The 144179-nt window shown below is 31.2% G+C and overlaps 2 protein-coding genes across 2 annotated transcripts; both read right to left on the bottom strand.

The window, feature by feature from the left end:
• Positions 1-51199: 51199 nt before the first annotated feature.
• LOC145314807 (uncharacterized) lies at positions 51200-95886 on the bottom strand. The gene is made up of 17 exons (XM_080154888.1): positions 95879-95886; positions 95426-95499; positions 95041-95139; positions 92074-92265; positions 91464-91584; positions 90238-90277; positions 87751-87833; positions 84626-84730; positions 83706-83803; positions 83273-83360; positions 71163-71244; positions 70913-70985; positions 66341-66413; positions 65703-65894; positions 65236-65400; positions 63470-63582; positions 51200-52059 (listed from the first exon to the last, which is right to left on the bottom strand). Exons 1-17 carry the CDS (start codon positions 95884-95886, stop codon positions 51539-51541), a joined length of 2127 nt encoding a protein of 708 aa, XP_080011014.1. The 3' UTR covers positions 51200-51538.
• A 123-nt stretch (positions 95887-96009) lies between these two features.
• On the bottom strand, positions 96010-135806 carry LOC145314806 (uncharacterized). The gene is made up of 14 exons (XM_080154887.1): positions 135672-135806; positions 132238-132285; positions 125193-125416; positions 121180-121245; positions 119290-119327; positions 118738-118836; positions 114570-114647; positions 110801-110853; positions 105082-105176; positions 98378-98453; positions 97797-98086; positions 97146-97314; positions 96597-96815; positions 96010-96174 (listed from the first exon to the last, which is right to left on the bottom strand). The coding sequence occupies exons 1-14, from the start codon at positions 135687-135689 to the stop codon at positions 96010-96012; spliced, it is 1638 nt and encodes a 545-aa protein (XP_080011013.1). The 5' UTR covers positions 135690-135806.
• Positions 135807-144179: the final 8373 nt, after the last annotated feature.

The raw sequence follows: 144179 nt of genomic DNA, 5'->3' as shown, positions 1-144179 counted from the left end.
CATATAAAATTTTCTTATTCGTTGGCTCAACAACTTTGGGGACTTTAATGGAATTTTAATTAGTTGGTTAATTAAGTCGAGTTTCCATACATTTCATCCACTAATTGTAATCTATATAAGGGGTAATTTTGTGTATCATCATTGGGGATGTACAAAATTTCTTTGGTAAAAAGTTTATATTATACAAAACAAAATACTTCCTATAACCTGGTTTGTTATGTTCAGTGAAAAAAGATTTTAACCTAATTTCTACACTAATTTAAAAATTTGGTAAGGTTAAATGAATAGTAACTGTCTGTTTGGCGCGAAGCGCCAAAATTTTTTTTTTGGAGTATTTCTTGATCTTTTTTTGGAAACTGGGATAGTTTTGTTTTTTGTAGGGTAGGGGGCAAAAAGGGGCATTTTTGTTGACCAGGGGGGGGCAAAATGGGGCATTTTTTAACATTTAGGGGGGGGCAGGGGGGGCGGTTGCTAGGGGGGGGCAGGGGGGGGCGTTTTGGTCTCTAGGGGGGGGCGATTGCCCCAAATGCCCCCTTCGGTTCGCACGCCACTGCTCCCCCTCCTCCTCTCTCTGTTATCTCATCTGCTTTGCCTTTGGAAATGTGAGAATTTAAATTTTATTCCATACTTCCTGGAATATTCTCACAAAACAACACATTATTATACGTTCTAAATGACCTTTACGGTAACCGGCGCGGCTACACCCCTATAGGCCTCTAAAGATTAGTGGAGATGGGGAGGGAAGGAGGAGGTAAGTGATCACCCCACACAATTTAGTTTTTAAAAATTTTAGTTTTAAAAAGAAAAAGAAATTTTTTTTTCTGGGGGGGGGGGTTATTTTTTTATTGGCGATTTATCTTGGGAGTTTGGTGGTACCATCCCCCAAAATAGTTATAAACATTCCCAGGACCTATAAGAAGCTTTAAGAATTTGAACCGTCTCCTTAACCCTAAAATTGTTTAAACCTTCCTAAAAAATATTTAAACTCATTATATTAGATCCTTTTTCATGTAATTGTTAAAAAAATATTGTTCAAAAGTAAAATTTAAGTTGTTTTGAATATACATTTTACTTCCTAGTTCTCATTATCTACTGTATCAAAACGGGGACTAAACTCACAAAATCAGACACCCATTAGACAACATTAAACCAACCCTTTGATTTCACAATCTTTGTCAAGATGTTCTGTTTGAGTATTGTGATTACATTAATATAATTAATGTTGCTATAATGTCATTTTAATATGTCGATAATATATCAGCTATGACCACTTTTATTCAAACATTTTCGACATAATTATTAATAGCAATTGATGTGATTTGAATAATTTGAAACTTTAAAGTCAAAATTAAACCCCAAAATGATTTTTTTAGAGAATACATTTAAAAGTAAATCCTAGTCTAATATAAATTTGTATATATTTATATTCCCGTATCTATTAATTTCAATGAAATATACTCAAGTCTTTTAATCTTTTTCATCCTAGCAATTAAAATATAGCTTTATAGTATATTTTATGGTAGTAGGTACTAAGGAATTTCCCCATGTTGGAGTTTAGAAACTGCTAAACAAAAACTTTTCATTAAACCTTTTTAATATCTATAATATTAGGCTTTATGGTTTGAATAAATTTGAGGATACAAGTTTTTCTTTTAAATGCCAATTTAAATTAGTATATGGTATGGTTTATAAAATATAAAATTGCTAAATCAGTGGAGCCCCTAGCACTGAAATATTTTACTATTTGCGTACTTGGTCTATGTTAAATAATTAAGTAGTGTTTGCTTTGGACATATTAATTTATTATTTCTATATATTTATTTCACTACAGTACATAGCTTAATTTAAAAAATATACTAAAATAAAAAGAAATATGTGTCCTTTAATATCTCTAAAACAATCAATTAAATAAATATAATAAATCTAGATACCCAATTAGTATATTGGAACAACTGCGTGGAAAAAGTTCGGCCATATTATTGGTTAAAACTTGTACACATTTTTTGGACGCCTATGGTTTGTCTATCTGTTTTTTTTGTACCGCTGAAGTGATTGATTCTTCTTTACATGGTAGCTTCTCATAGGTCCTAGGAAAGTTTAAAACTTTTTGGGGGAGGGTACCACAACCCTCCCAAGAGAAATCGCCCCTAGAAAAAATGAACCAACCCAAAAGGTTTTTTCTTTTAAAACTAAAATTGTATGTGGGGGGGGGGAGTCACTAGTAATCAATAAACTAGACAGTTAAATAAAAACAAGAATAATCATTTTTATAGTTAACGCAGTAATATAAAAAACTGCAGTGAACTGTAATCCAGCAATAAAAGACATGGAAATATTTTTGTGTGTATGTGTTGTATCTATTGGTAGATGTATTTACTAGTCTGTACGGTGGCGTGTTTTGGTTTTGGTTAGTATGGAAGTGTATCATGTTATCTAGGGATTAATGTTCTTATTAATCAAAGATATTTGAATAAGCAGGTGACACAATGACTTGTAAATCTCTTAAGGGGCGTTTCGTCGTATTTTCTCGGTAGCTTTTGATAGGTTATTTTAAGTTAGGTTAGTTGATTGCTCCGCAGGGTTAGGTACTTGGCCACGCAGGGTTAGATCCCCCCGCAGGTGCTAGAAATAGGAGAAAAGCTATTGTCAAAATACGATGAAACGCCCCTAAGAAGCGATGTCACGGAAGGAACTATACCCGAAATCTCTAGATATAGAGTAGCTGCACTTATAACAAATTATATAAATTAGTTTGTGTTACAAAATTTTCAGTCAAGTATAAGAAAGGTCTTAGGAAAGTTTTTAGGCTATTTGTAGGAGAGTTACTGAATCACTACCCATATAGAAATATACTTCTTCTCCCCCAATTGTTTAAAATCCACGGAACCGATTTCACGTTTATCAATTTAGGAAAGATTTATAGAGGTCCCGTGCATGTTTTTATCCATTTTTATGTAAATTAAAAATGCTCTTAAAGGCTATGGCCACAGCTACAAGTAAATATATCCTTATACTAAAGTAACAAGATGTTTGTTTGTGTGTCTGTGTGTCTGTGTATCTGTGTGTCTGTCTATACCGAAGGATCTCGCTAACCGCTGAACTGATCGGGTTCTCCTTAACAGGGTAGTTTCTCATAGGTCCCGGGAAGGTTTATAACTATTTTCTTTGGGGGTGGGATACCCCTACCCCCCCCCCAAAAAAAATGTAAAATTCCCCCCCAAAAAAAAATTTAAACTAAAATTAAAATTTTTTTTTCTTTCTCATCCTTAAGTGCGCCTAGAGGCCTCTAGGGGCGTAGCCGCTAGTCCTTATACTAAAGTAACAGGATGTTTGTGTGTCTGTGTGTCGGTACCGAAGGATCTCGCTAACCGCTGAACCGATCGGGTTCTCCTGAACAGGGTAGCTTCTCATAGGTCCCGGGAAGGTTTATAACTCTTTTCTTAGGGGGTGGGAAACCCCCAACCCCCACTAAAAATGAAAAATCCCCCCCCCTAAAAAAATTATTTTTTTTTTAATTTTTTTAACTAAAATTAAAAATGAGGGGGGAGGGCACTCCTACCCCCAAAAAAAAAAAATTTCGCCCTCCAAAATTTTTTTTTACTTTTTCTTTTAAAATCTAAAATAAGAAATTGGGTTATTAAATTCGACTCTCTCCTCCTCAAGTGCCGCTAGTAAGTAATAAGGTAAAAAAGAAAAGTTAATGATAAAAGATATTCTTTATTTCTTTGTTAAAGTAAATAGGTTTTCTTCATAAATGATTATTTTATTATTATTATTGTGTGGGGCAATAATAACTTTATTTATAAACCTAGGATTTACAGGGTTTTAATGGACAAGACAATGGATGGTAAACAAAATTACCCCTTATGTAGATAAAATTATTGTTTGAAAAATATGGTTACTACTAGTCTGGAACCAACCAATCAAAATTCTATATTAATTCTTACAGTTTTTTAGTCAACAAATAAGATTCGTTCTTATAAAACGTTTGATACCAGAGTAATATACAGTCAAATGTCCTCTACCTTCCTCAGGGTTCATAATAATAAGATAGATGGATACATGATTATCATCAAAAGCAAAGTTTTTCCATAATCATTTTCACTTGATATGAAAGTATATGTAAAAACTGTTAAACGTGAATTTCTTGCATTTCAAGGATTAAATCTTTATGCATTAATAGATTTTCAACAGGACTTGTAGGACAAACGTAAGTACGTCCATCTTTAACATAATGATATAGTTTTTGTGCTTTTTTGATGTTGTCATCCTTGTTTGATGTTAATATAGTTTTGTATGCAAATAACCAAGAGGCAGAAAAAAGTAAACATTGCTCTATTTATGTAGTTTTCTGATAAAATTTCCAATGGATAATGGATTTTGAGGAAAAAGACAATGCATGGTAAATTTTATACACCCTCAAGAATTACCCCTTCTGCGGCTTAAAATTATTGTTGTAACAGTTTGTACATTGCAGGTATGTACATGTACAACACAATTAAGATTTCTAAAAGTCCTCAGGCCAAGAGAATGTGTTTTTGGGACCAGAAAAAAAGTCTCCTCCCTTCCTATTTGATACTTTCTATTTAACCTGTCTCTCTTTTTAAAGCAAACAAGATAGTATAAAGTTTGTTAATTTTCAAGTCTCTAATTTGTTCTAATACTATATGAAAAGTCTGGACAGCTAATATGTTTATACAATAATGTTAATATCATTCCTGTACAATAACAAATGGTTTGGGTTCTATCAATACTACTTGGAAGGAATTTAAATATATATGAGTTAAGATAATTTATGAAAATATAATATTTTTTCCATTGGATGGCTATTAACATCTTTATCCTTGGTATCGATAAGGCTTTTAGCTAAAAAGATTAATCTTTTCATGCTAATATTAGGTCAAATCAGACTTTAATTATAATAATATCTCCATAGTAAATCTCCACTTTTTGTACTTTATATGAAAGTTACTATAGTTGCTATGCCTAGTGTAAGGCGGAAAAGTCGTAAAATATCCTAAATCTTACTCAAAACATCCCTAAAAAGTACAACCGATTTTTAGCTTTAATGTTGAAATGTCCGTTTTTGTTAAAATCCAACATTCGACATAATTCACAGGAATAGTATTTTAACACAGCAAAACTTTCAGTTATGAAATATTTGTGTTTATGAAAGAACACCCAGGCAGTGAGATCTGGAATGGCATGAATGCAATATGCTGTCGTCCCCAGACGATATGGTATTTCCACACATGAGCATAGTTTTTCGTGTCGATCTTAAAAACAATTGTAATGAACAAAATTAACCCTTCTGTAGATTAACATCATTAGTTAAAAATATGAAACTCTGAAGGTTTGTAGTACTAAATCAAGATATTATAAAAGTGTTTTAACCTAAAACTGAGGTTTCAAGTTTATTAACTTTGGGTACCAGTGTAATTTACAGTCCATAGTTACTGACTTCCATGGTTTAATAGCAATATAAATTATCTAAATTTTTTTTAAAACCTTGAATCATAAATTTTGAGAGTTTTTTTGCTATACACATTTTCATGTTGTTTTGAATGAGCCCTTGGTGACTTTTCTCCAGAACATTTGTAACCCACTGCATCCACATTTGGTCACATTTATCACCAGGTAGGGAGAGAACATTGATTGGACTGTAAATTTTTTTTGTGTTTTAAAACTAATAGTGTCTAATCTTCTCTACTGATGATTTTCAGCTACAAAACTTTAACTGCCATTTCTCTCCTTCCCTGATAACAACACTGAAACAATTATATAAAGGAGGAAAAAATTATATAATGCTGCATTATAAATAAATAAATACCTATTTAGATACCCAAAGTATTATAAACATATTCTTTCATTAAGCTTTAAACTTTTATTAAATCTTGATTGTGTTATAAAAACCTTTAATGTCAATTTTTTTCTACCAAAATTTTTACAATTTTGTTTAACGTAATTACAGTATAGTCCATTTCGTGGCAACGCACGTTCAGGGGCGATTTTTCGTATTTTTCACAGTAATTTTTTTCCTATTTCTAGCCCCTGCGGGGGGCTCTACCCCTGCGGGGAAAATTGCATAACCCTGTGGGGGCAATCACCTAACCCAATATAACCTACAAAAAGCCATTTTAAAAATACGACGAAAGGGACTATTCCCGAAATTTCTCGTTCATTGTCTTATCCCTTCAGATCCCTGGCAAATACTTCATTAATTAAGAGAGAGAATGAGAGAGGGAGAAGATTAATCAAATAGATGAAATTCTTCTACAACATTCAGACTGAAAACTTTCCATACAGATTGACTGCCAGACGGACAGACAGACTGACAGACTGCAAAACTTTTATTTGTAAGTTTAGATTTGTGTTGGTTATAAAGGTTTTCTTTGAAAGGTATATATATAAATAAAGTTACGGTAAACATTTAGTTAAAAGCAAGGTTTTTTTTAAAATTCCGTTTAATCCATACGTGAGAACGTACGTTGCGGAGAGATCTTTTTGTTAACTAACGCACGTTAGAACCGTCTAAACTATTTTAAACCTGACAGGGTTATTCCTGTAAAAATTTGGTATATTTTAGAATTATTTAGGAGCACTATAAGAATTACTAGAAACTAATCCTTGTTATCAAGAAAGTTAAACATGAGCGAAGTTAAACAAGAATCTAATAATAATTTAGCCGAAAATTATCATTGCTATTGGTGGAAAAGTATGATGCAAAGTAGGTTTACTAATACATGACAAAAACTATAATTTTTGTCAAAGATTGCAATTTTCCTTTTGTGGAATAACAAGGATGACAACATACATAAGTAGCGAATAACAAAGCAATTCATTAAAAAAGCAAATGATCAGTGTTGTAAACAGAAAATATATCTATATAAAAGCATCACAAAACCTTCCGAATCCCATATTCCCTAAGGGCGTTATAGATTTACTGACGGACGGAAAAATAGACAAACAAAGTAAATTATAGAGTAGCTTCGCTACTAAAAAAGGCAGAGGAAATAAAATCCATATGATACAAATGCACTGAGTGGAGAGAGAGACAGAGAGAGAGAGAGAAAGGCAGTTGTTTCCAATGGGACTAGACCAGTGTGGCGTGCACAGGCTTTTCTATGGGACTAGACAGACAGAGTAATAGCTGCCATTTATTTCTTTAAGTAGCGCAGATACTCTATAATTAGAAAATAACAATCCAGTGGAACGTCAAAAAAGGATAGCTCTGCTTTGTTTAAAAGTTTCTGTAAAAGTTAGATATAATTATAGAGTACCATTTCTAGCTGTAATCGTTATCATGTTCATTTAAAACATGATAAATCGTGGGGCGACAAAAAAAATTCTAAGTTTGTTCGTATTCTAGGGCTCGGCAGCCGCGACTAAGCCTCAAATTAAAACCCGTTTGGATGTTTTTTTTTTTAAAGAGAGATTTCCAAATATTGGTCAAGTTTAGACTTCCAGCTGTTTTTTAAAATATAAAAGGTTGATTTCTCCGGGGCTTACAGGCGGGTGACGCGCGGCTGCCAAGCCTTGTCATGTGTTATATATTATCCTGCTTCTTATATTTAATATCAGTAACTTTAAACTTGCTCTATGTTCGTTTGTCCGATTTTCTAATTCATTTAGCTTCACTTTAAAGAATATTTTCATCCTTGTTGAATATTGAATAGACACACTTAACAACATTAATGTCCCGGCCTCTTCACAATTAAGTTAACAATTTGTTATAAGAATTCACAATTTTTGTATTTTTCTAAATTTTACAGCATATTATAAAATTATTTTGTGTTTTTAAAAAACTTCCGCCGACGTAATTTTTTGTATTGTTCAAATATTCAACTTATAAGATTTACTCAAAATTGACCTTTTTGCCAAAATCAAACGGGGGAACCACCGCCACAGCCTTAATAAATGTCCGGAAGGACAACCGACTGGTTATATGTTAAGGAGGAAAACGACATTGGACTGAAAATTTCACTGATACTCAAAGTTTTATTACTTTGTCATCTTATTCGTTGGCTTCTCTTTTGGTACTTTTATTATATTTTGGTTCCAAACTAGTAGTGTCCAAACTTAAAAATTCAATTTTGGAGATTAGTGGTATTTCATTTTTCGTCTATTGTCTTTTCCCCTAAACTTCCTGGTATAAGTGCAATGGATATATTGCAGAATGTAAGCTAATATATGCCAGGGATCTAAAGAATAAGACAATGGCAAATAGTATGATGCACATTCCCAATTATAATACCCAAAATTACTTGTTCTGTTGATTACAATTAGTGGTTGAAACGTTTGGACACTCAACCAACCAATTAAAATTTAAAAAGTCTCCAATGTTGTTAAGCCAGCGAATCAGAAAATGTTATTATATATTATACGTTGGGTACTAGTGCAATAAACATCCAAATGTCCCCTCCCTCCCTGAATATATGCTCTGCAGTAATTATCTGTTTTGTGCATATGATTATTATTCCCAAGTCTTTACAGATTCGATAATTCTTAATGGATGTAATAATAAAGGAAACAGCATTATTAATCATCATTAAGATCCTAGTACTGAGTAGATTTTACCAAAGTAAAAAGCCTACACATGAGAAAACGTGTTTATAAACCTTTAAGAACTATTAGAATTATCAGAACAATTTCTAATTACTTTAATATAAGATAATATTCAAGTTTTCGTGTTTATAGAAATCATATTATAAAGGGAATGTTTTGTTCTTATTTTATTAGTCTAATGTTTCTGTATAAAAAAAAGGATGAATATATTCACAGGGAGGGAGGGGACATTGGAATCTAAATTACACTTGCAGCAAATTTTTAAAAACTAAATCATCTTAATCGTTAGCTAAAAAAACATTGGGTAATTTTATTGAAGTTTAATTGAATGGTTCCAAATAAGTAGTGTCCTATCTTTTCAGCCTATAATTCTAATCTACTGAAGGGGTAATTTTGTTTGTTATCATTGGGGATGTAAATCTCATTTATTGTCCATTGTCTTATCCCTTATGTCCCTGAGATATATGCTTAAATATCCACTTGGGAATATGTTTATTGTTCACCCAGCACACCATGTGTGTAACTTAAGATCTGTCCGTGCGAACCAACCAAATTTTTGGATATTTTTAGCATATTCACTCTAACTCAATTTGTCTGGTTGTCCGTCAAAAATAAAATGACAAGCATTAAACATCTGCTATGAAAGATAGATGGCTGATTTTTCAGCATTCGCAGGTCTTTGTTTTACAGCTTAGCTTCTCTATAACTGTCCGCTTTCCGTCCAAAATTCTATTACCAGACATACACAGCTATTATAAAAGATAAAAGGCTGATTTTCCCCTCTTACAATGAGCATTAAATAAAGAACTTTATTGTACTGTAATTTATTAGGTAAGGTGCTTAAAGACATGACAATTCTAAAAAATAAATTTACTTGGCTGCTACTAAATATGGAAGGCTTAAACTTCTTGGGTAAATTCTGCGGACTAATTAGAATCTGCCCCATGCTATTGCTTCGCTTTTTTGGATAAAATTCGGCTTGTTTTTCTGTTTTTTTTCTTGCAGTAATATATAAACACTACCGGCAAAATTCTCCAATAAAAGGATGAGGGAATTATCATTTCCTATACCTAGTAGGGAGGAAGGGAGAATATTGGTTTCATTAATTTACAACCCTTCTTTCTCCATGAAAATTTACCAGCTACCATGTACATAATTTCACGTATAATGTGGGGAGGAGGGTTAATTTACAGTTCCTTGTCTTATCCCTTCTTATTCCCTGATATAGTTAATCAGCCATTTAATTATACACATTAATATATACACATATGTATAGTCTAATTATTCACAAATCGATTAGGTTCTTCTTTTCAATGAATTTCTTTTTTACTCTTTTTTATATTTTGTCTATCTATACATTTCCTTTTCAGTAGCAGAGCTGCTCAATAATTCACTTTGTCTGTCCACAACGCTATTTGGGAAATGTAAATTCCATTGGTGCTATTTAGACTACTGACATTTTTTGTGAAGATTCCCTGTACCCATTAGCATCCATTATATAGTTTACGTTGGTTTGTCGGTCTTACATTTGTCTATTTGCGTTTTATGTGCTACCGGACTTTCTATATTTCGGATCGACAGCAGTTCACGGTAAAATATTGCAAGTAACGAATATTTCTAAAAATCTATGAATTTTAAAGGCTGCTAGCTGCCAAACGGCTGAACGTACAGATCATACCCGCACACCATTTTAAGCGGCATAAGAAGGCCTACAAATAATCTGGAATAGCCAAGATCCAATGATGCACAGGGAAAGCTTCACTGAAGAAAAAACGCGTAAAAACGTTTTATTTTCGCGCATTTCTCTGCACTGCACTGCGAGAATATTATACATTATTAATTTATAGCTATTCCAGATTATTTGTAGGTCTTCTTATGCGCGGCATGATCTGTACGTTCAGCCGTTTGGCAGATAGCAGCCCCTAAAATTCATAGATTTTTGGAAATATTCGTTACCAGCAATATTCTACCGTGAACTGCAGTAGATCCTATATTTCTAATTAATAATTTAACCACAATCTCTTTAACTGGGTATGGTGATGTAAATATATCCATATTTTAGAACTTGATGGGTTCAGTAGTCATCAAAATTTTAAGCTTTAGACAAAAACTTTACTACTTTATATTAAAGGATGGACAATAACATCCTTTTTTCGATTTAATGTTGACTGAAATGATTTTAGTAAAAGATTTTATTTTCTATTTCTTTTGTAATGTAGATATGGCTTTGTGCCCATTCAATATCTTCTATACACATAACATGTATTAAAACAAGGATGACAACATCAATAAATGATAATGGAAATGCTACGCTAATAAAAGTATGCCTAATTGTTTAAGGAATCAATATACAAATATTAAGTATGATTATAACAAAAAATATTGTTTTTTTTAAAAGCTAAAAATAATTTTGTTTATAGATGGTAATGATTATAGAATTACTATGCTTCCTTTATTGTACTTGAACCATCATTCCTAAATTAACAATAAGAGCTATCCGTTACCTATTTTTTTTGTCTACCAGAATAAGGAAAATGAAATAAATAGATATTGTAATATTTGTCTTTCTGTTTGTACCAAATTATGATAAAAAGAAAGATACTTACTACAATAATTTATAGTCTATCTCTTTATCCCTGCAGTTTTCTTTGAATAATTATAAAGATTCCCCATGTCTCTTATTCATGTAAATGATGCTGGCTTATTAAATTGTATCAATTATTCAGGGAGGGAGTTGATAATGGACTAGAAATTATCTGGTACCCAAACTTAAAAAGCAAGCTATCATTCGTTTGCTTTAAAATTTTGGGTACCTTTATAAAATCTTTTTTGAGTGTTTTAAACTAGCAGTACCACACTTTTTAAACTAGCAGTACCACACTTTTTAAACTAGCAGTACCACACTTTTTAAACTAGCAGTACCACACTCAGCAAACAACTCAAAATTTCAAATTACACTCTTAAAAGGTGTATTTTTTTATCATCATCAGGATTATAAACGTATAGTGAAGCTTCCCTGAGAGGTGAATCAATAGGTTCATTTGTTAGCGAGATCTTAACAGACAAACAAAAAAATCTTACTACTTTATATACAACTCATAGCTCAGAAAGAACAGAGGAAGAGAAACGCAATTATACACCTGTCTTAAAAAGATAGATACAAAAAACTGCCCTGTTGCTTAACATTTTTTTAAAGATAACTAAACATCTGATCTGCAGCTTACGTTGTCCGTATGTCCATCCATGCTTTGCTATTTATTAATGTTGTCATCCTTGCTTTTTTGGATCTAGTGCAGTTCACGGTAAAGTATTCCTGATTATTTCCAAAAATATATGAACTTTTAGGGTTGCTGGCTGTCAAACAGCTGAACTTACATGACATACCCGCACACAGTGTTAAGCGGCATAACAACGCCTATAAATAATCTGCAATAACCAAGATAGAATGAAGCACAGGGAAGGTATTACTAAAGTAAAAACGCGTTTAATAATTCTTTTTCGCGCATTTATGTGCACTGCGAGATAACACTGCTTTATTAATTAAAGACTATTCCAGATTATTTCTAGAAATTCTTTGTCAATTAAAATTTTGTGCAAGCATAATTTAAATGTGCCACCGTTTGGCCGTTAGCAGCCTTTAAGATTTTTGGAGGTAATCGTTACCAGGAACATTTTACCGTGAACTACACTAGATCCGCTTTTTAAAGCAAGTGTGAAAACTGGGAATTTGTGAAAGTGAATGTGAGTGATTTTCAATGTTTCTTTTTTTAGCAAATACTATAGATACTTTTTAGCGTTTCCCCAATGTGGCTTAACTATGTTTTAGCTATGCTGAAAACACGTGTTTTGTATAGTCTTATACAAACAAATCTACAGAAGGGGTAGTTATGTGTATCATCATTGGGGATGTACATCAATTTAACGGCCATAGTCTTATCATTTTAGATCCCTGGGTAGAATCAGTTCCGTGGGCCAACAAAAGAGGAATTTAACCTATTAATTTATAATTGATCTATAAAAATTGTGCTACTTAAAGACATGATTATTGATATATTTTAATAAAATTTTTTTTTTCTGTTTTGAATAAACACTGCAAAACATTTTTATTGTAGATCTATACGAAATGAGATTTTCAATTGTGTAGAGCTAATATAGAAAGTAGTGTCATTTTATTTTATAATATCAGTACATTTACTTTATATAACCAGACCTTTCATTTTAATAAAATAAACAAGGATGACAACATCCATAAAGCCAAAGCTTAATTTGTTTATTTATGTTCACGTGTTATATTCTACTTTATAAAGATTAACTAGCGGCTGCTCTACTTAGAGTCTAGCATCCTGGGACTCTGTCTTCAAAGTGGTGAGCAGGGGACAAAAAAATAGTCTAAAGCCATCTTAAGGCTTAAAACTAAGGATAAATTATAGACTTAAACCATCCTGGGACCTATGCGAAGCTCCCCTGAAAGAAGAGCTCAAATAATTCTCTATTTTTTGAAATCTAAACAAAAAACCTTACTGCTTTATATAATAGGATATTGTTTGATAAAACTCGCTTATATTTACAGGAGAAAAATAGGAACTTTAGATGGTCATATAACTTTTTTTACAAAAGCTCTTGTCCAGATCATATCAAAATTTGTTATGTAACTTAAAATTTTAAAATAGAAACAAGAAATATTTTTCAAAAATAGCAAAGCTAGTTTCCATGTTAAATATAAAAGGCAATAATTTTACATTACAGTTTATCCTACAATAGAAAACATAAGGACTTTTTACTGCAACAAGAAAATTAGTACAGTTAACTGGTGATTGAAGAATTATTTGCAAATGAAATTACTGACAAGGCCAACACAAAAATCAGAGGAAATCATTGAGACAGTATTTTAGGTAGTGACTAACTGACAATGATTCAATAATTATAGAGATGCTACGAATAAAAACCTCTTGAAAAAGATAAAATTCTTGACAGAAAATTTGAAAAGAATAAAAAATGTGCTGACTATATCTTGTCAAACACATCTCTTAATAATGGTTAGTTAACTTCAGACATTCATTTACAAAAGCAAGGATGAAAACATCCATGAAAGCGACGCTCTGGAAAAGTAGGACAAACGAACATTAACACCTATAGAGTGTCAGAACTGAAAAGGCACAATATAATTATAAATACATAAGTCTAATCAAAATTGTTAGTAATTGACATCGCCCTTTCTTGAGAATTAACTTAAGATCTGAAGTAATATAAACTTTACTTTACGCTTTATTTATCACTCCTTCCCTGAAAAGAGTGTTGCAACTGTATAAATCCAGCTTTGTGGATTATTCCCTTGGTAATGCATCACCCCTTCATTATCTACCAAGCTTAATTACAATTTATAGATTTATATTCATCTGTCTATCTATCTATCTAATTCTGTCTAATATCCATTTATTGATAATTGTTACATAGAATTTTTACAAATTAGATGGTAAGCTACAGCAATTTATTTGTAATTTCCTCCCTTCCCATAACGGTATGGTTTTTTCTTTCTTATAACCGATCTCGTTAACTAAGTTATTTATCGTATCAGAGCACTTTTGGGTGGTTTCAAACTATTTAAAAGATAAATATCTTAGAATTAGTATGCTTTATGTCTTTTATCTAATACTTTTGAATACAGCGCCTAGGGATATGCTATAAATGAAAAAAGTACTTCACCTTAATTTTAGTTTATCTAAAAGATAAGGGGAGGAATGTTTCAGTGTTCTACATTAACTTTGTGGGAAATCAACCGAAAAAAACTTTTAATTCTAAGTTATTTTAAAGTTATGTTTGGATTATCTAAATAGTATATGATTTTAATTTGCATTATTAGAGCGCCCACAAATCAAAATAATTTTGTGAGAAGAACAAAAAGAAATGAGAAATCTAACGTTCAAAAGAAGATAGGGGAACCTATACTAGAGTTAAATAAGAGAGATAGATCATTGTTTTTTACATTAGAAAAGCGTTATATAAGACATAACTATTTACTATTAACACAACATAACATATTATCATCACAAAAAGAGATGGAGGAGACATTGGACTGTAAATTATATTGGCACCCAAAGTTTTATGAACTATTTATCTTATTCTTATCAAAACTTTGGGTCATGATGGCTTAGTAAAAAAAGCGTTTAAATCTTTAAAATCAGATAAATGTAGATACATAAGAGGTAAGCTTGTTTATCATCATTGGGGATATACAACAATTTCATTGATATATAAGAATGTCGTTATAATGTAAGTCATAATCATATAGTCTACATAAAATATGGATTGTGGAATGGAATGCTAACCCCCCAGTAAAATAGCTTAGAAACTTTCCAGAAACTTCCCAGCCTTATGGATGGTGAAAAATGTTGTTTATCAGTCTACAAACACATGGTCTAACTGTATAAGAAATACTAATACAAAACAATCCTCTTTTGTTCATAAACTTTCATCTTTTTCTAGTTCCAGACCATGTTCATGACGGGAGGAGGGATACAACCCCAAAGATGATAAAACAAAATACCCCTTTTGTAGATCACAATTATTGGTTGAAAAGTTTGGACACTACTAAAAAAAACTAACCAATCAATAATTATACAAAGTACCCAAAGTTTTTGAGCCAATGAATTAGATGAAGTGGTTATAAAACTTTGGCTACCATTGTGATTTACAGTCTAATGTTCCCTCCCTCCCTGACAGGATAGAAAAATTTAATACTTGTCTTTTTACAATCCGAGGGAATAAAATATTTGGTGTTATAGTGTGTGTGTGTTTTGGTGTGTTTGTGCGGGCATGAGGGTAGGTGTGTGTATGTGTTTGGGTTTCAATTTAGTGTTGTGTGTGTGTGTGTGTCTGTATGGAGATAAAATTCCAGGATTTTATGGTGGTAAATTTCTACATACTTTTGGTACTTTTATGGAAAATCTTTTTAGAGTTTGTTAGAATTACCCTATCAATTTAAAATCTTCCTGTTATAATAAGGTATAAAAAGCCTAGCAACTTTACAATCAGAAGCGTGCAGTAAGGGGGTTTATCCACCTAAGATAAAATTAAAGGAGGTGGATACACCCCAAACACTTCTCTGCACTCCCCTTGACATGGGACTACACCCCTGAAACAACCAAGAGGGTGTCAAGGTAAAAAACATCTCCCTTGATAAAAGGGGCGTCTGAAAAAATTGTTTCCAAGTACGATGAAGTACAATGTTATAAACAAAGCTTCTCCAAAATATTACGTCATAGAATCTAAGTATTTCCTTTTATTTTCAAGCAACTTTACGACAGATTATTAACAGCACATTAATAATATCTTCATTGTCATTTTTTTCGCATGTTGTCTTCCTTGTTATTATTCGCATATCTGCAGTACTAAGGTTAGAAATATAAATTTGGAAAATTTAATCCCTTGAACAGGAATAGGGCTTATTGTTTTAAGTGGGACTTGGCGACCGCTCTTTATGAAGTAAGTTTCATTGCAGCTGTAAAAAAATGATGTATTTAAAGAATAAGAGCTGCGGTTAATTACGGATAAAATCCCTAAATCGTATGAATAAAGTACATAAATCTCTTTTTATTTATTTCGTAGAGGGAAGCCAATTATCCTTAAATAAAGAGACAGTGGAATATGATTTATAGTTATCTAATATTTAAAAAATCACCCCATTTATAGGTTCCTTAAGATTTATCAACGAATGAGAGAATGTGTTCATAATAATTATGGGGTACAGTTTAAAGAAACATATATTTAAAGTCAGTTTGACTTTAGTAAAGTATTTGATAAAAAGAAAAATGCACTTAGATATTAAATACTTTACATTGTTACATAGTGTCATAGACGTCCAAGGGGGGGGGGTAATGGGGCGATTACCCCCCCAAAACGATTTTGGGGGTGCCGTAGGCACCCCCAAATTTTTTTTCATTTTACCCCCCCCAAAAACGAATTACCCCCCCCCTTCAAAAATTTTTACCCCCCCCCAAAATAAAAAGCTTGGACGCCCCTGCATAGTGTACCTAACTTGTACCTAAAAAAACATTAATTTTGTACATATAAGGCACTGCAACAATATTTTGGAAGAAAAAGGAAAAAAAACTTCAATTTGTAAATTTTATGGATAATGTTTAATTAAGCAGTTTTTAGATAGTCTAGATTTGAAGTGATGATTGTATCGTGAGTTAACTGTATAGAGTAGTTGCAAGATTGGTAATGAGATGTCATTAAAAACTATTTATGGAATAAATTTAACCAATTTAACCGGAGATACTGAAAGTGTCATGTGCGACGTCATAAAAATACGTCTAAAAAGAAGGGATGAAAGGAGAAGTCTGAAATCACTAAAAACAGAGATGGATTTAGATGTATTTTTAGGACGTTAAACATGACACTTCCCAGCGCTTCCTAGATTTAGAGTAAAGCCAGTTTTCATAGATTTTACAAACGCATGGATCTGGATATAATATCAGGATTAATAGAGTAATTCCAAGCTTAGAATTAAAATAGACGTACAATCAAAATCATCCATGGAAAAGCTGTATTGGTCAAGAGAATCTACACAAGCAATTAAACATATAAATTTCACATTGACCCTGAGTAAATCAAATTTTACCCATTTACCCAATTGCCATTTAAGAATATGATAGTCAGATAGATTAACATTCTGAATAGACACTCTTAGAATACTTAGAATGGGGAAATATCAATTCATTCAATATCTATAGAGGAAAAGAATATTACTAATTACCTATACCAGCTAAGTAACTGCAGTTCCTATTATATATAGAAATTTATTTACTTATATTATAAAAGTATTCCTAATTTTCCATTCTAAACACAAATAAACTTTCCAATAAAAAAAATATTAGTGATACTTTTTAGCTTGTGTAAGGTTAGGTAAGGTAAAGGTTTTAAGAGACCCGCAGGGCAAGGAACCTAGGATAGGGCCCCATAGGATAAGAACACATTGCAGGGGTTATAAATATTAGGGTCGAAGGGGGTGAAAACCAATCGAAAGGGGAAAATGATATATAAACCACCCAGTATTTACAAAAAAGAATTTGAAACTAAATAATATGAAAGCTGTCCTGAAAATAATAGAAAGATCATCTGGCAGAAATCTTGGTTGACTTACATATATCTTATTACTATAGTATATAGGATTTTTTAAATATATGATATAAGGATAACCCATCATAGTTAGTAAAGTACATTATGAATGATTAGTGTAAGAACTGCAACCAACGGAAGTATACAGTATATTGATGTATTACAATGCAGTAAATACAGAGATGGAGGAGGGGGCATTGGACTGAGGTGGATTCTTTAAAAAAATTGCCCCACTAATCGCTTATTGGGGCAAAATTGTTTTCGTGAGAAATACACAAAAATCACATTAAAAATCTACAAAAACTGAACAAAATCATAGAAGGGTTATTAACATAAGGTTTTATTTAATTTTTGTAGATTTTTTTTATGTGATTTTGGAGGATTTTTCACGAAAACAATTTTGGCAATTTTTTAAAAAGAATCCACCTCTGGTATCCAACGTTTTATTAAAACGTTCTCTGATTGGTTCTTACATACTGGCAGTGTAAAAACTTTTTATAAATGTTTAACAAAAAGTGGTTTACCCTTTTTTATAATCCTAATTGTACATCAATTTATTGTCCATTGTCTTATTCTTTAGAAGAAAAATAAGCTGTCAGACAGCAAAAGGTAAAAATTTAGATGGGTTACATAAAGAATTTCTTAAAGTTTGACGAACATACCATTTTAAAAAAATGTACTCAAGAAATACTATTTTATATAAGTTTACTTCTTGATCAATGATCTACTGACGCAATATCTGATTCTACAAAATGTATATTCAAAAATACATCTTTAATCTATCATTTTTGTACATTTTTGTTTATATTACAAAATATATTTTCTTCCATTATATAAATCAGATAAAATCACCCCATGATAGATTCTTGAAAAATTGTTAGCTTTTAATCAACGTGCCTGTAGTTTGCATTAAACAAATAAATGTAAATAAGAGGGGTGTTTGCCCATGCGTTACCTTGCGGTGCCCTAACTCCGGGAGGCTCCGAAGTGACCTAAGCAAATAAGAAAAATGTAAACATATAAACATCAAAATTATTTCCCTAACTAATTTGAAAAAATTATTCTTTATATTACAAAAAGTTATATGTATTAATTGTTTTTCTAACTTGACATTAACATTTATCACTTAATCGTAAATATATCCAATTTCCATAAGTTTTCTATGTCTCTTGGGACTTGTGGTCGATTATATTTTTTCCCCGTAGGCAATGTGCATTTTTCATCTATTTCAATAATACATGTATTCTTGCCATTTTGCATTTTTTTATTAGGTTTTAGCAAGAATGTTCAGGACATTAGACTTTAAAGTACATTGGTCCCTCAAAGCTTCAAAAACACGTTTTTCCATTAGTTAGTATGACAAAATTGTTCTGGACTGGGTTGCATAAACTAGAAGGGAAATTTGGTAGTATAGAAAATCTACTCCCTATTTTCAATTTCCCCCTCGTCCTGCATAACGAATGAGAGAACGTCTGTAAAAAAAAAAATATTCCCGTATGCAATGCTTGGATGAACCTATTACATATTATCTTTATGAAAAAGTACCAGGATGTCTATGAGTTTGTCGAACTGTATGTCTGTATGTTTGTACTGAAGTAGCTTCTCAGAGATCATAGGAACTGTTTTTTGGGGATGATACAACCACCCTCTCAAGAGGTTTACCTTTTTTTTAAACTGGATGTTCCTAGAGGCCTACGGGCGATGAAATCGACATTTCGAAGTAAAACAAAACAAAATTTTTGGAGACTTTTAAAAACAATAAAGTTTTGACATACTGAATGAAAGAGAAAGCTGTACAAAATATGAACTGTGCAAATTCGGACAAACTAACCCAACATTATTTTTTTTTATCCATATAAAAAGTATTTTTTTTTTATAGTGCATAACCGGCAGTATTATGTAATATGATAATTAATCAGAGTGGCTTTTGCAATATTAACAGACATATGTTTATGCTGTGCTATCATGTCCGCAAAGTGTTGCATATTCATAAACTACAAATTAGAAAATAACATATTAAATAGTTAAGCATTTTGTGATCTTGTAATAAATTGCAGTTCTGTGTATCCATCGAGCACTGAACACCCACCCCTTAATTTGAAATAAATTGAAAATAAAGGATGTGGGAGTAACCACTGAGGGTATTTTACCTCTGGTGCCCCAACAACCCAAATCCAATTTTTACCTAACCTAACACAACAAATAAACTAAAACAGTTCCTTCCCCATTCTATTTAATTTATTTTAAAAAGTAAGTAAAGGGTAGTTTCTGTGCTCGACAAGTGACTTTGTGGGAAGTTTCTTAGGGTTCTCATGGCAGTGAAATATTTGCCGGAAATAATTGCACACCTATATGTTTACATTACACAAATGTATCGCAAAAATAAACATAAAAGAGTTTCTTTATACATTATTATTTTTGTATGTAGCACTCAAAACAGAAAAAAAGCCTAAAAAAATTCAACCATCAAACAAAATAATTATTTGCTTTGCCTTGCTGTTATCCTTTCTTTTAATAATGAAAATCTGTATTACAAAGTAAGACAATGTCTGTCTGTCTTAAGCTTAAAATATCGTTAACCACTGAACTAATTGGACTCTACTCTAGCTTTAGGAACGATTCTATATAAAGAAGGGGAACTTACATTACCTCTAGGGGCGAAGACAATAGTATAAAATAAAACATATGTCATATTTTGAACTCTTGCTAATAGCTTTAGACAATTTATCCTAGTTTAATCTAAATATATTGTTTGTAAAGTATTCCAAGGTCATATAAACTTTATTTAGTGTTGAATACCACATTCAAGAACAGGTATAAAAGTACCAAAAATTATTTTTCCTTTTTATGTTTTCCCTTACAAAAATATAAATATGTTAACATTGTAAATTTGAGATAAAGATAGAAAAAATACATTGCTTTTTACTTTTATTAAGAACTATAACACTTAATATGTTTCAAAGACAAACGCAGGAGTGCCTTAAATAAGCACTTTTAAACAGGTTAGGTTAGGTTAAGATACAAATAGGCAATCTGCAGGGGTTAGGATTTGAAAACCTATAAGATGGTTTAAATAGGTTAGGTTAGGCTGAGGGTCCACTGAGAAGTTTGTCCACTCCGACGTTTGTCACTCCTACGTTTATCCTAAGACCCTTATTGTTAATAAAATGTCTTGACCTACAAACAGACGCAATATATTCTCTAGAAATGTGAACATTTTACAAGGCTTATATGCAGTCTTAAAGAAAGAAAAAACTATTTACCCAATTTAAGGGTAACTTTGCTTCTGTATGAGGCTGAACACCATTCGCGTTGAAGTGTGATAAGCCCCTCCACTCTTCTCTCGACGTTTTTTTTGATAAATTGTAAAATTTTTAATTCTGTTTCTGAGAATATTATTCTATTGAACCATATTGTTATTATAACAAAGTTTACCCAAGCTCTCACTTTATAGTTTCTATCTCTCTGGAGTAATAAATATTTAATTATTTAGATAATTACTTTATCTGTTTCGTTCTTAAAGCTTTTGAAACTTTTTGTTTTAAGATTTAAAAACAACTTTATAAAGTTTATTTTTGTGAATAGTTGCTGTCGTTATACCATTGTTACTTGTCGTCCTAGGAATTACCATTCAAAATTAAAGTATGTTATAGAGTACATGGTTTTTTGGAATCATGACAATAATTAGCAATATATTTAAGATAACAGCGAAGTAAATTAATTTTTCCATCAAATATATATCAGGGCGTTTTACTGACATACCAACGGATTTTTTATTTGTATAAGAAATCTTCATTAAAGTTTCAGCTGTTTATCTGGAATAGCAGCCAATATAACATGTTTTCACATAATGTAGCTAACATGAGGACTGACGAACATTTTGAATTATAGAGTAGCTTTCCTACTAAAAACTCGCCAACTGTGTAAGTATTCCATTTTGTAAGTAAATAAATTACATTTGTGTCGTATAGAATAAGTGGATATATTGACATGGTAAAATTTGTCGTCAATTTAGGTTGCTAATATAGATCTCATATATTGATTTCTTCGTTAATTTAGAAGGAGGGGATGGGATAAGGTAAAATTAATCGATAGGGGTATCATTATTTAGCCAGCTGTTAGTATCACTTTATTGGAGTTCATGAAAATCTGGTGCAACATCCAAGTAATCATATATCGATTGTTACATTTGTGTGGTATAACATATTGACTATTGACTATGTGTAAGATAAATGTATTCACTTCATAGTGTGTAAGTATAAATGTGTGGTGTTCCATGTTTTCCACAATCTTATCTGTAACAATTTGAACAATAAACTCTTTGTCTTAAAGTTTTAAATTATGATGTCCTCCCACAAAATATACCTAGACCTATAATAGAAATCATCAGAGTAAAGAAGAACCATATCGGTACTGTCGTTAGTGAGATCCTACGATACAGACAGAAACATAATCAGACAGAGAGACATCATGACACTTTTATGTAAAAGGATAAAAAGATTGAGAAATTATCGGGTTGGAAGATGCTCTTTTTTTTGGGAATTGATGGAAGTCCTCTAAATGTGTTTGTATCAGTGTAAATTGAGATGAATAGATAATCTATGCATCTTCTTACAATAGAACATAAATCTAAAGAATACCAAAGGAAAGAAATAAGTAACAGGATGTCTATATATATATGTGTGTGTCTATCTAAAGTGAAGGATAACGCTAAACACTTAACCTCCATCATCTTACGGGAAATTGCCCCAAGTATACCCCACGTGCACCCCCTGAAAAAAAGTTGGTTTTGTATTTTTTTTCAAAACGTAAGTTGAAATTCAAACATAATTACCTAGTTCTATAGATTTGAGTTATTTGTTGGGGAGAGGATGTAAAAAATTAAAATAAATCACAATTCCTCCCTTTATTGCAATTAAATTAAATTCTATGTAGTTCTAGAGTAGCTGTGCCCCTAGAAAGTGTAATAATGTGCAAACACCATGGTACCCGGATCCTTTGGTTTCAACTAACCATTTGTCATTCTGATAAATAGTAAATATGCTTATATTGAGAGAGGGAGGGTATATTGGACTGTAAAGAGCACAAGTACCCAATTTCTTAAATTGCGCTCACTCATTTGTTTGCTAAAATCCTTATTGGTTGGTTCAAAGTTAGAAGTGTTCAAACGATACAACCAATAGTTTTAATCTACAGAAGATGAAATCTATCTAATATTCATCCTATCTATCCATCTATATAATAAACATACCTATATAAACTATTTATCCGTTCATTTGTCATTCTAATGCTACGAACACAGTATAGTGTAATAATTTCTTTTTCTTTTTACTTCGTACAAGAAAGTTTACTGCAAATTCCCCCCCTGAAAGTTCCTTGTTGAGCACAGAAACCCCTTTCCCTTCTTATATATAATGTTTTTCTAGATATATCAATTTGTTTCACTTTGAATTTTGTAAAGCGTTTGATGTTAATATTATTAAATATTCGAAATATTAACTTTTTCCATAATTGAACTAGCTGCTGCGCTCCCTAGAAGCCTCTAGATGCACTTAAGGTGAGACTAGGAAAAGTCTAACCCTGCCATTTTCATGTTGAATTTTAACAAGAAAAAATATGAAAGAAATATTTTTTTAGGGGGGGTCACTTTTTATTATCAAAGGAATAAACTAAAAAGCATAGAGAAGACAAAGTTAATCCGAGCATATAAATAATGGAATTCTTTGTTATATACATTATTATAATGATGCTACATTTATACTATCAAGTCAATTATCACTTTAAAATTCATGATAGTACCCAAAGTTTTTGAGCCAACATAAATAGGGTATCAGTGCAATTTAAAGTCGATTGCGCCCACTCCCCTCCATCCCTGGGTGCTACCATAAATTGATATTTGGGTGTGGGTGAAAGTACTCTGTTTGTGGTAAGAAAGGAATATTTACAATATTACCAATTAAATTGTTTTAGTATCTCAGCAAGTTTGCAAAAAATGTAAATGTAAACTTATTGAAAACAATAAAATGTCTTAAATGAAAAAAAATATGCTAAATCCTATTGTTTTTTTGTTTGTTTTTGTTTGTTAGTCCGTTTGCTTTTGTTAACCAAGGATTCTAGATGTCCAGTTTATGGATAGGTTCTGGAGGGTTTAGGGCTATTTTTTTTTTAAATTCAAGACTTGGGTTGGTTATAGGCATTTTTTCTGTTTTCCCCCTGATAATACAGATTACCTAGATGCAAGACGCCCAGTATCTTGTGTGTACACTGTACAAATATGTGTAGAAAAGTGATGGTTTAAGTTATCTATAATACAAAGTAGCTTGATGTCTGTCCGTCCGTCTGTCCGACCGTCTGAAGCTTAAGATCTCGGTAACCACTGAACCGATCGGATTCTACTCTTCAGGGAATATACCTACTGGTCCTGTGGTGGTTTTAGGCTATTTTCTTTGGAGTGGGACACCCCAAACCCGCCAAAAATAAAAAAAATCCCCCGCCATTTTATTTTGTTTTTTGTAGAAGATATCATTGGTCATTTTTTTTGTAGAAGATTTCCTTGGGCCTTCTTATTTTTTTTAAATTTTACCTTAATTTTTTTTATTATCTCTTGGGGAAAAGCCTCTAGAGGCTAAGTGCGAAGCCGCTAGTAACTTAATATAATCTTAAGTGATAAGAAAATTAATGATAAATTAATAATTAACAATATCACCCCTTCTGTAGATCAAAATCATACGATGACGTGCTTATAAACTTTGGGAACCAGAGTAAATTACAATCCAATGTCCCCTTAGTATAGCTTTACAACTCTTAATGCCTGATTGCTTGATTTTGTAGCAACATCTTATTGGTAGTAAAGGGTTTGCCTAATGGTGTGTAACCACTCTCTCTGCTTTTACGATGACAGATACCAAGTAGACCAAGAATGTATTATATGAAAGTTAAAAAAGTACAAATAACCCTTAAAATACTGCTTTTGAAAAATAAGTTTTTCCTGTGCATTATGGGATCTTGGCTATTATAGATTATTTGTAGGCCTCAGTATACAGGACAAAACGATTTGAGGGAATAACATATACGTTCAGCCGTTTGGCAGCTATAGTAGCCTTTGATTTTGGGCGATAATCGTTCCAAGTAACATTTTACCGTGAACTGCACTATATCCAATTATCCTTAAAAAATATTTGTCAAACTCGAGAGAAACCCATACGTACAGAATATGTAGTGTACAAAGTTTGACTCTGTATTTGCCTGTCTCCGTTTTGTGCTTCCATAAGGCGTGATTCAATAAATATATCCACAAATAGATATATAGATCATCCTTAGAAGATAGATAGATAATAATGATTGTTCATAGATAGATAGACGATGCACAGGGAGGGGGGAGGGGGTAGAATGTAAATTACACTGATATAAAAAAAAGTTTTTCATTGGTTGGCTCAAATACTTTAGATATTTTTGTTAAACCTTTAATGGGTTGTTCAAGCTTTTTCACCAATATTTTTTTATCTACAGAAGGGTAATTTTGTTTGTCATCATAGGGTATGTACTTTCATTTATCGTTCATTGTTTAAAATTTTCGGTAAAGGAGAACCTAATTGTTTCAGCAGGGAGGTCCTTCGGTACAAACACATAGACAGACAGACAGACTTTTAGACATCCTGTTACTTTATTATAGTTAAAATAAATTTTCGTGTTTTTTTTACATAATTATATTTTTCTTATGATCTAATACGTTCATATGTTCGTCTGATTGGTTTTCATCAATGTTTTCATCCGTGTTTTAAAGTAATTCAAAAAAGTAAACGTTATTTTTTTCCAAAGAAATTACTAAAAGAGTTTTCTGTAAGAGTTTAAATAATTTAAACAGAGTTTTACAATATTAAAAGAAAAGACAAAATACCATTAGATTTTCTTTTTAGATTAAAATTTTAACAAGGATGACAGCATCCTAAAGCAGCGAAGCACAATAATTCATGAATGGACAAATGAAAAAAGTAAAAAAATGGAATAATAAAGAGAAAGTAAAATATGAAAATAACAGGATGATGGGAAATCATAAACCCTTTGCATGTCCTTTGTTGCATAACCGAAGAACCGACAACAGACAAAGTAAGTAGTATACTTTTTAAGATTATGTTTGATAAATAACAGCCGAGAAAATCACATTTCCCCCAAAGCGACAAACAGGTTTTTAATATGAATTATCTAGTGGCTTCGCTACATAAAAGTAGGTCAATACTTTTTTTGTTGTAAATATCTGAATTCTTTGAAGTTGTATGAATTTTCTCCTTCAATAAAGTTGGTAGCAAAAAAAGACATTTACATTTATTATTTTATTACTTTTTGCAAATTTAAGATGCTCAAAGATGTTTTAAAATTTGGATACAATTAAAATAAATATAAAAATACGTTATATCCATCAAACCGGTTCTGAATTTAAATAATTTTAAAAATCAACAATTTGAAAATAAGGTGTAGCCATCCTTAATGTGCTTTCATGGATTTAAATAGAATACATGGATGTTGTGAAAGGGGAATAAGAAAGGGATTAGGGGTATCGTTATATTAGCCAGCTGGGAGAAACATTTTATGAGGGTATACGTGATTATCTCATCATATAGATTGTTACAAAATGAAACTCTAATAGTTATAAAAGCAAAGTAAGATAAGTTGCAAACCAACAAGTTAAGTGCTTTCTTTGCAGGGAGGGAGGGGACATTAGACTATAAATTGTACTGGTATCTAAAGTTTTTAAAACTCGTTCTTATTTGTCGGTTAAGGAGATAAGAAATTATTACTTAGGTAAAAAGGAACTTTAATTAAAATCTTCAAAGGTTGTTAAAACTAGAAGAACTTTTCATCTACAAGAGGTGTAATTTTGTTTTTCATCATTGGTAATGTTCAATGTCTTATTCCTTAAGATATCTTAGTTAGTTGTTGATACTGTTTATATAATGATACTGGTTCAGAATTTAAACTTTGTTTGTGAGTTAATTCAAGGTTCGGCAGCCGTGCTTTTATTTGGCGGCTCGTCAAGGTCTCAAGTTTTGATTTGGATATTGAAAGCTTGCGGCTCGGCAGTAGCTGCTGGTTATCAAAAATGCAACTTGGCTATGGTTGCAAAAAAATTTAACATATAAGGGTTTTGATTGCTATATAATGCCGGCTGCAGCTTTTTATGATGAAAAAATATGTTTGTCAGCTATGTTGGCGGTTTATCTAAAAATTACAGCTGCGGGTGCCTAGCCTAATTGGGTGGCAGCCCCGCATACACCAGAAATAGAATTTCAGGCAATTATCACAGGATTGCAAAATGCATATGGGTGTGTGTGTGTCCATACAAAATAACAAAAAGTGACCCAACTTAAAGCTTTATTAGTATCTATGTAGGACTGATATATTTTCTATAACCCATACAACCTTAACCCTATTTCGGAGGGGGGAAGGGGGGAGGGAAGGTTTTTCTTCTCATTTTAGTTACAAATTTTTCTGACTTTTTGAATGTCTTTTTCTCCAAACACAACGAAAGAGGCTTTTTAAAGCAATAAAGCCACTTTTGACCTCAGAAAGGTCGTTGACATCTAGGTGAAACCAAGCTTAAAAGATAAGAAGACATGAGTTCCGTGGTATATACTTAGAAAAATTGGTTTATCTATTTAGCAGATTTGTATACCAATATTCATCCTAATATATAAAGAAGTAAGGGTTTATTTTGTCTGAAACTTAAGATTTCGAAAATTACTGAATTGATTTAGTTCTCCTTTTCATGGAAGCTTCACAGAGGTCCTGGGATGGTTTTAGGCTATTGGTTAGTAAAAAAAATAAATAAAATTGCATACTTTATGTTCTTTCTGCTACTTAAATTCTAACGTTGACAACAAGAAAAAAGAATTCATAATATTGTAAAAATAAAGAAACACTTGTTACAAGAAAATTTGTTGAAAGAATGCATGCCATAGGTTTAAGAATATGTTGAAAGAAAAATAAGGGTTTTCACTTGTTCTACAAATAAAATAATTGAAAAGACCCTGACCTATTTCCATAAAAAAAGAGATAAAAACGTCCATAGAGCGAAGCTTGACCAATTCAGACAGAGAAAATAACATAGAGTGACTACACTTCTTATTATATCAAAGAAACAGAAATAAAGGCAAAGTTTTGAAACAATATTTGAAAAGCTTTAATATCGTACCTTACTGTGTTTTAAACATAAAAAAAGAATCTGAAAATTAAATAAACGATAAGAGCTAGGCGGATTAATAATATTTCAAATGTCTTCGCTTTTTATAAAAGCTACTCTTAAATTTAGGTATGCAATATTTTAAGTATCATACCTACTTTTTAATATATGTATGAACCGTTTGATTTTTATTGCTTTTAATTCATGTTAATTTTAATTAAAATTATGATTTCCTGCCTTCAATATAGAATACAAATGGTTTAAGTTTATAAGAAAAAAGAATAAATGAGTTGCAATGTCTGTCTGACTCAGGTCTGACTGCATATTGTTTCAGAGATCTTAAAGGATAAGACAATTGACTATAAAATTATGTACACCCCAAACTACAATAAACTAGGTTACCCGGTCTTTAGAATATAATTATTTTGTTTAATGATTTGGAGACTTTTTTCAAAAAACTTAAAGTTTCATATTTTATATTCTAGATCTAAATGTATGCTATAGACAGAAAAAATATGATGTTTCCCACAGAGTACCTATGGAGCACTAATACCGCCTTCTTATCTTTAGAATAAATTGAAATTTAGGGTGAAGTGGGGGATGGGTTATTGTTTTTTTTTTTTACCTATTTCTAACTACTTTGTGATGCCCATTCCCTTTGGGACCTACACCTGCGGTGCCTTAACCCAACCATATAACAAAACACAACCTTAAGTAATTAACAAAAAAACTAAAATCCCTGATTATTTTCAAATCAATTTATTTAAAACATACAAGGACAGAGGGTATCTAGGCTTTACAAGGCTTTTTGAGGAAATGAGGTAAAAATGTTGTTGTGTCTGTCTGAATGCATATTGAATACATAGATGAAATATTCATCAGTATATGTATAGATGGGTGACTACTAAAATGGTGGGTCCACGTATTACGTGCATGACAGATATCTTGAGTTTTTTCCGTCTTAATTTCTTACGACTTTTTATACAGTTTTGTATTGTGGGAGGCGTTGTTAGACAAATTAGTTGGGGGGGAAAGTACCAATTCAACGGTGGGCGTTCATTTCCGCATGCTATCACTTCAGCATATTGTTTCATCAATACACAAAAGCAAATTAAATTAGAAGGGGTATACAGTAGTGGGTATAATGGATCTAAAGGGATAAAGATAATAAGACAATGGCCGATAAATTAATATATACCCCAATGATGATACTTAGAATAACCCCTTCAGTAGATTAAAATTTGTGGTTGAAAAGTGTGAACAATCAACCTAATGAAGCAACCAATTTAAATTGACCCAATCCCCAAAATTGTTAAGCCAACTAATGAAAAAACGTTATTTTAAAACTTTGGGTACTATTGTCATTGCCCACTCTTTCTCTGCTGTACAAAGTTTGTACGGTGTTAACAAGGACAAAAGGGATGTAAAGTAGAAAATATTTTTTTCGTGAAATAAAAGAAATTATTTTTTTTTCATTAAATAAAAGATATATAAATATATTTTGTATCTTGTTTATAAAAATATTTTAGATTCTAAATAAATTTTGCTGAGTAATTTACCACATCATATTATAGACATCTTTCCGTGGATAATAAGTGAAAACAAGGTTCCGAATGCCTTAACTATAAAAACTAGTGCTAATCTTATAATATTTACTTTAATACTCATGTAAAATTTCTGTAATATTAGAAGTAATAGAGTAGCCTCGCTACTAGAAAACGATTTATCTTTGTACTTAATACCCTTTCTTTAAGAGAAATAATTCTTCAATTTATACATGGGAACGTTTTATGGGGGCGTTCAAAAAAGTGGTGGTTTATGCACCACCAATAATTAAAATTTAAACAAAAATAAAAATCTGTATTTTAATGTATTTTATATACGTAAATATATTCTATTCCTTAGTATCTTTTATTTGAATGCTTACAAGCGACTTCAGATAAAGTATCAATTAATTTGCATGCGTCGCATGTGTTTTAATGTGTTCGTATGAAAGTAAATTTTGTTTGCATGAATAAATGGAGTTGAAATATGGATCTTGAAATTGTTGGCGAAGTTTATCTATAATTTGAAATGTCTGTCAGCTTGTCTATGTAACATTTTTTCTGCTTTTATTTTTAATTTTTTTTGTATTTTCCTCATAGCTTTTCAAACAGAATGACTGATTAACAGGTAGAAAAACAAAGTGAGTTACAGAGTAGATTTGCTTTAAAAATGTGTTTATCTGCCAACATTTTTATTTTGTTAGTGAGTGAATAAATATTAGTTTTTTAAAAGCAAAGCTTTTCTATAATTAGGGTCTGTCCGTCTGTATGTGAGTTTATTATTATGGGACAGTTAGCTATTCTGGTTAAAACTATGCCCCGCCCCATAACTCAAACAAGAATTATTCCCTACTCCTCCTATTTAAAAAACCAATGTTTTAATCTTTTTTTAAAAACTTTTTCAGTCGTCATACCTAAGATTCAAAATAATTTGTGACATTGTTCTATATAAATGTATGTTTAATATCTTTGATCATATTTGCTGTTATCTAATATGTCTCATACCTATATTTTTTAAGACAAAATGAATTGAAAATGATTGCTAAAATCGAAATATATCTTCATGTCTTAGAATAGTGTATTTTTTAAAAAATAGGTTGAAAAACATACTAACTTTAAAATAGGTTAATTTATATAAAATATAGGTGTTCAAGTCAATTTCAGGCTCCAGGTATGATCCTGCAGCTCCTGATCCTCGAGGTCTCCAGAAATCTTTAAAACCCTCCTGTGACCGCAATTTTTGACATAGAGCCTTCAAATTTTAAACTTACGCTTTTCTTCTACGTCTACATAATGTATTAAAATTTTATGAAGATCTGCCGCCGTTCTCCCGCTGACCGCCAACTGCGGCGGCTGGCAGGTGCCAAGTACAGCTGCGGCCGACGAAATTTATGTTTTGAGATTTCTAATATAAATTTTACATAAATATAAACATTTTCTGAAAAAAATTATTTTTCTTGTTTCAAAGATAAAAAAAAATTACAGCCTTTTGAAATTTTTAAGTAGAAAAGGAATTAAAAACAAAGGTTGTTAAATAAAATGGAGAAGAAAGCGAAAATTGACTTAGGCTCAGTTTTAGTCGGAAATTCATTATCAAACAGGGGACATGCACTGAGATAATAGGGGGGGGGGGCGTTGAGCCCTACCTCCAAATGTGCGGCAAGGGGCCTCACTATTAAGGGTTAATGTCTAGTATACTTATTGTTTTGTATTAGATATATTACTTAAGGGGGGGGGGGGCGGATCTGACACTTTTGCGTAAACTTGGAGTATAGGCTTTGTCTTAGGAGTGAGAGGTTAGGTTATTTGGGGGAAAAGTTTAGTTTTGGGTGTATTTTCCTAATATTTTATTAAATTTATTTTATATGTCTCCAGGTTCAGGTGCTGCAGTCTGGAAGGTCACTTCTGGAAAGGTATAAATGAAAAAAAATAGTTTGAAGAGTTAGAGATCAACTTATTCAACCAAATATGCATCTTTTGGGATGTTATGAGCGTATATAAAGAAAAAATAAAAATCAGCCTCCACGGTCCTGCAGGTCTCCAGGTGAATTCTGGACAAGTAAAAACTGAAAATTTTTAATTTTATAGTTAGAACAAAAAAAACTGAAAATTTTTAATTTTATAGTTAGAACAAAACTTATTTTACAAAAGTTTCTACTTTATTAATGGTATGAACTAATTTGAAGAAAAATTTGAAATCAGGCTCCAGGTTCAGGTTTTGCAGGCCTCCAGATAAATTCTAGACAGGTAAAAACTGAAAATTTTTACTTTTGAAGTTAGAACAAAACTTATTTAGCAAAAGTTGCTACTTTATGGATAGTATTAACATTTTTGAGGAAAAATTTGAAATCGGGATCCAGGTTCAGGTACTGCAGGCCTCCAGGTGGATCCTGGACAGGTAAAAACTAAAAATTTTCACTTTTAAATTTAGGGCATAACTTATTTAACAAAAGTTGCTACTTTACGGATAGTATTAACTCATTTAAAGAAAAATTTCAAATTGGGCTCCAGGTTCAGGTACTGCAGGCCTTCAGGTGTATCCTGGACAGGTAGAAATAAAAATTTTCACTTTTAAAGTTAGGGCATAACTTATTTTGAACCTGGAGCCCAATTTCAAAATTTTCTTCAAATTAGTTAATACTATCCATAAAGTATCAACTTTTGTTAAAGAAGTTATGCTTTAACTTTAAAAGTGAAAATTTTTATTTCTACCTGTCCAGGATCCACCTGGAGGCCTGCAGGACCTGAATCTAGAGGCTGATTTTTATTTTTTCTTCATATATGCTCATAAAATCCAAAAATATGCATATTTAGTTTAATAAGTTTATCTCTAACTCTTCAAACTAATTTTTTTTTCATTTATACCTGTCCAGAAGTGACCTTCCAGCCTGCAGCACCTTAACCTGGAGACCTATCAAAAAATTTAAATACAGTGTGTTTTTTTATGAGAACTTTTTTGAAAGCAATTTTACCCCACTTATAGTTATCAGAATTTAATGATTAATGGCTTATTTTCTTCGTTTTTTAAGGGAAATTATGAAACAACCAAAAAATGTTGAAAAAGTACAGAGCTGGATCTTTAAATCGTTTTTATAGTGCGCTGAATCGGGGCGATTCAGAGGTGAACTGTAGGTGCGCTGGTGGTTAGCCACAGCTCGCCTATAAAACAGGGATTTTTAAAATTTCGGCGCGGTGTTGCTAGATTGCTGGCGACACTCAATAACATATCCATACGTGCCGGTACAATTTTATAACTTAAAATGGGTCAGTACGGTGTTTTATATAAAAAAATATATAATTTATTTTAAAAATAACTATAAAAATGTTTTCACTATAGTTTTGCAATAAAATATTAAACTAATTTTAAAAAAATATTTATTTATTAAATATGAATCACCCCGATTTAGCGCGGCAATGCCACTCGTTGAGTGGCATTGCTGCGCCGGTCCGGCGCAACTGACTGCGCTGAATCGCCCATGCCATTTCTATTTAAAGATTGGTATTTAATAATTTGATGGCGCGCTGAATGAATCGCCCCGGTTTAAATCACCTATAAACAATTTAAAGATCCAGCTCAGTAAAGTTGAAAATTAAAAACTTAGGTGTCAACATCTAAAAATGGTTTTAGCGCATTTTTCTTATGTTCAAATATTCTACCTTTTGCAAGAATGGCTGCAAAACGCTTCAAAGTTGAGATATAGAGCTATAAATTTATACAGATACTATTGGGGACATGTACTAGAATAGGTCAAAGTTTGAAGGCCATATCTCAATCAGGGAGAAAGTACTGGCCCCCCAAAGTCGACTACTGAAAATCCAATTTTTTTCTTGCAAAGGGTAGAAGATTTGAGCATAAGAAAAATGCGCTAAAACCATTTTTAGAAGTGGTCACCTAAGTTTTTAATTTTCAACTTTACTGTACTTTTTCAACAAAAACTGTAATTTTTTTTGGTTGTTTCATAATTTCCCTTAAAAAACGAAGAAAATAAGCCATTAATCATTAAATTCTGATAACTATAAGTGGAGTAAATTGGCTTTCAAAAAAGTTCTCATAAAAAAAACACACTGTATAAGGAAAATACACCCCAAAACTAAACTTTTTTCCCAAAAAACCTATCCTCTCACTCTGAAGACAAGGCCTATACTCCATGGTTACGCAAAAGTTTCAGATCGCCCCCCCCCCCCCCCACATATCAATCAAACAACAAACCCTTTGAATTCATGAACTTTTTTTTTGAAAGGCTCTTGTGACCGCAGTTTTTGACTTAGAGACTTCAAATTTTAAACCTAAGCTGTTCTAACATGTATACATGACATATTTAAATTTCATAAAAATCCAACGCTGTTTTCTTGCCGACTTCTGTCTGCAGCGTCCGGAAACTGCCAAGTACTGCTGCCGCCGCCGAAATTTATATTCAAGATTTCTAATATTATATATACATAAAGGTAAACATTTTCTGAAAAAATCTTCTTCTAGCTTTAAGAGTACAGAAATTACAGCCTTTTGAAATTTCTAAGTAAAAAAGGACCTAAAAACAAGGTTGTTCAATAAAAAAGTAAAAATTACTTTGATCCACTTATTGTCGGAAATTCAATATTAAACAGGGGACATGCACATAGAAACAGAGATAACAGAGTGAACGTTCAATTCCCCCCTCCCCCCCCTCCTCTCCTACCCTCGACCTATTAAGGTCAATAAAGGGGACCAACCGTTAAAGGTTAAACATAAAATTCGCTACTAAAAATAAACTGTAAAGTCATCTTAGAATTGATTAAAATTTTTACTTAGTTTCCTGCGAAGAAATCTGCGATACCGTCGCTAATTTTTAAAATTATAATCTATGCTATAAAAATTGAATTCTTTAATAATTTGTATTAAATTTAAATATGGAATGTAAATATAAGTAGAAATTATTTGTTTCTATCAATGCGTTGCAAAATTTTAAGTTCGCCAAATTTGAGATATGTCAGAGAGCCAGACCCACCATTTTAGGGGTCACCTATAGATGCCCAACAATTTCAGACCATTTAAACTTTTCCATACTCAGGGAGGAAGAGGACATTGGACTGTAAATTATACTAGTTTCCCAATGTTTTATATGAACATGAACTCTCATTCGTTTGCTTAAAAAACTATGTGGGCTATTATTAACTCTTGATCAGTTGGTTCAGCAGTAGCAGTGTTTTAACTTTTTCATCAATAATTTCATCGATTTATAATATGTATCGATTTATGTATAATAATATGTATCAAATTATCGTCCATTGTCTTATACCTTAAGATCCTTGTGTATACCAGATATTCTAAACTCTTCGGGTGTTTTACTAAAACTGTAAATTTTATTTTTCAAACAAAGCTTTTCTACATTTCTGTTTAGTTCCTGAATAACTAAGAACAGCATCAATGCCATTAAGCCATTAAGTATTCATTTTTCATTAAAGTTTTTCTCTATATACTTTAGGTTTTCTATATAAGTTCTCTTAGAATAATAAATAATTTTCTTATACTTTGACAAGATTCCAAATGAAAAAAAAAAATCCACTAAATAATTTGCTACTATGTTAGAAATATATCAAGTTTAGTCTCTCAAGCTTTATAAAGTTTAACACATTTTGATAGATTTTGACAGTGTCTATACCTACTCAGGGATATTAAGGGATAAGACAAAGGACGACAAACTGATTTAGATTCCCAATGATGATTAACAAAGTTACCCCTTCTGTTGAATAAAAAGTTTGAACAATATTTTGTTGGAAACAAATGAATCATAATTTAATAAATGTTCCCAAAAGTTATTAAGCCAACCAACAAAATAAAGTGGTTATAAATCTTTGGGGATCTGAGTAACTTACAGTCCAATGTCCCCTCCCTCCCTGCCACCTACCTAACGCTGCTTGGTTCATTTTAAAAGGGTTAGTAGGAGAATTAGGCGTTATCCTCTTAGAAAATTTTTTTTCAAGTTTTTTCAATTTTGTACCCCCCCCCCCCCCCCCCCCCCCCCCCCCGACTACCGACGAACAACTATTTTAGGTTAGGTTAGGTTTTAGGCTAGGGAGCCGAGCGCTGCGGCTAGGCAGGCAAGGGGGCCGAGCGCTGCGGCTAGGCAGGCAAGGGGGCCGAGCGCTGCGGCTAGGCAGGCTAGGGAGCCGAGCGCTGCGGCCAGAGTTCATAGTTCGCTGTCGGGGGGGGGGGGGGGGGTACTCAAATTTTCAATATTGAAAAAAAATTTTCTAAGAGGATAATACCGAGAATTAATATACTCTTAAAAATATTTTAAAGAACAAGTTAAAGACAAATTAAAAAGATATTTATGTCAAATATAAAATCTTTAATGAACTATTCAATAAAAAGAGATTTAAAAAAAATACAATTAAATACTCCACAGTTTAAAAACTTTTATTTTAAAAGTAAGGGGGTGGGTTCTGTACAAAATAAGGGAAGGGGGTTCTCTGCTTGCTGGGCACTTATAGGGAAACCACTAAAAATTGTTAAATTTGTAGGAGTGAATTAGTTTGAGAATATGAGGCTGTCTGTAAGACTGCAGGAACCAGGGATTCCGGGATAGATCAATGAGAAATAAATTAAAATTGTCTGAAGCCTACTTAACTTTAACAATGCAATTACAAATTCTAAAAATGGATAGCCATTGAACATTATGTGCTTTTAAATTGAATAGATGATAATGATTAACTTGTCTTTTTTTTTTTCTCAAAGTCCCTAAGTGATCATAGATTTCTAGGGTGGGGTAGTAGGGTAGTTTTATTTCTGTATGCCTAACCCCTGCGGGGAGATGGGCTTACATCCAATACCTGTGTTCTCCAAACCCTGTCGGGCTACCCTATACCCAAAATATCTTAACCTAACATAGGGTAAAAATAAACACCAGAAAAAAACCCTGCCTAAATTTTTATTTCAAAATAAGGTGGGACGTTTCTGTACTCAATTAGGTATTTTAGGGAAACCACCAATTATCTTTCCTTGCACTATTGACGTGTAGTATAATAGAACAAACAGTTAATTTACTAATAATGTGTATTAATCCAATTACATATAATTATATAAAATAAGGTATAATAACTATTACAACAATTATATCACTTTAGGTCTGTGCCAGATCTCAGAGCAAATAACCTTGCTCCAAGAAAGAATACACAAGACTAAAGCTATATTTGTCAAGTACATATATTTCTCTTAAGGCAGAGAGAAATGTGCTTTATATTACATTTCTCCCCGACTTAATAATAAAACATAAATTTCAAAATTGTAGCATTACATATTGAGTATAAAAATCAACGGATCCATAAACAAATATGTTATTACATTTTATTTCACAAAATATTTTTATATGCAGCATTGAATGTTTATCAACTAACTAATGATTTAGATCTGTATGACACCTGTCATAATAATTTTTTTAAATTTTTTTAAATTTTTTTTTTATTCAGATCTGTATGACACCTGTATGTCATATTGATTTTTTTTTATTTTTCAACTCTTTATGTTTTTTTTTTCTTCTTTTTATTCTTTATGTTTTTTTTTATATATATTTTTTAAATTTTTCATACATTTCAAAATTATCATTTAAAGAATGACAATAAAAACTAAAACGTAAATCTCTAACCAACATAGAGTCAGCAGAGACTACTAATGCCTCGACAAATAAAATTACAAATAAACTTAAAATTAACACATAATATAGATCAATTAATACACATAATAAAAACTATGAATTAACACACATAAAAAAAACTATAATATTTATTTTCTTTTGCCAGCTTTACTTCCCTTCTTGCCAGAATCTTCATTAGTATCCATAGGAACATTAGCCTCATTATCAATTCCAAGTCGAGCCATCTCATCACAAAGGCCATCTTGAGGTAGCTTTGCCATCGGATCTCCAAGCCTAACTAGACATCTATCAAAGCCATTATTTATCGATATCATGTTCGAGGTCGACGTATTGTCAGCTTCCTCCAAGCTATCCAAAATCTTCTGATTCTTATAATTCACCTCCTCCTCGAATTTTCATAACATCGTTAATATCCCAGGCGTTTCTTCCATCCTCATTTCCTCCAACGCATGTTCATCAACTTTCCATTGTTGGCCTGATAACTCAAGATCCAAGCAAACAGGAATATTCTGATCCAAAGGACGTTCTTGTTGAACACAAACAGGAAACCCAAACCTAGAGATCAACTTAAAATCGCCATCGAACAATTCATTCACTCTGTGTTCAGGATTAAACTTCCATTCGAGATTTGTAAACAACAAACTTGTATATAACTTTCCATCTAACTCTAAACTGAGCTCCTTTTTCACGTCCTCCAGGGTAGTATCTGGCTCACAAAGCAGCGTCTGTTTAGCAAGAGTGGGACGCAAACATTTCATCCTCATTTGCATCTCCCATGCGAACAGACTCCCATCAACTCCACTGTTGATTAAACCACCTGCATACGTCAAATTTACAAGTTTCTCAATTATTTCTCTTTGTGCATTCATTCGAACATAGCGTATCTCAGCTGGCATCTCACCACTGGTAATCAAGCTCACTAAATTCACGTTGAAAATTCTCGGTATGTATACCGACAGGTACGCATATTCATTCACATGAATAGCGCCAATGAAAGCTTTAGCGGTCAAATCCTGCTCATTCTTACCCTTCTTCCAAGATAACTCGGATAAAGTTGTAGACGGCATCTGTTTTAAGATAAAGGATATCTTATTAACAACGTCAAGCCAATGCGCCAGAAGCCGAATAGCATCAAAGTAATCAACACAAACTTAGCAAACAATGGCAATATATCCTTGAACAAATGTTGTAAACCAAACCAGGAACCTGTAACTTGCTCGAAAAATGACAGTTTATGATCAACAAAATCCAATTTAGATGCCTGGCCATTAAAATCCTCAAAATCTTCCAGTCCCTGATATTTAATTGTCTTATTAAAATCAGTAATAAACACTTTTTCATCGTTCAAGAAAATCTTTTGCCCCACATGTTCAGATCTCTCATTCTTAATATGAAGAATCTCGAGCCCCTGTCCCTGATTACCAAGAAACAAATTAGCTGTCATTTTCAAAAATACCGGACTTTATACATAATACACAAGACTAAAGCTATATTTGTCAAGTACATATATTTCTCTTAAGGCAGAGAGAAATGTGCTTTATATTACACTATCCCTCTAATCCATGGAAGGAACAGACAGAAAATATCTGCAGAACTGACATAATTAAAACTCAACACAGGAGATCAAATGTTCAACATTTAATTTAGTCTGTTTCAAAACTGAACACATTTATATGTATCTATCTTTATTCTTTATGTTTGTATATTCTCTTATCTTTAGTAGCTACTGTTATATTTATTTTTAACCAAACTTTAATTATCCTATTTAGACTAGATAATCTTATTTTTGTAAGCAAAGCTTTTCTATTATTATCAAAAACAAAGCTTTTTATGATTAGGGTAAGTCCGTCCGACCGTTAGTAACGGCAAGCCCCGTCGGCCGGTAACGACAAGCTCTTTCCGTAATTTATACTTGATGATAAATAAAACAATTACATAGGTACTATTTTGGAAGCTTAGCAGCTTTTTCTATGATATAAATATCTTATTCGTCTGATTTTGGAATTATGATTCCTATTGTACAATGTACAATATCATAAGCGAAGCATCTCTATAAATAAATCCTAAAAATCAAAATATGATCATCTAAGGTATCCTATATCCTATATTTACACAATTTTGCAACAAATTGATGTAAATTTTATTTAGACAGCAAATTAATGTTCTTTCTACTTATCCTGGTTTTACACCCTACAAGAGTTATTATTCGTTTGTCATTCCTTCTAATTTCAGAGCTTCTCTTTTATGGATGTTGTCATCCTTGTTTGGATATAAGTATGGCTCTATATCACCAAATAACTTTAAATTTGCAAGTAAGTTTATTCCAGCATTTTGCATTATATTCATCTATTCATGCTGGTTTATAAAGTTATCATATTGTTATCAAGGAGATAAAAGGATGAATTTCTGTACATTCAAAATTATAATAAACAAAATTATCCCTTATGTAATTCAATGTTTTTTACATTTTTAATTATTTTTAAGAAAATTAAGGTACTAATCACAATTTATTTTTTTTTATGTTTAGCTTTTAAATGAAGCGGTTTGTGTAATAAATGTACAAGTATAAATGTATAGTCCAGACAACTACATAGCCCAAGAGGTGAAGACAGGGGCGTACAAGCTTTTTATTTTGGGGGGGGTAAAAATTTGTTAAGGGGGGGGGGGTAAAATTTTTTTTTATTAGAGATTTTTTATTTTGGGGGGGTATTTACCACCATGAAATTGTTTTGGGGGGGTAAATACCCCCTCCTAAATAGGGTAGGGGTAAATTTTAAATGGAGGCGAGGTAAAATGAAAAAAATTTTGGGGGTGCCTACGGCACCCCCAAAATCGTTTGGGAGGGGGGGGAATCGCCCCATTACCCCCCCCCCCCCTTGGACGTCTATGGGTGAAGATCCTTTTCTTATGCTAGCAAATTGCTTTTTGTTCTTTTGTAGGGTCTCGGTATTTTCTATATTTCCGACGCTAAATAACTTAATTCTAAGACCCAATACAAAATCGAGACTGTGGATCTTTCCTGTGGGCAGAGTTAAATATAGCTCATGCTCCCTCTATGTTTTTAATTTAATATTCTCTCTCATTCCATCTGCTATTTGCTTACATTGCTGTTGCAATTTGCAATATTGATATGGTAAAGTTATACTTTGTACTATGTAGTTACCCATAGAAAATAATCGAATATTAATACTATAATTTGATACATTATATTTAGTAAAGTTAGACTTGGTTATAAATAGAATTAAAAAAGCAATTCAGCCAGCTGTAATGAATTTTAAAAATTTTAGTTTTTAAAATTTTTATGTCGAAGTCATTATGTTATAGCGCTTGGCTTGTCTTATATGGACATTATTGTTCTTCTTTATAACTTTATTATTTTATCTTTTTACAATAAATTGATTAATGTTTATAAAATCCCTTCTGACTAGTATTAACAACCTGAGCGCAAATCTATTCATTTGTGTTTTATAAGATATTGTATCCACATTTTAAAAGCTTTCACATAAAGGTGCCTGTTGAGCATTGATTACTCCCCCACCTCGATTTATTTTGAAATTAATTTAAAGTAAGGGGGAAAAGTTTTTTCTTATGGCTTTTAGCTGCGGTGTCCTATCCCAGTACCCAATAATATAACCTGGCCTATAATAATAAACAAACAAACAAATAATAATCTCTTTTTATTTTAAAATAATTAAATAAATAAGGGGGGGGGGGAATGGTCAAGTGTTTTGCTCAAGATGGTACTTTAAGGGAAACGCCCATATTAGTAAGGAAGAATATTGCACAAAGTAAGCCAAAACTTATCATCATCTCCATATATGCCAGGGAGGGGGGGGACATTGGACCATAAATTACACTGGTATTCAAAGTTTTATAACCATGTTTTATAATTTGTTGGATAAAAAACATACTCAAATAAAATTTTGATTAATTGGTTCTAAACTAGAAGTGTCCAAACTTTTCAACCATTATTTTTTATCTATAGAGTAGATAATTATCGTAATTAAGAAAGTAAAATAATCATCCATTGTCTTATCCCTGAAGATCCCTGTATTCATAAATGCATATAATGCTTCTTGGCAATAGTGCTTTAACATTTCAAAAAAAGTTTAATAAACATGCATCTTAAGGTGGAATGTGCAAAAACTTTTTTATGAGGGTTAAAGGCCTATTATAAACCATATATATAATAATAATAATAATAATAATAATATTATATAAAGTAAAAAACTTTTAGGGAAGCTTCAAATATTGTTCCATAATGGTTTTAGGCTATTTTATTTTTAAATAAAAGAATTGGGATAGTTTAAGCTATTTTTTGGCCCTTTCCTACTCATTCCAATACAGCAATACAGAGCCCCTAGATGCAAAGGGTGCAGCCGTTAGTAAGGATATGTAATAAGTACTGAGGTTTCAGTGTGTAGATTTTGAAAACTAATGAACCGATTGAGGTCTCCATTTTAACGAAGCTTAAAATATTGTTTTAGAATGATATTAGGCTATTTTATGTGTAGATGTTCCTTTTCTTCCCTGCCACTAGGAACACAAAGCCCCTAGTTGCTAGGGACAAAACCGTTTAAATAATTAATATAATAATAATCTTATATATAACGAAGATATGATAATCTACTAATCACGACAAAAATTAGCTTTGAGAAACAAAATTAGCCATTGTGTTTATTAAAATCACTAGGAGAAAAATTTAGACCAAATAAAGATATAATACAAGTCCTAAATAATGTGTTTATTTTTGGAGACTAGTATATTTTACATTTCAATGTCCCCTCCCTCCCCCCTGATAATACAAAAATGCAAAATATTAAAGTGTACAGTTACTAATATAAAAGCCCAAATATGATTAAAACTTAGGAAAAGATGAATTTCTAATATATAAAAAAGAATGCACAGGGATTATAAGGGATAAGACATGATAGATAAATTAATGTACATCCGAAATGATAATAAACTCAATTACTGTATAATAGAATTATTGGTTGAAACGTTTAGGCACTACTTGTTTGGAACAGACAGAATCAAAATTTATTAAAAGTACCCAAAGAATAATTTACAGTCCAATGTCCCCACCTTCCCTGGGAATGCACAAGATTTTACAGAAAAACCGCAAATTTTCGCAAGAACTGGTAAAGTATCAGAAGTTGCAGGAAAGGTTGGAGAGGTTATACCAGCATTTTCCTAATATATTAAACATTATTCATGAATTAACTGGACATTGGAAGTAATTTCATATTGGTAGTACCCATAGTTTTATGTCACGTTGGTTTAAACACTTTAGGTACTTTCTTATTGAATTGTAAGTCCAAGTTTTACAACAAATAATTTTATTCTTTAGAAGGGATAATTTTGTTCATTATTATTGAGAATATAATTTGATTTATTGTTCATTGTCTTTAGCCTGATTTAAATCTATATTATTGGTCGTTTCACTCATACCTATTATTGGACCACCGGCCCCTCCCAATTTCCATTTTTTTTGGGGTAAACCCTAATGGTTACTATCTATTACTTAACCAAAAATAACCTAATATGTAACTGAAATATCTTTTAGATTGTTGATGATTCACATATTTTTGTTTTACTGTAATATTATTCGCTGTTATTCAAAAATTATTATTGTTAATTTATCAAGTTTTGTAATAATACTTTAGTTAAAAGGATTAATATGTAAAATGACTTTATAGCCACCATAGTTCAAATTGTACATCTATATGCCACATATTGCACCGCAGCAGCTAGCAGCAGTTGCCACTTTCTAATGGATAAAGAATAAGTGGATATATTGACAAGAAAAAATATAGATTGCTAATATGCACCTCATTTATTGGTCAGTTTGTTCATCCAGAAGTAGGAAAGGTGATTGGGTAAATGTATTAAATGGGGGGTATTTTTTTTTAGCCTGCTAGGACTATCACTTATAAGAGTATATGAAAATCTGGTGCAGTATCCAAGTAATTATGTATCGATTGTTGCCACTTTGTACTCATGTTCGTCAAAGCTGTACTTCACACCAATATAAAATATAAACAGGGGTTTTAAGGGATAAGACACAGACGATAAATTAATTTACAACCCCACTGATTATAAACAAAATCACAGTTTTAATAAAGAACCTAAAGGTTTTGAGCCAGCAAAGAAGATAACGTAATCATAAAACTTTGAGTACCAGTGTAGTTTACATTCCAAAGGTTCCTCCCTCCCTACTATTTTATACATATCAGGGAGGTAGGGGATACAGATTGTATTTTATATTGGAACCTAACCTTTTTTAATGAAAACTTTGGGGACTTTGGATAAATTTTGATTGGGTTGTACAAATCTTTAGTTAAATCCTAATAAACAAAAGTGGTGTATTTTAATTAGGGACTTTTCCCTGTGTAATTTAAACCATTGGACACATAAATAGCAGTGAAATAGTTTTATTCTTCATATTTTGCCTTTTAAAAATGGCATACAATGTGTTATATACATACTTTATGAATATAGAAGTGTACTCAAATATAATAAATTAATACTTAATATGAACTTGAATGGCTTAATCAAGGCCGAGTAAATTTATCAAACCATTGTATTGTAGTTTCATACAAGAGTTAGTGGGTAAATATTTGTATTTAAATTCAATAATCCTTTTATAAAAGGAACAGTATGTTTGTCTGAAAAGAAGCAAACCGCTGAACCGATATTGTTCTCCTTCTCAATGTAGCTTCTCATGAGTCCTTAAAAAAGTTTATAACTAAATTTGGGGAGGGTACCACCCTACTTCCGTTTTGATATATTTTGGTAAATATCTGATCTTAACATAGATTTAAAAGAAAACATGTTACGTGCCGCTAGAGGACTCTAGGGGCGTAGCCACTAGTTGAGCAAAGAAGTAGAGTTTTAGGTTGTCTGAAGTTAAAGACTTCTGAAATTGATTGTCTGATTTGGTTGAACTTCTAAGGTAAACTTCATAAATATCTTGGGGTGGTTTTAAGCTAGTCTACAATACAAAGTAATAGGATGTGGGTCTTTCGATGTCCGTCCATCTGAAGCTTAAGATCTCTGTAACCTCTTAACCAGCAGTTTGGTTTTAAGCTAGTTTCAAAATAGCACCCTGAAATTTTTTTACAATATTTTTAAATTTTATTTAATTTTTAACTTTTTTCTCTCTCCAATTTCTGATTCAATTTTCATTATCAAAATATGTTGTTTAAACTTAACAAAACTAATCAGACAGTAAGTGTATAAAAAGTAAACAAAAAAGTCCATTAATTACCCTTTCATAAAATGTGTACACTGTTAATTAAAATACAATAGCTAAAATGTAAAAATAGCTATTCAAATAATGAAATTACTAGAAAGAAGTGTACTGTTTCTTTTTTATATTGATTTTTATTATCGAAGAAACTCCTTAATTTTTATATAAAGGTTGGCACTTCTTATATAAATTTCAAAGACAAAATATTTATATTAAAATTATTTTATTAATATTTTTTAACATTTATTGTTTACTTTGGTAAAGCTGAAATTTTGTGATGCATAATTTCATTTTTTTTACATTATTTAGCTTTAATTGAGTGGTTGATTAAATCTCAACCGAAATTTCAATAAGTAACGCTCACTTTTTGAAATCTTTAATCTTCAAATGTGCCAAAGGAACGTTCTGAGTCACCCGGTATGTAAATGTATTTGCCTATTACATAAATTGAAATAAATGATATTGAAAATTTTCAATGGCATTGAAATTTGTAAAATTTGTGTACATAAGTTCCCCAAGTACATATACTTGGATGACATATTCCCAGTAGTCCGAGAATGTTTGCAAGTTTGAAAAGTACAAGAGTAAATACTTTTCTAAAAAGTAGTAAGGCTGTTTTATCTTTAGCTTAAGATATTGCTAACTACTGAACCTATTAAGTTCTCCATTTTAGCTTCAGATAGAACACAGTAATAGTGTCTGACTGATTGTGACGTAACAAAAAAAATTAGCCAATGAGAGGCCACTATAAATTTTACCATTGGTCAATAACGGCCTCTCATTGGCTATTTTTTTTGTTACGTCATAATCAGTCAGACACTTTTACTGTGTTCTTCAGATAGGACCATAGATGGTTTTAGACTAATTTATTTTTGTTCAAATTTTAGGGTGGATTTAGGCTATTTTTATGCCCTTACCTACCCTTTTAAATTATATAGAACCCATAGATGCTTAGGGCGCAGCCGCTAGTAAATAATAAATAAAAATTAAATTATCATTTGGTTTAAAATTTTCTTTGTGTTTTACCTTTCAGAACATTAGAATTTTAAAATATTTGTCAAACTCGAAAAAAACTCATGTACAGAATGTTTTTTACAAAATAGGACACTAAATTGTCCTGTCATAAGATACTTGAAAGCTTACAAGAAAGCAATTATCCAAAGGATGAGCAGCATAGTTGAAATTTTTTTTAATAAGAATAATGAGTCTCTACTTTTAATATTGGCAAAAGAAAAAAAATAACAATAAGATTGCAAAGGCTTCTAATAAAATGAGAAAAAAACACAAATTAAACTTTTTGATACTAAAGAATTGTACAATTAAATATAAACGAAATTTTTACAGAAAATATATACAGATATCACTGGAATTTAAAGAAGTATCTTATAGGCCTAATAAAAATGACGTCACACAATATAAATGACCAATGATAAGTAAGTGCACATTTGAACATTGGTCAAAAACAATGTATACTGTCCCATTATTGGTCATTTGTTTTGTATTGCTTCAAATTAAAAAATATCTCTAGGATAATAATATAAAAATGGCATTATTGTAGAGTTGCTTTGCTGCAAATAAATTTAGCTCTTCCTCTCTTATATTCTCTTATCTTTTGAAACATTGAAAGGTCACTCATATTAAATTGAAATTTTACTATATAAATATAAATTAATTTGATTCAACATCAAAATTGCTCCATCATATATGTTTAGTAATGTTCCATTAAAATTTCACATTACACATGGGATTGCATGATCTAAAAAATTGCTCCTCCTAAATAGTTATAGCTGATAAGAATCTAAGATTCTATAAAGAGGACTAATGTTTTGAAAAAAAAAGAGTTTAAAGAAGCATCATGATAATAGAACACCAAAGGCTTAAACATGAAAGTAAACTTTTATGATATTTGTTATATATTTAGCAAAAGGAATGATAATTTGTAATTATTAAATAGTTTAATAAATGTACTTCTGCCTTTTATAGCTTTCAAGTTTATTTTTGTTTATGATCTTTTAAATACACTTTGAACTCAACAAAACATTTGATACTATTTAGACCAAAAAACAATTATTATTTTTGATTTTTTCCCCGGATATTCATCAAAAAATGCTTAACTGGATGGTGCTAAACACCAATTGCTCTCGTTAGTGCATAGTCCCCTTTCAAATAGGAAAGAGAGGGTGTTTATAAACTTTGGGTACCCGTATAAATTACTGTCTATTGTCCCCCTCCTACCTGGATTGCCAAACTTGCAGCTAAAATATATCAGCAACGTTTTGAAGGAATTTGTTTATTTCAGCGGCAAATTATGAATTCAAAGATAATCAACCACACAATTGGTACAAGGCCCCCAGCTTCTGCCATAGAGTTTGATTAATTACACATGACAGTAATCCCTTCGTCCGGCTGTAACAGAGAGCTTAAATTGTTAATTCTGGAATGTTAAAATCAACCTATTAGTGTTGAATGTTTTTTTGTAGCAATAAGTTACAACTTAAAATTATTAATAGGACATTAGTAAGTAGGTTTATTTTAACTTGGTACTAATATTATTTTAAATGTTCGTTATTGACTGTTCGATTCTTTAGGTTGGCTTTTAGAGCCGATGAAATTTTATGAACTGCTTTCTTAAAGTAAATTTTTTAAAACTCTAAATTGCAGAGGATAAGGCAATGGTAGATAAATTAATGTATATACCCAATGATAAAGATAAAATTATCTCTTATATACAGCATGACCCTCAAAAAAGTATTTTTAAGCATCTGCAGCCCTTATTTCTCAATGAATTATAAAAAAATGCATATGTCCTTGTTCTCCATAGTATTCCACGTAAGTAGATAAAAAAATATTTTTTTTTACCTCCATTAACACCGGAGATTTTTAGAGCTAAAGTTTTGAAAAAGTGACTGAGAAAAAGAATTTTTTTTTGTTTCTCTTATTTTTTGGATGGTTATATTATGTTTTTCTGGCAATTGAATAATGAGACACAAAGAAAAACAAGTTAACTAAATATTTCTTTTTTATTACACCTAAAAATATAAATTTTTAATGGCAAAAAATACTACTGAATGAATTGATTATTTGCAAATTTTAGGTTATTTATTAACCCTTATTTATAGAAAAGGATTAATTATGACAGTTGCTCCGCCTACTATCTGACATCTCAATTATTTAATAAGGGGTAAATTAATTTGGAATTCTGAAGAAATACCAAATGATTGGCAAAAAGGAATGATAGTCAGAATACCAAAAAAAGGCGATCTCAGCCTGTGTGACAACTGGAGAGGAATAACTCTTATTTCTGTTCCAGGCAAAGTCTTTTGTAAAATATTATTGATAAGAATAGATGAAGAAATTGATTCCAAGTTAAGAGAAGAACAGGCGGGTTTTAGGAAAGGTAGAGGCTGCATAGATCAAATTCTGGCATTGAGAAACATTATTGAACAATGTCTAGAGTGGAACAAAGAACTACACATCAACTTTGTAGACTTTAAAAAAGCCTTCGATTCTGTGCATCGCCCAGCTATTTGGAAAATCCTTAAATCCTATGGCCTACCTGATAAAATTATCCAAATGATCAAACTGTTTTATGAAAATTATGAATGCAGTGTTATATGTGAAAATGATCTCACAGAATGGTTCAATGTCAACACAGGAGTCAGACAAGGTTGCATCTTATCACCAATTTTGTTTTTGATAACAATAGATTGGGTAATGAGAAAAACTATAGATCAGAAACGGGGTGTTGAACTAACATCTGATGATGATCTTGAAGATCTTGACTTTGCCGATGATTTGGCACTCCTTGCTGAATCATTAGAAAATTTGCAAATCAAAACTACAAGACTAGAAAATTTTGCTAAGCTTGTGGGATTACAAATAAATGTTAATAAGACCAAGATAATGCAATTCCAAAATAACAATGGTAACATAACAATTGGGGATGAAACTGTTGAAAAGGTAGACTCCTTTACATACCTTGGAACTACAATTAGCACAGAAGAAGGTACTAGCAAGGACATACAAAGTAGACTTGCTAAAGCAAGAACTGCCTTTTCAATGTTAAGACCAATATGGAGATCTACTAAATATTCCCACAAAACCAAACTTAAAATATTTAAAAGCAATGTTATGTCAGTATTACTTTATGGTGCTGAATGCTGGAGGATAACACAATGTGATTTGAATAAACTCGAAGTTTTTCAAAACAGATGTCTAAGACAGATTCACAATATCTTCTGGCCTACAACTATTTCAAACATAAACTTACATAAAATTTCAAATGCATCAACAATTGAACAAACTCTTGAAACAAGGAGACTAAAATTACTTGGCCACGTGTTCAGAATGCATGATTCTAGACTCACCAAAAAGTCCATAGAATGGGAACCCACCTTGGGCACCAGAAGGAGGGGGAGACCAAAGAAAACATGGCGGTCAACCATAAGAGATGACCTTAGAAACAGACAGCTGACTTGGAATACTGCCAGAACAGCTGCCCAGGACAGACGAGGATGGAGAACTCTGCTACAGCCTCTTGCTCCAACTGTGGAGAATTGAGATGGTAAGTAAGGTAAGGTAAATTAAGCTTTTTAGACTAAAAAATCATTATGTTTTATTTTTATTTTCTTTATAACTTTTTTGTTATTAAAGTTAGGATTGTGAAACAAAAACAATTTTCCTGCTATATTCATAGAGATTTATTTGGTTTTTTAATCTTAAACAATTTTGCCTAATAAGTAAGTTTTTCAAAATATCATTAAACTAAAAAGACTCAAAAAATATGTGTAAAAAAATGCTTTTTACTAAAAAACTAAATTTTTTATTTCATTTTTGTATAAAGTTTCTGCTAGTAACAAAAATAAAAGGATTTCTAGCTTAATTTTGCTAAAAAAGTCGTATCATGTTAAAAGTTACTTTTTCCTCAGTCACTTTTTCAAAACTTTAGCACTAAAAATCTCCGGTGTTAATGGAGGTAAAAAAAATATTTTTTTATCTACTTACGTGGAATACTATAGAGAATAGGACATATGCATTTTTTAATAATTCATTGAGAAATAAGGGCTGCAGATGCTTAAAAATACTTTTTTGAGGGTCATGCTGTAGATCCAAGATCATTGGTTTAACTTTTTATCAATTACTTAAAAAAAAGTTGGGTATAGTCCCTTTCGTAACATCGCACCTTATGGGGCGATTCTTCGTATTTTTCACAGTAGCTTTTCTCCTATTTCTATGGGGCGATGTTACGAAAGGGACTATTCCCAAAAAGTTTCCAAAGTTTTTAAGCCAACAAATGATAGATAGTGTTTATTAATCTTTGGATTGAGACCATTTTGATTCTTCCTTCCTGGTTTAATTGTATTACCTTTTACTTACAATTATTGTAAAGCAAACAAACCCAGTAAGGGAGGGGACTGTGGCTGTTCTTTACACTAGTCCCCAAAGTTTTTAAATATTGTTTTTTTTTATATTCGTTGGCTGAACAACATTGGGGACTTTTATTTAATTTTAATTGCCGGTTTCATTAAGTTGAGTGTACAAACGTTTCAACCACTGATTGCAATCTACATAGGGGTTAATTTTGTGTACCATCACTGGGGATATACATAGATTTATCGGCCATTACATCCCTGAAATAACCTATTATTGTACTGAAATTTTTGATACAAGTGTTTGTATATGAACTTGATTATGACATGTCCCCAATAATTATGTTTGTCTGTATCGTATTTACGTAAATGGGTAAAAAAAACTGTAATCGATAAAATGGTTTTTATGTATTTTTTTTTTGTATGTGTTAAAGGCTTTGCTTAACTGTATATTTTTGACTCACAGAGGCCTCAAGGGGTACTTAATGCTGGGAGGACCCCCTTATTTTCAATTGTATTTTTTAAAAAGAAAAAGTAAAACAGATTTTTTTGGAGGGGATATCTTTTTTCTAGAGGCGATTTTTCTCCCTCCAAATAGTTATAAACCTTACCAGGATCTATGAGAAGCTACCATGTAAAGGAGAACCATATCGGTTCAGTGGTTACCGAGATCCTTCGCTACAGACAAAAAAACTTACTACTTTATATTATAGGATGATAAAAAAAACTTTGTTGGTTGTTGGATAGTTTTTCAACCTGTTCTAATACTTTGCTCATATGATAATTGTTTAGTTGGGAAGATATTGTTTGAAAAACAAAATTCTAAACAGAATATTTTAAAAACGAACGTTAAAAACATTTTGCCGGATAGTAGAAGGAATCATTATTTGAACAATTAAATAAATAGAGTAGTAATATCCCATTCAAATGTTGTCAAAAAAGGCAAATTTAATAGTTAAAATAGACAATGATTTTGGAGATGATATGCTTATTTTGTACCTATTAATTCATGAATCAACAAACAAAATCTATGAAAACGATTATAAACGCCTAAGTAACAATCAAAGCTTTTGTACGGACAGATGAACCAACCCAAATTGTAATAATGCTTCGTTAAAAAAAAAAAAAAATAATAAGTAAATCAAAAACAATTTCACCATTTGTATAATTTTATTGTTTGAAAAGTATAAACAATTTAAAATAGGATGGACAGGGGTATATACATAATCAGGCAACCCCTTAGTACTTTTATTTACCCCTATTTATCCTATTTTATAATAAAGAACAGGGTTTTAGTTACAAACTATAGATAATAACAAAAACACAATTATAATACACTTAATATTGATAATAATTATTTTTAATAAAGTTCATGTAAAATACAGTATCAATTATAATAGATATAAATAAAAAACAATTATTTTTATGAGTTTTTAAAAAGATTTGAACCGGGTTTTATCAGGGATCGGAAGCCTCACGTAAGCCGCGTGTAAGCCTCAGTGAAATCGTGATTTTATCACAATACAATTCAGCTAGATGTATAAAACGGCTCTTTAGCAGACAATCCTTCTTTCTGAAATTTTTTTTTCTGCTCACAAGCAGGTTTAAAACTGAGGCTTATGCGCGGCTTACGTGAGGCTTCCGATCCCTGGGTTTTATTTAATTATTTGTTTTAAGAAAATTATTTGTATAGTCATTACTAATATTAAAATTAACATTTTACTAATATAATCCTACAAATAATTATCTTAACGGAGCATTATAGTTTACTTCAATAATTATATTATTACAATTTATTATTTAAAGAATTTAAAATTCTTTTTTACTTAAAGCATGAAAAAAAACATGTTAAAGAAATATTTATGGCATCTTAAAGTGTCTTAGTCTTTTGTTTTTAACAAATTCTGCATATTTAAATAATCAGAAGAACCACCGCCGTTTGGAACTTTGCTAGCACTAAAGCCGAGAATTCCGCTCTGCGTTTGGCGGCTCGGCGTCACTTGTCCCATATTCACCGTTGTCTGTCTGACGCTTGACTGGCGTAGCGGAGGCACCACGCCGTAATCTGATGCCTGTTTCCTCACGACGCCGTTTACGCCTCCATAAATGTCATATTTCTTTGAGTAACCTTCAAGAAACCCAACTGTGGTTGAGCTACGCTGCATTAGCCCTGGTCCTGGGGCGTAATGTTGCCGATACAAAGTTTTACCGGGCGGCGTCCACTGAACGCCCGCCGGGTTGGGCAACCCGTTTTCACCGCCACCGCCGCCGATTTTGTGCAGCGTTTCTGTTGACTGCTGGCGGGAGTTGTTGTTGCTGCCCCCGTCGATGGATTGTTTGGAGGCGACACGACCCATGTTTAGGTAATGGCCCACAGGGGATCCTCGCGAGGATAGGTTATCTGAAAATAATTTAATAAATAAGTACAAAACATATGTTATTGCAGAACTTGAAGAAAGAAAGATTTAGAAGGTAAATAACAAATAGGAAGAGATAAATAAAAGAAAAATCAATTACCCCCCCCCCTTCCCTATTATTATTAAAACTATCACAAACAATCTTAAACACAAAAAGAATTTTTTTTTCTAATCTTAAGTTGGAGCTTTCACTTTATTCCTTATTTATTTGAAAAGCAATAACAAAAAAAAATTAAATTAAGAAAAATAAACATTTATTCTTTTATTTGTTATTAGTGGCTGCACCCCTATCATCTTTAGGCCCTGTGTTTGAAGAATAAAGAATGGCATAAAACCATTCAAATATAAAAATAAATATCTTAAAACCATCAAAATCAATCGGTTCAGTAGTATTTGTAATCTTAAGCTTCAAACAAAAAAATTACTTTATAACATAGGATTTACAAAGCAAAGCACAACCTTGAACCATGGATGGTCAAAAAAAGTAAGTTAATTTGAATGATTACAAATTTGTTTATTCTATTACAGTAAAAGTACAAGGTTAACAAAATTAGAAGATTAAATTCAGGATTTTCTTTTTGATATATCTGTTCCAATGATATCAAATAAATGATAACATCTATCCCAAAATTACTTTTAAACAGGATGCTTCATGTGGACAACCTTACATTTTAAGATTTTAATAAAGAGAAGCTCCGTCAACAACATTATCTATAATGGTCCTTGGAATACATATTCATATATCATGAATAGGATGATAAACTATAAAAATATCGTGTTTAAAAGCCAAAAATCTTCAAGTCTAAAAAGCAAGATTGGACTTTCTGGTAATAAGTATATAATTGCTTCGCTTTCTACATTGTAACCAAATGATAAAGGAATCATCATGGAATCAAGTTGAAAATCTATATAACAATTCTAAAATGTCTAAATCAACCAAAAGAGTTTTAGAATCGATTCTAATAAGTTATCTTACTATTACACCATCTTAGGGTAAAGAAAATTTGAAGAAGTTTTTATACTTTTTTACCCCACCATTTTATAATATTTTGTTCAACAAGTTCCGTCAAACGTCCTCACATCTTTTGACGTGATAAGATTTATGGGCTTCACAGATTTTATACCAAAAACGTGGGTAATATTTACTAAAATATTTATAATATTCAGGAGAGGGAAATATTTATAAAATTTGTATATAAAACTAATAGGATGTCTTTCTGTCTCTGTTATTGGCTGTGTGTAGCAAAAGATCTCGCTAACCGCTGAACCTATATGGTTTATGTGCTTCCTAGATTTTATACAAGAAACGTGGGTAATATTTACTAAAATATTTTTAACTCAAGAATGGGAATAGTTATTTCTCGCATCGTATTATAAACAGCTTTCCGCGGATATAGAATGTACAATTATAAGATTAAAACCAGTTTTTTAGCCCTGGTTTTAATCTTATGACTGTACATTTTTATAATCGTAGAAAGCTGGATATAAAAAATATTTATAAATTTCTATATAAAAGTAACAAGATGTCTTTCTGCCTGTATAGCAAACGATCTTGCTAACCGCTGAACCGATATGGCTCAGAAAAGGTTTATAACTATTTTTGATTTAAATTTAAACCTAGTGGTGTCCAATTTTTTCAACCAATAATTTTAATCTGCAGATTGACGAATTTGTTTACCTTCATTGCTGATGTAGATATATAATTTTATCGTCTATTTTCTTAATCCATAAAGTTTTAATTTTCTTAAGAATTTGGCCTTGCCCTTGGCATTTATTTCATACTGTTTCAATATAAAGTTTCAGAGAAAATTCTACTTTATACATTTCATGACGTCATAACAAATGAAATTCATGAAAAATATTCACATAATTTTTCATATGTTTTGACAATGGGTTACGTAGTAAGTTTGTATTAGAATTGAAAATTTATTAAAAATATCTATTCAATCTTTAAAAGTGAAGGTTTTCTACAATTATATTTTCGATTAGCTCTGATTGTAAATATAGAGATGTGTAAACCACCCTACCAATTTAAAACCGTTATAGAAGGTTTTTGACACCAAAAAATAATCCATATAACTTTTTCGTTGTTAGATTTAAAAAATAAAGATAAGACATGTTATAAATTTTTAATTCTAAGCATTTTACAAATAATAATCTAGAATATAATTATGGGTAATAAAAGAGTGAAAAACGGATATTGTTTCGGTATGTATTTCTTGTATTCCCTGGCAAGTTCGAACCCATTAATCCCTGTTTCCTTACACCAGAATTCCCCAGAGAATGAGTGTGTACGCGGCATTCCTAACTATCTCCGCGCGGCGCGTGGCTTGTAAACGAACAAAAGAAACGCGCACTTTTCCTTTGATAAGTCCCACGTGAGGAGCTACGTGAATGAAAATAATGTATTGCTTGAATATACATGCGCTCTGATGTGTGGAATATCTCAAATAAGCCTTCCTGCTTAGTTTGACATCATATGTGGTAAGAATTTATCTTTTAATTCTTGAAAATAAGCGTAGAATGGTACAATTTTATGAAGAAATTTAAATCATTAATTTTTCAATAAATAGACCATTTAACTGCTAAGTTTTAACATACGAATATTTCCCTTTATATTGTTGATCATTTTATTCTAAAATTATCAATTTCTGATGCGATTTAATATGTTTCGTGCCAATTTAAAGTTTTTTAGAAAATTCATATTTTTATTAAATTGAAATCACGCAACCTCGATGTCACAAAAATAATAACCATTAATTTTATGTAATTAATTCTTATATTTTTGTTTTAGACTCACTGTTTTCATGGTAATAAATACACATTCGTAAACTTCACTATGTTGGTCATTCGGAGGGCTTGGAGATAAGATTTCGAGAACGGCTAGGCATTGCGTTCCGAAACAATGAAAACAAGACAGAACAGATGCAACTAAGAAATATCTGTGAAGTTTTGTGAATGTGTTGGTTGTGATACCTTAACACACATTATTATAGTCGTAATCAGTACAGTTAACTTTAGTGACAATCATGGGTCCTAAAAAGAATAAAGGTGAACAATTGAGTAAGCGGCTGCGTCCAGCCGTTGATGCCCTAACCAGTGAGCTAAATAGAGTGATGAAGTTGGTCAGTGATACTTCAGAACTTAATGTTAGACATCTCACTAAGGAGTCAATCCTTGTCCACGACAAGTTCGAAACGTTCGACAGCATCATGGGCGGTTTTAGCAAGCTTGGTTTGAGAATCCAAGAGCTTGATGAGTTTAGTGACATTTATTCTGATATAGTTACTGTGCAAAAAGACTATAGTGCCTTGAAAGATGCTCTTGATGCTATAGAAGAGCTTAGTGACATTCAAAGTGTTGTTGATGTTGTTGGTGATAATTTGCCTAACCATCAGGCTGAACTATACGATCGATGCTTGAAGATTGTGAAAGTTATTAAAGGGCCATATTTTCCCTTGCCTGATGCAATTATAAACACTTTGTCTGCTTTGATGAAACGGCTGGCTGAGGTTAAGCTTGAACCTGTGAAGCCACCCACGATGACGGCGGGTGCCTCGACAGCATCGCCATTTGTGTCACCGTTTGGCACACCACAGTTCGCCGCCGGTTCTATGTTCACGCCAGGATATATGAATCGTGTCGACGAACGTCTTCTTCCATCTTTCGACGGCCTGGAAGCATCCTACGTAAGTTTTAAAGACACTTTTAAAAAGCTTACTGTAGGACAAGACCCGTCGTATTTGCAGTTATTGTTGAGCAGTGAGAAGGTCTGTAGAAATAAAGAGCTGAGACTCCAATTAACTCAGATTCAATCGCATGAATCTCAGTGGGCTTACCTTGACGCGCGTTTCAAGTCAAAGACACGTCAGATGCTCTGCCTTTTCAACCAATGGGAGAAGAAGCCTAAACCGTTGGACTCCAACCAGATTGTGACTGTGTTAGCAGAGTTTGGTGGTGCAGTTAGCCAGCTGGAGCAGCTGACTAAAGATGATGAAGATGATGAGGTTACCACTAGCCAGTTGTTGACTGTGATCCTTCTGGAGATGTTATCCAAGAAGTTGCCACGTGATTTTCAAGATAAGCTCAATTTATCATTGGGCTCGATGGATGTCCCAAACGTCCCTAAGCTGTTGAAGATTATTGAAGAACAGCGGGGCGCCATTTTAATGAGGTGTTCGACTGATATGGACACCCCCTCTAAGAAGAAAGGTAACCCTGCGACAGCCGCTACCGCCGTAGGTAAACCTGGTAAATCTAAGATGAAACAGTCATGTTTTGTTAATGGCTGTAATGATATGCACTTACTTTACAAGTGCCCAAAATTTCATGACCTGTCAGTGCCAGACAGGAAGAGTATTGTGGAGAGTGCTGGATGCTGTTGGATTTGTTTGCAGAAAGGGCATAAATCTGTGGATTGCCCGAAGGCAGATGTAATAGGCGGCTGCAAAGTGGACAATTGTGGTCAGGCCCATAACAACCTTCTGCATGAGAGCGTTGATATGGCTGCCGCCGTCTATGAAGTACATACTTCCCCTGAGGCGAACCTAATGTTAATGTTACAACAGTTAGACGTCGTTGATATTAATCGCCAGAAGGTCCCAGTGAACGCCATGTGGGACACTGGTTTAACTACTTCAATGGTAACCCAATCACTTGTTAATAAACTTCAGTTACCTTTTACTGGACGTTCAGCAAGAATTTCTCTAGCTGACGGTGAAGTTAAATGTCTCCCGACGGTCAAGCTATGTTTAGTTGATCGACACAAGAATTATCACATATTAGAACCTGTGGTAGTGCCTCTCATTGGTCCTGAAGAGGCAATCTGCTCCATGAATCCTGTGGAGGCAGCTGTTTTGTTTGATATGAAACCTGAAGATTTTACTTTGGTTAATGGGCAGGTGGATCTGCTCATTGGGCACCTCTGCCCGTCGATGTTTCCCTACTCTGAACGTTCAGTAGGAGAAACCATGCTTTACTCCAGCCTGTTTGGATCTGGATATTTTGCTGTTAGTGCTAATGGATTAGCAAAGAGTAGGTATGTTGTCTGCTCAGATTTCGAGTTGGAAAGTGAAGCTATAGGGTTTTTAAAACCAGAAAGCTCAGATGTTCAGCCGCAGCTGACTGTTGGTGCTGCTTGTGATGCTATTATGGAACCTGTTGGTTCTGCTTGTAATGCTGCTGATGAACCTTTTAGTTCTGCTAGTGCTGCAGCCGTTGACAACCTGGCTACGGCGGTTGTTGCCGTGGCTATTACTGATAATGATGTTAGTTATGCTACAATTATTCCTGATGATATTGGTGACGATACTGTTGCCGTTGATAATATTGTTACGGCGGGTGTTGAGCCGTTGAATGATTCGGTTCCAGCCGGACAAGAGCCGACGGGAGTTTCGGTTCCGGCCGGACAAAAGCCGGTAGATGATTCTAAGTTTTATAACAGCCACACTTTTATTACGTGCCCTGGTGGTGTTATGAATCAAGAATCGACTTGGTTGCTGCCAAGCTTGCCGCCCGACACAGGGTAAGAGGCCTGCAAATGGCGGGTGGAAATATGGCGGGTGTTGCCGCCAGAAAGTCATTGAACATTTTCAAACCACACATATCTAATCCACAACATAAACTATTTATGTATGAAAATGATCTTAAAGAAAAAATATTACAAGTTATATGTTGAGCTTGTGAAAGGAACCTAAATCGGTTCTGTAAAGAATAAGTATTCATTATTCAACTAATTTTATTGTTCATACCTAAGCACAAAAATTCTACAAAACTGTTTAGACTTTTAAAGCAGATTTAAAAGATTTTGTTTCTTTAAGTATGATTTTGAAAAGCAAAAGTTCGTGTATATTAACTACCAAATGATTTTTGCAGAATAAAAATACCTCGAAAAAGTATTTTTTATGGTTCACGTTTACTTAAAAAAATGTTATTTCTCAGGTTCTCATATGAAATAATGCATTAAAGTAAAGAACACAACATGTAATATTATTATGATAATGTTTAAAATATTCCTCATTATTATTTTAAAAGATTATCGCAAAAAATCAAGATATTTGTTTAAATTTGTAAGCAAATCAAAGATTTTCTTTCATTCCGGAGGCAGAGATTTTTAACAATTCATGTACAAAAGTTTTTCTTTCACTCCGGGAGCTGGGATTCCTATTAATCCATGCGTAAAGATTTTTTTTCTTCATTCCGAGAGCAGAGATTCGTAGTAATATACGTACCCAGCGATTTCGGACAATTTTAAACCTTGAGAAAATACTTTTAGCAATTATTTTCCTAGGTACATATATTTTTCGTTCATGTTTAAGCATTTATAATAATGAACACGATGTATGATATTATTAAAATATTGATTAATATTTTATCTGAATGTCACAGAATTAATTTAAGATAAACTATGCATATTTTAAATTAACTCTACCTTCATTTTTATCGCATATATTAAAATTGAAGCAGTATCCTTTTAAAAAAGAAGTGGGTAATTTCATCATTTCTTAAGATTTATAAGTAACGCAATTTTTGATACAATTTCGTTTAAACTTTCAAATCGATGCAAGATTTTTTTCATTTGAAATGCAAACTTAAGTTTTTTATACGTTTTTGCAAGTTTTTTTAATGATTAAGTCTTTCCGGGACCAGGGATTTTTTTCGCGGAAAATTTCCTAGGTGCCTATGCAGATATAAACATTTTTATCCTTATTGGATTGAAATTTGATATGATAAGAAATTAACAAAATGAGAGTTTACATCATTTAAATATTTCTTTATGATTTATTACAATCACATAAATAATTTAATATTACATGTATATTAAAATTATTACTATTTACCTTTGAACTGATGTATCTAAAGAAAAAATGCAGATTTTTTTCGCCGATGAATTAAGTAGATTCTTTGATATTCGTAGAATTAAGCTTAATAAGACCGCTCTACGGTGTATCTTAGCTCTGTTTCCTCGGCCAGACATACCGCAGAACGGCAAAACTAAAGCATAAGATAATTTGTTTTAATTTCGATTGCTTTGATTGATGATTTTAAAGTTTCTTTGAATTATTTCATGATTCTTTTTATTTAATTTGATTTAAACATCACTAATTATGTTTATTTTCAGTTGATGCAGCCCTGCGCCAGAAATCCTGTTGGAAATTATGCAGTATCAAAAGTTGTGATGGAAAGACATAACGTCCGACAGGATAGCTGGAACATGGCAATTATTAATATTTGATGGATTTGTTAGTTTGTATCTTGAGGGATTCATTCTGACTGAGGCCCCAAATTGCTTTAATTATGACTGTTTGAATATGTATAAGTTGCTTTCTTCTTAAAACAGAGAGAAATTGCAAATTCAGCATTTATAGAAGTTCTTTTCTTATATTGAGCTTTTGTTTTATTTGGTAAATTTAATTTGCATATTTCAATTGCAATTTTAATTTTACGCAAATTGATTCACGAAGATTTAAAATTATGAAATTTTAATTTTCCGAATTTTGATGATTTTTTACAGTCATATTTTATTTAGATTTAAGTATCTATTTTATTAAAACATGTTTAGATTTAAGGATCTTACTTATCTTATCTGAAAATTGTTTAGATGTAAGCACGAGTATTTTTCTGTCGGAGAAAAATTCTAATTATTGAGAAGTTTTTATGCAATTTTACTTTTCTTTTCTAGCAAAAAGATTTAGTAGAAAAAATGTCATTATTTAATCTTTCTTTCTTTTGATGAAAAAAGTTTGAGTTGATTATTTAATTATTGATGCGATTTTTAATATAAAAATCATTTGCCTATTTTATTATGTAGGTACCTAATTGAAGTTTAGGTACTAATGATTATTAATTCATGTATTCGCAATTACATGGTCTGTAATTCTAATTTTACTTGAGATTATGAGGCCATGATATAATGAGATGTGTGAGTGGTAAATGTGCAATTCATGAATGTTGAATGTTTTTCCCATTCCTTATTCCTATCCTTATGTGGTAGTGGAGTCGGTTTGAGTTATTGTGGTATTCGTAAGTTACCATAACCAATTTTAGGCCTTATGGCCATGACATTTTAAACTCTTGTGGTTTATGTGTTGTGAGATTGTGATTTCGTGGACACTGTCTGCACGCATATTGCAAAGTTGAGGTATTGTGTTCGATTCCCAGTGAATAGACGGGTGTGTTTCGGTATGTATTTCTTGTATTCCCTGGCAAGTTCGAACCCATTAATCCCTGTTTCCTTACACCAGAATTCCCCAGAGAATGAGTGTGTACGCGGCATTCCTAACTATCTCCGCGCGGCGCGTGGCTTGTAAACGAACAAAAGAAACGCGCACTTTTCCTTTGATAAGTCCCACGTGAGGAGCTACGTGAATGAAAATAATGTATTGCTTGAATATACATGCGCTCTGATGTGTGGAATATCTCAAATAAGCCTTCCTGCTTAGTTTGACATCATATGTGGTAAGAATTTATCTTTTAATTCTTGAAAATAAGCGTGATTCTTCGCTACAGACAAAAAAACTTTACTACTTTATAACATAGGATTTACAAAGCAAAACACAACCTTGAACCTTGGATGGTCAAAAAAAGTAAGTTAATTTGAATGATTACAAATTTGTTTATTCTATTACATTGAAAGTACAAGGTTAACAAAATTAGAAGATTAAATTCAAGATTTTCTTTTTGTATTAATATCTGTTCTTATGTGGACAACCTTACATTTTAAGATTTTAATAAAGAGATGCTCAGTCAATAAAATTATATCTAATGGCCCTAGAAATACATATTCATATTCAAATATCATGAATAGGATGACTTTCCTACATAAATATTGTGTTTAAAAAGCCTAAAAAATGTTTAAAATGAATAGATGGACTTTCTTGTAATGATTATATAGTTTCTTCGCTTTTACATTGTATCTAACTGATACAGGAATCATCATGCCTACATAGTTTGAAATCTATCGAACAATTCTAGCATGTCTAATTTAACGAAAATATTTTTAGAATTTATTTCTTTCAGTTATCTAATTATTACACCACCTTAAAGTAAAGCAAATTTGAAGAAGTTTTTATACTTTTTTACCCCACCATTTTATAATATTTTATTCAACAAGTTCCGTCAAACGTCCTCACATCTTTTGACGTGATAAGATTTATGGGCTTCACAGATTTTATACCAAAAACGTGGGTAATATTTACTAAAATATTTATAATATTCAGGAAAGGGAAATATTTATAAAATTTGTATATAAAACTAATAGGATGTCTTTCTGTCTCTGTTATTGGCTGTGTGTAGCAAAAGATCTCGCTAACCGCTGAACCTATATGGTTTATGTGCTTCCTAGATTTTATACAAGAAACGTGGGTAATATTTACTAAAATATTTATAATATTCAGGAAAGGGAAATATTTATAAAATTTGTATATAAAACTAATAGGATGTCTTTCTGTCTCTGTTATTGGCTGTGTGTAGCAAAAGATCTCGCTAACCGCTGAACCTATATGGTTTATGTGCTTCCTAGATTTTATACAAGAAACGTGGATAATATTTACTAAAATATTTTTAACTCAAGAATGGGAATAGTTATTTCTCACATCGTATTATAAACAGCTTTCCGCGGATATAGAATGTACAATTATAAGATTAAAACCAGTTTTTTTTTAATCTTATGATTGTACATTTTTATAATCGTAGAAAGGTGGATATAAAATATTTTTAAATTTCTATATAAAAGTAACAAGATGTCTTTCTGCTTGTATAGCAAACGATCTCGCTAACCGCTGAACCGATATGGGATGCTGTCTAAAATGGTGCAAAAAATGGGGACAAATTTCAAATTGATTTGACGGGGCTGTTTATTTACGTCACAAGTGAGGGGAAAGAAAAGGAAAGGAGGAAAGAAAACCCCTAGAAAAGAGATGGGGGTATGACGTAACACGCCAAAACAATTTGAAATTTGTCCCCATTTTTTGCACCATTTTAGACAGCATCCCGACATGGTTCTCCTTTACAGTGAAGCTTCTTAAGGTCCAGGAAAGGTTTATAACTATTTTTGATTTAAATTTAAACCTAGTAGTGTCCAATTTTTTCAACCAATAATTTTAATCTGCAGATTGACGAATTTGTTTACCTTCATTGCTGATGTAGATATATAATTTTATCGTCTATTTTCTTAATCCATAAAGTTTTAATTTTCTTAAGAATTTGGCCTTGCCCTTGGCATTTATTTCATACTGTTTCAATATAAAGTTTCAGAGAACATTCTACTTTATACATTTCATGACGTCATAACAAATGAAATTCATGAAAAATATTCACATAATTTTTCATATGTTTTGACTATGGGTTACGTAGTAAGTTTGTATTAGAATTGAAAATTTATTAAAAATATCTATTCAATCTTTAAAAGTGAAGGTTTTCTACAATTATATTTTCGATTAGCTCTGATTGTAAATATAGAGATGTGTAAACCACCCTACCAATTTAAAACCGTTATAGAAGGTTTTTGACACCAAAAAATAATCCATATAACTTTTTCGTTGTTAGATTTAAAAAATAAAGATAAGACATGTTATAAATTTTTAATTCTAAGCATTTTACAAATAATAATCTAGAATATAATTATGGGTAATAAAAGAGTGAAAAACGGATATTGTTTCGGTATGTATTTCTTGTATTCCCTGGCAAGTTCGAACCCATTAATCCCTGTTTCCTTACACCAGAATTCCCCAGAGAATGAGTGTGTACGCGGCATTCCTAACTATCTCCGCGCGGCGCGTGGCTTGTAAACGAACAAAAGAAACGCGCACTTTTCCTTTGATAAGTCCCACGTGAGGAGCTACGTGAATGAAAATAATGTATTGCTTGAATATACATGCGCTCTGATGTGTGGAATATCTCAAATAAGCCTTCCTGCTTAGTTTGACATCATATGTGGTAAGAATTTATCTTTTAATTCTTGAAAATAAGCGTAGAATGGTACAATTTTATGAAGAAATTTAAATCATTAATTTTTCAATAAATAGACCATTTAACTGCTAAGTTTTAACATACGAATATTTCCCTTTATATTGTTGATCATTTTATTCTAAAATTATCAATTTCTGATGCGATTTAATATGTTTCGTGCCAATTTAAAGTTTTTTAGAAAATTCATATTTTTATTAAATTGAAATCACGCAACCTCGATGTCACAAAAATGTAATTAATTCTTATATTTTTGTTTTAGACTCACTGTTTTCATGGTAATAAATACACATTCGTAAACTTCACTATGTTGGTCATTCGGAGGGCTTGGAGATAAGATTTCGAGAACGGCTAGGCATTGCGTTCCGAAACAGATATACAGACATATCCCAGTTTGTAGAATAGCTACGCTACTAACATTAACTATACCTAAAGATTTGCTGTTGGGAACTGACGAATTTGTGGCTGGTATGGAATAATGCATTTGAACTGTTCTCTCATTCGTGGAATATATCATCCCCTGATGCTCTACTCCATTATGTCTAAATAGATAGATAGATAGACATATATGGAGAGATAGATAGATATTAGCATATTTGAACTGTTCTCTCATTCGTGGAATATATCATCCCCTGATGCTCTACTCCATTATGTCTAAATAAATAGATAGATAGACATATATGGGGAGAGATAGATAGATATTAGTATATTTGAACTGTTCTCTCATTCGTGGAATATATCATCCCCTGATGCTCTACTCCATTATGTCTAAATAAATAGATAGATAGACATATATGGGGAGGGATAGATAGATATTAGTATATTTGAACTGTTCTCTCATTCGTGGAATATATCATCCCCTGATGCTCTACTCCATTATGTCTAAATAAATAGATAGATAGACATATATGGGGAGAGATAGATAGATATTAGTATATTTGAACTGTTCTCTCATTCGTAGAATATATCATCCCCTGATGCTCTACTCCATTATGTCTAAATAGATAGATAGATAGACATATATGGGGAGAGATAGATAGATATTAGCATATTTGAACTGTTCTCTCATTCGTGGAATATATCATCCCCTGATGCTCTACTCCATTATGTCTAAATAAATAGATAGATAGACATATATGGGGAGAGATAGATAGATATTAGCATATTTGAACTGTTCTCTCATTCGTGGAATATATCATCCCCTGATGCTCTACTCCATTATGTCTAAATAAATAGATAGATAGACATATATGGGGAGAGATAGATAGATATTAGCATATTTGAACTGTTCTCTCATTCGTGGAATATATCATCCCCTGATGCTCTACTCCATTATGTCTAAAAAAATAGATAGATAGACATATATGGGGAGATAGATAGATATTAGTATATTTGAACTGTTCTCTCATTCGTGGAATATATCATCCCCTGATGCTCTACTCCATTATGTCTAAATAGATAGACAGATAGACATATATGGAGAGATAGATAGATATTAGTATATTTGAACCGTTCTCTCATTCGTGGAATATATCATCCCCTGATGCTCTACTCTACTATGTCTAAATAGATAGATAGATAGACATATATGGAGAGATAGATAGATATTAGTATATTTGAACCGTTCTCTCATTCGTGGAATATATCATCCCCTGATGCTCTACTCCATTATGTCTAAATAGATAGATAGATTTGGAGAGATAGATAGATATTAGTATATTTGAACTGTTCTCTCATTCGTGGAATATATCATCCCTTGATGCTCTACTCCATTATGTCTAAATAGATAGATAGATAGACAGATAGATTGATGTAATCTTTAATAGTGGCGTATTCAGTGATTCGTAAGAAGGGGTGTAAAGCCTAGAAAGGGGCGAAAAAAAAAAGTTTTTGATTCAGAGAATAGTTTATAACCGCCCTCTATCAACCTATCGCAAGCCAAGTTTCATAGTTATATATATAAGATAAATATGAACCAATATAGATAGATAGATACATTTATAGAAAATTAGATACGTTGGAGAGCTAGAACTATCCACAATTCCATCAAGTGTTGAACATAAAATAAAGAATAGATAGATATACAAATAAAAAAGTAGATACCTTGAAGAGCCTAAACTATCAACAATTCCATCAATAGTTGACGTAAAGTGAAGGATAGATAGATAAAATTATAAAGATAGAAAATTAATTACCTTGGAGAGCTGGAACTATCCACTATGCCATCAATAGTTGAACTTCTTGGAACCGAATGAAACCTTCTATACTTGTTACCACTCAAATTCTGTGACCCCTGCCCACTGCGCCCCCCTGGGGTGGGGGTCGTCACTTTTCGGGGGGAACTTGTACCACTAACATCCCTAAAAATATAAATTATCATTAGACAAGCCGAAGAGTGTTAAAAACAAACAATCTATATAGATGTTTATTGGACTTATTTCTTAATTTCTAAATTGTGCCTTACAAGCATCATCAAGATCAAAAGTCAAAATGTATGGGACAATTTTAATATGCATGAAATAACTATGACAAGTTTCCGTCACGGACAGACGGACAGCCCTACCCTAATCATAGAAACCCTTCGTTTTTTGAAATAAAGTATCATTTCATCTGTTATTGAAGTATAATTTTTGTATATTTTTTTTTAAGGAAACCTTCTTACCTAAAAATGAACATTGAGTCCGACCCTCTGAAGCTTGATTTTCTTATCCTCGCAGTTCTTGCCGAGGGGGTGGAGGGTGTCCCCTGATGTCCCCCCATGGAGGGGGTGGAGGGAGGGTGCATCAGGGAGTATAATGTCCTCAGTGGTGTGTGCAGAGGGGTGTATCCTGGGGTGTGCAGTGGCGATCTTCCACTATAATTTATAGTTATTATTGCATTGAATTCTAGACAGCTTTCCGCGGATATTAAGATTATAAAATATAACTTTAAAACCAGTTTTTTTAACCTAAGGTGGCGGAAGGCCTGGCCTAACAAAACTGCTTATAATTTTCTGATTTTTGAAAAAAATCATGGAAAATTTTCTGTAATATGATTCTATAAAGGTTTTTTCAATTTGTCTGAGAACCGGTTCCAATCAAGCGGATATTATTGAGCTTCCAAGTCAAATTTGAAATGTTCTTCAATGTAAATGTATGTATTGAATGTTTTGTTAAAGTCAAGCTGCATTAAATTAACTTAAAGCCAACTATAAATAAATCCTCTATTAAGCAATAATTATTTTAAAAGAAACTTTTTGTATAAAATTATTAACTTAAGTAATTAGTTAAACTTATTTAAAGTTTAGAAGCATGATAATACCTTATTGATATAGGAGTGGTGAGTCCATCGCTACTCTGCCAGCCGTTCAACTCATTATTACTACCTGGCCAACCTAGGATAGATAGATAAATTAATAGATACAGTAGAGATTGATAAACATGATGTATATACAAATAGGGAAGAAATAATGGGCTGTTAATAACTAGTCCCCAAAGTTTTAGGTTATCGTTTTTTTATTTGCTGGCTTAATATCTTTAGGTACTTTTACTAATATTAAGTGGTTGAGTGTCCAAACGTTTCAACCACTAATTGTAATCTACAGAAAGAATTATTTTGTGTATCATCATTGAGGTTCTACGTCAATTTATCGGTCATTATCTTATCCCATTAGATCTCTGGTTCCACTGACACTTAAGAATTAATAATAATACCTTACAATTTTTTATGGTTTATCCACCATAATTTCAATAACCTATCATGTTTAGAGGTAATTAAGGTACATTTTTAAAATTTTTCCAATTTCATAATATTTTTTTACTCATTTCTTCAGTTCTTCTATATCGTAGCTTCCCTATAACTAAAGTATGTCTATAACACCGTCACTTCTTTGTTATTGGAAAGTTTTAGAATTCTAAAAACCTTATTATGTGCAAGTAAACTATCTTAGAATGAAACATATTCAGCTAGTTATTTTAAAACATTGAAAAAATTTAGTTTGTTATTGCTGCGTTTCTTATTGCCAAAGGTTTCCCTTATTTAAAAGGCACGAGGTACATATATTTTACATTATAAAATTTAATAACTTTAATTCTGTAATTTTTTTTTCTCTAAGATTTACAGCTATAAAGGTAAAGGGGAAAATTTATATTCTTTAAGAAGCGAAGTTATGCGTCCAAACAAAACAACAGATTTTTCTACACCATTTTGAGATACTTGATAATTGTTTTGAGGGAGCTGTGGTTGTATAATAGTATTATTCAAGGGTGTAAATAAAGATAGTTTAAAAGTAAAATGGGGTGTTTAGACACACAACTCTACTGTCAAATTCTAATGTAACATACTATAATATTTCTCAAGTCAAAACCTATTTTTTATGCTACCATTAAATGATAACAAATATTGTGCTGTTTTATAGGACTTTCTTAGCCTATCTTGTAAAAGAGGCTAATAAATTCAAACCTTTACTCTTAGCTGTCATGTTTTAAAATTTTATGATTGGACAATCTATCTATCTATCTATCTATCTATCTATCTATCTATCTATCTATCTATCTATCTATCTATCTATCTATCTATCTATCTATCTATCTATCTATCTATCTATCTATCTATCTATCTATCTATCTATCTATCTATCTATCTATCTATCTATCTATCTATCTATCTATCTATCTATCTATCTATCTATCTATCTATCTATCTATCTATCTATCTATCTATCTATCTATCTATCTATCTATCTATCTATCTATCTATCTATCTATCTATCTATCTATCTATCTATCTATCTATCTATCTATCTATCTATCTATCTATCTATCTATCTATCTATCTATCTATCTATCTATCTATCTATCTATCTATCTATCTATCTATCTATCTATCTATCTATCTATCTATCTATCTATCTATCTATCTATCTATCTATCTATCTATCTATCTATCTATCTATCTATCTATCTATCTATCTATCTATCTATCTATCTATCTATCTATCTATCTATCTATCTATCTATCTATCTATCTATCTATCTATCTATCTATCTATCTATCTATCTATCTATCTATCTATCTATCTATCTATCTATCTATCTATCTATCTATCTATCTATCTATCTATCTATCTATCTATCTATCTACTTAAAAGTAAAACAACATTTTATCTTAAATTTTTATTTTCTTTTACTCAGAGTTTCATGCTTCTGCAATCATTAGAAAGAGACTATTTTTTCATTAAAAATAAATACGTGGATTTTTTACAAATGTTTTAGAGGATTTTTAAAAAATTGTATTACAATATATAAAAAAGAACTATATTAAACAGCTACAGTCTGGCCAAAAGATGATTTCTTCTATGAATACATTTAGAGAAAATTTCATGCCGCTTGTTGATAGATGAGTTTTTGTCAGAATTGAGAATTGAAACTTTCTCCATTAAGCAAAGCTGACACTTGTTAGATCCAGGATCAAAAGTAGGTTGCAAAGAAACAATATCCCATTTAATATTGTAAGGTTTTTGTTCTTCTTTCAAATTCCAAATAAAACCAGAAAGCCGTGTACTTTTTTGAAGATGGAGAAGGTTGAATGAAGATTTGTGATTATTGTATCTTGTTTTGAATGTTGTAGATGCTTGACCAATATAGGTTGATGATGTCTGGTCAGATTCTACAGTAGCTTTGTAGATTAAGGATTCAGTAAGACATTTACCATCTAGCGGACACACTGTTCCTCTCCTGCAATTACATCCAGCTTCAGTCAGGTTGTTGGATTGACCCAGGATCTTTTTGTTGTGGCTGGAGATCACACTGGACATGTTAGGCATACAGCTGTAAGATATCTTGATGGTATTTCTATTAAAGTATTTTTTCATTTCTCTATTGTTTGAAAAGTGTTTATCTACGAGCTTCAAAAATTCTTTGCCAATGTTAGTAGCCAATGCTGAATTGTAGGGAGGACAAAACCAATGAACTTTTCTGCTCCTTTGCCGTCTATTTTCATTTCCTTGTTGAGCATTATTGTTTTGATAGTTGAGAGTTTTATTGTAGCCTGATGCCTTGAGTGCGTCTTCATACTGTTGTTTTTCAGAATTGAAAAGCTCTTCATTACTGGAAAGATCAAACAACCGTTTTTCAACCATTGTAGGCAGGTCTTTCTTGGTAGATGGTGGATGGCAAGACTTGATGTTAATGTAGTTAGGTTTGTCGTTCGGTTTTCTGTAGGGTTTAAAGTTGCCCGATTCCAGATCCAGGTTGACATCTAAGAAATTTGTGGTTTTAATGTTTGTAGTTACTGTGATTTTTAAGCCTTCTTGTCCGAAAATGTTGATAACTTGTTTTCTGATTCTGTCTATTTGTGGCCCAGACACCGATAAGACAGCCAACCCATCATCTCTGTACAAACCTACATTTTCTTGGGGGAACACTGCTTCTAGCTTGTTAAGAAGGTACAGCCCAACTAGATCTGACACTTCAGCTGAGTCATATCCACCCATAGGTACATCAAAGTTGTCGCCAGTTTTCTTTACCCAAGGTTCATTATCTGAAAATAGGAATGTTTTTCTGGAGTGAAACATTATTTGTTTATCTTGATCAGAAATGTTAACAAATTGGGACCCAAAAACAATAGCTTTGTTAAGAAGGCTTTCTGTGATGCTTGGATAAAAACTTTCAATATCGAACTGGAAGAATTTGAGGGTATTCTTGTTCTGTAAATTGTTGAACCAATCAAGAGTGTCTTTTGTGCTTCTCCACTGGTTAGAGTTAGTACTTGATCTTATGCATTTATTTATATTGTCTAAGATTTGTTTTGAAATCATACCAATTTTTGTTTTAGCTGGATTGATCAATCTGCATTCTACACGTCCAGGAAAGCTATTTTTATGATCTTTAACGGTTACACAGCTGGAAGGTTTGGCTAGAACTTCGATTCTATCAGCAAGTCCAAGTTCAGTTGCTATCTCGGCTGCTTCCATCTATCTATCTATCTATCTATCTATCTATCTATCTATCTATCTATCTATCTATCTATCTATCTATCTATCTATCTATCTATCTATCTATCTATCTATCTATCTATCTATCTATCTATCTATCTATCTATCTATCTATCTATCTATCTATCTATCTATCTATCTATCTATCTATCTATCTATCTATCTATCTATCTATCTATCTATCTATCTATCTATCTATCTATCTATCTATCTATCTATCTATCTATCTATCTATCTATCTATCTATCTATCTATCTATCTATCTATCTATCTATCTATCTATCTATCTATCTATCTATCTATCTATCTATCTATCTATCTATCTATCTATCTATCTATCTATCTATCTATCTATCTATCTATCTATCTATCTATCTATCTATCTATCTATCTATCTATCTATCTATCTATCTATCTATCTATCTATCTATCTATCTATCTATCTATCTATCTATCTATCTATCTATCTATCTATCTATCTATCTATCTATCTATCTATCTATCTATCTATCTATCTATCTATCTATCTATCTATCTATCTATCTATCTATCTATCTATCTATCTATCTATCTATCTATCTATCTATCTATCTATCTATCTATCTATCTATCTATCTATCTATCTATCTATCTATCTATCTATCTATCTATCTATCTATCTATCTATCTATCTATCTATCTATCTATCTATCTATCTATCTATCTATCTATCTATCTATCTATCTATCTATCTATCTATCTATCTATCTATCTATCTATCTATCTATCTATCTATCTATCTATCTATCTATCTATCTATCTATCTATCTATCTATCTATCTATCTATCTATCTATCTATCTATCTATCTATCTATCTATCTATCTATCTGTCTATCTGTCTATCTATCTAAAAACATACCCATAACTCCATATTCGGTACTGTTAAAGCTGTCTAAGTTATCAGGCGTTGAATTGAATATTGTTGGAGATTTCTGAAAAAAAAATACAACATTTATGCAAAAATTCTGACTGATAGACATCATACTTTGGCATTAGATTTATATAATAAAATATGATTTTATTTACAAATAAAAAATACAGTAAATAAAAGAAATTTATTTTTGTTAAATATTTGTATTTGGTACTTGAAAGTTAATTAAAAAGGTTACCTTTGTAGATTTTGCTAAAGTACCAGTCATTGATGTTCGCTTCATTGAAGAATTATCAGAATATTTTATTGGGTTTATCATCCTAAATAGTTAGATATATGGTTAGATAGATATAAACAAGGATGACAACATCCATAAAAGCGAAGCACTGAAACGGTAGGACAAACGGACATTAACACTTGTATAGTATCTGAACTAAAAAATCGGAACATAAATGTATAAATGTCGAATCAAAATTGTAGGTAAATTTGTTGAAAAACTGCTTAAAAACAGGATAATGTTTATGGACATACTTACATTTTTGAACTTGATTATAGAGTTGCTTCGCTTATAATATTGTTCTTTGTTGTCCCAGGAATCAATATACCAAAATACAGATCAAACGGATAATTAAAACACTTGAAAATTTGTTGTTAAAAAAGTAGAAAAATCAACATGTTTAAAATGGACGTACGGACATTCTGGTAATGATTATAGAGTTGCTACGCTTTCTAAATCGTACCCAACTACTACAGGAATCATCATGCAAAGTTTGAAATCGATAGGACAATTCTAACATGCCTAAATTAACGAATAAAAGCTATCTATCTCGGACGGACGGACCGACCCTAATTATAGAAAAGCTTCGCTTTTAAAAATCGATAGATAGATAGGTAGGTAGGTATAAAGATAGACAGATAGGTAGATACATGGATGCATATAGATTATAGTTAGTTTCATATCCTAAATTAGTCTTAGTTAAATAGATAGTTAGCTATTTATATGGATTGATAGATAAATAGAAAGATAAACTGATAATGAATATTATCATTTATACGTTTTTAACAATTTAATTATCAGATAACTTTAATGGGCGATAAATTAATTTACATCTCCATTGATGATAACCAAAATGAATTCTTCTGTAGATCATGATTATTTGTTTAGAGTTTGGAAACCATACTAGTTTGAAAACAACAAATCAAACTACAATAAAAGAAATCAGTTTTTTGGGTTTTCACAGAAATTTTCAAATAAAGATGTAATTGCCCTAAAAATAATGACTAAACTTAATACATAAATGGTTTTATGTAAATACTCTTACCCTAATTCTAGAGTTTTATACAAATATACATGTAGGATACCCAATTAAACTTTTGCTTATAAAATATGCCAAACACACATATGATATAATAGTAGATAAATTGAGGGGATTAATATTTACTTGTGTGGCTAATTTTATATACCTTTTATAGTTTTTTTTGTTTAGCGAATGTATTATGTACAAAAATATGTAGTTATTTCAAGAATTAAAAAAAATATAATGTCTAACTGAAAATGTTAATTTTATTACTAAAAATGATAGCGAGATTTTTAGAATAAATTAGCTACGTAAGTCAGGAATCTTTGAAATCAATGACAAGCCAACAAATAAGAAAACGTTTGGTTACAGTGTTATTTACTGTCCATTGTCCTCTCCCTCTCTGCACTTGGGCACTTTAAAGTCCAGTGATAATCTACACCGAATAAAATTAATGGATATAATATACGTGGATATTATGACAGGGGAATTTTTGTCATCAATTCGCTCCTTTAGTTCTCGTTTATGGTCAGTTCTTTCCTCAAGAAGGGGGTGGGGGAGGTATAGGTTAAAACGGGTGGATAAGGGGGGGTGGGAAGTTATATCATCCAGCTGAAAGAACTAGTTAATAAGAGTAAGCAAAGATATGATGCAACATCCAAGCAATTGTATATCGATTATAAAATTGTTGATTTACATAAATTATATAATTTCCTATTTAGGCAATCAAATCATCAAATACATTTGCCAGGAAGAGGGATGAAACAATGAAAATTAAACCACCACAAAAACACAAAGTGTCCAAACGTTTCAATCACTAAGTGAAATCTACAGAAGGGTTAATTATGTGTATCATCATTGGGATGTACATCAATTTATTGGCCATTTTCTTCTCCCTTTAGATCCCTGAAGAAATTCCCTCATTCATAGTATATATATTTGGAATTCAGAATAGTTCTAGTTTTGAATTCTCTATTCATAGATATCAGAGATATGCTAATAGAAGATAATTTGACTTTTTTCAACTCTTTTTTAACTCTTTCTTTATCTGTAACTTATGTTTGAGGATTTTTAATCAATATTGGTTTGACTTTTATTTACCTAACACTGCACTGAATCCCTTTAAAAATATTCCATAAATTGTTATCTGAGATGGATCTTTAAATCATTTCAATGGTGCGCCAAATCGAGGTGAGCCAACTTTCCACCAATGAGAGCACAGCATTTTACGAAATGCCGCGCTGTGATTGGCTGAAATTCGGCGCACCCCGATTTGGCACACCATTGAAATGATTTAAAGATCCAGCTCTGAATACTATTAATGTCTGTTTGTATGAATATACTTTCAATAAGATCTCAAAAATGAATGAACTTAAATATTGGTCTAGGGCAGGTTTTAGGCTATTTGACAGGGGTGTTATCACCTTCTAAAACCACTGGTCTTAAATATATAGAACCACAGTAGAAACTTTCAGCCATTTCAACATTCCAATTCTGTTTTGTTTTGACAGGAGGGGAATATTCTAGCTGATAATATGATGATAAATCTCCACCCCAACCAGGGAGGGAGGAGACATTGGGCTTTTCCATACACCAGTCCCCAAAATTATTAAATTAACGCTTTCTTATTCGTTGCCTTAACAAGAATTTTGATTGGTTGTTTTATTTAGTTAAGTGTCCAACTACTTATTATAATCTAGAGAATGGATAATTTTGTGTATAATTATTGGGATGTAATTCAATTTTTTGGCCATTGTTTTATCCCTTTAAATCCCTGATCCCAAGTTTGATTTACTACATTTAAAAATGGTTCCATTATTCATATTAAATTTAAATTCTATTTAAAGTACTGACATATAATTTTTTATTATTTAAAGCGAATATTTTCAATAATATCTTTGTCCTTCAGCTCGCTCGTAAAGCTATGGGGTAAATGTAATATATGTTATGTGTGATATTTTGGTTAAGATTCTCTTCAGTATTATTTATTTGTTTCGTCAGTCTTTCGTTCATGCTTCAAAAGATATTTTAATAAAGATTTGGTATCTTTTATGTGTTTTCTTTTTTATGACAATTGAACATCTGCTATGTATTTCACTTTTTTCATTACCCCACACATGATTTTGGTGCTGAGCTACTTATGAATTGTGTCATCCTTGCATTTTTCTCGTATTAAAAATGATCAGACGCAGAAATGATAAGAAAACAAAAAAAGCAGTTAAGAAGAATACAATCATGGAAAGCTAAATTAGTTTAACCATTAGTAAAGTTTTGCCAGGTATTGTTAAAAAATCATTGTAAATCTTTTAAATTTTCAAATGATATTAGAATGTAAAAAGTAAGAGGAAAAATTCAAATTCATCCAAGAGAAGTTTTTTAGGGAACAATTATCTAGGTCCTCTAGACATTGACATACTAAGTTTTACTTCGCTTAAGACAACCACAAGATTTAAGATTACTACACAGAGTTTTAAAACCAACGAATACTATAACGTGGTCTCAACACTTTGGATACCAGTTTAATTTAAGTCTAATGTCCTCTTTCCTGTCAGATTTAACAAACAGAGTCAATTAGAATTTTTTCAGGGATTGAATATTTTTTTTCCAGGGCTGAAATCTATTTGGTGGATGGAGATACACTCTCCCAAAATGAATAATGACCTTCCTTGGACCTATAGGAAGCTTCAATGTAAAGTAGAGCCATATTGGTTCAGCGGTTAGCAGAAAAAAGTCTAATACTTTACCTAATATGATTACTAAAAACTATGCCTCTTTACACCTTAGATATATTCTTTCTGGATAGAATTGAAAAGAACAATAATTATTCTCCATTTTCCTATCCCAATAAATCTCCTGTATGAAATTGTTTAACGAGGTGTGCGTGCGGTAAATATACAAAATTGCCAGGTAGTTTATAAAAATCTGCAAAAAAATAAAATATTAAAAAGGCAGAAAAAGTGTATGTATAGATTTAATATTGTTATTGGCCGATAAATAGATGTAAATCCCGAATGATGATACACAAAATTACCCCATTCTAGATTAAATTAGTGGTTAAACAACTTAATGAATGAATCAATCAAAATTTAAGAAAAGTACCCAATTTCTTTTAGTCTATGAATAAAACAGTTATGAAACTTTGGGTCTTACTGTACCCTATAGACAAAGGTTGGTTGTCTGTTATGAACGAAATCCACCTATTAACATTTTTGTTTAAACTCCCAAAATTTTATTTCAATTCTAAATCAGTTGCTCTAACTGCACAAAATTTTACGATACACACAGCAAATAAAATTACTCTCAAACATTCAAATCTAATTTTTTAATTCATATACATACATGAATTTTATGTACAGATTTCAATGCGTTAAAAATAGATTTTATAGATAAAATTTTTAGTTTTAGGTACTTATCCTAAAATTTGGAGATGTTCATCAATTTATCTTCCATTATCTTATCTTTTAAGATACCTTGCTGGATAGAAAAACATAACTTTTTCAGACTTTCTTACCAATTTATGTGAACTTGGAAAGTAAAATAACAAGGATGACAACATCCATATCAGCGAAGCTCTGAAACGGTAGTACAAACGAAGATTAACACTTGAGTGGTAAAACTGAATAAGCAAAATATAAATGTATAAGTATAAACAAAACTGTAAGTAAACTTGTTACAAAACTGCTCAGATACAAGATATTTTTTAAGTAAGGACTTACTTATATTACAGGACTTGATTATGGAGTTACTTCACTTATAAAATTGTTTTAGATGGAGCTATGGTCATTCTGGTAAAATTTAAAGAGTTGCTACGCTTTCTAAATCGTACATAACCACTACATGCCAAGTTTGAAATAGATAGGACAATTCTAACATGCGTAAACAATCGATAAGAGCTATCGGTTACGGACGGACTGACTCTAATTGTAGAAAAGCCTCGTTTAAAATGTTCCAACTTTGGATAGTTTTTTTTCTAGACAGATGGTAATTTTCTCACTCTTAATCTATAAATATACCATTCCTTCAGATTTTACATTTTAAAGCAGGGATCTTAAGGGATAAGACAATGGACGATAAGATGTTTTACATTCACAATAATGTTAACCAAATTACTCCTTCTGTAGATTACAATTTTGTAATTTAAACGTTTGCACACTCAACTTAATGAATCGACCAATGAAAATTCAATAAAAAAGTCTTCAAAAGTTGTTAATGCAACGAATAGTAAAACGTTATAATAAGACGTTGGAGACTAGTTTAATAAGTTGTCTAATGTCCCCTCCCTCCCTACATTATTTTATGGCAAGAATCTTAATGGACGATAAATTGGTATACATACATGTCCAATCCCCAATGGTGATTATCAGAATAGCCTCTTTCTGTAGATTATTAATATTGGTTAAAAAAGGATTGGACACAACTATTGGTAACCAACCAATCAATATTCAACAAATGTATCTAAAGTTTTTTTTGCTCCAAAATAAAACTTTGGGTACCAGTGTAATTTTCAGTCAAATATCCACTTCCTCCCTCCATGTTATGAACTTGTCCTTGTTAAAATTAAAAATCCAAAAGGCTCTGATTATTTAAAATCTAATTTTGCAATCCTTATGCAAATTATTTGATCTTACATTAAATAATAATTTTGGTACTTTCCCTTAAAGTTCCTAGCGAGTAAAAAACCCCACCCCTAAATTTTGAATTGAATTGAAAATAAAAAGAGGTTTTATTTTTTAGCTTTATTCTAGCTCACTTAACCTTACATAAGGTAAAACAATAAAGTTTTTCGAAAAAATACCCTGCCCTTATTCATTTTTTATTAAGATAGAGGAAAGGGGTTGGGTTCTAAGCTCGCTAGGGATTTTGAGGTAAATCTCCATAATAATTTTCAACTAAACTTAAACATGAAAGGCTAATACTTGACTAAAGTGTATGCAATACATCATAGTTAAAGGGATTGGTCATTAGATGAAAATTAAGTATGTGTGTCTGCCTCATTTACAGTGAAGTTTAACTTCCTACAGGTAAAAAATTCTTTTATTACCATATTTGGGGATGGTCTTTCCGATCACCCAGAGCCAAAGGAAATCACTCCACTTTTATTTTTACTTAGAATAGAAATTTAGGTTGATGGACGACATCTCCCTACTTCCCTCTAGTGCCCCTAGAGTCTTTTAGGGGGAGTAGTTGCTGTTAACTGAATAACGTATTTAAATTTTAAACACAGTAAGATCTTGTAAATTAAAGGATTTTCCCCGATCCCTATAACCATGATTACTAAAGTTATGAGTTTTATAACATGATAATTTCATATTTCAGGAATCTTAATGGATAAGAATATGTACGACAAATTGATGTTCCTTTTCTGTAGATCACATTTATTGGTAGAAAGGTTTAGACACTACTCGTTAGTGCTACCCAACAAAATTAAATAAAAGCTTTCAGCAAAACTTTGGGGACAAGCATGATTTACAGTCTAATGTCCCCTCACTCCCTGATCTTATCTTTGATATATCTTAACCTTGATATAATATTCCCTACTTCAGTTATGATCCGTTAATAATTTTTGTATCTATCTATTCATTTATGTATGTATTGCATTTCAATCAATATACAAATTAAAATAATGTTAGCTTTAAAGATGATAAGCTTACAAATTGATATAACTTATAAGCTTTAAGTTTTCATTGACTACAGGTATAAGCCCCGCAGGGTAGAACCCCTGCAGGTGTTAGGAACACGAAAAAATTCTCCTTCCCCCATTTTTAAAATTTACGAATTAGGGGAAAACAATAACGCGATTTAAAATCATTTTACAAGTAACATTATTATTACAGTTTCTAACGGTTAATATGACAAGTAAAATAAACTTTATTGTTCTTTCTAGCTATCTATTTTTCAATCTATTTAACTATCTATCTATGTATAACCATATCAAATCGTTCAATAACTTGTCTCTCTATATTACAATCAATCAAGACCCATGTAAATATGTCTAGTGAAGGAGGGATAAGGGGCAATAATTTTTTAACAATAATACTGAAGTAAACTAAGGACGTCCAAGCTTTTTTAAGGGTTTTAAGAAATTAATCTTATGTATCTTTAAATTTTTGAGGGGGTTGAAATGAAGGTTTCAAAGTTTGAGGCGGATAAATACCACTTTAACCCCCCCCCCCCACCCTCCCTAAAAATATCATTATGTTGCCATTCGTAAGTCCCTAAATTCCTGATCACAATCCCTGCCATGTAAGTATATGTCCTTGAATATTGTGGCCATGTCTAATTTTCATCAGGGAATTTGGGGATAGGACAATGAACGATTAATTATTATTAGTTTTCATTTGCTTGCTTAATTTGAATAAAATTCTGATAAAATAAATATTTCAATATCAAGACAACACTGTCTTCCACCTTATACTACTAGCGGTTGCGGTTCTGGCGTCTAGAGGCTTTGTAATCAAAGGAACGGGGATCTGTACCTCCTCGTAAAGCTTGATTAAAATTGAGAACTAATAAGTTCAGTAGTTATCGAAATCTGAAGCTACAATAAAAAAATGATCTCTCATTCTTTGACTTCAAAACTTTTATTAAATCTTGATTGGGTGATTCTGCACCGAATAATTTTAATACACAGCAAGGGTAATTTAATGTATCATTATTGGGGATGTACATCAAATTATATTGTCCATTGTCTTTTTCCTTAAGATCCCTGACAAAAACTGAGATTATACCATAACAAATTATTTCCCAAATGCACTTGTCAATGTCATCTAATCTCTCTCATTCATCTTTAAATGATAACAAAAAAAGAAACATGTTATTAAATATTATGAGTATAGTCCCTTTCGTGGCAACGCTCCTTAAGGGGCGATTCTTCGTTTTTTTTTACAGCAACTTTTTTCCTATTTTAAAAATACATCGAATCGCCCCTTAAGGGGTGTTGCCACGAAAGGGAGTATTCCCAATATTTTTACTAATTGCTAGTTGTTAATTAAATTTTTTAAGCTTTAATTATTATGGTAAGTCCGTAAGCTTGTTTTTAACGGATAACTTTTTTAGATTGTTACTATAGACATGTTAGAATTGTCCGATCGATGACCTAGAAGAGTTTGTTTCTATTTAGTAGCAAAATGTCTGTAAGTCCATTTAAACATGTTGATTTTTATCTTTTTACGCAATTTTTTTATATTCATCTGATTTTTGGAATAAGCGAAGCATCTCTTTAATTAAATCCCTAAGTGGAAGTATCTCCTTGTACAATATCTGGCATTTACACAATTTTGCAACAAAAGTATGTTCAATTTTGTTTAGACTTATAAATTAATGTTCTGCTCATTAAGTTATTAAACTCTACAAGAGTTATTGTTTGTTTATCCTTCCTTTTTTTCAAGCTTCGCTTTCATGGATGTTGTCATAATTGTTTATACGTATTTTTCCTTATTTATGTTGTGTACTTTTTATTCAAGCTTTTTTATATTAGGAATATGGTCTTCATTATTTTCTCTTGTTTTCCCTCATTTTTCAATAGATTGCTTTTCTAAACGTTGTACAAGAGGAAAAACTTATGGTTTCATTGTTCAAATTGCATTAAAAATAATCGACGATTTTTCATAAGCGAGCACAGAAACCCCTTCCCTAACTCTAATGGACTTATACCTGTGGCCTGAATTCTACCCTGTGTCCAATATAACCTAACTTTTATTTAAAAACAAACCCATTGAAAACTACCCCCAACTCCTATTATTTTTAATGTATTTCAAAGAAAGGGAGGGGTTTCTATGCTCGACAATCAAATATAGGGTAGATCTTCAAAAAAATTTCTTCATATCATATGTAACAGATAAAAATTGAGGTAACTAGAGTAGGTTTACAAGTAATAAAATTGGTATAAATCTCATAGTGCGTAGCATGTACGGTATAAAAATGACACTTCTGATGCATTTTATAATTATTTTAGGGATGAAAATGCAATTTTTAAAATGAACATGCATTTTTTATATCCATACTATCTATCTATTATACGTCCAACTATCTGGCTATCTTTGTTTGCATTTTTTTTTGGGTGTTCCTGCTATCTATCTTGTGGCCAGAAATACAGGGAAAGGTTAGGAAAAGATAAATTATTTTTTACCTTTAACTCTTTACTTTGTCCTAGTTTGTGATAGCTTAAGAAAAAAATTATAAAGTTTTTTAACCACATTTTTGTTTGTTTGTTTGTGTAGCCAATGTTTCTTAATGTTTGGACCTAAGCAGTCATGGAGAAGGACGAGACACTTTTGTATAGCCACTAGGGCTATCAAGCTCCATGTTTAAGTACATCATGCCTTGACCCGCTGTCTAAGGGAGCTAATCTAATTACCTCACCCTCGCCGAGTATAGCAGGTGTCCCAAATTAAGTCACCGTAATGAATGATGCTCTCTGCAGAGGAGCTTGGGATAAGGGTTGTACAGATATCATGTACGTGACTATTAAGTATCCAAACCACTCAATAATCTCCCTTCTTACACAACCAGGGGAAGTTGCGTGAATGTATTCAACTGAAAAATTCGAGTTGCCACATAGGGGAATAGAACACGAACTCTCATCACCGCAACTCAATGCGTTACCACTGAGCTACGACGCCCCTATAACCACATTATCTTATTTGTTGGCTTACAAACTTCTGGGATCTTCTATTAAATTTAGATTCGACATTTATAAAATATTAGTATCCACACTTTTCAACCAAAAACTTAATCTACAGAAGGGGTAATTGTCTCTTATCACAATAGCGGATTTACGATTTATCGTCAATTGTCCCTTCAGATATTATCCATTGATGTCTGATTGGTTGTATTTTTAATCCCCCTAAAAGGAAAAACACACAATTTAGAATAAGGTTGAAATTTATTTTTCAGCTATTGGCATATCCTTGCTTTCATGGTTGTATCCCTCTCCACTTGGGAGATATGCTTTATGTGCCATGCATCAAATGTATTTTTAAAGTACATCCATAAATACATTTTTAGAATAATTCTTGAATATTTTTAAAAATCGAAGCTATTATCGTTAATAGAATTGTCCTAGAGATTTTAAACGTTGCATGATGATTTCTGTAACATGTAGGGAACCATTTAGACAGCGTGGCTACTCTATAATAGATTCTTGAAAATCCGTACATTCTATTTTTAGAATAAATTTGACAAATACTTTTTGTATGATATAATTATCCTAATTCCTATCCATCTGATCTTTGAAAAAATAAATACTAATAAAACAGGGTAAAATACTTTAAGCGAAGCATCTCCAAATAAAAAAACTAAATGATTTGATTTTAGAGCTTCGCTTTTTTGATGACATCACCCTTTTTTAGTGTATCAATATATCGTTCATTGTTTTATCACTTAAGATCCCTACAAATATTGTTGAAACCTAGAATCTTAACTTGTCAAATAAAATAATTAAGAATTTGGAATGATAAAAAAGCTGTATTACTTCAAGCAAAGAATAAGCTAAAGAAATGTAATGAAATTCAGTTCTTATTTCTAAATTGTATAACATATTGAACATTTATATGTACAGCAAAAACTTTAATTTTCTCTCTAACTGCATTTCTTTAGATGTTATGGGCGTGCGGAAAAGGAGATTTCAACAGCCCCTTAAAATGAAAATTTGATTAGCCTCTTCTTTTTTGCTCATCAAAGTGCCCGCAAGCAAAACCCTGGGCATTCTATTCATAAGTTAAAAACATTACACACTAAGAACCCTTTAAAAACTTTTGATATCAATGAATTCCTGTTTTCTCTTTCTATATCTCAATCACATTCTCTCTCTTACTATTTTTATTTATCTATTATTTCTTTTTTTTCTCATCCAGTATTTCTTTCTCGATTCTATCTATCTATTTTCCAAATTTTGTAAAGGATATAGGGAGCAATAATAAGATAATGATATAATATTGATCTTAACCATTTATTTTCTCAATATTTAAATCTATTCAAGCTAGAAATCCACAAATAAGATGTTTATCTCTCCTCCATTGTCCTATCTCTATCACTGTCTATCTGTATAGTTGCACAGGGAGGGAGGGGACATTGGACTGTTTATTACACAAGTCCCCAAAGTTTAATAAAAATGTTTTTTTTTAATCATTTGCTTAACAGCTTTGGGGACTTTTATTGTATTTTGATTGGTTTTTTATTAAAATAAGTGTCCAATCGTTTTAACCACTAATTTTAATCTACAGATTGACAATTTTGGATATCATAATTGGGAATTTACTTGAATTTATCGGTCATTGTCTTATCCCTTTAGATCCCTGGTATAGATGCAACACCTAACTTGTAGTGCCATAAATTTTCATTTTACAATTTCTTCACAAAATCTATACAACCACGGCGTAGAGATGTACCACCAAAAGAAAAACTATTTTGGATATCAAAAAACCAGTCTTGGTAAAAAAAATTAGAACCAGAACAATTCGGCCATTTGGGTCTAACAAAACTGGTTTGAATCTTATAATCTTTATTTTAATGTTCATGTAAAGTTGTCTATAATACGATGGGATAAATAATTATTCTTAATTTTGATAATAACGACAATTATGTCCAAAAGTAGTCCAGCAATAACTAGCTAACAACAAATTAAATCAGTTGATGATAACTTAATAATCCTTTTTATGGGAGCAATATCCCTTACCCATAGCTCTCAAAATGTATATACCAAAAAGCAAATTGAATCAACCTGCTTTTCCTATTTTTACATTTCTTCACTCTTCTTCAATTATATCCTTATATAAAAGTAACAGGATGTATTGATGCTTGTGTGTGTAGTGAAGGATCTTGCTAACCACTGAACCAATATGGTACAGCTTTACAGTGAAGCTTCTAATAGGTAAAGGGAAGGTTTATAACTATTTTGGGGGAGAAATCGCCTCTAGAAAAAATGACCCAACCATCCAAAAACTAGAGTGTTGAAAACCAAATGTGTATTTATGTCCCCCAACTCTTATTATTTCCAGTGCAAAATAGATATATAAATTATAAATAGATAGATAGATAGAAAATTTCTTACCTTAAAGCATCAAAAACAGGAGTATTTGGAACTGAATATAAGTCCATGTCTCCAACTCTTATTCTTTCCAATGTATTATCCATATCTCCTAAAGTAAAGAATACTAATATGGGGTTTTCAATCTTCAGGAATCTATTTTGTTTTAAAGGGACATATAATTTATACGAGAATTGTTATTATAGACACCTTTCGTAGATATAAAATATTTAAAAAAAATAATGGATCATTGATTTTCTTATTTTCATTTTTATATTCGTGAAAATTGGCTGTAATGAGTTGCTGTAAATGATTTTTATTTGTAGGTGAGAACTGGTTCTACTCCAATGTATATTATTTATGTTATTTGTTCGTCTGTCTATTAGTCTGTAATCTTCATAAACATTTTAATTTTTCACTGATGGATGTCGTCATCCTTGTTAATAATCAACACTACCTGGAGTCCTCATTTTGTCCAACGTTCTGTTTTTCAACGTGCTTGCTTTTCTTAACTTTGGTGTTGAAGAATCGTTTGATGCTTCTGGTAAACATTTTCTAAAATAAATATTTAAAGAAAAAGTAGAGTAATTGACAGACCGTTGGACCAAGTAATACTGGTTCTAACTATCATAAGAATTCTTTATAAAACATTTCAGCCTTCTATCTTAAATAGTTGCATTGAAATTCGTGCTCTAAAATACAAGGTATATACGGACAAATTGATGTGCGATTGAACTGAAGGTCAGACGTACGGAGCAGCTTCGCTACCTAAAAACAAAAACACAGAAAGCAAATATAAGGATAGATAGATTTATTATATTATATATACAGATAGTTATTTAGGTAATTAGGCAAGTAATAATTGGTGGTTAGATAGATTGATTGATTTATGCCCATTCAGACTATACACGATAATTATGAACACGTGTATACTTTTAAGGAAGTAATATCTTTAGGTGGATGGATTTATATCTTCTATTATACTATGAGGTAAAGTTTTATATATTTGATATCTCCTCAATCACTAAGCAGATTCCAATTCAGGAAAGCTTGGAATATTTAGGCTATATTTATGCCTCCTCCCTTCTTCTATTATTTATCAATATATACAATTAGCATTATAAACAGCAAAAATATCAAATGCTTTACTTTAGTCAAAGTGACTATAATTGCATATTTTCTTAGCCAAACCAATATTAAGGTACTCAAAAAAGACTTCTTATTTGATCCTGCTTTTATTTATTTTGTGTATCATAATTGGGGATATGCATCAATTGATCAGTTATTGTCTTATCCCTTTAGATCCCTGTATGTTAAACTAGTAAAAGAAGAATAGAATATCATAAGACTTGCTTTAGTCAAAGTGACTATAATTACCTATTTTCAAGTCGCAGAGATGCTGGTCTGTCTTTGTGTTCATTAAATGTGAAGTTTTCATATGTTTCATCATGCAGCCCGGCTCCGCTTCGCTGGCTTGCACGTCTAAAAGTAAAAAGGATGATCGATATGATAATCTTTAGTAGCGAAGCTAATCTTCGATTAAAAAAAATCAACCCGCCTGTTAAAATGAATGAAGAACGAAATGGGGTAAAAGTGATAGTGAAAATTTGTTGTACCAATTAAAAACCATGATTTAGTTTCATAAGTCCGTATGTTTGTCGGTCATTCTACAAAAGGCTAAAGGTTTTGTGATTTTCTTTTTTATGATAATGAACATCAGCTCTACAATTGACTTTGTCCTTTTTCGCGACCATGATTTTAATGTATCATCCTTGTTTTTTATGAATCTATATTTTTTTGTTCATGGAAAGTAAGGTTAGATTAAAAAACACATTATGTTAGGGAAAAAAATGTTAAGTGTTTCTTTTTGATAAATATTTTTTCTTTAAAGCATATTTAAATTACATCAATAGTTTTGTCATAATTTAATTGATAAATGGTTAAAAATAGCTTTCTATTATGTTTCATTATTGTATTCTGATAAAAACAATTATTTAAAAACAATTTTTACTAAAATTAAAAAAAAACGTTTATGTGTTTAAAATTGTACACTATACAAATATAATTTTGTAAAGAGGGATTTTCTTTTCCTTGCAAAGCAAATAATGATTCAACACTTTACTCAACCTTTTTATAAATACAAATATCGGCAAATATTCAATTTGCTTTTGAAGGTAAATTTTTCAATAAAATCAATTTTCGTGCAATATATTGAATACCTTCGAGAAAGAAGGGGATGTATTCTAAAATTGTTTCATATTGAACAATTGGAAAATTAATAAATTTTTTTTATTGTTGACCAAAAACTAACTTTTTGAAAAAAAAACTAGGAATGGTTTTAGATTATTTTTCTGGCCCTTAATTTTGAATATCGAGCCCCTTTATATTAGGCACCAATTGATTTTTGTACTTATGTATAAAACAAATAAAATGAATGAAAATGTGATAACTCGTATTGTATTTGCATACATAATTATGTTCTTTCTTCATAAGTGCATAAAATCATAATATATTAACAAGGGATTTTATGAACATAAGTAACGCAGTAATAAAAATTATTATTTTAAACAGTAAAGTTTACATTCATTATTTTTTTTATAGTGATATAAAGCTCATTTTAGATCATATTAGGTTAAATAAGGATTAAAAGAGCTTTAGAAAAATGGCATCCCTTTAAGGTTAGGGCTAACGCCCCCGCAGGGGCTAGAAACATATTTTTCTAAAATTAGAAATGAGGGAGGATGGAGGGGTTTTGCGTTCTATTCATAGTTATTAAGTAAAAAACTAAATTTTTGGGATTTTTAGCAAAAAATAAGTAGCGCACCAATAACAACTTTAATAACATTAATCATAGTATTATTTTGTCTATCATCAAAAAGGAGGACTGATATATCCTAGTTATTGATAAGCAGCGCTCAAAAAATAAACTTAATAAGTAATTGATTTTTGTAGTGTTTATTTTCACTAGAAACATTGTTATACCTATTATAGTTACGTCCGGTATAATAAGGGAGGGAGGGGACATTGGACTGTAAATTACGCTGGTACCCAAGTTTTTTTAAAAACTTATTCGCTGGCTCAAAGCGTTTGAAATAAACATGAATATTTATCAAAAATAGAAAAATTAAATTTATGTTACATTTTTCTAAAATTTAAATTGATAAAACAATACTGTTTCTTATTACCAACGAAGGAAGGGGGTTAGGGGGGGTGGGCATTGAACATTAATTAAAATGATACCCGAAATTTTCTAAAACAATATAAACAACAAATATTATTCTTGTTTTGTTGTTGAAAACTTTTAGAGACCCAGTATTCCTAAGTAAAGGAACAATGTTACCTTAATGTGTTTATACAATAGTTTTCAATTGGTATTTACTTTACATCAGGGCTCGACAACCGTTGCTTCCTTAGTAATTTTTGAAGAATTCACTGCTGCAGGAAAGTCGAACCATTTTTGGAACTTCTTAAAACCGGCAGCATATAGAAAATCAAATATATGCCGCACCATTTTTTAAACACATCTCCAAACTATTGAGCTGTAACTATCCAAGCAGCAGCCATAAAAAACCACAGCAGCTACCGAGCCCTATTTCAAACATTACACTTCTTTTGTTTACTTTACGGAGTTTTATAAAGTTGTGGAAAAAATATGTTACCACAAAAAAATGAACAATTTCAGATGCTTCTTTTAAAAACTCAGTAGGAAGATACATTGGACTGGAAATAACGATAGTACCCAAAGTTTTTTTTTATTCATCATCATTGAGGATGTATATTAATCTATCGTGCATTGACTTATCCCTTAAGATCCTTGGTTATTTATTAGATCCATACTTATATTTTGCTAATCTAGCTTTTAATTTTTAGTTTGCCTGTATAAACACCATGGAATAAAGTTAGTAAAAATAGGAAATAGGTATGTAATTGTTTTCTTTTTATTCCTAAAAGTGCCACAGTTGGTAAAAAGTCAAATAAATTGGCCGTTTTTAGCTAGACCAATCTCATAAATATGATAGGTATATAATCATTTCTCTTTAAAAAAATTTATTTCAAGTTACATTAATTAAACTTTAACAAATAGTTAAAGTATCTTATTTATTTTTTATTGAATTTGAGTTCCAACGTAATTTTTTTTTATAGTATATACTTAAATATCCCCTTACATAAAGATCACAGTAGTTTTGAACAAGAAAAACCTTTTGATGATTTAAAGAGCATTTTCATTGTTATTGTTGAAATTGTTAGTGCTTCAAAAGTGGTAATTATATTTTTACAACTAGTTTTCAATAACTAATATGAAAATATGTTTATCCTATTAATTGTTTCTCTATTTTTATGTTTTTTGTGTATTCTAATTCCCGTAAGATCTTAAACATTTAGACCGATAATTTTTCGAGAAAATGATTTATTGGAAATTAATGATATTATACATATGTTCTAAACCTCTAACACTGTTAAAATCAGAGAGAAAAATAAAATTACGAGAAAACAATTCATACCTTCTATGAGAGTCAAAAGTTTTATTATCCAGGGTATGTTTGAAATTTTCAGCCTTCTCTTCGCCACCTGCTTCTCCCTTCTGTTCAGTTAGACCAATTCAATCATTGTGTAGGAGCGAAGCTACTATTTAACTCACCGTTTGTCTGTCTGTCTGTCCTTAGAATATAAGATTTGAAAGGCCTCGGATGAATTATCAGTGTAAAGGAATAATAATATAATACAGATTTTTTATTAGATTCCCAAGACCAATGAGCTTTTTCTCTATAACTTACTTTGTCTGTTCGTTTTTCATATGGTAAATATGAAATGAAGACTCTTAAATTACAATAATTAATTAATTAAAAATGATAAAATATCGTTTGTTACTTATGGATGTTTTCATCCTTGTTAGTCCATTTTTTAGAATTCTTAATTGGATATAAATATTATTCAATAGATCTTATTAGAAAGAAAAAGTCTTACAATTACATAAAAGATTGAGTTATATATTTAATCCTATATAATAAAGTATCTGGAAGTCTGTATGTATTAATCTCTAAACAGAATGACAGACAGACGGTTCTAACTTATATAGTAACAGACCCTACCAAAAATCCTACATAGAATAATATATCTTTTTTAATAGCTTAATAATTTGATTTTGTAGCCATAAAAATATAAAAATACAATACAGCTATAGTTCACATTATGTAAATGTGACCAATTTTATTATTGCAGATAGATAGATAGATAAATAGACAGTCATAAAATATCATTATGTGAAAGCAACATTTTACAAGTTTTGATGTTATGGGAAAAAAAAGCTACTAAATATGTTTTAAATAGGGTTTGTGATCATTTTTTTCATATATACTTACGTAAGACTGATATCTTTATAAAAAGTAGCTGCATGTGTCGGTCTGTACCGAGGGATCTCGGTAACAGCAGAACTTGAATGGTTATCCTTTACAAAATAGCTTCTTATAGGTTCTGGTAAAGTTTAAAATTCTTTTTAAAATTCTAAGAAATATGGGGTGTTGATTTCAACCCCTCACCTTTAAGGCCTCTTGGGGGCGTAGCAGCTAATTAAGTACAGTGTAGCCTTTCTCTACAAATAATCTCAAAACAAGGATGACAACATCCATAAAAGCGAAGCACTGAAACGGTAGGACAAACGGACATTAACATTTGTTTAATGTCTGAACTGAATAATCAAAATATAAAAGTATAAGAGTCAAAGCAAAATTGTTGAAAAACTGCTTGATACAGGATAATGTTTATGGACATACTTACATTTTTAGGACTTGATTTTAGAGTTGCTTCGCTTATAATATTGTTCTTTGTTGTCCCAGGAATCAATATACCAAAAATAAGATCAAACGGATAATTAGATCACATAAAAATTTGTTGTTAAGAAAGTAGAAAAATCAACATGTTTAAAATGGACGTACGGACATTCTGGTAATGATTATAGAGTTGCTACGCTTTCTAAATCGTACCTAACTACTACAGGAATCACCATGCAAAGTTTGAAATCGATAGGACAATTCTAACATGCCAAAATTAACGAATAAAAGCTATCTATCTCGGACGGATGGACGGACCGACCCTAATTATAGAAAAGCTTCGCATTTAAAAAGCTAGAAGTTTAAAAAACAGAAAATAAGTTAGATATATTTATTCTGAAAACGGTAAACGGTGTTTATTTTCCCTTAGATCAATAAATAATAAGTTGTAATGTACACACTAGTTATCTATTAAACATCAGGGTTATTGTGGAATATGGTAATGGAAGATAAAATTATATACATCCCCAATAATTATAAACAAAATTACCCTTTAAAGGTTAAAATTATTGGTTAAAAGGGTTTGAACCAACCTTTCCAAGTTTAATAAAGCTACCAAAGGTTTTGAAATAATATTTTAAATTTATCTTCCATCGTCTTATTCCTCAAGATCTGTGTTTATTATTGATCAAAGTATCTGTAAGTGACTCTTATATTCCCTTTAAAAGAAAATTACACACAAGAAACCATCCTAAATTATTTCTAAATAAGTATTATGGGGGATATAGTTGGGTAGATAGATAGGTAAACAGATTAGAAGAGTATAACAGTATTAACAAGTTTTCAACGTTTTTTTCAAGACATTAAAGGTCAATTTATTTATTTTGATTTACATATTTAAAATTTTTAAATCCGCCAATAAAAGAGAGATAAAGTCATAAGTACAACGAACGTAGGAGGGATTGATATTTGTACACTAATAAAGTTGCTGCAGTACTTTATAGATAGATAAACAGATAGATAATGTTATAAATTGGTTCCTGATAGCTAGATATAGTAATTGGAAGAATGATAGATAGATATACCGACAGATAGATAATTACAGATATATAATGATATAAATTGGTTCCTGATAGCTAGAAATATTATGTGGAAAAGGGATAGATAGATATACAGAACGATAGATAATTAAAGATAGATAATGATATAAATTGGTTCCTGATAGCTAGATATATTATGTGGAAGAGTGAGTGACTTCCTATAACCAACACACTATTACCATTATTGTATAATCTTTTAGGGGGTACAAAATTACAAAATTTTTGAGATTAAAAGATGATACAAAAAAAAGGAAAGAGAGAAAGAGAGGAAAAGAGATTTAAATATAGAGAGAGAAAGAGAAACCTAAATATTGAACAAGAAAAGTAAACAAAAAATGTAAATATTTGTAGGACCACCTTTTATGTCTACATTGGTTAACAAGCAACCGTTCGACAACCAGCCAACCAAATAAGTCATAAACTAAATGAGTTTGTATAATAGACAAATTTTAGACTGATCAAAAATAAACACCTAATCTTCAACTTAAAAAGTTACTATTCCTAGATTTTTACCCCTTATACTTTTTTATATTTTTTTGTAAGAAATTAATCTTCTATTTATAGAGTCAAATTTCCCTACTCCCAAAACAAAAAAATCTTAATAGCCATTAAATTACAGCTCTAAAATATTTCTATTGTCCTTAACCAGATGAGCTTGAGTAATCTACCATTAAATTTACAGACATCCCAACCCAATAGATAACTTTAATTATAAATTAATGGAAAGATGGACAAATGTATTGGTAAATAGCTACTAGAATTATTCTTTTGAGTGATTTTAGTTTAAATAAGAAAAAAATAAAAATAATATTACTTTATTTTCAGAGGCAATTTTTTAAAGTGTAGAATTATCCAACCATAATATAGTCATAAACCATTTCAGGACCTATAAGTAGCTTTACTGTAAAGGAGAAACATATAGGTCAAGCGGTAAGCGAGAACCTTTGCTACACACAAATAGGGATTCTGTTAAATTTGAATAGGTATTATGACTAGACAATTAAATAGAAAATGGAATGGGTGGATGATACATTTTATAGGTCAGGTACAAGTTTAAACTTTAAAGGGAAACCAAAATAACATAGCAATAGATTAATCCTTATTTAAAAGTAATAGAATGTTTGTCTGTCTTGTGATTACCTAAGGATCTCGCTAATTCTTAAACCGATATGATTCTACTTTACAATGTAGCTAGTTATATTTTTGGGGGGAGAATGCCAACACCCTCACAAGAAAATTCTCGACCCTCTAACTCAGGTGCCTCCAGGGGCTTTAAGGAGCGTAGCCACAAGAAAAATAAATAAAGGTACACTTAGATAAAATAAAATAATAATGGTAATGTTCCTAATGGTGGCAAATCTAGGTGGAAGTGCCGGAGGTGCTGCAAGATTAGTACCAGGTGGCAGCTGCTGTTGTCTGCTGGAACTAGATGTGCTGGCAGCTCTCGAACCTGTTCCTCCTTGTTTACCTAAAAATTACAGATTTTTTACATTTATGTAGTTTGATACAAATATATGTTTTATGTTTGTTTTATATGTTTGTAGTCAAAGACTTTGTTTAGTTCAAACTGTATGAAATTATCTAACAATGATTATGAACAAAAAATACCCTTATGTAGATTAGAATTATTAGTTGAAAAGTTTTGATCACAATCACAATTCAATGAAACCCAAAGTTTTTAAGCCAACGAATAAAAAGATGATTAAAGTCCCTCCATATGATGGAATAGCCAATGAGAGGCCAGTATACACTGTAATTGACCAATGGTAAAATTTATGCTGACCTCTTATTGGTTATTAAATCGTATGACGCCATAATCTGTGGAGGGACTTTAATCATCTTCAACGAATAAGAAAATTTACTAACAAACTTTCTGTACCAGATCAAAATAAAATAAATCATGAAAATAAAGGAAGAGGGGGTGTAGGTTACCCCGTGAATCACAAATGAACTTTACCTGTCACTCTGCCATAAACCGGTTCTGCAGTTGGCATTCTTGTACCATAAACAGGTTCTGATGGTAGTCGTGTGCCATAAACCGGTTCTTGTGATAGTCTATTGCCGTACACCGGTTCCTGTGGCAGTCTTCTATCATAAACCGGTTCTTGATCATTACCAACCCGTCCATAGATAGGATTTAGCTTATCCTGTTATTTTTAATATGGAATAGTAATTTTTAGATTCTTTAAATATTTGTATTTCTTAACTGGCGGGTTCTCTTAAAGTTCCTAGTCGATCGAAAAAAAGCAACACCCTACTAAATTAAGGGGGTTGGGGCAGTTTTTCATTTGTTTTGTTTACTTCCGGTCAGATTATGTTAGGTTATTTAGGGTACAGGGTAGAACCGCAGTGATAGGGCACTTTAGGTATTGGCCCTGCAGGATTATAGCTAGGAAAAAAAACCTTCTCATGTTTTTCTATTTAATCAAGTGGTTGCTAAGCACTTTAAGGAACATCACCATAATAATATAAATGTTCTAGCTGTTTTAAAGACCTTAGTGGACATATTACATAAATATACAAAGTTATGGATAGATAGAGAGATAGACTTCTGCTAGATAAAGAAAAGATAAGGTTTTGCAAGAAGTAGGGCTAAGTTGTTAAAAGGAAAGTTTGCTACATATTTTGCTTATGACATCTGTTAGGGGAAAATAGACTTATTAGATTTGAGTGACAATCCAACAATATAACAAAGAAAATGAGGAAAATATAGAACCAAATAATTTCAGCATGTCTAGAAAGAAATAAGGCTATATCATTAGAGTAATAACAGGGGGCTAAAAAGAAAAAAAATATTTTAGTTAGATATCTCTTATTTTTATGTTATAATTACATCTCAAAAGAAAAATAAATAGAATTTGTTGTGTTTTTTATTTTGAAAAGAATTCTTGAGGAATCTTGTAACTTTATTTGGTTTGGATAGAGATGATATGGGTGCATATATTTGTGTTTGGTTTGCATATGTATGTCTTAAGTTGTTTCACAGGGTGCTCATACGCTCTCTCCAGAGCTATTTTAAGAGCTAAATCTATGTTGTATAAGTTTTATAGTTTTAACTAGTAAAAAATGCTCTCAACTGGTTGACAAAGAATGAAATTGACAATTATAATGAATTAAATATTTTTTTTATTATTTAATAAATCTGTTTTAGTTAATAGTTTTAATTATAGGGAGGTCATACAAATTTAAGCCTAAGAAGAGTTATTAAAACCTCAAATTAAAGCAACTATACCACTAAAGCTGTAAAGCTGTTTTGTATTAATATCTATCAAAATATTTGGCTATTGTGGTTGACTCTAGTTTTGGGATTGTAATTTATGTAAATTATATGGAAATATTATCATTTTATATCTTTAGATGTGGATGAGAGATAGATAGAGAGGTCATATAATAGATATCTAGAAAATTTAGATTGTTCTGTAAAATAGTTATTGCTAAATTGATAGGTAGACAGAGATATATATGGATAGATATAAAATTTATGTAAATATTATGCAGATATTATTATTTGATCGTATGCATTAATCTATCTTTGAACATTGTTGGTTTGGTTTGGGGTTACCAAACTTATTATTAGTATCATTCCCATAAACCTATTATTATATGTAGATTGTTTTCTATATATACAATTTATTCAATTCTCAACTTTTTTTATTTTTTATCCTAAATGATTTATTTTATTTTGATTATTTAGTTACATGTCTTTTATTTTTGTAAAATTATTTAAATTGAAAGAGGATACATTTTAGATATATATAAATGAAAACTTGGAACAAAAAACTTTGGGGAGAAAAATAGATTGATAAATTGAGTAGTGAGTGAGAGAGGGAGATTAGGAAACTGTGGATGAAAGGAAATATCTTTTAATTATATTGAAATTATATTGAATACAATACAAATCTAGTTAATTAAAAAAATATTCACTTCAAATACAGATTTTAAATTGAAAACAAAATCACTAATGTAAATAGGAACATTTTAAATTAGATCTTATTTTGTTTTAGAAACTATATTAAACATATAATAATAAAGTTTTTTTCTTTGTATACTAATCTGATTCATATTGTAGCAACTCTGTAACTTTGTTTTGCCTGTATTTATGTCACTGCATTAGAATGTCACTAAAGAGAGCAATACAAAAAAAATATTATGGTCCTTTATGTACATATATACAATCAGGGTCGTCCAAGCTTTTTTTTTGGGGGAGGGTAAAATTTTGAAAATAGAAATTTTGGAGGCACCCCCAAACTCATTTTGGGGGTTGGGGGTAATCTTTATTTCATAGAGGCATTTTTTTATTTGGGGGGGGGGGGGTAAAAATTGAAAATCCAAAATTTTGAGGGGTAATCACCCCTTTAACCCCCCCCCCTTAGACGTCTAATGTATACAATCTAAATATTTTGACACTCTATAACTTGTTTGTCTAATATGTGCAAAAAAAAACTTAGATAAATGCAAAAAGTTTCTATTTATAATGAACTTTAAACTGAAGGCAGAGAAACTTGGAATTTCTTTGTTCAATTTATCTACAATTTTGGTTTCATTTATTTTCTTCTTTCAAACATTTATCCTCCAGAGAATTTTATCTGCAATTTACTTTCTGTTTTACTTGTTATAAAAAGATATAAATATAAAATTATCTTTAATTTCATAGTTATATGTAAGTATAGAATCTGTATTCAAACAAGGATGTCAACATACATAATTAGAAAAGCTCATGAGTGATTAAATACATAAAGTGAACAGCTAATATGTATGAAATTTCAGCTGAGAAAATAACAAAAATTCCTACCCACACAACAACGCAGAGGATTTATAGACTCTTCAATTTCAAACTTGTTTGTAATTTTGACAAACAAACAGATGGACATATGGACATTTGAAATTAGGATTGTAAATAGAAAGTTTTTATTATTCCATTCCTTGTTTCTTTTGATGCAAGCATATGGATTCTCTTGCATATTTGTTCTCACTAGGATAGGTCTTTGTAGAGATGGGTCACCTACATTGTTCACCCCTTTACCTAAACATAAAACTGGCATTAATAATATTCATTTTGTCATATTACTATTCGCGGAGAGCAGTCCATAATACAATGTGATAACTAACTATTATCAAACACTTTTTATGGGCATATTTGTACACAAGAATACATGTGAATTATAAAAAATAAAGGATAAATATTATTTAAAAAGAACAACTAGGTGTTAAACTGTTGACTGGCAGGCAGCTAAAATTCTTTCAAAACCATATTCAGCTATGGATAAAGATATATTCTTTCTCAAATATTCAATATAAAATGACAATACCTTGATTTTGAACTTCACCAATAGACAAATCAGTGCCAGAATCTGCTGAACAGTTGGAGGCATTCGAGTTTAGCCTGATAATATCAAACATTAATTTATTTGGATAATTTGAGGCAAAACTGTTTTTCTATTGCTATTTATGTTGATCAAAGGTAAAGGTATATAGTAGGTATAATATACTTTAAGATGATCTATAATTCCTCTAATAGGTCTACCATTTAAAACTTAAAAATGCAATACCCAATTATTAAAGCTACAGATCTAGGAAAATACTAGTATTTTCTAAGAAATCTTTATAAATGTCTTGGTGTGCTTTAAAGCTATATTCCAGACCTTACCAACCCTTCCTATAGGCAAATAGTGTAAGAATAATATTTTCCAGTATATCGTCGAAATCGATTAATATCCGCTGTATTAGAAGCGGTTCTCAGCCAACTGAAACTATGTGTATACCATCGCATTACTGGTTTTATTCTTTCCTTTTGTCATTTTAATATACGCGGAAAGCTGTCTATAATACGTACGATAAATGGCTATTCTCAATGTTAATCTTTCACAATGAGAAAAGTTATAATATATTTTTTTCAGTTGCCATTTTTGGCCCTTTTACTGGAAATCAAAACAAAATAAATATTTGTTTTCCTGTTGGAATGATTAGTGGAAGATGATGTGATTGAACTAGCTGACGTCTCAGCATATGTGTCGGAAGACCGACCACTGTCCACAGATATATAGGAGGAGCGTATATCCTAAAAAGATAGATATATAAATATATGTATAGATAGATAGATAGTCTTAGCATATTCGTAAGAAGATCTACCAATATCCACATATATATAAAAGGAGCATAAATCCTAGTCTTGCTGTCTGTGTGTGTGTCTTTCCGTACTGAAGGATCTCGCTAACCGCTGAACCGATATTGTTCTCCTTCGCCATGTAGCTTCTCATAAGACCAGAAAATGTTTATAAGTATTTTGGGTAAGGGTACAACAAACATCTCAAGAGCAATCGCCTCTAGAAAAAACCTTCCCCCGTCAATAAATTTCTTTCTTTTTTAGACTAAAATTGAAAGTGAAAAGTGGGGTGCCTTCTTCTCCTTTCCCCACCTCAAAGGCCCGAGATACCCCTAGAGGTTGAACAGATGGTTTAGATTAAAGAAATAAATTGTAACCTGTGGTTGAAGTGTATGTTGACTTAATTCCAGCAGTGACCTCTCTATACTTTGTAACTGCAGCAGAGCATCATCAATCCTGTCCTCATCCAGGTTTCTGGCGCCAGCTGGATCCTCTAGGTTCCTTGCTCCACTTGAATGATCCTGTGACTGTGACTGCTGGCTTGGCATGCAGGGCTCGTATTTGGGCTCCTTGTCAAATCTGTAGTAATTACCCTCCTAAAAATAATGTTTGATTGATTAAACTTCGTCTTTAAGTCTTCATATTTAGCAAGTATTTTTAAGGGATAGGAAAATTGACAATATAATGATGTATATCTCTAATTATGGTAAACAAAATCACCTTTGTCAAAAATTTAAGTAATTGGTTCAAAAGTTTGGATACTGCTTGATTGATCCAACCAATTACGGTCTAATATGAGTATCGAAAGTTCTTACACTAACGAATGATCGAGAGAACTTGTGAATAAAGTTTGGGTAGAGTATAATTTTAATTCCTATGTCCTTTCCCTCCCTGCCATGTCTACTAATGATTTATTAATTTTTTACCTGTAATAAATTGGATATGGGTTGATCCTCTGGTGGAGAAGGAGCACCCCCCGGACTTGGGTATGGGGGAGGGGTGGGTGTTGCTCTTACATTATCACAGGTTGGAAGTTTCAAGTCACCAGGGGGTGGCAGGGGGCGCGGGCTGGCCGTGGAGTCGACAGGAACAAACCTGTTTAGAAAATAGATAGATACATAGTATTAACTTGCTAGCTGAATATTTGTATAAATAGAAACAAGGAGGTCAACATCCATTAGTGTCGAATCATAACAAATCGTAGAGGGAAAACGAACAAAGTGAGTTATACAGCGGATGTTTAGTTGCCAAAAAAGAGAATATGCGACAAATCATAAAAAATTACGAAACCTCTACAGCAATAAGTATTTGGGTCTACCGAAACTTAACAGACAGACCGACAGACCAAGTAAATCACAAAATAGGTGCTCATTGTTACAGAAATCTTCAAAATTCAGCTGCGTTATGGGTAAACACACACGGACTAACAAAAAAAGTGAAATATAATAAGACTTACGAAAAGAAGAGTAAACTTGAATTTAAAATTTTAGGTTCATCCCCACCCCCTGTCCCCTCAACCCTTCTAGGTTGGAATAAAATATAGATAGATACATAGATAAACAAAGAATCAAACTGACCTGTCCATCATACTCTTACTCTTCTCCAGAACCTTTCTCCTTCCCCTATCTCTCTTCATCTTATCCTCCCCAATATTCTCCCCCTTTCCTCCTCCGCCCCCTCCCCCACCACCAGTGACGTCATTATTATTGCTATTTCCTCCCCCATTATTACTACTGTTACTATTGCCACCCCCACTCTTGAAGAGGAATGAGAGAGGATTTTTGCTCTTCCCCCCAACCCCCGGCACGCAGGACAGCCCCCCAGTTCCCGCGTTTTTCCGACGGTCAGCATCAAGCTTCATAAATTCCTAAATACAAAAAAGGTTATATTTTGTAATACAGATATGGTAGTTAAATGTGTGTATGTATACTCTTTGCATCTTCTGAGTAGTGTGAAGGTTCCTAGTACTATAAATATAGATATGGTACACACCTGTACGTATTCTTGTATACTCTTTGCATCTTCTGAGTATATTGTGAAGATTCCTAGTACTATAAATATAGATATGGTACACACCTGTACGTATTCTTGTATACTCTTTGCATCTTCTGAGTAGTGTGAAGATTCCTAGTACTATAAATATAAATATGGTACACACCTGTATGTATTCTTGTATACTCTTTGCATCTTCAGAGTATAGTGTGAAGATTCCTTGGCCAATAGACTTGCTTCTCCTAAAAGATAAATAAGTATAGATATACATTGGATAGAAGACAAAATTCAAACCCTTTTTTTTATAAAATATTTTTAAAAAAAAATTGCAAGTAAAGCAAAGTAGACACCATTCAATGACTGTCCTTCCACGCACTAAAATAAAGTAAATCTAATATTGCATTACTGATGACACTCTATTCTTATAACTCTATTGTGTATTCAAACTTGACAATAGATTCTAATATATGCAGATTATACCAACAAGTATCAACAAGAAGGGGTTGCTTTCAATAGATAGAGAGAGATAGATAGATATGTAGAGATAAAGATAGTCATAGATAGATAGAGAAAAATATAAAGATATGAAAATACATATTTTTATATATGCAAAGCATCAACAAGAAGGGTTACATCAATAGATAGATACAAGAAATATATACAGAGAGATTAATTCTTATTCATAAAGATTGGACTACTAATATAAAAAGGACTGTTAAAACTAAAGATAGAGATAGATAAAGTTAAGCTAAAAAAGATAAATAGATATATTGTAATATATGCAGATTATAGCCAAGTATAAGCCATCAACAAAAGGATGTCTTACAAACCAACAGAGTTTTTTGTTCTTTACTTATGTTACAAATTAAAATATACTTTGATGCTATAAAAGATAGAAGTCTAAAATTCATTTTTCATGTCCCTATAAGCAAGGATGATGACTATCCATTGAACAATAATGCACACTTTTAATGTATTTTTTTGCTTTCAATATCTTTTAAACTAATAGCTTCACCTCAAGTCTATAGGGGCTTTGCCCAATAACTGGACAAATTAAGGAAAGTTGCAACACATAATATGCTTAGTGGTTACCAAGATCTTCAGCCTCAAACAAAAAAACGGGCAAACAAGAAGACATCGCTCTTACTTTGTAGTTTAGATAGAAAGCATAAACACTTATTTTGAGAATAAGGGTGGTTTGGACTAGCTATTATCATACATAACACAAGTTAAACACTTTCTAGAAAGGGTAATACAATATTAAGGCAAACAATAAAGAACAGTTTGAATTTAAAGAAGCATTTGACTAAATATTAATGTCGGGAAAAAACACATTGATGGAAAAACAAATTAAATCTAATCTGTAATTAAAAGGACACTTCATGAATAAAGTTTTGTCTTGTTTTACAGGGTGTTTTAATAGAAACGTCTTTTTTAAATTCTTAATTATGCATAGAAAATATAACAATTATATAAAATGCTTTATATATTTGGAAAACCTATTCTGGGACATTTATGTTTCAAATGATTGAAAATTCTTTTTTCAATAACCTATGCCTTAAAAACCGGTTTTTCCAAAGACCTTATTTTTGAAGATTTATGGATTTACATATTGTGGAAAAATGTGCACATTTTGAAAATTCAAATTGCGCGGCTTGTACTAATAGTAGAAAAACGTTATGCACACTGTTAGAGTCGTCATGAACTCTAGTTTTTGGATATATAAGAACCATTCGTGTGCTATGTATAGTAAAGGAGCTACGTGGTAAAATGTTTAAATTTTCTTAAAACTTTTAAACATTTCTCACACTTTTCAACGTAGCTCCTAAACTACAAATAACACTTTATAATAGTACATTTATTTTTTAGAAACTAGAGCTTATGACGATTCTAACGAAATGCATGACGTTTTTCTACTATTAATACAAGCCGCGCAATTTGAATTTTGGTCTCTAAACGTTTCAACCATTAACTATCACCTATTTAGGGGTAATTTTGTTTATCTTTCTTGGGAATGTACATAAATTTATCGTCCATTGTCTAACATCTTAATATCCTTGATACTTAACCCTGATTGTTAGTACCTGTTTATTGATATTGTCAATACAAGTATTTACAAAGTTTCTGCCTTTATTAAATTTTCTCCCCTCAAAACTCATATATCATTAGACAAATAAGTTATAGACTGCTTAGAATTTGATAACTAAGAAAATTGATTTTATGCCAAAACAAGATTAATTTCAAAGATTTAAGGAATAAGAGAATGGATGATAAATTGTTGTATACCCCCAATGATGATTCTTATCTCAAATTATAGGTAAATAAGTTTGTCAACCCGATCAACATTTAATAAACTACATCAAAAGATTGTGATCCTATGAATATTAATAAAATGTTAGTTAGATTTAGTTAACTCTAATGTATTTCAACCCTCCCCCTATCTTATTGTGTATTGAAATTTTGAAATCTTTGTTATTTGCTACTTTCAATTAATTAGTTTTGGACAATTATGGGCATCTCTCATTATCAATTAATAGTGCCCTCACCCTAACATCTAGAGGATCCCTGTTCGATTATGTATAAAATAGCCTAAAACCATTCCAAGATCTTGTTTTAAAATTAGAAAAACCTAAGTCAATCCAAAAAGCTATGTGACTTTTAAAAAAAGAAACTCAATCGGTTCAGTGGTACGGACACATAAAATAAGAATAAACAAAACTCCTTATGTTAATATTTGTAGGGGGACAAAGTGCCTCAAAAAAATCAAAATGTGACGTCATAAAATTGAGAGACAATCCATCTTTTTTTAGAGTTTTTCTTTCTCCTCTCATCTCTCTCATTTTTATGACGTCACATGGCTGATCTTTAGAACACTTTGTCCCCCTACAAATGTTTTATTATGTAACTCTGATTAAAAGTAAAAAGTAGAAGCTTAAAAGCTCAATGATTGGGGTTCATGTTTTTCTAGGTATTTGTCTTATTCCTTCCTTTGAAAAGTATTTATACCATGGAAAAAGGAATAGTTAAATGGACAAAATTTAAAGCAAAAACAAGTATGACTACATTTATAAATAATTGACATTAAATACAAATATCTATTACAATTCTTATCAAAATCTCCTACTTAGTTATTTTTGTAATTAAAATGTAATAGGCTTTAATCAAATAATAAAATATCTTTTGATAACAAAAAGTATAGAATAAATCTGTATTATCATAAAAAAAACAAGTAAAAAACGTTCTCTAGATATTAAATATAGAGTAACTACACTTTCAATACGGAATTGTGTTTTATAGCGCTAGAACTATTCTAACACGAATAGATTTAACCCATTGGTATTCTCTAAGGTAGATAATTTTTGTCAATTAGAGAAAAATATTGGCATTTCTCGTATTCATTCGAATCCGGCGGATAGGAACCGGTTCTCATCCATACGAAAAAACTATGTCTAGCATCGTATTATATCCAGTTTTCTACGAATATAGAAATGTACAATCATAAGATTAAAACCAGTTATTTTAGCCGGTGCCTTCGGCACCTCGGGGCTAAAAAAAGTTTTAATCTTATAATTGTACATTCTATATCCACGGAAAACCGTTTATAATACGATACGAGAAATAACTATTATTTGCATTTCACTCTACCCCTGATAAAAAAGGAGAGCTGAGGAATTCTGGGGACCAATTTGAAATTCACTTCTGGTTTCCCAATACTCTACTTTTTCAAACTATGGAGAATTTGCGGATTTTTAAATTTAATTTTGATATCCTAATATATAAAGTAGTAAGCGTTTTTTGTCTGTCCCGAAGGATCTCGTCTATAATACAAAGTAGAACGATTTCTGTCTGTCTGTCTGTCCGTCCGTCCGTCCGTCTGTCTGTCCCTTAAGATCTCGGTAACCACTGATCGGATTCTACTCTTCAGGGCAAATACCTATTGGTCCTGTGGTGGTTTTAAGCTATTTTCTTGGGAGGTGGGACAACCCCAACCCCCCCAAAAATAAAAATTTTCCCCCCACAAAAAAAAAATTGTGCTGACCATAAATGATAAGTCCAGCACCAGAATTTTTTCTTTTAAATTTTTTTTTTTAAATTACGTCATGGGGCAAAGCCTATAGAGGCTAGGATGAAGCCGCTAGTGTTTTAAATAGAAGCCGTACTACATGTATGTTTTTTTTGTACGACGATTTTTTCCAAGTACTTGTATTAATTTCTTTTTATTTTAACTGCCCTATTGATGTTAATTTATGAAGTTCTAATAGTATAATAGTAACATGAATTTTGTTTAGGTATGTTGAATTTTGGGAATGTTAACAAAAAATCTTGGGTTAGTCTCGCACATTTTTTTCTTTTTTATAGAAATTCCCAACTTGAGGCAATTTTTAGACCATTTTTGAATTATATCATGATTTAGTAAAGCAATTCTTAAATCATATAAGGAAATGTATTTTTTTTAACTGTGGCCAACCCCCCCCCTCCCCCTACATCCTTATATTATGGATTTATCTCTTTGTTCTCAGTAAGAATTTATTCAGTAAGAAGATATCATACAAAACAGCCGAATTAATCACCACTGCCACAGAAGAAATATGACTTAAAAATTCAAAGTTTAGCGTACAATGTAAAAAGTCTTCATTTTAGCTTTAGAACTAAACAGTTTATATACATTCGAAGTTAATTGAAACGTACCTCCTAATGTTTGCTCATAATCGGGGGGATCAAGAAAAAAAGTATTTGCAAGTTAATATAAAAATATTGTATTGTTATCAAAACTTGATATGCTTGAAATCAGTACCATTAATATATAGCTAAATTATGTTAGATCTATGGTATTAGATTCAGGGATCTAAAGGGATAAGACAATGACCAATAGTGATACACAAAATCAGCACTTCTGTAAATTACAATAAGTGGTTGAATTGCTTGGACATTTAACTTAATGAACCATCCAATATAAATTAATTAAAAGTCGTCAAAGTTGTTAAGCCAACAAAAAAAGAAAATGGCATTATAAAACACTGGGAACTTAGACTACCATAATAACAGCCCAATGTCTCTTCCCTTTCTGTATTAGATTCATATATATGAAAGATACTCAATAAGAAGAATTATATTGACTATATTTCAATAAAATAATTTGGCTATTTTACTATTTATAATTTTTTTGTCTTTATGTTGTATTAAATAAACACTCCTAGGGTGGGGGAAGAGACATGAAAATAAATTCTTATTGAGGAAACATAAACAAAAGTATTTTATATTCAATCATTTTCTTAAAATGTTGAATGAGAGTTTATCTAATATTAATGTGTTAATAGAGTAAACCAAACTTGTAATATAATCAGGAGGGAGAGAACATTGTTTTACAAAAGTATGGTACCCAAAGTTTTATGACCACAACACTTTGGATACTTATAATAAACTTTTATTGCTTGGTTTTATTTTTCCAAATTAGTATTACCCAAACTTTTCAACCAATAATAAAATCATTAAATCAAGATGAACATAGATTTAAAAGATCTTTAGAGATATGACAATGGACTATAAATTGATGTACACTCCCAGTTATTATAAAATAATCTATCCCTTCGGTAGATGTAAATTATTAGTATAAAAGGTTTGAACCTGCTACATTGCATTGTACCAACTAATAAAAATTTAATAAGAGCATCAACAGTATTTAGGCCGACTAATGTAGGACGTGTTTAAAAACTTTCAAAAAATAATCTACCGACCAAAAGATCAACTTTGGAAGAGCTGTTCTTAATTTCTTAGTTTTTGACAAAAATAAAACAGCTGAAATAAATTTCGTGGAATCTTTTTACTTCCTTATTTAGTTCCCATGAAAAGTTGAGAAAATTCTTGGATATAGGGATCAATAAAAAAATATTTTATACAGATTCTTAATTTCTTACGGGTGGGACATTGGACTGTAAATGTTACTGTCCTCACAACTACTTTATCTCATTCTTTAGATTTAAATCTTTCAAATTTGATTGGGTGGTACAAACATATCCACCAATGGGTATAAATGGGTATCCTTGTTTATCATAATTGGGGATGTACTGTACAATATACATCAACCCCGTAAGCGAACCCGGAAAATTAATTTGGGGTTGAAGATTAATCTTTCATTTACGTATCCCAGTATGCTTAAATTGATAGTTGGTAAGAATAGAGAGATAGTATATGTGTGAGAGTCGAAGGGAATGGGCCCTAGGAATGTAAATTTCTCTGGTACCCAAAGTTTTATAAACACGTTCTCTCATTCGTTTGCTTAATAATTTGAGGATAACCAATGTAAATCAATTTACCATGCATTGTCTTATCCCTTAAGATCCCTGATTAGAGTAAATGAGAGAAAAAGTTTTTTTCTCTTCATAAGAAATTTCCTCAATGTTTTACAAAGTGAGAATAAACCAAAAAATAAAATAAAATACATTCGCGGATTTACTAAAAAGTTACAATTTGTTTTTAATTGGAGATGTAAATGATTTTTTTTGTACAAAAACAACATAAAAAGTAGTAGGTTATCTATACGTCAGCTGAAACCAATTGTTTAACATTTTGAAAAGTTTGCTATTAGTCAATAGCAGGTTTTATACTACATCCATTGTGGTAGGAGGGGAGGACAATCAACCTTTCTTTGAGGGGCTAGAAAAAAAAACTTAAAACCATACCAAGACTTGAATCTGATAATAAAACAGCCAAAACCCATCCCAAAACCTTTGTAGAGCCTACCTTAAATGCAGAACCCAATCGTTGTTGAAATCTTAATATTCAGACAAGAAACTCTTACTACTTTAAGAAATGAATGCTAGAAAAATGTAATATATGGATTGGTAGGCGATAAAAAATAAAGATAAATACCTTTTTGTGATAATGACCAGAATTTTCTCTCGATCCTTCTTTGAAACAGTTTTAGGACAAAATACTCGGTTCATAGATTCTAAACTCCATCGAACCTAAACATAATAAAGTGTAAGGATGTGTGTTTGTACTCTTAGAACTAGGAAAAAATTTAACTGTTAAATTCCTTTCTATTTTTTTATGGAAGTGGGATAATAAATATAGAGTTGGGACATTTGACTGCAAATTTGCACTAATACCCAAAGATTTATAATTTTATCATTTTTTATTACCTTAAAAACATTGAGTACTTATATTTGCTATCTAACTGGAAGTGTCCAAACTTTTCAACCAATATTTGATCTACAGATAGAGTAATTTTTAAGATTGCTGAAATTTTACTATATCAAGTTTGGAAGTAATTGGTTCGATTCCCATAAAAATGTCAAAGTCATTATATTACCGTTAGAATGCAGTCATGTCATGATGTCTTTAAAGCATAGGCAAGTCAATAACATGTCAGTCAAAAAAACGTTTTTGTTAATGCTATATAGACGAAATTAGCAGATACGCCCCTAGTCTCTTGGGGCCCTGTATTCAAAGGAACAGGAAGAGGCTAGAAAGATATCTTAAGCAATCCCAAGACTTAAATAAGAAAATAGAAATCCTATATAAAGCTTCCCAACCAATGAGAAAATAACTAAGTCGGTTCAGTAACTTAAACCTTTCTACTTTATATAAGATACGGATAAAATGGACATAATTTTCTTGTTTTAATATTCTACAATGGGCAAAGGTTATGAAGTAAGAGAGAGGATGTGTTTTTCACAATAAAGATGAATGATAAATTATAGTAAAGTTCGGCGTAGATAAGGGATACGAGTACTGAGGAGAATATTGCCTAATAAGAGAGTGGGGGGTAAAGGGATGTTCATCCCCCTCAAACTATGAAACCCCTCATTATACCCCCCTCAAAATTTAAAAAAAATACATTAGATTAACCCTCTTAAATCTTTGAAATCCCTCATTTTACCCCCTTTCAAACTAAAAAGCTTGGACGTCTCTTGTATTGATCCTTTTGTTTAATACATCGACATTTATTATATTATAAGACTATATTATACTTATCAATTTTATTCATCAGTCCTAACCCCAATTGATATAATGCCATATAGTCGACACAAACAATTATAAATTGATACAATATGCTTAGGTACACATTTTATATATCAATTAAATTGGGAATTATTAGTTTTGTTTTTAGGATTAATATCCCTTTCCGTAACTTTGTTGAGACTCCATAAAGGTCAGGGAGGGAGGGGACATTACACTGGTACCAAGAGTTTCATAGCCATCTTATTGGTTGGCTCAACGATTTGGTTATTTTTAATGAGTTTTAATGGTTGGTCCAAAACTAGTAGTGTCCAAGGTTTTAAACCAACAATTTTAATCAACAGACGGTAAATTTTTTATCATAATTTGGCATTTAAGTATATCAACTTATCGTCAATTGTCTTATCCCTTAAGATCCCTGATAAAGGTACACTTTGAGATTCTTTTATAGACCTTTGAGGGATAAATGGATAAGGATTAGAGAAATATTATGTATATATAATAAGGGAATCATTGTACGTTGTTCTATCCCTTCAGTTTTTAGGTTGTTTTGTAAAGCAGATATATCCCGTTTTTGATGATACAATATTTCTTTATTAACACAACCTTATAGGTTCAGTGGTTACCGAGATCAAATCTCCAGACAGAAAGCCAGGAAGACGGACAGATATACAACGGAAGAACAAATGGACAGACAGATGGAATGACGGAAAGACAGACGGACGTCAGACTAACAGACAGATAACTCCTACTTTTTTAGTAATATTTCTAAATTCTTTTACCCAAAAATTATTAACTTTCATAACAAGAAAAACCTTTGAAAACAAATTTGAATCTATCTAAAAAACATTAATTTTGCTGATATGTTAGACAAGTGGGAAATATAATAAATGTAGGGGAAATACATTAGCTCATAAACAGGCAAATTATGTTATTATAGACAAAGTTGAGGATAAGAAACAGTTGATTGTCTGCATTTCTACATTGGGAATACTTCAACCGGACAGACAAAGTAAATTATAGATTATCTTTTTTTCTATTGTCCGTGGGAATTTTAAAGCAACATGGATCTTTAGTAACAGCTGAGAAAATCTCACTTACGCTTTAAACCAACCTTTGCTGTGATATTTAAAATGCTTTTAAACTTGTTTAAAATCAAAGCAAAAACATGTTTGTAGTAAAAATGATAAATCCTCGTAAAAAGTGAAGTTTTGCTGTGTAAGCAGTTTGACTATATGATTACATATATGTCCTTCTATATTACTTTACATTATATTGTTAACATGGATATAGGGTTAGTAGAAAAAGTCAAAGGTTTGGCTTCGTGGCCGATTAATATCTGCTGGAATAAAACCTATTATGAGCCAGAGTGACAAATAGTTTTATAGAATTTTAGACAATTTTCCATGGAGCATAAAATAAAAATCATTAAACTAATACCAGTTTTGTGTGACCGAGCCATCGACTCATCGGGCCTACAAAACCGAAATCTTATAATTTTTCCTTTTACTATCCACGAATAGGATACCTTCATGATCTTTATTCGTATATCTGTTTATCGTCTATTGTCTTATCCCCTAAGATTCCTTATTATATTGGATGTAATCTATTCTATGCAATAACTGCAATTATGGCCTGTGCCAAAAAAGAAGAAAGTCTGGAGATCGTTATTATCAAGGATGGGCAGTATTTGAAAAGAGTAAAGCTAAAAATTTGTTATTATTTATTGTTTTAGGAAAAGATGGTGATGCACAAATTCTGCCTTTAATGATCATATATCTATAACAAGGGATAAGAGTGCTTAGACACAATTTTAGGATATTTTATTTATTGGAGAATATTTCATATCCTAAAGATTTGGTAGATAGACATCTAATTAATGCATAGAACAAATGCTTTTGAAAATTTGATGAGAATCCATTAGATGTCCCTGGGTTAAAAAAACTGACGACCAGAACATTAAACTAGTAGAAAAAGTGACATCTACAGGGTGGGGCAAATAAGACCGGACAAATTCCAACTTGTAAACAAATGAACATAAAATCGTCAATTTTAAAGATTTTATTGAATTTTAAAAATTGGCAAGCAAAATAGGTATATGACTATTAGATTATTCAATAAAATCGCCGCCAGCATTAATCACCGCCTCTACCCGCCTCCTCAACCGCCGGCAGGTCCTGGTCAAAATGTACCTGTCCAAGCTGGCGTAGTTCTCCTTGATAGTGGCAATGAGGGAGGTCTTTTTGGTATGGGCATGTCTATTGGTGCATGCTTCAAAGTAGCCCCAGGCCTAAAAGTCCATTGAATTAAAATCGGGCTGCAGGGAGGCCACATTTCCTTAGGAACGTGAGTAATCACAGTATCCAAATTCGCCCTAGTTTCAAGCTTCCCTTATACACGGAGGCTATTATTTGGACCACAGTTGAGCTAGAACGACGTTCTTTACCTTTTTAGAATTGGCATGAAGTTTCAGCTAGGGTTGTCAGCGCAACCTATAGTCTAAAACGAGTTTTAAAGTTCAATATGGGTCCCTGAAGTCAAGAACCGAGAAATTTTCTAACAGTATCCCCAGCAAGTTGCATAACTCTACCTCACCTACAGATGGGATGAGGTCAGATGTAGTGGGCCCTAGTCGAGAATCCAGATTAAACCACCGGCGCATTTGGAATCTGCCTTGTTGAACATATGCGCGGCCAGCTCGTTGTACACGTCCATCTTTGTCCAAAGATTTTTTTGTGCTATAAGGTCATTACCTAAGCTTTTTATAGTGGGGTCAAACGTCCTGATTGGTCAAGTAGTTTTGACGCTATGGCCGTTTAAAGTTTGTCCGGTCTTATTTGCCCCCACCCTGTATATGCCATCAAAAAAAATGTATTGAAATTTTTAATACCCACTCCTAAATGGTTGGGGGTGCCTACGGCACCCCCAGGGTAGGGGTAAATTTTAAATGGGCGGATAATCGCCACTTTACCCCCCCTCCCTTGGACGTCAACCATAGCCCCATAACCCAAAATTTAATTGGAGTCTTAGATTATTATTAAATAAATATCACAATAAAGTTTTTATCTAAGAAATGATATTTTCTGGAGAGAAAAAAAATTGTTAAAATCAGCCACATCATAACAAATTAAGTTTATTGATACTTGTCTGCAATATTCAAAACTAACAAACAAATTAGTGGCATTTTGTGCGCTAGTACCCAAAGTCAGTCAGAAACTGCTAAATTCTTGCACATTCCCATTAAGCCAGTACCCAAAGTCTGAGACTCTAAAAATTGAATATTCGATCCATTGTCCCCTCCCTTACTCCCTGGATTTTTTACTATGCCATTCTAATAGATGACAAGTTAATTCATTTTAAAAATTTTTACATAACATATTCTGTACATATGGGTTTTGATAATACTATCAAAAGGGTTTATTTACTAAAATATAAAAAAATAAAAGATTAATTTAACTTTTAGAGAATTTTTATGCTTAACTAACTGTTCATGTACTTTTTAGGATTGCGTACAATCTCGTCACACTAGGTAACTATCACCAAGTATATCAAGTGACCATTCATATTATCTAATTCATAATTTGATATATTATATAAAAAGTATAATAAAAAAACTTCTCTATCATATTTATTCTTATACACAATGCCTAAAAAAAAGTTGGCCTGTGATAATACATAATATCATATCCTCTATATAGAGGGATAAAATATATAAAAAAGTATTGTTTTTAAACCCAGAAAAAAAAACAAAGCTATGGTTTATGTCCAATATTACAGTCCTTTTATAAAAATAGGTTTTGTTAAAAAAAATATTATAAACACCATTACTATGGTGAATACTTGCAACTACTTCTCTACCATCAAAGGGGTAAAGGGGGGAAGAATAACAGCTTGAAATAATCCTAATTTAATACAAAAATAACCTTCATGGTGCCTATATATAATATGAGGCTTCACTAAAATAGAAAACTCAATCAGTTTTATAGTTATTAAGCTTCAGGCAAAAAATATTTTACATAATTGGATTTGGATCAACTTAAAATGAAACAAATTTGACTATATCTTCATGTTGATTTCATGAAGCAACTATTAAAAAATCCATATTTCAAACATGGATTTTGAAAATCTTTTTTTATTTTAAAAACAAAACATTTTTTGTTGAATGAACATATTTCTCCCAGAATATTCCCCCAAAAGAGAGGAAAGATTCATTCTTAATAAAAATATAAGAGATTATGTTTTTTTTCCTCTATTGAATACATGTAATTATGATAACATTATATGCATACAAGGGATTTTATTTACATTTTTCTATTATCTATCTATATCTTTTCTCTATCTATCTATCTATCTATCCATCTATCTATCTATCTATATATCTAAAAAAAACAGTAACAAGCCCTTTTCACTTCACAAGGGGAGCATAGGCCAAGGCATTCCCTCTACTCTCACTATTTATGTCGCGCACCTGACATAGCAGCAGTAGGAATCATTTTTAACGTCTTTAGTTAAGACGCCGAGTCGGACCGAGATTCGAACCTATCACCTTCCCGACGACGAGCGGATGCGCTACGTGATGAGCCACGGTCGCGGGTATTATCTACATATTTATCTATCTATGTGTCACCTGTTCAGCTCCTGATCTTTCCTCAATGAGAACAATCTCTCCCTCCTCTCTGTGTTAATACAAAATACAAATATTAATTTCTTATCTTTGTTTGTCATCTTTGGAATGCAATACAAATATGGATTTTTCTCTTTTCTAATTTTATGTTTTTACAATTGTTTTTAATAGTTTAGTTAAGCATCTATAATGACAGTCATATGTCAAATTCATAAAGTTATTTGTGAATTTTAGTTTTTTTATTAAATTTATTCGTCTACCCTAATAATTTTAATCCATCGATATTCTGTTCTTTTTTTCATCTAAAACGTATTTAGCTTATTTTTACCATTTATACCATTTTTTCTAGAGGTTAGAATTGTCGAAAGGACCTTTTTGAGCACTGTAACCTCCTAATCTTTTAAATACTTTTAAAGTGGGTAGGTGGGGTGTAGTTTTTCGTGTTTGTTATTAACTATAAGTCAGGTTAGGTTAGGGTTGATTGGGTATTCGCAAAGAGTAAAGCCAACGCAAGTATAAAAGTTGGGTTTATAATAGCTCAACAGGCACAATGTGTGAAAGAACCAATTTGTTTCATCATTCTATCTATCTATTTCTCTATATCTGATTCCCAGACAAAAGTATTGTAAAAGTTTTCTTATGTAGTGTTGTATTGTGGCTTTATAAATAAAATAAATATTTTCTGCAAACACATTGTTTTTCTTTTTTACACTCAAATCTTTCTATCCATCTCTTTTTTTATCTATCTATCAAGTTTAGAAGAATATCATGAATTTTTTCTTAAAAATCAATTATATCTTTTAATATTTTTTTTGGGGGGTGGGAGGTAATAGTTCTAGGGATGATTTATCTTAGAAGGGTGGTTGATCCCTCCCCTAAAGTAGTTAAAATCCTTTCCAAATCCTAAATCTAAACTGTGAAGGAGAATCATATCGGCAATTAGCGAGATCCCTTGGTAAAAATAGACAGACAGACATCCAGTTACTTTTATATCAGGATTAACATTTAACACAAGGAATGGGCTGTTTATTCAGCCATCTATCACAAATAGTAGCTATGTTAATGATTTGTTTAAAATTTTTTGGATTTAAGTGGGGATATATTTATCACATTCCCAACTACATATACATCCTTTATCCAACATTGTTTTTGTTTCAAAGTATATTTGTTGGTTTAGACTTGAAACTAAGCCCTATCTTCTGTCTTTTCAATATATCTGTCGAGCTTTTTAGTAGCGAAATTACTCCATAATTTACTTTGCTTGTCTGCCTGTCCGTCAGTCAGTTCGTAACGCTAAAGGTGGTTTTCTCGTATTAAAAATGCGCGCGAAGCGCAGGAATTTTTTTTGTTAGAGATTTTTTTTTTTGGGGAGGTAAATACCCCCTCCTAAATGGTTGGGGGTGCCTACAGCACCCCCAGTGTAGGGGTAAATTTTAAATGATGGGGTAAAAGGAAAAAATTTTTGGGGATGCCTATGGCACCCCCAAATTCGTTTGGGGGGGTAATCCCCACTTCCCCCCCCCCTTGAACGTCTATGCTTATAAGAAGCTTCAATCAGATCAAACCAAGCGAGATCTTTTGTTACAAACACACAGAGAAAGACAGACACAATTACATACAGACAGACATCTACAAGATTGGGTTATCTCTCTTCTTTTATCTTTCTCTATATCTAAAAATCTATATGTTCATTCGTTTTTTTAAATTAAAATATATTTTCTGATTTGTTTTTATGTTATTTCTCTTTCTTGTACATTTTAAAACATGGAAAATATATAAGAATTTTGTTTAAAGACATCTCCCCTACTTGTTTTCTTTTAGTCAACAAGAAAGACTTCAAAAGAGTTGTCTTTTTTCTTCAAGTATACTTGTAAAACTTTTAAAAAATACAATAACACATATTAACGCGAAACTTTTATAAATGTGTATCTTTTATCTAAAGATAATTACGTCAGATTTTAAATTTAGGCATGTTAAAATAATAAAAAATTTCTTCTAAAAATATGCGTAGCAGCTCTATAATTCCTGCCATTTAATGTAATATCACATTATGTAAACAACGTATTGTGGTTAAAGTCTCTTTACAATGTTCTATATCTTTAAATAAAAAGTGCTATTCTTCTTTACTTGTTAGTGTCCAATTTGCCACGTTTCTAATTTGTTTATATTCGCTTTTATAGATGTTGTCATCCTTGTTTGTTAAAGAAATACCTTTTCATGACCCTGTTTCTTAAAATTATATTTCTTATCTATAATATTTTGTAAAATATTCCTACAAAACAACAAAGTAAATTAGAATCAGAAATAAATGTATTTTGTTAATCAATGTAACTACTGCTATAATGTCAGATGCGCAATGAGAATAAGGCAATACGTTGGAATGCCTTGGTAACTGGTGCAACTTAGAACTATATTCAGTTGGGACTATCAGACAAAGGTCGATCAATCAATGGATTTGTTTTCTGAAATAGTTGGGATGGCAGTGCCTTGAGATTTATAAGGCATAGTTTAAAAAGATATCCAATTTTAGTTGAAATGCCAACACACCCAACAGTATTTTCTAATGTATATACCAGCCAAAAGATTTTAGCACATGTCTTACCAATCCCCAGCACACACAAACAAAATCCATGATTTTATCATTGGACAAATCAAAATCCACACTTCCCAAAAAATTCTCCTAGAAAATTAGGGATCATAAGGATAAGGTTATGGTCAATTCATGCACACCCCCCCCCCCCAAAAAAAAACAAAAAAAACAGGAACAATAAAATTTCTTCTATGAATTACAATTCCTGCTTGAAAAATTTGGACATCATTAGATTGAACCAACCATCAAATCCTTATACTAAAGTAACAGGATGTCTGTGTGTCTGTCTGTGTGTCTGTCTGTGTGTCTGTCTGTGTGTACCGAAGGATCTCGCTAACCGCTGAACCGATCGGGTTCTCCTTAACAGGGTAGCTTCTCATAAGTCCCGGGAAGGTTTTTAACTATTTTGGGGGAGGGTACCACCACCCTCCCAAGAGAAATGACAAAAAAATCGAAATTTTGAAAAACGTTTAGGAGACTTCAACGTCAAATGAAGAGGTATCGTACGTAAAATATTATAGTAGAGACTTTATCAAACAAAAACATTTAAAGTGCCACTAGAGGCCTCTAGGGGCGTAGCCGCTAGTATTTAATAAAAGTGCTAAAAGTTGTTAAACTGACTTTGGGTACATTTAAAATTTACAGCTTAATGTCCTTTCCCTCCCATGATTATTAAGGTAAATATTTATGAAAAGAAACATTGTTTTTACTTTTCTTACTTTTTATAAATTTATAATGTTATTTTTTTTCTTACATTAAAATATAATATAATATAAGAAGTACATTCTTTTTTCTGAATAAGATAATTGTTTGATCGTTATAAAACTCTGATCGAATGAGAATGAAGATAGACCAACTAATCATATATGTAAGTTATCAATTCATGAGTTTTATGGAGTGTTGGCTCTTTCAGTACAGGGCTCTTTTACCAAATTTTGTTAAAATACATTAGTTTTTTCACACAAAACGGCTGATGAGCACTCCCCTTTCTGCGTGACTAACATTACCCAATATAACCTAACCTAACCTGATCTAAAATAATAATAACAAAAATCTTTTTAATTTTAAAAATAAAGAGGGTGGAAGTGGGTTGGTATCAGTGCTCAACAAGGCACCTTGTGTGAAAGCGCTAATGCTTTCCCAATGAAAAAAATGTTAAAATTTAATATTTGTATTCCCTGTCAATATCTAGATGTCCATAGAAGCCTCTGAGTCTGGCTACATCACTGTGTATATTGTCTACAAGAGATACTGGGAAACCTAGAATAGATAGATATTAGATAGCTAGACAGATAGATATAAGATAGCTAGATATCTAGATATTAGATAGCTAGATATCTAGATATTAGATATATAAATATCTAGATGTCCATAGAAGCCTCTGAGCCTAGCTACATCACTGTGTATATTGTCTACAAGAGATACAGGGAAACCTACAATAGATAGATATTAGATAGCTAGATAGATAAATATTAGTTAGCTAGATAGATAGATATTAGATAGATAGATAGATAGATATTATATAGCTAGATATATAGATATTAGATAGCTAGCTAGATAGATAAATACTAGATAGTTAGATTGTATTATTCCATATGTACCATCAAGAAAAACAACTTTTAAGATTTTAAATGACTAATGAAATATTTTGTTGATTGTTGACATTATAGTTTTTCTGTAGATAAAATACTACCTTCCTTCAAAAAGTTTATCAAAAATTAAAGTTTCTGATCAAGCCTAAATCTTTAAATGCTCTGTAGTAACAATCCTTTTCAAATAAGATCCATCTCTAGCACAAAATTAATATTTCATGAGAAATTTAAAAATTGGGTCAGGGTAACTTTTAACTTGTAGTTCTCTTTAGTGCGCATACATTCCCGCTAATAAAATTATTTTAAAAGGTTAGGATTCATAACTAAATATACCCTTAAATCCATTAAAAAAGGACTGTACTGCAACATACCAAAGACATTAATGTTTTAAAAAAAATATGTTCTTATTTTGTAAACTATTTATCTATGTGTTATATATTTTTGATTTACAAAATTATGAATTAACTTTTGGTTGGTTTCAATGGATGCTTTATGTTGCTTGCTTTTAACCTTGCAATCTGTACAAATATATATGTGCAGTCAACCAGGGACTAGACAATGAAATATAAATTTAGCATCCCCTAAAAATTTATAAAAACAATTATTTTTGTTGTAGGCAATCAATTTTTAGAGAAGGACTTAAGGGAGTTAAAATAGATTTAATCGCTATTTAACTATCTCTTCCTGGCATTAAGCAAACCCAGAATAATTTGAAAATACACACAAAACACACATCAATGCAAAATAATATAAAGCATTGTTGCTTTTGCCTGTTTTCTTTGGGGTTTTTACAAGCCATATAAGAAATTTTAAAAACACAAAAAGACCCTCAATATAGGATAAATGTACATTCATAATGATAATAAACAAATTTTCCTCTTCTGTAGATTTTAATTATTTCTTGAGAAGTTAGTTGAATAAGAAGTAGACTGCGTTTTATTCGGCGAACGAGAAAATGTGTTTATCAAACTTTGAATTCCATAATAATTTACAGTCACATGTCCCCTCTCTTTAAGAATGGAAGTTATTGTTATAGATAGTAAATACTCAAAAGCCTAAACAATAATGCTTGCCAGAATTCATTATGAATATGATTATGGCCGAGTATTATAGCTATAAATGTTTCACATTTACATGTTATACAGGTAAGTAAGGTATAAGACTAAATTAATATGCTTTCATTTCTTCAAATATGTTAAACAAAATTATCCCTTCTGTAGATAAAAATATTGGTTGAACACTAATAGTTTTCACCTAACAAAAAAAATTCAATAAATGTACCCAAAGTTTTTAAACCAACAAATAATATAAAGGTATATTTACAGTACAATGTCCCCTACGTCCCTGCATGTTTTGTCTTGTGGTTGTATTTACAGCAACTTGACTTAAACAAACATTTGATATGTTTTTCAATAAAAAAATTGGTAGGGAGGAGACATTGGTCTGTAAATTTTACTAGTACCCGCAGTATTATAAACATATTTTCATATTGGTTGGCTTAAAAACTTCGGGGTTCAAGTTAATAGTGCTCTTACACTAACCAATATTTTTCCCTACAGAAGAGGTAATTTTGTTTATCATCATTAGAACCTAATTGGCTTATTCCTTGAAATACCTGATAAAATACAATATTTCTAAAGGCGCTTAATTAACCAATACAAGTACATTTATGCATTTTGGTGACGTATAATAAAACTACTTGATGTAAAGAAATAAGCCAACTTTTTCATTAATCGATGTATAATTACTTTGATGTTGCACTAAATATGTATTCTAATAAAGTAATACCCCCAGCTGGCTAAAATAGCGATGACTCTTATCCACGCCCATTACTACATCCCCTTTTCCCTGTCAATATTTCCACTTAAATCGATTTTTAAAAAATACTCTACAATTTGAGATGTCTGTAAATTTATGAATTTCATCAAAAAACTTTTGTACTGTAACTGAATAAGATTATGTATTCATAAGGAAAAATAATTCAGTAAAATTTGACAATTGATCAAGCATAAGTACGTTTAAGTTCTAAAGTTTCCTAATGTAAATAGTCCCCCCCCTCTTTCTCTCTAACTATCTCTCTCTCTCTCTCTCTCTCTCTGTTATCTCTCTGTTATCTCTCTGTTATCTCTCTCTCTCTCTCTCTCTCTCTCTCTCTCTCTCTCTCTCTCTTTCCTTATTTTCAAGTACTTTGGTTTCTATGTAAAGTTTCTGTATGTGAATAAAAGGGTAAATTTAAATCACTGGCTTAAATGCAGCTAGAGCACCATATATGCTAAATATACAGGGTACCCAAAAAATATGTCTTGCTAAAAATTTACCTAACTCGCTACTGTGCCACTAGCATCTAAGGAATTCGGAAACTATTTAAAACACTATATTTAAAAAAAAGAGCCGTTTACTTAAAATTGAAGAAATCAATCGGTTAAATGATCAAGATCATTAGAGAACGCTTAAGAACCATAGTATTTTATATTAGGATATTCAATAATAATCCTTATAAATAAACATAATAATAGAGTACATTATAATTTCCTCATTTTAAAGCGTTGATGAAAATATATACTCTTTTGCTTGGATATAATATTTACGTTGATAAAAGAATATAAAGAAAAGGACTGATTTTGGTGTAGCTCTAAACTAAAATAGTTTTTCTTTTAAAACTTATTATTATTTTTTAAAAACTCCTCAATTTATTCTTTTTGTAAAGACCCTGTGTGTATTTCCTATACATACTGTTCTAACTGACCCGGCCTAATTCTTACAATTGATCCCTTTGGGCTTTTGACCAGTCTTTAAACATTTTTTTATTTCATATATTTTTTTTACTGCAGTTAGTCTACCAATAGGGTACATAAGTCCTTTTTCTAACCGACTGTACTTAAAAGTCTAGACTATATACAGTATATGTCACAGTTTCTACGTAATTTTGATCTTTCGACGATTTTTTTTTATGTTGTTAATGTATTAATACTCACTGATACAAGCGGTTGCGACCTTATCATCTAGGATATCTAGCCTTCCTTAGACTTAAATCAAGAAACAAAATAGCTTAAAACCATCCCTGGTCCTATATGCTTTCCCTCAAAAGGAGAACTAAATCAGTTCTGTAGTTATTAAGATCTTACGCTTCAGACAAAAAAAACCTTACTATTAAATTATCAATATTAGAACCATAATACACTTCTACGAAATATGAAATTTATTTTCTGCAATAGCCAATCAATTAATCCCTGAAATATTTGACCCATATGCATTTCTTGCAATATAAAATCCCAAGGAGTCGAAATGGAATTGCATAATGATTTATTGGAGAACATTTAGATATATTGTTTATCTTTCTATCTCTCTTTCTGGCTATCAATTTGTGTTAAATAGCAGATAATTTCAAATATTTTATATAGATTATCTATCCATCCATATAGTTATAAATCTATCTTCTTTAACTATCTGTCCAAATACTGGTTATGATAGTTCTAATTCAATGATTGGATTTTCACTTCATCTCTCTATCTAAATATAAATCACTCAATGGCTCTAACTTTACATATCTATCTACAGCATGTTTTTAATTAAAGAACTATAGCATTGATTTTTTTTAACCCATTTAATATTAACATAAATTAATAGTCGATGTCCTATTTTCTTCATTTGCTTAGAGAGTTCTCCAAAAAATCTTACCTCAAAAACTGTTTAGCACTGTTAATGTTTTTTGAAAAATTAATGGATCAACATTAAATTCCAAATCTATCTGTGTGTACCTGTTCTATTAATATTATTTGGTTTCCAAATTCTAGTTCTGATACTTCTAATCCAATGTTGAGATTCAGTTTCAGAACCCCCGGCAGCCACTAGTTCACCTAAACAATAATAATAATGTTTATAAGTTCCGCAGTAATAAGATGACAAAATACTAAATAATTTGGATAAAATTATAAAAAAATAGAATCACAGGAAATAGAAAAGTCCAGATCGTTAAGTGGAGTAATTTTTTTGAACAGGCCTTTTTTAGTGAACTAGTATCTTTTAAATGTTACTTTAACTTCTTTACAATTTGATAAAAGTAAAATTAACTGTTTATAGCGTAGCTACTCTTTAACTATGGTCCTCCCGTCAAAAAATGTACAAGTTAAATAGTTAAAACTATACTGGACCAATAAATATCTTTGCAGTAAAGTAGAGACATATTGGTACAGAGTGTGGCGAGATCTTACAAAGATAATTATGTTATTAAGATAAAATAATATTATCATGTTATTAGTGTGCTACTACTGAACACAATTGTCCTTTATCGATTGAAAACATAGTATTACCTGAGCTACCGTCTACTGAGAAAGCATAAGGTTGAGATCTAAAATAAAATAAATAATCTTTATATCAATTATTTTTGTTTTGTTTTGATAACTATGACTGACTAACATACTTAAATCTTAGTAATTTGCCGGGAGGGAGGGTATAGTGGGTTATAATTTAAACTGATACTTAAAGTTTGATAAACACACATCTCATATGTTGGCTTATAATAGCAGTGTCTAAACTTTTCTTCTAACAAGCAGATGAGATTATTTGTTTATCATCATAGGCGGGTGTACATTAATTTATCGTCCACGTGATACCTTTTAGAGTTTGTCAACTACCCAAAAGTTTAGGACACAATATAGAATTTCATAACTATAAAGTAAAAAAGTTTTATAAGCATGATTTATAGATATAAATACATTGTAATTGCAACAAAACCTTGAATCTAATACATTATACAAATGAATATAGAATACGTGGATATTGGGAGAAGAAAATTTTGTTGTCAATTTAGGTTGCTAATAAAGTCCTCAGATAGTGGTCAATATAATTATCCATGGCCAAGGGGGGAGTGAGGTATCGTTATAAGGTGGGATGAGGGCGGTATCGTATTATTAGCCAGTTTGGTAAAACATTTTATCTCACAATATCCACGTATTCTATATCCATTATTATACATAACCAAATACATAAATCCAATAAAAAAGTATGTAAGATAAATCCTCTATTGAATGCAAAAGGAATATTTATTTAGTAAACCTACACATACATACATATATTCATACAAAAGGCCATTTAAAATAATTTTTCTATAAAAAAAGAAATGAAATAAATTGAAAATGTTTTGGTATGATCATGCAAGGAGGGGACATTGTGCTTATTATAATGTTAACCAAAGTTTTATAACCAGCATAATTTAAATTCCAAGGCCTCACTACCTCATTACGTGGTACAATCGTTGCAAGCCTTCCCTCCCAATTTTTAACTTTTAAAAAATGGTTCTGATCCTTAAGGGGAGCCTAACCCTGCATAACAACTAACATAAAATAAGAACAAAAAGATATTTTGATTGGAGGTTAATTACTATTTGATTTAAACTAAGTTGTAAATTATAAAAAGAAATTGATGGAAACTGAATAGATAAATCAGATGGATAAAAATAAATCTAGTATTGTATGCAAAAAAAAACTAAGAATAAATATATATTATCTGTACCTGTGCATTATATCCCACAGATTATCTTATGTGCAACATTAGGTTAGGCTTACCACGGATAATTATGCAAACTTGAAATCCCATATGTAGTACGATGTTTTCAGTGCTTTAAGTACTTCCTAACGCCTGAACCTATTAAGCTTTTGAATAGGTGAAGTTTCAATGGAGTGGTGCTATGTTATCTTAGTGCTAAGAGCTGATGGTATTAAGATTTTTAGTCTGGAGCTAAAGATCTTAGAAATTACTTTTCAGGGAAGCTTTATAATTGTCTTGGGTATGGTTTTAGGCTATTTTTCTGACCCACCCCATCCTTTCTTAGAGACTAGAGGCGAAGGAACTGATGAACTAAACAATCTGTTACAAGCCTAAACTATACTCTGTTACATTTAATATTTATAATATTTATATTCTAGATATATGCACATATGCATCATAAGCCTAGTATATAATCTGAAACATGGTATTCATATCAATATATTTCATCATATACTTCCTTTCATTCAATCATCCTTATCATAAGTATATTCTATTTTTTTTCTATTTTTATTCTTATAGAATTTGATAGGCTTGTCTATTATCTAATTATCAATCTATACCTTTTCTATCCTTCTATCTTTCCATCATCCTATCATTCTATGTATCTCTCTACCAACCTACCAACATACCTACCTATATATCAATCTATGTACCTGGATTGTACTCTATGAAGTCCATGTATATCAAGAACCTGCAGACAAATGACTGGAGGCCCCCTGCAGTTTTTAATTTAACATATCAATTTTCACTTCAGCTTAACATCCACAAATGTAGATTTAATTTGAATTCTTACTTTAAATGTGAATTATGTAATAAAGCTTTAAATAAAAATTCACATCCTTGTATAAAGTAGCTTTGACTCAAACACAGGGATCTTAAGGGAGAAGACAAAATAGATAATAAATTGATTTACATGAATAAATTTTCTCCTTCTGCATATCAAAATTATTGTTTGAAAAGTTTGGAAACTTCTAGTTAAAACAAACCTAAGATTTAATAAAAGTACCCAAAAGGGTAAACAATGAGAGAGCATGTTTTTGAAACTTTGAGTACACGCATAGTTTACATTCCATTGTCCCTTGACTCCCTGATAAGTTTAACAATATTTTCTAAATCATTTCTGCAATGTTTTTACAACTGTTTATTTTTACCCAGTATATATTGTTTATGTTTTGACAGAGCTAGAAAAAGTTGTCTTCATCAATTATTCAGGAACTGCATTTTCTGCCAAAACAAGCTTTAATATCAAATCTTGACTAACTGTTTCATAGAACTTAAATGTGTAATATTTTTCCCTTTAAAGATTCTTTAAAAACGAGACATTAAAATTTCTGCTAAGCCAAATGCATGACATTATTTGGAAGAGTAGTGGGATGAAAATAGATGAAAACAATAGAAAATTAGTTAAAGGTCTTGCTATCAAAGAAATAACTGGCTGTAGGATGTCCTGCTTGGGAAACAACCTACTTTCAAATGTAATTCCTTTTTCATAAAAATTATCTTTTTGCTATTATCCTATATTGAATGTAATTGATCTAACATTTAAAAAGCAAATAAACAGTAAACATCTAATAAAAGATTCATATATGGTAATGCTATTTTCATAATAATTAGTTTGTCTTTCTGTTCCTGTTTGAAATTGTTGCATAGTTATTCAACAAAATATTATGTTATTTTTTCATTTATAGTGCTATGCGTTTTTTTTCCATGGCTGATTTTCTGAAATTTCTATCTTATTGGCTTCATAATCTAAACTATCTATGATTGGCCTATAAAAATATTTATCCAATTTTCTATTCAGTTAATTCTATACTTATTTCTTCACTTTTTTCTTTTCATCCATGACTTTCTGTTTTCTGTATTTTGATAATTTTGAATAACATGTTGAAATATGGATCAAAAATTATTTTACCTTCTTTTCTCCATTAATCTTTTATTTTTCTATCCTTTTTTATTTCTTTCCCATTGTTTTTTTTTCTCTACTTCATGATCTCTCTTTGTTCATTATAATTTTTTTTCTTATATCAATCATCAGCTGTTTGAATTTTCTTTTTCTCCCATACATCTATCTTACCATGCCAAGGTTGTAGGCATATGATGCATTTACATTACTAAGCAAGAATTTTTTAGATAATATTAAGTTGCACCCAACTATTTCAAAGTAATTCAATAAAATAAGGAATATATGAGAGCTTTTGAGTCTATCTTAACTTGGCTTCTTTAGGATACCTTTCTGATAGGCTTTTTTGTAGCTAAATTACTACACGAAAAAAAAATGTTTTTAGTTCTTTGATTACTCTGAAAGTCTGTATTCTTTTTCATACTAAATTTTAAAAAGCAAATAATGGAAAAAAATTGCTAAAATAGACAATTAAGGAATATCATGAAAGAGCTTTTACTTTAAAATCTTAATTTGGCTTCTTTAGGAATAATGTTTTATACGGCTGTCTTCAGCTTTGGTAACTTCAATTTATTGAATTTTAAGTTGTTGAAAATTTACAATAATAATATCAAAGGAAGAAGTTTAAAAAGTTGCTAAAATGCGCAATTAATTAAACTACTTTATTTTAAATACTTTGCCTTTATTGAAGTGAACAACAAAGGCCTGAAAGGAACCATGTGGGCGAGCAAAGTAAATTAATAAGAAGTAAAACTAATTTCAACATAGGACTTCAATTAATGTAATCTTAGATATTAAATTAGATACTCATTTTGAATGATGATAAAAACTCATCTTTGGTAGTTTATTATTTGCAAGTTGCCATTAATTTTTTACATTATTGGTGCAATTTTTAGGCCAAGGTATTTCATATTTTTCTCAATGATACTCTATATTTTGGTAATATATTTAATGGTATTAAGAATTATTTTGAAAAGAGAACTTTTGAAGAAATACTTTGAAGAATTTGTGTGTGTGTGTAGATGCACTAGCCCCCATTCTTTTATTATTTGCAACAAGTCAATCCTCAAGAAACTTCATTTTCACTAGTTTTATATTTGTGATTTTTTATGTTATTGAATAACATTTTTCCCTTAATTTTTTGTTTGTGAGTGAGTGACAAAGTTTGAATAATTTTCATTTCAATTAGTTGACAATCACCGAGTATTATATATTAAGGATTAGGCTTAGTTTAGTAAAAAGATGTATTAATCTATGTGAAAAAAGATGCAGCAACCAAAATTCATTCATTTTATCCAGGGACAAATTATTCTACACTCAAAAAAAGGTGTTTTCCCTGAATGTGTAAATCGAGTAGTAACCCTCTCCCCCTTATTCTAAAAATAAATTAAAAAATAATTTGGACCTGTTTTTTCCTATGCCTAACCCCTTTCGGGAGAGTGGTGAGTTTCAGTGCTCGCATAGCACTTTGATGTAAATTTCTAAAAAACAATTTTTTTGATGACATTTTTTTCGTTGTCTTATCCCTATATCCCTGCAGTCATATCAACTTAATTTACCGTAACAAACTTTTTTTCTTTCTTTTCATCTAAAACAAATTTTGAATGCACTGTGCTCCATTGTTTGAGGTTGCAGGTCGATTTTAGTACATTTTAAATTTTACTATTTTAATCATCTTCTTTTCTTTTTATTGGTAGGACAGTGTCCAGTCCAAGTAAAGAGAGATTTGGACATCTTCCTTTGATTTGTAATTGATGCAAGAAATCAGAGAAAGAGGGGACAATGTGTTGTTTATTACCCCAGTCCACAAAGTTTTATAATCACGCTTTCTTATCCTTTGCTAAACAACTTTGGGGAACTTTTAATGAATTTTGATTGGTTGGTTTGAGTGTCCAAACGGTTCAACCACTAATTAAAAGTTATAGAAGGGGTAATTGAAGATGTTCATCAGTTTATCGGCCATTGTCTTGTACTTTGAAATGCCTGGCAAAAAATACAGTTTCTTTGGTTTATTTTGACTAAAGGGCGCACGATAGAAATTGTCTTAGCTTACATATAATCAAAATGCTATTATTTTGTATACTCGACAGCAGAGGTGAATTCTTAAAAAACTTTTGCCCCACTAAAATCAGTTTGTCCCACTAAAATCAGTGAGGCAAACTAAGAATTTAGAGGGGATAATTTTGCCTCACTAAAATTTTAGTGGGGCAAAATCTAATCCATTTAAAGGATTAGGATAATGCCTACTTAATATAATGACTTCTGTTATTCATTCATCCATAATTTTGAAACAGACCATTCATGTGGAATGTAGTTTTTAGTTTAAAATCTAAGTTTAGATTAAATTCAATAAAATTGACCTTTCAATTGGAAATATAATTTTCTACTCTGATTTGTATTATAAAAACTATAATAAAATCCTAATTACCATTAGCTTTTTGTCACAGTACTGTGAAATCATACAATTTCCTTTGAACAAAAACGCTCTAAATTAATAACTAGAACAAAAGAACAAATGTATTAATTATTAGCGCAGCAATATAAAGAATATTGCATCGCTTAATAAGATTTGGAAACACTTTTACAAATTATAGTTTAAAATACTAATTTAGAAAAAAAGCTACGTAATTTTTTAAAGGGAAGTAAAATAATGTTTTTTTTGTGTTCTTTTGCCTTACAGTTAAATGTATGAAGGAACAAACAGATAAACACTAGTTGTAGCATAGCTGCTATACAATTACAAATCTTAATATGTTAAATTTCCTGTTTTCATGGACATGTGATGTGTAAATTCTGACCAAAATACTGGAAATACTCCTAGCAAAATCTTCCTCCCCCTTGGTAGAGTCCCCGGGGGTGGGGATTCCGTTGGCCCCCGTATGTGGTACCCCTGCAGGGACGCCCGAGGACTGACTGCTGGTGGTTGAGCCCTCCGGGGTGCTTCCCTTGCAGCTAGGGAACTCCATGACCAGCCATCGTTTTCTCCATGCCTGAAAAAAAAACAGAATTGATTTCAAAATGAAAAAAGTAATAAAAAATTTTAATTCTATCTTAAGTAACAGGATGTCTATTAGTGTGTTCAGAACCCAGTAAGAGTGTCGGACTGATTATGACGTAAAAATAAAAATTAGCCAATGAGAGGCCGTTATTGAACAATGGTAAAATTTATAGTGGCCTCTCATTGGCTAATTATTTTTTTACCTCATAATCAGTCCGACACTTTTACTGGGTTCGTGTGTTCATCAAATCGCCTATAGAAAAAAATAACCCTATCATTTTTTTTACTCTTTCTTTTATAAATTAAAAGTTGAGGGTCGACTTCAACCCCCTTCCCTCTTCCCTAAAGTTCCCTTAGACACCTCTAGGGGCATATTCGCTAGTGTGTTAAATAAGAGATAGTAAAATTTTTTTTATAAAGGCAAGTATTTTGGAGAAAGTAACTTTTTATCTATCCAAACTTAATCTTAATATACAAAATAAATAAAAATAATTTGTCAAATAAAAAAAAATCCTCTAAATAAAAAAATCATATTTGTTCAATATTTTATTATAAATATTTGCAGGAAATTATTTTTCTAAAAAATAATATTGAGAAATTATTTCCATAATGTAGTTTTTCATAATTTTCAATTATTAGTTATGATTCATAAAAGCATTGAATTTTTTTTTCATAACCTTTTTAGGTTTTGGATCTAATCAATTTTGTTTTCCTACATTTTTCTGTGTACCTATTTCTTTCTCCATAGTTTTCTAAATTCATATGGTAAATAGAGGAACTACATACTCCAACTACCTTGCATTGTATCAAGGAAGAAAGTAGGAATATTAATTGTTTTCTATTCAATTAACTATGTATTCAACTACAAGCTTCACACACATATTACCAGCAATTTAAGGAGCAAATATTTAAAGTTGGATTGTTTTGAAACCAATTTTTGATAAGAGATAAGAATATATTTCGAGTTTAGCAATCATTTTCAGTTGATTTAGTCTCTTGTACAAGTGAATTAAACAATATATGCTTGTCCGTTTTATAGCAGCCATAAAATTAAAATATTATTTATATCTGTACTTAATAAAACGCCATTTTTAGACATCATTATAAAGATGCTTTTTCTATTACTTTGTGATTATAGAATATAATTAGAATAAAAGAAAGAATGATAATGTTTATAGATTTTGAAGTGTACTTTTCTGTTCCAAGAAACACATTCCATAGTTTTGAATTGAAAGGACAATTCTAACGTTCCTAAATTAATTGTGTATGACTTCTATTCCTGAGTATTGCAAATTGAAAAAAGTAGGAGAAGTAAAATTAGAAGCTGTCAGATTAATGCAGAAAAATGGTAAACAAATGTTTATTCTCTAACACACTAACAGTTTTATATAAACTAGACATGTATTACTCAAAAAGGAAAGAGCTGATATAACAAAAAAATACTGGAAAAATTTTCTTTTCAAACATTCCAATTACTCTATAAATAAAGCCTTAGGGTCAATATGAGCTGAGAGGTTAATTTTGTTAGGTCTAATGCCAATGTAGATAACAGACTAACAGGCTTATGGATCCAGTTTTATTTTAGTAAGCACGGGCATACAGACAGGGACAGTTTGGAAGTGTCAATATCACCCCCTACAAACCCCCTTTTTTTTCGATCCCTTAAGGCTCACACACCCCCTAGGAAAATCTGTACAAAAACTTAGTTCCTAATTAATCCAATTATATTGAGATAATTAGAAATATGTTAATTTTAAAACTTTCCTATTTTAACTGAAAGGATTATATCTATACTAAACACTAATACTATGTGCATTATATCTTATAATATTTAAAAAGGTATAAATTTGTACATGTGTACAGTTACCCATAGAAATTAAAGAGCAGATTGTCTGTAACACTCATGATAAACATCGCACAGTTTCACAGTTGTGTAAAACAGTTTCAGAGAACAGTATAGTATTTTAATCAAAGGTCTTTTGTACATTATACATTTACAAAGTAAAATGTATACTCATATTTAGGCCAAGTGTAGGTCACCTATTGCTGGCTTGTACAAAGCAAACTCTGCCTATGTTTATGAATTTGGTGATTCTATGATGCAACTAAAGCTCAGCTTTTAAGATAAATATAATAACCAAATCATCTTTTGGAAAAGGTTCAAAATCATTTGAATTGAATTAATTGAATAACAATCTCTAGTGGAATGGTTATGATAAGGTCTCAATTTTTGTATGCTGGAAACGAATCTTGCTACGTGGCTTAATGTCCTACAGACATCCAATCCTTTTGTGCACAACGTTTGCCTGGAAGTTTCAACTGAAAGTTTACAGGGATTTAAAGGTCAAGCCCTCTATTGGCTATTGCTGAACTACTTATGGATAAAGCTTTTTTCTTGTTTGCCCAAACCTAAAAAATGGTTGTATTGAAGTAAGATATATCTATGCGGGTAGGAAACTTTGTGTTTACCTTTAATATGGTTAATTGATGCAAATTTACAATATTCGCCAGTTAGGTGGATGAAGTTTTAATCTTCTCTTAAATGATAATGACAAATTTTCCTCTTTTCATTGTATTATTGTTTTCTCATTGGTCTATTTTCGGACAAAATGGTCGATTAATTAACAGCACTAATAAAAGCTATCTACCTCGGACGGACGTACGGACCTACCCTAATTTTAGAAAAGCTTCGCTTTTAAAAAGTACTTAAAGTAGAAATGTAGAAACATTTTGTTCTGTTGAATTTAAAAGTTCTTTAAAACAATTCAAACCTCAAGTGAATATATGAAACACCTTTTAATTTTTGGCAGAAAATAGTTTTTTTTTTTGCAATTTTCACAAGGTTGGAAGTTGAAAATATTTGTTTTGGTGCTTTCACTCATACCTATAACTAAACCACTGAACACCTATATCTCTTATTTTATTTGTTAAAAACCCGTTTCTAGCTCCCCTTGGGGGGGGGGGGGAGGAAGTAGTTTTTGGTTCTGCAGTGTCCTAACCCTGCAGAATACTGTAACAGGTGGCTGCTCTAACCTAACTTTATCTAGCATAAAAATCTAAATATGATACTTAACAAATTTACTTTGATTTATTATTTACCTATTCTATGTCCCTATGTAAAGCCTAGTTTAACCGATAATATGTTGAGTATGCATATTATACATTAACTAATTAGTATATAATATTACAAACATCCAGTAACTTACACAAAGTAATTCAGAATTGTGGACTCAAATGTACAAGAATATCCACGGAGATATCCTAATAATAAAGTAACATGATGTATGTTTGTTTGTTTGTCTGTTTGTACCGAAAGATTTCGCTATCCGCTGAACCGATCAGGTTCTCCTTAACAGGGTAGCTTCTCATAGGTCCTTTGGAAGGTTTATAACGAAACCCCCTTTGTCTTTTTCCAAGATCCACCCATTGACTGTATACGGGGGAGATTTTTTGGAGTGTAAGTCTTTTCAAAGGGGGTATAGAAGGAAGGAGACATATGGGGGGTTTATCCAACCTTCCACTTCCCCCCTTCTGCACGACTCTTAATGCAAGTATCTAAAAATGCCTTTAAAATTATGAATATAAAACTATTGTGGATATTGAACTACATTTGGAAAAAGTGTTGATATTAAACTCTTTAGGGAAGAATGTGTAGATTGTATAATTTTTCAAGTATTTTAAAGCCCAAAAATTTGAATGAAATACACTAATAAAACAGATAGATAACTTAATAATGAGAAATAATCAAAATGTAAGGCAAATATATAGGATCTAATTATTTGATTTTTGGTAGAAGTGGTTCCACACCAATGTTACATTGTAACCTACTTTTAATATCTCCCTTTATACGTTATATACATTAATAGTCTGGATATTTATCCTTATATTTTAAAGTTTCTATTACCTGACATAAACTGTATGTATGTTTTTGTGTCTACAGGGGACATGTGACTCTTAATTACACTGGTAACCAATGTTTTTAAAAAAACGTCTTGTCATTCGTTCTCCCAGAAAATTTAGCACTTCATAAAATTTTAATTGATTAGTTCAAACTATTCAATCAATGATCTACAGAAGAGACTAATTTGCTTATCATCATTGGGGGTATGTACATGAATTAATCTTTCACTGTCTTATCCATAGAGATTACAAATTAATCATTCATAAGCTTTGCTTTCTATGGAATTTGTCATCCTTGTTAATAATACATTTGGGCTTGAAATTTTGCATATTATGGAAATATATACAAAATACACAAAAATATATAGAATGTATATTTTCATCCTTGATTGCATAACGATTTGATGCATATAATATGCTGAAGGCAGGTGAGAACTGAATTTTTTCTGCCTAAAATGGGTCGAAAATTAGGTAACTTTCTACAGCTAAATTTAGCCTAGATTTAATAGTTTTTTAAAATTCACTAAATAGGTGTTTAATTTGCAGGGATGCTATGGGATGAGTCAACAGACGCTAAATTTATATATTAAAACAGATTAAAGCTATTGGTGAAAAAGTTTAGACATTGCTAGTTTGCAAAGAATATCAGCCAACTAATAAGAAAAAATATAATGATATTCAGTAGATGGTTATTGAACCTAGTAAAAGTGTCTGACGTAAAAAAATTAGCCACTGAAAGGCCAGTATACACTGTAATTGACCAATGGAAAAATTTATAGTGGCCTCTCATTGGCTAATTTTTTTTACGTCATAATCAGAGTGAGAAGAGTTACTAGGTTCATGGTTATTTTAGTGCTTACCCTATAAGTGCCTTTCCAGTACTTAAAAACCTTTCCTTATTTTTGAAATATTAAGGGTAGTATTTTTGATATGTCTAATTCCTAACCCCCTGGGGCTTTCCAGTCTGCAATATAACCTAATCTAAAACAAAAAAATAAAGCCCCCTCATTTTCGAGGCACTATGAGTAAAAACGGTATTATTGCTAAAACTATAACCACCGAAATTAAGAAAGCTACATGCTAAAACAAAGGTTTAACAGGCTAATTTATATAAATTATGAATTCAAACACAAAGGAAACAATCTTTTCCTTTTAAAACAAAAGGAGTGAAATGTAATCAGGGATACAGGGATAGATAGGACAATGGACGAAAAAAAAATACTGTTAGTCCCAATTCTACTTTAATATTAGGAGGGGTAGAGGGATGGAGAAGGAAATGTGGATTTTTTATCAGCTATTACCCTCTCCCTCCCTGGATGTAACATAATGTGAACAAAATTAAAATTAGAATAAATGAAGACAGCAGAGACACAGACAGGTCGTCCAGATTTATTTTCAAAATTTGTTTTGCAAAAAAATATGTACAGTCAAAGAATTCAGACATAAATGCAAATGAAAAAGTAATTTCTTTGTTAGCTACAATTACATCATGCTGTTTTAATTGTACAGTATAAACTTTAGACAAAGATACAAAGAAAACAAAACATGGAAATGATTCTAGAAGATCAAGAGAAGACAGGAGAAATATATAAAGATACAAAGAGAACAAAACTTGGAAATAATTCTAGTGTACCAAGAAAAGATAGGAGAAATATATAAATATACAAAAGAACAAAACTTGGAAATAATTCTAGTGTATAAAGAAAAGATAGGAGAAATATATAAAGATACAAAGAGAAGACAGGAGAAATATATAAAGATACAAAGAGAATAAAACTTGGAAATAATTCTAGAAGATCAAGAGAAGACAGGAAAAATATATAAAGATACAAAGAGAACAAAACTTGGAAATAATTCTAGAAGATCAAGAGGAGACAGGAGAAATATATAAAGATACAAAGCGAATAAAACTTGGAAATAATTCTAGAAGATCAAGAGAAGACAGGAGAAATATATAAAGATACAAAGAGAACAAAACTTGGAAATAATTCTAGAAGATCAATAGGAGAAAGTATAAATATATAAAGACACAAAGAGAACCAAAGTTTGAAGTTTATATATTTACACCAAAGTTTTTTTTCCCATCTTAACTAAATTACCTATAGGTTAGTTTAAAATTATTTTGTTTAAAGCTAAAAATCACAGAAACGGTCTGATTAGGTTGAATTTATTTTCTTCTAATTTTATCCAAATAAATAATAATAACAAGTTAAGTAAAATTTAATATATCCAACTCATTTTCAAAAACGTATATTTAGTTTTGGAGACATGTTAGATCATTTTTAGGATGCATTTTCAAAAAGAAAACTTGTGCTAAATATTATTTTGTTAGTTGATTATCACACCAATGTAATAGTGAATTATGAGTATAAAATATTTCTCTCTGCTTCCTTCGCGCCTTTTGTTTCAACTTTCATTATTCAAACTTTGACATTTCAAATGGAAGGGACTACTACTCATGATACTAAAGTAGTTGGGTGTTTGTATGCTTAAATGAAAGTTCTAACAAACAGCTAAACACACTAATCAAAATGAAAGTCTACGGCATGTTTTAGGCTATTTGGCGTAAGGGTTGTTCCACTTAAATAAGAAATACATACATGGCCTCAAAATATAAATAGTAACTCCACTTATTGATATTAGCGGCTGATCCTCTAGTAACCTATGGGGGATCATTAAGGAAGGAAGGGGGAGAAGTCAACCCTCCACTTTCGATTTCAAGTTTTAAAAAAGTTGAAAACAGCTTTAAGTGGAGTTATTATTTTCAATGGGCGATTTATAAAACTTCTTAGAACCTTTACTAAGCTTCACTAAAAAGGAGAACTATACAGGTTGATCAATTTAGCGAGATCCATCGCTACACACAGAGACAGATAGATATTCTGTTATTTTTATATAAGGATTATACTTTACCTTTCTTGTAAGTCTAGAATGTCCAGAGTATTTGACGTTCAGGTAACCCTAAAGAAAATATAGATAAGATTAGCTGAGTTATTGTATCTAAATTTATCAGATTTTTACGAAAAATACTATAGTTTACTACATTATTATGATTTTTTCTTCTTGTTTCAAAATTCAAGGATTTGGTCATCCTTGTTTGCTTTAAGATAAGTGTAGACCTTAAGACAATCGGACATACGGACATAACCTGGTTATAGAATAGCTACGCTACCAAAAAGGCAAAACGAAAAATGAATTATGCAACTCTAACTGTCCTTGACTTTTCTTTTATTTAACAATAGTAAACTTTTTGAAAAGCTTTTGATTTCCATATTCACAAAAACCCAAGATGCATAAAAAATTTGTTGTTAAGGGATCAGGGATAAAGGTACGTTCTAATAAAATTTAAAAAAAACAAGCTATTTGCTATTATATGTTAACTAAAAGTAAGATATTCTAAAATCTATTAGTGGATGCGCCTTTTACAATCCTAAGGTTTAGATGTAACAATAAAATAACCTAGAACCTTTAAACGTCTTAAAATTGAGAACTCATTCGGTTTAGTAGTTTGAGAAATCTTGAGCTTCAGACAAAAAAGCCTTACTTCTTTATATAATAGGATTTATTTACTTTTTATTTACTTTAATACTGGTATTTTCAGCTTATGCAACGGCCAACCCAGGTTATGAAAGTACCAAACTATGCATAAAAATATGTGAATATGTGTAATAATTTTATTATTATTATTTTGTATGCTTATGTTGAAATACATATCTATCTAATTTCCCATTCCTTGATAAAAAAAAGAAATGTTATGTAAAAAAAGGAGAGAGGTGACAGAAAAAGAAGTGATGTGAGAAATGAAGCAATTTTTGTTCAACTGTTGGTTTTATGCAAAAAAGTGAGGATGACAATATTCATAAAAGTAGAACAAATGCTTGACAAAAGATTCAAAGCAAATTTTGTACTATAATTCATATTTTTTTATGTCGTTCGTTTGGTTTCATTAAGTAATGCAATTTTGAAATTACTTTTTAGAATCCATCAGAAAAACAGCATAAACAGATGCCTATTTTTTATGAATCCCCTGTAACCCCTTATTTTTGAGAAGTTAGGTTAGTTTATGTTAGGATCTGTGTAACCCTGCAAGGTTATGCACTATTGAAATAGGCAATGCTTGAGTAAGGAATAGGAAAAAATCAAATCCCACCTAATTTTAAAAATCTATTTCAAGAATAGAAGGGGGGGGGGGGGTTCAGTGCGCAAAAGGCACTTTGTGGGTAAGTAGGCATGAATATATAAGCATAGTAGCTACATTAATAGAAGTACAACCAGAGGCGAAAGCTTTACATACAAATGCACTTTGCCCCCCGCTCTAGCATTGTCAAATGCTTTACAAAAGTCAAAGTTTCACAAATATTCTAAAACTTTATATTTAAAAGGCTTTGTGAGAAAAGGAAAAGCAACTTTTTTAGTTTTTGAAATAAAGATCAAAGAACAACTCTCCTTAAATGAAAAAACTCTTTCGGCTCTGTGACTAGAGAGTTCTTATCATATATACGAAAAAAACCTTTCTATTTTAAAATAGAAAGTTTACATGTTCTTCTGCCGATAATATCTCTAAAATATAATATCTTAAATAATAGTAGACTGTTTAAACCTTAATGTTTTAAACTTTATAGAAGAATCTTTAGTAATCTCCAGAAGAATATGTACAAAGGTATGTTCATATATTCTAGAGAAAAATATTTATATAATAAAAATATGTGTGTTTTAGTGTTTCAGTAGCAAAGGATCTCGCTAACCAATGAACAAATATGGTTATCCTTAACTTGTTAGTCCTGAGGAGGTCCATAACAATTTGAGGGAGGGTACATTTCCCCCCAAATCGCAATTAAACAAATAATACCCCCAAAAAATGAATTGAAGGATTTTAGCAAGTTTGTATGAATACCGACTCGTAAAACTTTATGATAAATATTCTTAAATTCAAGAGAACCACATTCATCTTTACTACAACTCTTTACATCAGAGAGAGAGGGGACATTGTGCTGTTTAGAACACTAGTCTCCAAAGTTTTATATAATAACGTTTTATAAACATTTAAATCAGATGGGCTGCTGGCTGTTTATTACACTAGTCCTCAAAGTTTTATGATAACGTTTTCTTATTAGTTGGCTTAAGAACGTTGGGGACTAAATTGAATTTAGATTGGTTATCCAAACGTTTTAATCACTTATTGTATTATACAGAAAGTGTAATTTTGTGTATCATGATTGGGGATGTATTGAACATCAATGGCCATTTTCTTATCTCTTAAGATCCCTGTATTTAGATAGTAAAAGTAAAATTTAGGAAAAGTACATTTTTATTTGCTTTGTTCAAAGGGGATTTATTTATGACAGTTCTAGCGACGGAGCCCCTACCATCTAGGGGCTCCTATTCTAATTAGGAGAAAATTCCCTAAAAAGGAGAACTCAAATTTCTCATTCAGTAGTTAGCGAAATCTTAACTGACAGACAAAACATCTCACAGCTTTATATAATAGGATATTTTCTTAAATGGACGTTAGCATATAAATGCTTTATTTTACCCTAAATATGTATTTCAATATATATTTAAAATAAACATTGGATCTACTGCAGTTCACGGTAAAATATTGCTGGTAAGCAATATTTCCAAAAATCTATGAATTTTAAAGGCTGCTAGCTGCCAAACGGCTGAACGTACAGATCATGCCCGCACACCATTTTAAGCGGCATAAGAAGGCCTACAAATAATCTGGAATAGTCAAGATCCAATTATGCACAGGGAAAGCTTCACTGAAGAAAAAACACGTAAAATAGGTCTTTTTCGCGCATTTCTCTGCACTGCGAGATACTTATGCATTATTGATTTATGGCTATTCCAGATTATTTGTAGGCCTTCTTATGCCGCTTAAAACAGTATGCGGGCATGATCTGTACGTTCAGCCGTTTGGCAGCTAGCAGCCTTTAAAATTTATAGATTTTTAGAAATATTGCTTACCAGCAATATTTTACCGAGAACTGCAGTAGATCCTAAACATTAATTAAACTTTTTGTTTATTTTACGTTTATGGAAGTTTAACAAAACATTTTTATGAAAACTTTAAATCTATCTATCTATGCATCCATCTAAACCTGTAAGACATAATAGAGTTGAGGAATGTCTTGGTCCGATACAGTCGCAACTCATTGCCATACACATTTAGGACTACGGAACAAAGCTCGTGCAATAAAAGGGTTAGTTGATTGAAGGTGCACATGGTTAAGCAAGCTTTTTAAAGGAAATACACCAAAAAAGATCTCGTGGTGTATCCTCCTCTATAGGATATCTATCTATAACTAACTATATTGATATCCATCTATCTATCCATCCAACCTCACCTTTAATATATCTCCCATATTGTTGAAACCATTTATATTCCTCTCTGCTATTTTTATCTTGTAATGTCTGTCTGTATGTGATGGTATATCAGTTACATTTTACATTATATTCTACTAGGGTATGGAGAAATGCCTGTATCTGAAAATATTCCAATTTATGTTTTATTAATACTGCAATAGAATTAGTAAACTTTATAAAGCAAGTCTACAATATGTAGGTATTACAAATTATTACTGTAGATTAAAACTAAAGCATCACAATTAAATAAAAGTTTTTCAGCCAACGAAAAAGCTAACGTGGTCATAAAAGTTTAGGTACTAGTGTAATGTTCTGAGTTTTGTAAGATCCCTAAAACAGTTTGTAATTGCGATACGCTTTTCAGGATTTTTGGATTTTTTTATTCTTGCTGAATTGCAAACAAATCTGAAAAAAAGTATTGTATGCTCCTGCAAAAATGTTAGGGTTACTTCTATAAACACCTTTTGTAGAATATTACAGTTTAATAAAAGGGTAGAAAATGAGATAAAAATTTGTTAAAAATAAAAAAATACCCTAAATACCGACAAACTACGCCCTATTACTTACCCTGTGGGGCTAACATCTATCCAATGTAACCTAAAGTAAAAAAAAACCTATCAACAAATTTCCCCACTCTCCTTTTTAGGAAGGATTCTATGCTCGACAGGCACTTTGATGGAAACCGCCAACACTCTACTGTCAATGCTCTAAATTTATGATTTAAGAAACCCGTCAAATCCTCAGAAGAAGAGAATGTTATCAGTAGGAAATGGAAAGTTGTAAAAATATCTGGGTTTACATTTTATGCTTATCTAAATTCCATACTTTAAAGATAGACTTTATCAAATTGAACCTTTATATTAGAAGGGAGGGGGAGGAGGGTTTGTAAAATAGCCTAAATCATTCCCTTGACCTATATATAGCTAACTTAAAATAAAGAACTCAATCGGTTCAGTTTCAGACAAAAAACCTGACTACTTTATTTAATCAGATGCATGGATAGATATTAGATACAGAATAGATAGACAAAACGGATAGATGGTTAGATGGTTGGATGGATATATGGATATATGGAGGGGTAATTTAATAGGTCTATCTGTATCAAATAGAATTTTAAAATTATTGAAATTCACAGAAAACCATATTTTTTTACTCAAGGTCCCATTTCTTATCTACAGTATAAAAGTGTATACATAATTTTACATCACTTATATGAAAGTTAAAACCTCATAAGTAAAAGTACAAAGATGATAATTTTAAAAAGTTCAACTTTTTGAAAATTATCCTCCTTGTTTATATGTATGATGTAATATTTCATAGATTTAAGAATATTAATTTAGTAAAGATTTGGGGAATATGTACAACACTATAAAAAATCATTTTTCTTCTATGTTTTTGATAAGAATACATTTATAAAGAGTAGTTGCTATGACATGCGACCTATATTGTTAACAAGGATGACAACATCCCTAAAAGCGAAGCACTGAAACGGTAGGACAAAGGGACATTAACACTGGTATAGTGTCAGAACTGAATAATCAGAATATAAATGGATAAGAGTCGAAGCAAAATTGTAAGTAAATTTGTTGAAAAACTGCTTGATACAGAATAATGTTTATGGACATACTTACATTTTCAGGACTTGATTATAGAGTTGCTACGCTTTCTAAATCGTACCTAACTATTAAAGAAATCACCATGCAAAGTTTAAAATCGATAGGACAATTCTAACATGCCTAAATTAACGAAAAAAGCTATCCGTTTGTGACGGACGTACGGACGGACGGACCGACCCTAATTATAGAAAGGCTTCGCTTTTAAAAAGAGAAGAAAGAATGAGTTTGCCCATAAACTGGTATGTGTGAACTAATAGTCAAATTACCATCAGAGAAGAAAGGGACATTGGACTATAAATTACACTGGTACCCAATGTTTAATAGCCATGTTATCATATCCGTTGACTCAAAAAATTTTAATCTTTTATTTAATTTTGGTAACAAACTAGTAAGTTTCATAGTTTCAATAAATAATTTCAATCAATAGAAAAAGGGATTTTACTTATCATTATTAGAGATGACGAGCAAATTCAAGATAATATTTTATACAGTAAAATTTCTATACCTATGGGGTTACAAAGATTTTTAAAAAGTTTTTTTACTAAAATGTACAACAAAGTGATATTTCTACGATAAAATACAAATTCAGCAAATTGTCTTACTGTAATGAAAGTTAATATATTACAAAGCATTTTTTAGAGTGTACACTGTAAAGGAATTTAATTTACTTTTACTTAATATTATTCCCTTAAGGGTGTAAACCTACTTTTAATCCAGATTAATTGGATTGGAAAATAATCCCTGACAATATTCACATCATAAATTCTAAAATACTTTGAAACAAAAAACTTTTGAGATCTTGATTCTCTATAGGAGAGCTTTACATAGTTTCAGGTATGGGTTAATATCATTTTATTTCAAAATAAAAGTCTTCAAATACAGATACCTATATAGAGGCTAAGAGTAAAGCCACTAGTAAAACCAGTAAAGAATAATGCAGCATTTGAGTAGCCGACTTTTAATATAAAATGTGTAGAAAAAGGAACATGTATCCTAAAAATTGTTAAACCCTGATGAAGAGATAGGAAAATGAAAGATAAATCAATCTTTTTTCTAATTATTACGTGATTAATATTATATTATATGTAGAAAAATTGAAACGCTATTTTCATCTCCTTGGCTGCTTTTTTTCTTTTTTTTATGTTATTTTAAATCTGTTAATTATGGAAAACTAGGGAGTGATTTTTTAAGAATCCTTCCTATAGGTTCCATAGACGATAAGACAATGGACGATAAATTGAAACACAATTTTAAATGCATAATGTACCTTCTGTAGTTTAAATTCATTGATGGACAAGTTTGACCAGAAGGTTTGTACAACCCAAGGAAGATTCAATAAATGAATCCAAAGTTATTAAGCCAACAAATCAGAGATCGTGTTTATAAAACTTTGGGTACCAGACTTCTATTTGATTTAAAGGATAATTGTTCCTATTGTAGGACACGTTGATAAATGTTAACTAAAAGATCAAAGAACATATTTCTGTGTTCTCATTTTAACATCATGGTAAACACACAAATCTATCTGTCTATCTATCTATCTCTCTATTCATCTATCTAGCAGTATATATGTCCATCTATATATTAATCTATCTATGCTATATATCTACTTTATTTTGTGTTCTCCTTTTAACAGCGTGGCAAGCATACAAATCTACCTGTTCATCTAAATGATGATCTATCTATCTATTTGTCTATCTGTCCGTTTATCTATTTATCTGTTTATTTATCTAGCAGTGTATGTGTCCATCCTTCTATTTATGCTATTTTATATCTACTTTATTCGGTGTTCTGACTTTATGGCAACGGCAAGCTCATAAACATATCTTCCCATCTATCTATCTATCTATTTATATACCTATCTCTCTATCTTTCTTTTCACGTATTTATCTATCTTTCTATATATTTGTCCACTTTCATAGGGCTTTTAAGGGATAAGACAATTTGAGGTTTAGTGTTTGGACACTCAACTTAATGATCCAACAAATCAAACTTTAACAGAAGTCCCGAAAGTTCTTAAGCTAACGAATTAGAAAACGTTAATAAAAACTTTGGGGACTAGTGTAATAAACAGCTCATTGTCCCCTTCCTTCCTTCCACTTTCATACAATCTTTTCAAGCTGCGTTACCAACAATAAAAGCTTTAACCCTGACTTTGGTAATATAATTTAATGGTTTTAATTATTGGCCTAAATGTTTGTAGTTGGCAATAGTGTGCAAATACGAAATATAATAATATGGAATTATATTGTGGTAATCTATTGGATTTATAAATTAGTGGATATGGTATTACAATTAAAAATCAAATTTAATAAAGGATTAAATCTTTAAAGTTTTCAAACAAACCTTTGTACAGTAAAGAATAATAAAGGTTGACAAGGATTAGATGTGATTTAATCGAAATATATTCCTACAAATTAAGCTGTGTGTTTTTCCTTGGATAGTCTCTTTTCAACATCACTGCCGTGTATTATTCCATTAAATCTTTAAGAGTGCTTAATTCAAATGTCTCATTTGTTTTCTCAAAAGTTTTCAACAAGTAACTTTAATCTAGAGAACTGGTATTTTTGTATATAATAAGTGGGGATGTTTATCGATTTATCCTCCATTGTAATAATCCCTGTATATTACTACATAGTATAGCTAAAAATACATTATCCATTGATTTAATTAATCCATTGTATATATTTGTATAATGCCAACATTATCATTAACATAAAGATTAAAACTCATGAAACAATATTAATAGTAATTATTACAGCTCAAGGCTATGATCATAATAAATGTATAAATATAGATGTATAATCCAGACAACTACCTACCGAAAAAGCAAGGAGCGTTTAGCAGTATAAAAATGGATTTCATTAACTTTTGCTTTCTCACAATTAAGCTGTTAATTGTTTTGGTTAGTTTATCACTGAAATGTTAAAGAGGCTGCAAATTATAAGCTTTTAATTTTGAGGGGATTAAAATGAGAGGTTTCAAAGATTTCTGGGAGGTAACCTAATAGTTGTTTATAAATTCTAAAGGGGGTAAAATGAGGAGTTTAAAATTTAGTAAGGACAATGCTTACAACTTAAAACAATATGCTTTTATGAATAACAAAGAATATATTTTTGCCTCTTCTCTCAATGGATCTTAAGGGATAAGACAATGTACGTGCCCAATGATGAGAAACAAAATTAGAATTTCAGTATATTAAAAATTATTGTTTTCATAAAAGTATTTTGGAATCAATCAATGAAAATTTAAAAAGTACCCAAAGTTTTTAAGCCAACGTGACTTTGGGTACCAGTCTAATTTCGCCTCCCTGCCAGATTTTCTGTTTGTTTGTTTGCTAAAACCTGCTGTGTTAATAATTATATTTGATAATGAAAATGATTAAAACAAAGGTATCCAACCTTTCTTTCTTGTTTAATATTATGCATAGATATTAATAAAAACCAAGGCAAAATAATTATTATTCTTTATTTATACTTTTTTTGATTAAAAGAAAAGAAATTATAACAGTTTATAGTATAGGTACACAAAAATACATTCATTTAGTCATATTGAGTATACAACAATTACTTGTATATTTGTTTTTTAACGAAAAAAAACTTGCTAACCGCTGAACCAATATGATTCTACTAAACTTAAAATTTTCTTAGAGGTCATGGAAGATTTTTAAAAAGTTATTTTTAGGGAATGTAGCTAAATCTCTAACAAGAAAATTTGGCTTAAAAATCATTGCTAGCTATTCGGTAAGGTTTATTTTATAAATTAGGTTTTATGTATATTTTATAAATTTCAATTTCATCATTAATGCAAATAAAAGGATTATTTATTGGTCATATAAAGTGAACCTATAATTTATAACCATAAATTATTCATTATTTAATATTAAATTATAAAATGTTCATTATTTAAGTTAATAAATTGATATAGCAGTACACATTTTAAAGCAAAGCTTTTTTACAAAAGGATCTGAGACTGTGAAATTACATTACTGTGCATAAACAAGTTGGGTAATGAGTTCGAATATCTAAACTCTAAAAGGAAAAAAGGACTGTAAATTATAGTCTTAAAAGTATTTAACCTGTTTTCTTATTTGTTGACTTAAACAATTTTGTGAAAATCAATTCAGCGTAATTGCCTTGTCCCTCTAGAACTTTGAAAAAAGGTATAGCTTACATATGAGTAAGGCTGCTGTCTATGACACTTCAACGTCAGGTCCAACAACCAATGATACCTAAGGGGAGATAATCTCGCCTTTTCTTTCCAAACACCCGTTGTATTAATACCCAACACAGAACCATTTTTTTATTGCACGACCCTTGCCTGCAAGTCCTAACTGTGCATGATAATGAGTTGCGCCTGTTATAGGCAAAGGCAATCCTCCTACTCTAACTTTCATTGTCACACATATGTCATATTAGCAACTATTTTTAGCGTCTTTAAAACGCAGTGTTGAGCCAATATTCGAATCAATCACCCTCCCCCCCCCTGACGACGAGTGGACATAATTGTTTTTGTTCATTATATGTGTACAAACATTACATGTAATAATTATCATAGATATAGTGAAGATAAATTATTATTGGTTATCTTGTGTACTCAATGTTCATAATTGTAGAAGCAAAGCTACCCTACAAATATTATGTCCGTCAAGTTCCTTTTAACATGTTATTAATAGTATTACTGTAATATGTATATGGAAGATTTAGAAAAAATACATTTTAGTAATTTAATTATTTAAAGAAATATTTTCAAATCTCGTGATAGACCTCTATTTCTAAAAGTACTTTCAGTACAAAATTAGACCATGAATTTGCCTATCATCTTAGGGATCTATAAGGATAAGATAATGGCTGATAAATTGTTGTACATCCCCATCGATGGTAACCAGGGAGTAAGGGAGGGGACAATGGGCAATTTATTCAATTTAAGAGTATTTGCTGAAAGACCTTTAAATCCAGATTAATCCAGCAAATATGGAGGAAATTTTAAAGGGAGAGTAATACAATACAGAAAATAATAAAAGTTCCAAGAAAAAAGCATTTATTTGAAAATTATATTACCAGCACGTCAGACTGACGTAACCATTATTTAATTAATAACTAGAAAAATCTCCCTGGATGGTGCCCCTCCCGTAGATTTAGACACTGAACTTAATGAATAAATAAAATTCTATTAGTCACCTAATTGGAAGCAAAAGAATAAGAAAACGTTATTATGAAACTTTGGAAACTAGTGTAATGAACAGCCCAATGTCCCCTCCATCCCTGCTATCATTTACATTTTTTATGTATGTAATCATTTATATCAATAAAATATATTAGCAATATTTTCAAGGTTGCTGCATATCACGAATAAATGATATTTGTTAGTGAATATATTTATTTCATCTTAAACAAAATCAAAAAGAGACAGAAAAAAGATATTAGTAGAAAAATCTAACAATATTTGGAAAAGTATAAACAAACAAGCGGTATGATTGCTTTGTGAATTAACTAGCGGCTACGCCCCTAGAAGCTTCTAGAGGGGAGAAAGTCGACCTCATCCCATTTTAAATTTGAGTTTCAAAAGAGTTTATAAAAATATTTTTTGGGGAATAGGGGGGTGAAGACACCTTCTCCAAAAATAGTTTAAAACCTTTCCAGGACCTATAAGAAGCTTCACTGTAAAGGAGAACAATGTCGGTTCAGCGGTTTGCGAGATCCTTCGAGACAGACAAAGAACGATTAATGCTTTAATAGGATAACCCTTTGTCTGTGTGTCTGTCTGGAGCCTGGATGTGTTTAGGTGGGTAGAAAATGATCTACCTAACCACTGGACCGATATGGTTTTTTTTGTAAAGCTTCTTTATTATAGAAAAGATTTTTGACTATTTTGGGGGAAGGTATTACTACCCTCTAAAAACAAACAAACGTAGTAAAAAATACCCCTTAAAATCTGTATACTTTTTCTATTTCCCCTCTTAACCCCCCCATCAATTGTCCCTAGAATCCTCTCTGGGCGCATCCACTAATATCTTGTAAATAAATCTTAGGTGATTATCCATTTATTCCATAGATTAGAGAATATTCTAATGTATTAAAGTGGGGAAATAATTTACTTTCTATGGACTTGTCAATCCATATGTAAAAATAACAAGATGACAATTTAATTGCCTGTTTGTAGATTTCGCGAACCACTGAAACGGTAATTCACCTTTTCAGTGAGTTTCCTATTGGTTTGGTAAAGATTTCGGGGAGGGTATCTCCACCCTTACCAGAGAACTCCTCCTTCAATTTAAAAATGCCTATAAAATGATTCTTATTTCATAATCCAATGTAGTTATCCTCTATAATAAAATAGAATTATTTGTAGAGTAGCTTCGCTACTGAAAATATGTATAAGGTAAAGAAAGTATGATTCCTACTTAATATTCAAGAGTATAGGCATTCTGGATAGAGATAAAGTGAGAAGAGACCATTTTCCTACAAGTTTAAGATATCATTATTTATAATGTCCACCCCCTCCCTTCAACCTCATTAATGTTCTTTAAAAAACCTAAATTTATTAATGTATATGTATTTATTTAAAACAGTTGACTCATTTTTTGGCGAAGTTTCCCTACTAATTTTATTTGTTTTTCTGTCCATTTTGTTCTTCTTTTGTTATATGTGTTAAATGATAAGTTTCTTCATTTTTTTCTGAGAGAGGGGGGGGGAGGGAGTAGTAAACTGAATAGGATAATGATTAGGAAACTATTACTATTACCAGATTAAGTGCCAATATTTACAGAATACAATAATATCATCTACTCAACTTTCTACTTTTCTATTTATTTTCCCCATCTGTATTTGTCATTTTTTTTTGTCTATCTCTTTCTCCCTCTTCTTATCACAA

Source organism: Acartia tonsa, chromosome 3, assembly GCF_053477335.1.
Source record: "Acartia tonsa isolate MP-2025a chromosome 3, ASM5347733v1, whole genome shotgun sequence".
Taxonomy (NCBI): domain Eukaryota; kingdom Metazoa; phylum Arthropoda; class Copepoda; order Calanoida; family Acartiidae; genus Acartia; species Acartia tonsa.
This window is presented reverse-complemented; position numbering and strand designations above follow the sequence as displayed.

Excerpts from the sequence above, each read along its gene's own strand:
- LOC145314807 (XM_080154888.1), bottom strand. Across the intron at positions 84,731-87,750 it reads ACTTTTGACTCTCATAGAAG|ACGTGCAAGCCAGCGAAGCG; the intron begins GTATGAATTGTT and ends TTTTACTTTTAG. Across the intron at positions 83,804-84,625 it reads TCTCTGCGACTTGAAAATAG|AAAATGTTTACCAGAAGCAT; the intron begins GTAATTATAGTC and ends TATTTATTTTAG.
- LOC145314806 (XM_080154887.1), bottom strand. Across the intron at positions 119,328-121,179 it reads CTTCATAGAGTACAATCCAG|ATCTCAACCTTATGCTTTCT; the intron begins GTACATAGATTG and ends ATTTTATTTTAG. Across the intron at positions 96,816-97,145 it reads CCATATCCAATTTATTACAG|GAGGGTAATTACTACAGATT; the intron begins GTAAAAAATTAA and ends CATTATTTTTAG.